The 144179-nt window shown below is 37.9% G+C and overlaps 7 protein-coding genes across 11 annotated transcripts; 4 read left to right on the top strand and 3 right to left on the bottom strand.

The window, feature by feature from the left end:
• Positions 1 to 52806: 52806 nt before the first annotated feature.
• On the top strand, positions 52807 to 61951 carry SLC35A3 (solute carrier family 35 member A3; the record flags this gene model as incomplete). Its single annotated transcript, XM_082484522.1, has 7 exons — positions 52807 to 52993; positions 53835 to 53989; positions 54072 to 54194; positions 55344 to 55515; positions 58486 to 58604; positions 59117 to 59250; positions 61528 to 61951. 7 exons carry the CDS (start codon positions 52807 to 52809, stop codon positions 61616 to 61618), a joined length of 981 nt encoding a protein of 326 aa, XP_082340648.1. The 3' UTR covers positions 61619 to 61951.
• A 7855-nt stretch (positions 61952 to 69806) lies between these two features.
• MFSD14A (major facilitator superfamily domain containing 14A) lies at positions 69807 to 84846 on the top strand. Its single transcript, XM_082483772.1, has 12 exons — positions 69807 to 70006; positions 75639 to 75734; positions 76881 to 76943; positions 77550 to 77677; positions 78815 to 78929; positions 80080 to 80298; positions 80593 to 80706; positions 81191 to 81262; positions 81776 to 81888; positions 82045 to 82142; positions 82706 to 82869; positions 83513 to 84846. Exons 1-12 carry the CDS (start codon positions 69920 to 69922, stop codon positions 83717 to 83719), a joined length of 1476 nt encoding a protein of 491 aa, XP_082339898.1. The 5' UTR covers positions 69807 to 69919; the 3' UTR covers positions 83720 to 84846.
• Positions 84847 to 86588: 1742 nt separating this feature from the next.
• On the bottom strand, positions 86589 to 99242 carry SASS6 (SAS-6 centriolar assembly protein). The gene is made up of 17 exons (XM_082483384.1): positions 99160 to 99242; positions 97859 to 97919; positions 95950 to 96029; positions 94696 to 94800; positions 93667 to 93838; positions 92637 to 92714; positions 91528 to 91647; positions 91232 to 91423; positions 90824 to 91018; positions 90373 to 90462; positions 90094 to 90273; positions 89373 to 89454; positions 88808 to 88920; positions 87845 to 87967; positions 87539 to 87627; positions 86955 to 87046; positions 86589 to 86861 (listed from the first exon to the last, which is right to left on the bottom strand). Exons 1-17 carry the CDS (start codon positions 99225 to 99227, stop codon positions 86782 to 86784), a joined length of 1920 nt encoding a protein of 639 aa, XP_082339510.1. The 5' UTR covers positions 99228 to 99242; the 3' UTR covers positions 86589 to 86781.
• A 69-nt stretch (positions 99243 to 99311) lies between these two features.
• Positions 99312 to 105899, top strand: TRMT13 (tRNA methyltransferase 13 homolog; the record flags this gene model as incomplete). The annotated part of the gene is made up of 11 exons (XM_082483385.1): positions 99312 to 99459; positions 99912 to 99958; positions 100047 to 100113; positions 100975 to 101037; positions 101167 to 101236; positions 101681 to 101787; positions 102732 to 102899; positions 103205 to 103277; positions 103996 to 104070; positions 104977 to 105391; positions 105695 to 105899. Exons 1-11 carry the CDS (start codon positions 99319 to 99321, stop codon positions 105897 to 105899), a joined length of 1431 nt encoding a protein of 476 aa, XP_082339511.1. The 5' UTR covers positions 99312 to 99318.
• A 202-nt stretch (positions 105900 to 106101) lies between these two features.
• LRRC39 (leucine rich repeat containing 39) lies at positions 106102 to 117936 on the bottom strand. Of its 2 annotated transcripts, XM_082483383.1 has the most exons (10): positions 117221 to 117936; positions 116627 to 116674; positions 114270 to 114469; positions 112587 to 112692; positions 111343 to 111499; positions 110654 to 110790; positions 109022 to 109167; positions 108481 to 108633; positions 107247 to 107386; positions 106102 to 106230 (listed from the first exon to the last, which is right to left on the bottom strand). In XM_082483383.1, exons 3-10 carry the CDS (start codon positions 114392 to 114394, stop codon positions 106178 to 106180), a joined length of 1017 nt encoding a protein of 338 aa, XP_082339509.1. In that variant the 5' UTR covers positions 114395 to 114469; positions 116627 to 116674; positions 117221 to 117936; the 3' UTR covers positions 106102 to 106177. The 2 variants fall into 2 exon arrangements, with proteins under 2 accessions (XP_082339509.1, XP_082339508.1); XM_082483382.1 differs by lacking the exon at positions 117221 to 117936 and having other exon boundaries at positions 116627 to 116727.
• Positions 117932 to 132135, bottom strand: DBT (dihydrolipoamide branched chain transacylase E2). 4 transcript variants are annotated; one of them, XM_082483370.1, is made up of 11 exons: positions 132068 to 132135; positions 127485 to 127608; positions 127236 to 127311; positions 126152 to 126333; positions 125670 to 125797; positions 124650 to 124893; positions 123683 to 123849; positions 122092 to 122169; positions 121014 to 121205; positions 120791 to 120862; positions 117932 to 119870 (listed from the first exon to the last, which is right to left on the bottom strand). In XM_082483370.1, the coding sequence occupies exons 1-11, from the start codon at positions 132116 to 132118 to the stop codon at positions 119703 to 119705; spliced, it is 1482 nt and encodes a 493-aa protein (XP_082339496.1). In that variant the 5' UTR covers positions 132119 to 132135; the 3' UTR covers positions 117932 to 119702. The 4 variants fall into 4 exon arrangements, with proteins under 4 accessions (XP_082339496.1, XP_082339498.1, XP_082339495.1 ...); XM_082483372.1 differs by lacking the exon at positions 132068 to 132135 and adding an exon at positions 128596 to 129283 and having other exon boundaries at positions 127236 to 127608; XM_082483369.1 differs by lacking the exon at positions 132068 to 132135 and having other exon boundaries at positions 127485 to 128101.
• A 1032-nt stretch (positions 132136 to 133167) lies between these two features.
• RTCA (RNA 3'-terminal phosphate cyclase) lies at positions 133168 to 141752 on the top strand (the record flags this gene model as incomplete). The annotated part of the gene is made up of 11 exons (XM_082484397.1): positions 133168 to 133212; positions 133338 to 133438; positions 134420 to 134563; positions 136040 to 136163; positions 136662 to 136720; positions 137232 to 137373; positions 138491 to 138615; positions 138751 to 138809; positions 139437 to 139531; positions 140715 to 140819; positions 141163 to 141752. 11 exons carry the CDS (start codon positions 133168 to 133170, stop codon positions 141259 to 141261), a joined length of 1098 nt encoding a protein of 365 aa, XP_082340523.1. The 3' UTR covers positions 141262 to 141752.
• Between the last annotated feature and the right edge of the window lie 2427 nt (positions 141753 to 144179).

Below are 144179 nucleotides of genomic sequence, written 5' to 3'. Positions count from 1 at the left end.
TCTTCTCTTTTTTTTTAAAGGGTGCCCAAGGCAGCCAGTCCTATGGCCAGGTGAGACTTTTCTGCTGAAATGTATTGGGCTTTGCTGCAGGAGCCTGGGGTTTGGGGTTTGGTTGGGGTTTTTTTTTTCCTCTCCTTGGTGTTGCTGAGTGGTGCTTGATTTTGGTTCATACCACTGAATTACTGTGAGTGGAAAAGAACAGAGTGCAGAGGAACTTTTAGTGGAAATGGCTTTTCTGTCACAGCTGTGCGGAGACAACAGCTTTGTTTACAAATGAGTTCTTGCCTTTTCACAGATCTACCGGCCTCAAGGTGGCAGTTCCTATGGCCAGGTAAGCATCAGTCAGTCACCAGTCAGAATACAGCACTTGAGGAAAAGGAGTACCATGGCACTGCAAAAGCACTTAGCAATCACTCAGAAGCTGAACTTTAAAGGATGTTTTCTCTGAAAGTGTGTATGCTCACGCTCAAAATTTATCCACTTGCTACTTTTTTATCTGGAATCCCAGCGCGTGAAATCATTGCACTCAGCATCATCGCGCGAGCCAGGAAGAAGTCCAGGCTCTCCATAATGACCAGCACAGCTTTAGAGTGTAGTTGCTTGCTTTTCCTAATGCAAGCTGGGTCCCTTACAAAGGGAAAGTAACCAAATGGTGTCCTTGTCTTAGGGTGGGCCAAGTTACTCAGGCAGCAGCAGTTCTTATGGCCAGGTAAGCGAACTGGATATTCTGCAGGCAGTTCTTCACTGACCCCTCTGTGTTCAGTTCAACTGGCAGATTTTTGAGAGTGATATTTCCTTTGGTACTCTGCATCTCTGTTCCGTTCATGCCTTTTGCTGAGAGTAGGACAATCTGCTGCACAGAAGCTAGTGTACTGCTCTGTCTCCTTAGGCTCAGGAAGAGGCTTTTTTGGGGGGAACCCCCTGTGTAGCTGTCTTTCCATAAACATTATGCTCTTTGTAGAAGCCTCCTTGTCAAGGTGCTAATGATCTTCTCTTTTTTTAAAGGGTTCCCAAGGCAGCCAGTCCTATGGCCAGGTGAGACTTTTCTGCTGAAATGTATTGGGCTTTGCTGCAGGAGCCTGCCTTGTAAATGGACTTTGGGGTTTGGTTGGGTTTTTTTTTTCCCCTCCTTGGTGTTGCTGAGTGGTGCTTGATTTTTGGTTCATACCACTGAATTACTGTGAGTGGAAAAGAACAGAGTGCAGAGGAACTTTTAGTGGAAATGGCTTTTCTGTCACAGCTGTGCCGAGACAACAGCTTTGTTTAAAAATGAGTTCTTGCCTTTCTTAAAGGGCTACCAGCCTCAAGGTGGCAGTTCCTATGGCCAGGTAAGCATCATTCAGTATACAGCATTTTAGAAAGTGGAGTGCCATGGCACTGCAAAAGGTAGCAGATTTTACATACTATTTTTTTTTTCAGTTTATATTCAGTTCTTGAAAAAAGTGAAATAAATCTCTGAATCCATTTGAAATCTTTTGTTGTGGAAATGATAGTTGCATTTTTAATGGATATCTGCAGGAAGCATGGTTTCCTGTTGCTATCTGATCTTTCCCATCGGTATGGAATTTTAAAATTTATGGTAGTAATAGTCTATTTGGTGCTGTTCCTGTTGCAGTTGTTTTACATGATAAAAGTCAAATTTATAGTAAGTTCTTCGCTGTCTCCTTTGGTCTCAGGTACAGAAAAACAGTGTTGAGGACCTAAACAACATTGGGTCAGCTCCTCAGCTGCAGTAAGATTTTCTTAGAGCCTGCAGCTGATGAACGTTTATCTCCCTTCAGAGTTTTTATGTGCATTAAAGCAGCCCTTAGACTGCTATGAATTTTGTCAGGACATTTTGTCAGATAGCAGAAATAGACAAGATAGTTCAAATCCTTTTTCATAATTCCTGTCTTCATAACTCTCCCAGACAGCTGTGGCACATGTCTGCATGTACATGAAACATCTACTCTTTTTTGACATTAGATTGAAGGCAGATTGCATCAGCAGCTTATAGTTACCCACAGTAACTTTATATTAGTGAAAGTTTTTCAAATGGTACTGTCATTCTTGACTAATTTATTTGACCTGCTACTTCTAATTGCGTTGGTTTTTTTCCATTTTATCAATCTGTATTTTTTTCTAGGATTCTTTCTTAATTTTTGAAAATTATTTTTCACCTTTATTTTCCCTTAGAGGAAGGGAATTGTGCAACTGGGGGTCACCAAAAATAAAAATGTAGGAAGTCAGTTTTCACCTATTATTAGCCATCTAAGCCTAGTGTCTGAGAAACACCAGGCAAAAGAAACAAAATAAGAAAATGTTGCATCCCTTCAGTGTACTGGAAATCCTTCATAAGACTAGAGTTCCATTTGAGATGGATGTAAAACTACTCTATGATAGTCATTTGATAAATACAGTGTGATCAGAGATTCATCTGGAATAAGAAATATCAAAATAATTCTAGTTAAGCAGCAGAATCTGTAGATTCTCTATCTTATTCTGTGGTTTTTTTCCCCACTGAGAGACAAACATGACAGAAATCTTGCTTCACAAATATAATAATTATGAATCAATAATTCCTTTCTTACAGATCTACCGGCCTCAAGGTGGCAGTTCCTATGGCCAGGTAAGCATCAGTCAGTCACCAGTCAGAATACAGCACTTGAGGAAAAGGAGTGCCATGGCACTGCAAAAGCACTTAGCAATCACTCAGAAGCTGAACTTTAAAGGATGTTTTCTCTGAAAGTGTGTATGCTCACGCTCAAAATTTATCCACTTGCTACTTTTTTATCTGGAATCCCAGCGCGTGAAATCATTGCACTCAGCATCATCGCGCGAGCCAGGAAGAAGTCCAGGCTCTCCATAATGGCCAGCACAGCTTTAGAGTGTAGTTGCTTGCTTTTCCTAATGCAAGCTGGGTCCCTTACAAAGGGAAAGTAACCAAATGGTGTCCTTGTCTTAGGGTGGGCCAAGTTACTCAGGCAGCAGCAGTTCTTATGGCCAGGTAAGCAAACTGGATATTCTGCAGGCAGTTTTTCACTGAACTCTATGTGTTCAGTTCAACTGGCAGATTTTTGAGAGTGATATTTCCCTTGGTACTCTGCATCTCTGTTCCGTTCATGCCTTTTGCCAAGAGTAGGACAATCTGCTGCACAGAAGCTAGTGTACTGCTCTGTCTCCTTAGGCTCAGGAAGAGGCTTTTTTTGGGGGAACCCCCTGTGTAGCTGTCTTTCCATAAACATTATGCTCTTTGTAGAAGCCTCCTTGTCAAGGTGCTAATGATCTTCTCTTTTTTTAAAGGGTTCCCAAGGCAGCCAGTCCTATGGCCAGGTGAGACTTTTCTGCTGAAATGTATTGGGCTTTGCTGCAGGAGCCTGCCTTGTAAATGGACTTTGGGGTTTGGTTGGGGTTTTTTTTTTCCCCTCCTTGGTGTTGCTGAGTGGTGCTTGATTTTGGTTCATACCATTGAATTACTGTGAGTGAAAAAGAACAGAGTGCAGAGGAACTTTTAGTGGAAATGGCTTTTCTGTCACAGCTGTGCCGAGACAACAGCTTTGTTTACAAATGAGTTCTTGCCTTTTCACAGATCTACCGGCCTCAAGGTGGCAGTTCCTATGGCCAGGTAAGCATCAGTCAGTCACCAGTCAGAATACAGCACTTGAGGAAAAGGAGTGCCATGGCACTGCAAAAGCACTTAGCAATCACTCAGAAGCTGAACTTTAAAGGATGTTTTCTCTGAAAGTGTGTATGCTCACGCTCAAAATTTATCCACTTGCTACTTTTTTGTCTGGAATCCCAGCGCGTGAAATCATTGCCCTCAGCATCATCGCGCGAGCCAGGAAGAAGTCCAGGCTCTCCATAATGGCCAGCACAGCTTTAGAGTGTAGTTGCTTGCTTTTCCTAATACAGGCTGGGTCCCTTACAAAGGGAAAGTAACCAAATGGTGTCCTTGTCTTAGGGTGGGCCAAGTTACTCGGGCAGCAGCAGTTCTTATGGCCAGGTAAGCAAACTGGATATTCTGCAGGCAGTTCTTCACTGACCCCTCTGTGTTCAGTTCAACTGGCAGATTTTTGAGAGTGATATTTCCTTTGGTACTCTGCATCTCTGTTCCGTTCATGCCTTTTGCCGAGAGTAGGACAATCTGCTGCACAGAAGCTAGTGTACTGCTCTGTCTCCTTAGGCTCAGGAAGAGGCTTTTTTTGGGGGAACCCCCTGTGTAGCTGTCTTTCCATAAACATTATGCTCTTTGTAGAAGCCTCCTTGTCAAGGTGCTAATGATCTTCTCTTTTTTTAAAGGGTTCCCAAGGCAGCCAGTCCTATGGCCAGGTGAGACTTTTCTGCTGAAATGTATTGGGCTTTGCTGCAGGAGCCTGCCTTGTAAATGGACTTTGGGGTTTGGTTGGGTTTTTTTTTTCCCCTCCTTGGTGTTGCTGAGTGGTGCTTGATTTTTGGTTCATACCACTGAATTACAGTGAGTGGAAAAGAACAGAGTGCAGAGGAACTTTTAGTGGAAATGGCTTTTCTGTCACAGCTGTGCCAAGACAACAGCTTTGTTTACAAATGAGTTCTTGCCTTTCTTAAAGGGCTACCAGCCTCAAGGTGGCAGTTCCTATGGCCAGGTAAGCATCATTCGGTCACTAGTCAGTATACATCATGCATGTGATATTCCTGCAAACGTATTGAGAATTCTGTGATTTATTTCTTGAAATAATATAGTAAATTCTCATTGGAAGTAAGAGTTGCAAACTTTTTTTCCTGTGGGTCTGGCAACAATAGGCTCATTGTTGCAGCTCTTTCCCATATAGAAAGGAGTCTATGTAGGTGTCAGCTTTTTGATGCACTTTAATATTCAACATACTCAACACTTTAAAAGAAAATTCACGGTAGAATGTAGCTGGTGTTCTACCTTTTAAGCAGTCAGGCACCTAAAGCCCTTTAAAATGTGTTTCTGTATTTGAAATGGAGAAAAGGAGTATTTGGATTACTGAGCTGCTCTTTTATTTTTCCAGCAGGGTGGATCCTCTTCTTCAGGAAGCAGCAGTGGTTGTGGACAAGTAAGTCTTCTTCCTTCAAACTACTTGAAAACTAGACCCAGCTTTCTTTGTAGTAGTAACATATTTTTCCAGTCAGCTATGTAATGTTTGTTAGTTGGAATCTTTTGTTTTCATTATTACATGGAATTATCTAGCACAGAGATCAAGAAAGGCTGATATTGTTGACCACTCTAAACAAAACGAAGTGGCTTCTCCTATGTAGTATTACACATGTAAGACAGACAGGTACTCAGTAAACAGATGAAATCTTTGCTTAGGAATGGTTTTCAGATGTTGCTCCATTTAGAAAGTGATAGGATCAGAGAGTGGCTTCTGTGGAGTAAGAATTAGATTAGTGGTTTTCATATTGGTTCCACTTCAACTTATGTATGCCTACAATGGTGTAAAGACAGTGTCTTCAATGATTAGATCCCAGGTGAAAGGGTTATGGAAGAGGCCATGATATGAACCTATGTTCAAATAAATACATTGGGGAAAGCAACGAGAATGAAAGAGAAGTATAAATACAGACTTATTTAACAGAAGTATTTAGCAGAAATAGTAGGATTGGTATGAGTTAAGTATGAATGGAAATGCATGTAGAAACATCATAAGAAGCAGTACAACAAGGACACAGTTAACAACAATAAAACTGATAAGCCCTGAAGAATGCGTTACTTCCACCAAAGCTGTGTCACAGGTTGACTTACCAACAGAAGACCTGTGCTCTAGTAATGGGAGGGTGACAACCAGGGTAGAATTCGTTGTGCGTACTGTTTCTCATGCTGTTATCCTAACAGGAAGACTCACTGTAGCCAAAATATACCCCAAACAGGGAAATGAAAGGCAGTGGGCAGCAGCCTTGCCTAAGATCTATGATGAATGAAACTAGCAAGATTCTGAGGTAGGTGGTCACACAACAGCAACTGTTGATTTCTAAAAAGACTACCCCAAAAAAAACCCCAGTTCATCTTTACCTATCAAGAAGAACTAGTATGAAACAGAGAGATGTCAATTGCGAGCTTTTCCATGTGGCACACAAGTAGTTCTGCTTTGATCATCTGTGTATGTGTGTCTTGGTGCTTGTGAGTATGGGAGTGACAGAGGGTAAAGCCACAGACTTAAAGGGTTAAACGAAATTAAACTTACCCTATGTAAAGTTTTATGTTGAGTTTTGTTACATTAATTCTCACATAAGAAATTTTAAGAAAGCTAATTACTTTGCAAGAAAATGAAAATCTGGATATTAACCTTTTGGTTTGTTTGTTTGTTTTTTAACAGGGTATTTCATATGATAGCAATCCCTGCCACCAGGTAAGTGGCCTTTCTCTTCTGATTTTAAGATGCATCCAAAATACTAACTCAATTAGTAACAATTTCAGATTCATAGAGTGCAAATCCCTGTAATCTTACCAATTATGAGATTAGAACTCACTACCTTCCTATACACAGGAGCTTGGGGTCTTTCCCCCTCGTGCTTTTTCCTGGCATTATGTCTGTGAAAGAACAAGAAAGAACAAGTCCACTGCAGAGTTACTCAACTGGCATTACTTAAATCAGGGCTGGAGCTCACCAGCCTCTCTGTGAACTTTTCCCATCAAAGGTCAGAAAATATTTGAGGTTCATGAAAGAGACTGACTTAAGAATTCATTCAGTTTGTGAAGTATGGATAGCTACATGTATATTTGCTACAATTTCAGTGTTGGAACTCTAAAAAACACTCCCAAAAGATGTCTGCTATGTTTAAAGAAACAATCACTGTAAATGTTAAAAATTAGTAAGGAAACAGCAATAGTTACCTTTTTTTTTTATTCATTATATTTCTTGTGATTGTTACTGATTTTTCACAAGAAATAGAAAAATCGGATAGATTCTTTGCATTAAGAAATAACATGTTTTAGCAATATAAATATAGACTATATTTACAAATATACAAACAACATAGATATTGCTAACATATTATTGTAATGTGGTATAGTATATACAGCATGCTGTATGTAATGTATTATTGTAACTTGAAAGAATAATGGATGATCTAGGTATATGAAAAGTTATTGTAAAATAATATAATTATGTTTTTTTATAAAGAGGAGATATTACTTTCTAAGACTAAAGGAAACACTTAAATTTTGTTCTAAAAACTGCTAGAACATTGAAAGATAATACTTTTCATTTCATTTTCCTTTACCTCCTGGATGAAGTCTCAGCCCCATCTTAGTGAATGGCAAATATCCCACTCACTTCAATAGCTCAGGATTTCACTGTTCTTTGTTATGCACTTTTGACACTAATACTTCTAAAATGTCTCCTCTGATTTCACTGGGAGGAGTTACATTCCTCTTAAAGAGGGCATATTGAAACATACTAAGTGTCTTATTTAAAAGACATTTCCTCAAGGCCACTGTATCACACAGCTCACAGCTTTCTGTGTAATAATGCTACAAGAGGAATTTTCCATTCCATTCCATTTGTATAAATTAGGTTTTCTGCAGGAGAAAAAAAGATACATTCTCTAGAGATTGTTCAGAATGAAACTCATCTGTGTACTAGGCATTACTTAAAGATATATGTTTGTGGTTCCTTGACATACGTCTTGTCTAGTATTTACCTTTGCACTATTGGCAATCTATGCTTACTACATTAGAAATCGTATCTTTATGGGGTATTTGCCTCTGCTTCTTACTTCTTCTAAGCAAGTATCGTAGCTTTAATTAAAAATAATCCGTAGCCAAAGAGCAAGTATCTAAAACATGCATAATGTGTGTCTAATTTACAGGGAGGATCACAGGGTGGTCAGGTAGGTGGCTCTTCATTATCCATTGGGGAAAACTTTTTAAACAGTTTTAATCTAGAGTAGTTTTCTTGCTCATGAGGGTATAGACACTTGCAGAGTCTCCCAAGCTTCAGCCTGTAACTCATTCTCTTCAAACATACTTTTTTTATCAGCACTGAAATTCTACTTACATAGAAAGAACTCTGCAACCTAGTAAAGTTAGTTCTGTGGATTTGGATCAAATTCAGCTCTCCAGCATTATAACTATTGCTGTTTTGTTTTCACAGGGTGGATCATACTCCTCACAAAACTATGGTGGTGGCCAAGTAAGTAGAGGTTATTATTTCTTCCCACTGAGGTTTTATTTCACACAGGTTCCATGATGGCTGATTAATAGCCAATCTGCAAAACTGTAATATTAATTCTAATTTTTTTTTTTTTTTTGGTTAGCAGAGTGGATCATCATACTCACAAAATTATGGTGGCAACAGGGTATGTAGACCATGATTTTCTCCTGGTAAGGATTTTTATCGTATCTGATACAATTTTCTAGATATCTAGGTAATTTATTTGTTCAAAGGAATCACAGGCAATTGTTTATTCCAGCTTTACAGCCCCCAACAAAATCAGTTTCTTCTTAAGTAGCATTTGTATTTCTTTATTTTATAGGGTGGATCCTCCTCACAAAACTATGGTGGTGGCCAAGTAAGTAATGCTCTGTTTCCCTACTTGTACGTCACTTCATACAAGTTCTAGTCTCTGCTCAAAATAAGGCTTTCTATATCCTAATTTTCTCTGATTTTGGTTGGTTTGTTTGTTTGTTTTAAAGGGTGGATCATCATCCTCCTCAGACACCTATTATGATAGCCAGGTAACTAGTTTGTTCTTTCTCCTAGTTATATATTCTTCCATGCTCATCTTTGTAGTCCCTCCATCACCCTTCTCAAAGATGTAATAACACATAATAGTTTCTGTGGTCTTTTTCATTTGGATTGGTTTTGGTTTTTTCTTTACTGAAGAATGGAACGTTCCCTGTAAGCAACTATTGCTGCCATGTATTTGGCTCCTTATTTTCCTTTTAAAGATCTTTAATTTAACTCATCTTTTTCTTTGCATGAGCCTCAATTCTGTCTTGCAGAGTACAACATCAAAGTGTATTTTTAACAATCCATTTTTGTAAGGAAATAACTGGTATCTGATATTCTTCTAGGATTCACAGGATTCCTCAGACAACAATCCCAATGCTTGTGATGATGTGAGTGTACTTTCTTTAATATATTTTCATTACAAAATTTTTCATGTAGATGGGAAAAATACTGCATTGCTAGATGCAGTCTTGTGAGCAGAATGATCCAGAAAGGATGTTGAGTTCCCACACTAACAGCTGTTTCAGCAATTCCATGTTTTCTTACTGAAAACTTTCATATGTTTATGGATGCGTTTTGTGCTTTTAAATGCATTTAACTTGATGAAATGAAATGTGGATAAAAAGATTTCAGTGGCTTTGCAGTAACAGAAGATTTTGCAGTAAATTTTACAGTAATTTTCCAAAAAAAGAAAATTATGTCTCTTCTTTCTTTCATTGTATGTATTTAAAGCTTGTCTATGTAAAGTGGCAGATATTCCACTGCTTTTCATGTTATATTTCTACCAATCTAAAACTGCTATTAAAATGTTTTTCAGACTGGAATGGTAGGATTTCAAACTCATTTAGGCAAGGTGTGCAAGATGTGAGCAACAAATTATTTTTAAGTCTGTATGCAGTATCAGAAAGAATCAGGTTTCTGTAAGCTTACTGTATTTAAATATTTCTTAAAGAAGGAAATAATTTATTCTTTTCCAGAATGACACTACCTACAGTGCTAATGGTCAGGTAAGTGCTTTTTTTAATTCTGCGGTATTCAAATTCTTATGATTAATGACAGTGTTAGTAACTGAATACTTCTACATTAGACCGCAGGGCTTCCAATTGTAGTGTATGATTGCTTTATAATACCCTTCAAAAAGTTAATTAAGGAATGAGATATATGATGTTATATTTCTCTAAACTCAGTCCCTCTAGCTGTTCTCTGTACAATTATTTAAAACTGCACAATACTTCTAAAAAGATATGCTAAGACAGGTTTTTTTGTAGTATATGCACTTTGACTGGATAATTATTTGGGAATTAACCATCTGTGTACATGAGGCATGTAGCCACCTCAAGCTTTTTCCACTTGTTCTAATTGAAACTCGCATATATGCTAGTAATGTAAAGTAACATTTATCCCCTGGTAATACTCCCTCTGCCAAGACCTTCCATCTGTCCTACACGCAGAAACTGTGATTTACATGGATAGCTCGTGATCAAGCAAATATACTGTTGTGTAAATGACATTTTTCCTTTCTTCTTACTGTTCATAGAAAAGCTTTTTTCCATCTGTTGCAGCCTCCTTTTGTTTTACTGCCATCTAGAGTAACCTTGTGTTATCACCTACTTGCCGTTTCTTCAGTTGTCAGCCATATACTTTACTGCTTCATTATTTTCCTTATTTTTCCTCTCTAGTACTTTAGTATTGCACCAAAAATGTATACTAGGAAGTAAGGAGGCCTTCTGAAAACATCGTTTGGGTTTGCTCGTATTTACCTTGAATGCGTTGCATTAGGTTTAATGCAAAAGGTTCCACAAAAAAAAAAAATCCTTCAGCAGCAAACCCTGTTTAGTCATCTCATCACTTGCTCCTTGTTCACAAAAGATGCTGTTATTCTTCTGGTTATCCCTATCCAGTGCGTATTGCTGGACTTCATTGTAAAAGAGTTTGCTTCTAAACGTTGTCACAAAAAAGGGTGGGGAGTGTTCAAAAAAGCCCTAACAAAATTCATTATATATTGTTCTCTAAACCACAGTGGTTGTGCTGAGGGAAATTCTGCTAGGTAGGAATTTCTGATGGAGTGATAAGGTGAGAACAGATGAAGAATACGCTTTTTAAGACTCTTAGTGATAGTAAAATGATAGCTGTGGCAGAACATAGCTGATGACAGATTGCAAACTCCTGAGAAACTGACCAAAAATCAGGTCATGAGCTTGACACAAACTTTTTGCTTTTTTTGCTACATCTCTTACTGATACTTAAAGCCAATTTACTTAAAATTGGAATCACCTTTTGAATATGCTGTAGACAAAGCTTGGTAAAGAAACTGTTTTATACTTTCATACTGAATTGTGGGGAAAAAAAAAAAAAAACAACTAAAAGAAATTGAGACCTTGCTACCTCACTATTTAGTAGATGTGGGGTTTGGTGCAGTTCAGTCTGAATTTTGTATTGGTTCCACAGGAATATGCTGATGTGGTTTGCATTCCTATTTGTACAATATGAGGGTTTCAGCAGATAAATGACACTTTCCTGTCTTGCTCCAAAGTTAGTCTATCAATGTTAGTTATTTTTATTTTCAAGTAACTCTGATACAATGTTTTCTACTGTGTTATTTAATGAAAGTGAGGTCAATTCTCTGGATATTTTCCTGTCCCGAAATATGACACCTTGACAAGTTTAGGTAGATTTTTGCTGAAAGTATTTTGTGTCGATGGCTGCATCTATAAAGTAACAACTGACTTCTGGCTCCTTTACAGAGTTCTGGTTGTGCAAAGAAGAAAGTTCTTGTTGCCAGAGTAAGTAACTTTTTTTTTCTTTTCTTTTTTTACTGTTTGTAGGATTTTTGTCCTAACATTACCTAATTTGTTTCAATTATGCCCAGTTTTTCCCTAATTATGTTTTTCCTAATTAATATGCTCCTATTTAAGGAAGAAATAAAATAAAATAGCTTGGCTATTTGGTCTTTGGGTGAATTTACTTTAAAGGAAGTATATATATGAAAAAAGGACATGAAAATCCTGCTATAATTTATAGGGCAGCTCAAATTTCTGTTCTTCAGTAAGCACATACAGAGTTGGTCCAAGCTAAAGTTTAAATGAGTGTCATACAAACAAAGGACAGCTAAAATTTTAGCTGAAGTAAGAGAATAATGAAGTTAAGAAAGAATAATGTTTGGTAACTTATTGTGAATGTTGTAGAAGAGATACAGATATGTGTATTGTATAGCTTCAAGACAGACTCAGCAGTAGCGTATAAAAATGATGTGCAAATAACCTTCTATTTTATAATAAGGCATTCCTACTCAATGTATGCATTCCTAATGTCCTTTTTTTTTTTTTTTTTTTTAGGATACATCACGTGTTTTGAGCAGAAGAGACTATGATGTACAGGTAAACCATTCTTCTCACTTTTTCTGAACTACTGCCGGTGTTACAACTCCTTGGTGTATTGCCTACAGAAAGAAGAATAAGGCTCCAGTTTCCAGAATAGAGTATTCTGTTTAGGTTTAGGTAGTTCTTTCCCAATAGAAATACGTATTTTAACTTATTACCCTTACAGAAAAATGAGTAATTTCTTTTTTCTTCACAGAATGAGTCTTCTACTTCAAATAGCAGCCACACTAACCCCCAGGTAATAAGAGCGTCTACTGCATGATCTTAATGCAACAAGCTTCCTGATAAATTGTATTTTATTTCTGATAATTAGGTTCCACTAATTTATCTGTGCTGAAGGATGCTATTTTGATTGGGCAGCATTTTCCCTATGATGTTATAAGTTTGCAGTTATAAGTTTGCACAGTTGTAAATATGATAATCTGCCCAGAATAATGGGCCCAGAATACACTGTTTCCTCTGTTCCTTCACTCCACTAAGCAGGTAAGTATTGCAGGTGTTTCTTTACATAACACTGTAAAAGTTGTTTGCAAAACACACACGAAATAGTTTTAGAATATTCTTTTTAGAAACAGTTGTGCTCTAGTAAAGGTAATTGCCAGATATATAATTCTGTTTCATTTAGAATTTGGTAACAAGGTACATCTTAATGATTTTGTACTTCTGTTATAAAAGTAGGTCCAACTTTCATATTCTGTGGACTTATGTACTTCTGCAGAAGTGCATATGTGATAGAATTTAATTGATCCAGAGAAGCACCTGATTCTGTTTTTCTTAATATTTTGTACTGTATTGGTACCCATCAGCTTCCCAGAGATCTGGAATCCTGCTATGCCCATTGTTTCATTCAAATTTGTATTTTCACGATGATTCATACAGGGAGTTCTGAAGAGATAATATTTGTTGGTGCAGGGAGGTAGTAAAAAGAGTTTGTCACCTTACTTCTCACTACATAATTTTACACGTTAGATTCTGATAAAATGCTTCTATAAAGAATAATTGGTTTCTTCACAGGGTGGATCATTTATCACAACCGGTGGATCGAGTAGTCAGGTCAGGATTTTCTCTATTTTTATCTAGTCATGTCCAGGTAACTTCCTGGTGATTAAACTAATTAAATTCAGGAGTCCGAGTTTAAATCCTGTAGTTTTACATGAGTGATTGTTGATGTTATGTGTTTAATTGTAAATGAAGTGACCCTGTTCAAATTAGATTTATCTGAAAAGGCTCTCTGAAATCACTTCTTAACACTGCTTCAATTTCACACACAGTTTATTGGTGAGAGCGCAATGGTGATTCTCTCTATTACACAGATAATTCTCTCTTTGTGAGGCATCTGTCATTGAGACATAGCACTAAACATTAGTCTCACAGTCTTTCTTCCCCTAAATGCAGTTTCACATCTGAAATAAGACTTTATTTAAAACTTTCACAAATCAATAATTTTTTCCTTTTTTTTTTTATTTGATAGGGTGGTTGTATTTGTCCTGATGGAAGCAGTGGTAATAGACAGGTAACTCTTTTTCTGAGTTTATACTTTCATCTACATAACGGAGTATTTTGAATTCATCACCTAGTATGTATGGACACTTGGTTAACACTAAGCATTATGGATAATTTTATTAGTATGGACAGAATTATATATAATGAAATGGAAGAACGAGTCCCCCTTTAACTGCATAATTACCATTTGGTCACTAACTTTCTATAACTATGCTTGGTAATCCAAATGCTCTGTCAGTTGACTGTTATATGCTAATTATTCATGAGTTTCAAAAAACACAGTCAATATGCTGGGTAGTGACCACAGAATTTAATTGCATCCAGTTTAGATTCCTTGTCCTTCTCACCAGTGCAATAAAATATTGTGACCAAAATGTGAAATATGAAAAATATTTCAAAAGATAATCTCTTAAATCAACATTTAAACTGTTCTTTCCTATAAAGAGGATCATTGCAATTTCACCCACAGTGGCACTGGATAAACTCTTCTCTTAAGCAATGCCTCTGTGCCAGGCATAACCACCAAGGAATGTGGTTACGTTGGCACTATAGATTGGCTTTACCAGACTTCTGGCTTCACCTGGCTTTCCCAGGTGAACTTGGATTTTAAAGTCACCTATCTTCTACTGGAAAAATTATTTTTGAAGCTTTTATTGAAACTGTATTTGCATAAACCCATTTGAATGGTGCAATATTTTTTTTAGTATTCAATTTCAATAAGAATCATATTGTGGATTATTACTTCTATTAAAAAGAATGCTATTTAAAGAAACTAATTGTGTAAAGAAATTACTGCTTTCTGAACTTAACTGTCATTAACACAAGCAACTGCAATTTTGGTCCAGTAAAATACTGCCTCTTTTATGTAATTGAGGCAGAGCAGTAATCATGACCTACATGTTTTCAAATACAAACTAGTTTATTAAAATAACCAGTATCAAAACATCATTGAGGAAAAAATTCTTTATTTGTCGTGTGATTGTAATGCTATATAAACAAATCAATTTACAAGGGAAAAGATGGATGTCTTTATGCAAGTTTTCATTCTAATAGTGCCTTTTTCTCTGCATGCTTAAATTGGTACAAAAGGAGGCTTAGTTTTTAACAGCAAGGCACCACAGCTTGGCCGGGGGGAGGAGAGTGTATTTAGTTGCTATCAAAGAATAATTTTCAACATGAAGAAAATAATACATCTAAATTGGACACATTAGAAAATCAGTTCTCAGTGCAGATGTGTCCACTTTGTAACACAAGAGACTTGTATTTGTTTGTGATAGTATCACCTGATAGAATTAATTTATTATAAACTAAGTAGCAATAGTCTTGATCTTTGTCTTTGTGCAGGAGTAGAGTTCAGTGATCTTTGCAAAGGAATAGACTGAATTAAAAACTGGACTTATTTTCATTTTCTGTTCAGGGTCAATCCTCTACATATGGCAGATTAGCATGTAAACACATTGGCCATGGTAGGCATATTTGTTCCTTTGAATAAAAAAGGCAAAAAGCAAGGTATAGGTAGATGTATATGTATAAATAAACTAGCATTCATAAATCTTACATGAGAGAGATAGTCATCTATTTCCTTGAAGATTCTTCAGCCCTGGAGGAAAATTCATACAAAAAGCTTTCTTCTAAACTTAAAAGCTATGAGTTACATGAAGGTCTCTTCAAACCTTGAAAAGATTATAAATTTAGCATCTAAGTTTAAATATTTAAACCATCTTGTTTCAAAGGAAACAATGGGTTTCCTTATGTGGATCCCCAAATTCCTCACACTGCAATTATTCTACTTTTTCTCTAAGCTTCATCTAAAGACAAGAGCTCAGTCTACAAATAGTCTCTGAGGAAGCAATCTAACCATAGACTAATACTTTGTTTTGTATATAAAGGGGGTGTGACAGTAATAGTGGATGTTATGTACTGGTAAATAGTCGTAGTCTTTAAGTGGTGAGCTGAAAAATCTGCTCTCCTAAATCCTATTTACACTTTGGAAGTTCAGTATTCTGGCAATTTTTAAAAACTTGATCAGGGTCACGATCATCTATAACACTGTGAAGTCTGCCAGGTATGACATAGGATTCTGCGATTAGAAAGAGTAATACGAAAAGTTACTATTTCTTTCAGGTCTTTTAACCTGAATAGAAAAGTACCTGCTAAAGTTTTTGTTATCTCTAACAAAAATAACCAGTGCCTTCTTTAAATGATTGCAGTAATGTCCTTTTTGAAAGCTCTGTTTTGAAAGACTAGAAATTCAGAAATGGACTCACTTAAATGCCTGTTTGCAAGAAAATAGCTAGTCTGTGTTTTCATTTCAGGGAGCCTCAGGTTCTTCATACAGCACATATTCTGGTAACCAGGTAAACATTCAGATAAAATGCCCTATTCAGAAGCCCCAGCTAAAACCTTCCCTGAAGGAGTAGCCAAATATAAATCAATAATTCATTCTGTCTTCTGCACAGGGAGGGCCTGCCTTCTACCCTGGAGGATCCTATGGACAGGTAGTTGTTCTTCTTCCTTACCAGGATAACACAGACTCCCATCATCCTGGTTCCTTCACTCCTGATATTGTGGGTGCCATGACATACAATAATTACAGATCTGACAGTTTTCTCCTAGAGTAGAAAACTTAACCCTGATGCGGTGAGAGGTTTGACAGAGAACAGTACAGTTTCCTTGCAGAATTCAAATTTCAGCAGGCTAAGAAAATTACCGGTGGAAGACTTCTTCCACTTGAACAATATTGGTCTTGATTTTTATTTAGGTACATAAAAGTTAGCGCAGAATTGGGAGAAAACGTGTACAGTGAGAACGGGATACACTGGTATTTAAATACTCACCTTGTCTGCAAGAAAATAACTGGTCTGTGTTTTCCTTTCAGGACGGCCCAGGTTCTTCCCACAGCTCTTACTCTGGTAACCAGGTAAATATTCTGGTCACTCTGTCTATATACAAGTGGTCTGAAAGTCTTCCTTGAGTGAACGTTTCAACTACAAAACAGTAAATGTTTGTGTTTTCTGTACAGGGAGGGTCTTCCTTCTATCCTGGTGGATCTTATGGACAGGTAAGTGTTCTTCCTCGTTTGTAAAGATAACAGATTTCTGTCATCTTCTTTCATACATTCACCATATAGTGACTGTTGTGAAATATAACACCCAAGAACTGAATCAACTTTTTGTAACCTACAACATGAAGTCTGCAGAGGAAAAGACTAAATTGTGTTTACAACTTCCATGGAATGATCTTTCACCCAATTGAGAAAATCGGTGATAAAAAGTTTTTTAACAATATTGGCCTAAATTGAGAGTCAGGTACATTGCTATTTACACCATCCTGTTTGCAAGAAAATAGCTAGTCTGTGTTTTCATTTCAGGGAGCCTCAGGTTCTTCATACAGCACATATTCTGGTAACCAGGTAAACATTCAGATAAAATGCCCTATTCAGAAGCCCCATCTAAAACCTTCCCTGAAAGAGTAGCCAAATATAAATCAATAATCCATTCTGTCTTCTGCACAGGGAGGGCCTGCCTTCTACCCTGGAGGATCCTATGGACAGGTAGTTGTTCTTCCTCCTTAGCAGGAGGATAACACAGACTCCCATCATCCTGGTTCCTTCACTCCCAATATTGTGGGTGCCATGACATACAATAATTACAGACCTGACAGTTTTCTCCTAGAGTAGAAAACTTAACCCTGATGTAACTTAGTGACGTAAGGTTTGACAGAGGACAGTGCAGAATGGTATCCACAGTTTCCTTGCAGAATTCAAATTTCAGCAGGCTAAGAAAATTACCGGTGGAAGACTTCTTCCACTTGAACAATATTGGTCTTGATTTTTATTTAGGTACATAAAAGTTAGCGCAGAATTGGGAGAAAGCGTGTACAATGAGAACCAGATTTAAATACCTTGTCTGCAAGAAAATAACTGGTCTGTGTTTTCCTTTCAGGACGGCCCAGGTTCTTCCCACAGCTCTTACTCTGGTAACCAGGTAAATATTCTGGTCACTCTGCCTATATACAAGTGGTCTGAAAGTCTTCCTTGAGTGAACGTTTCAACTACAAAACAGTAAATGTTTGTGTTTTCTGTACAGGGAGGGTCTTCCTTCTATCCTGGTGGATCTTACGGACAGGTAAGTGTTCTTCCTCGTTTGTAAAGATAACAGATTTCTGTTATCTTCTTTCCTATTATGCCCTTAAAAGAAGGAAAACTCTTTCTTGAGGGAACCAAAATAATATTTTTTTTTTTTTTTTTCTGTACAGGGAGGGTCTTCTGTCTATGAAAGCAGCAGTGAATCCTATGGTCAGGTAAATATTTTTTTTTCTCTTTTTATAAAGGGTGCTGAGGGCTAATACCCTAGCTCCTATATACAGATATATTCTGTAATTTGGCTCTCACTATATTTTGATGAAGAAGTTGTTTTTTATTTGCAGAGTGAATTTGCATATACTTTTAACTAAGTAGCCTGAAAGTTTGTAGGGGAGTAAAAAGTGAGATGCCTTCAACCATTAAAGCTTATTCTCCTCAACAATGCTAGCTTTGAATTACCTGCAAGATGAAGGTCTCTTCAAAAGTGGAAATAGAATTTGAGGTAAAAATATATTAGTGTTTTACAGGGACATAACTATGAGTTGCCCAGTAGCCATTCTGATAACTAAATACATATTCATATTTTTTAAATCTCCCCAGAAGGAGATCCCTATAGTAAGTGTCCAAAAAAAAAAAAAAAAAAACAAACCCCAAAAAAGTAAGTCTCTTTGCAATATGTAAAAGATCTGTGTTTTCTGAACAGGGTGGATCTTCTACATACAGTGGTGCTGGATCTTCCACATATAGTGGTACTGGAGCTTATGGTCAGGTAAATATTATTTGTCTCTTATGTCAAAAGCTTAAGCTTGCTGTGTTGGTTCTTATGTATACTGAGTTCCATATTTCAATTATTTTTAAGTCACGACCATGGAAATGCCATTTTATCTTTTGTTTCTCTTGACTTTTATTTATCCCTTCACAACTCCAAATGCTTCCATAATGGAGGGAAGCTGATGCACTATATACACTATCCTGCTCACTGTGCCACTGTGACTATTCAATGCTTTACCTACTTTATTGTTCATGCATTAGCTCAATCAATAGGAAAATATTTTGTGCATTTACTTTACACACCTACTTATGCAGAAGCTGTTGAAAGTCTAGGGGAATGCACATACTATATTTGAAGTCTGTATTTATTGATGTGAATCTCATTGTGGGATCATTGTGTAGGGACCATCTTATGTTTTGTTTAGCAATACATTTTGACCAGCCAAAGTCATACAGAATTATTTATTAAAAATAATAAGACATATAATCCAGATTGCTTTTTCATAGAAAATTGTGTTGTGTTGCTGCTCCTAGGACAGGATCTAGAAAGAAAGCATAGATGTAAAGAATGGTTAATTTTGCAAATCAACTTTATCTAAAATTTTTCATTATAAAATTGATATTTACAAGGAGGGTTGTTTTTTTTTAACTACTGCTAAGCAACAAGTAAAGTTACGTATTTTTTCTTTTCTTGCACACTCCCTGGTTTAGGTAAAATTGGAGGTTCTAAGTGACTGGTTATTTTTATTCTTCTATTTTATATTCTCCACAAGTAAGATTATATAAGATATGCATATGATATGAAAATAAATGTTTTTTCATTATTTTACAGGATTCACCTTCCATGGGAGCCAGTGAACCTGATGACAGTGTAAGCATTTCTTCTCAAGTATATCAATATCAGAATTTACTACCTCTTAAAGTGTCTAGGTGCTTGCATGGACCTTTACCTTATCTCATCATCTTATCTTCAAGAGCTCCTTCACAGTACATTCTAATCATCTGTGGCGTTCAGTAATTTTCTGTAATACCTTCTCTGAAGTTATATTGTTTCTATAGATAAAGGAAAATGTAGCTTTAAATTATGTCACATTATTGTGTTATGGTATGATAAGAACTGCACAAATTAAAATTGCAGTTACAACAGTTCTGACTTGTAACAAACATACTTTTTTTTTAATCAGTTATTAGAATTAGCATTCACAAAGGAAGCTCTCTTCCTTTAGTTCACAATTTCCATTGAAACTCAATATTAGTATATGCTCATGGTATATAAAACAACCAGATACATCATACTTCCAGCAATTTAATTTGGCTACATTTTCACTGAGTTAATTTAATACAATAACTACAAGAACAGTACTATTGATATGTCAGATCAGCCATTCTTGTTCTTAAGGTCTATTTTTTGTGATTGATTTCCTTAATAGTATATTCCATATAAGTTTACTATTCTGGACTCTCATAACAATTCCCACAAATTAAGACTTTTAAACTTAATTGCTCTTAAAATAGAGATTTATTTTTAAATTCAACTTTTCCTTGGTTTTTTGAGAAAACACATCGTACTTGACCCTTAATCATTATCTCATTTTATTCTTTTTCTACAATATAACTTCCTTTATCAACACTGCACAGACTAGTTCCTTCTCTTTCCATCTCCAATTCACACTACACTTCTTTTGTGTTTTTCCAATGCCAGACATGTAAGATTCAAGTTCCTTCATCTATATATTGCATAGGAATGGTCTGTTTTCATGCAATGTGGTGAGAACTGTGTGCCTTTCTATTTAAGAGCATGCATTTCCTCCTGACTAAAATGTATTTCCTATTAATTCTGGTGAAGTTTAATGTCTCATTTTCTCGGAGTCTTGAGTAATTGTACTTTACCTGCATTTCTGATAAGTCTGTTTTCCAGTGTTCTGGTTAGGAGAAAATTGTTCTCCACAAATTTTTATTCATTCAGCTGTGTGCTTGAGCCACCAGTACAGTGTGTCTTTAGTTTCCACACAGTTTCTGTATCAAAATCTTTTTGTGGATATGCAGCAAAGCTAAAATATGATACCACAGAGGGCCCCAAGGCCCTCTGAAAAAAACTGAGGTGTGAAAAAACCTAAGGTATAACAACATCGCTGAGTACCACTGAGGTCTTAGAAGAACCAAGACAGCTTTTAAAGTGCTGATGTCTTTCCCAATAGCATTCTAAGAGGAAATAGCATAGAGATGTGATCTAATTCCTTTATTATGCTGTATCAGGATTCAGCTTTCCAAATAAAGAAATGCCGTTCTCCAGAAATGAGCAGAGAGAGAATTTGAAAGAATGCTACAGCCTACATCTTTAACCTTCCCATCCACACAAACAAGCAGTAGTTTTCTTTGCCTTCCACCCTTGCTTAGAAAAAAATAGAAATATTTGCCGTGCAATAACTAGATTCTAATATCTTTTTAGTATTCCAGCTCACCATCTGGCAGCCGGCAGAGTGAACGGGTAAGCATTCCTTCTGTACATATTGCCAAGGTGTCTGACACTGCTTGGCAACTACTAGCCACATACAGTGGTGGTGTGGCAGCTTCCAGTGTGGGACAGAAAGTCCTCAAGCACGATACGCCTAAAGTGTTAAAGTACTGCTAGAAATCCCAATTGATGCTGAGGTGCGCTCTTGAATCTCAAACTGGCAAACACAGTACTACAATTTACTTGTTCAAGTTCCTGTGCTTTTTTACGCATTGCCTGACTGCAAAAGGCTTTAGTACCATGATTTGTCCAGCATTTATTCTAAGTGAAACCCTTTGTTTTGTTGTGCTGCATGACTGACTTATGAGTGCTTCCATTTTCCCGTCATTTTTACATGGCACCCATTTCATTTATTTTAATAAGAATTAAATGACAGAGACTGAGAAATTATTTTGTTGGCGATAGAAGAACTCTTTAATCATTGTATCCAAAAGAATGTCTTTCACCAAAAGAGCAATTATCAATGGGCACAAAGGGTCATGTCCTGTTTTATACAGAAAGACATTTTTTGTTGTTCTTGAACAATCCATGAGAAAAAATTAAGGAATGTGGAGAAGTAGTGTTCAGCTTCCATCCTGATCTTTCCATACTATAAAAGAAAGGAAGTTTTTGTTTTTTTCATGTAATTTCAATACATTTTTCCAGGATTTTTATTCCCCAGGAGGCAGCCAGTCAGGTGGACATGTAAGCATCTATTTTATTCATTATTTGCAGTTCCATTCCAAAATGGCTCTTCTATTTAAAAATTATCCTGATGAGTAAATTATACCCAACTGTTTATCTCATAGAACTTCTCATTACATCTATCACCATGTCTTGTGAAACCAAATGGCAAACTGTTTAAAAAAAAAAAAAAAAATTAAAAAAAAAGTGTGCATGACTATTCAACAATATAGTCTTCTTTCCCAGAAGCCATTTTAAACAAAAATAAAATTTGTCTACTTTTTGCAGGGATCATCTTCTCAAGGTGGTGGCTACTCCAGTGGACAGGTAAATACTAACTCTTTGTATTTTTTACTTTAAGTACCTGTTATAAAAAAGCTTAAGTCCTCATATTGTATTATAGCAATTTTTAATCTGGGAGCAAGATTCAGTTGGTACTAAACACCTTTTTCTTATATATCTCTATGTAAAAGTCCACGTGTAAGCAGAGTGGGCAAAATACAATTCATGTGTTTACTGATGTTCTAACACCAGGAAACAAATGAAAGTAATAAATATTTTGTATTAATTTCTATTTTAAAAATAGAAATTTATTATAATTATTTAAAAAATATATATAAATTAAGTTATTTTTAATTTTTTTCAGGACTCATCCTCATCCGGAAGCAGCCAGTATGGTGGGCAGGTGGGAAATTTTTCTTCAGTGTTGTGTTGTTTTGGGTTTTTTCCAAATGTATATGTAAATGTAGTTTAGAGTGTAAAAGACAATACGTTGTAATCAAATATACGTCACACTTAAAGGAAATCTTTTAAATGAAAATATAACATTTACAGGGTTCAACTTCAGGAGGAAGCCAGTCTGGAGGGCAGGTATGCTTTTCTTTCTCTGCAGCGTTCAGTTGTGCTAGTGTCAGGCACTCACAATTTACATTGCCTATGTTTCCTTCACAAGAACTATTTTCCTTCACCACTGTCCCAAAGCCTCAAAAACACTTTTTTTTTTTTTTTTTCATGTCATTCAGACATCCCATAGGCCAGAGTAGCCAGTAGTAACTGTCTGAATGGCAGGTGTAGTTGAGTATCTGTACCTGCTTTGGTGCTAAACATTTTTCTTACATGTTTCATGTGAATTGAATGTGGAAAGTGAATCCCTGGCTACCTCTCAGTTTTATCAGTGTAGAAATCACCTCTTTTCTACAATATCTGTAACATAAAAGAGTACTGCATGTATTCCAGGTGCTCTGGCCTCTCGGGTGAAGGGAAGGGGTGGGGGAAGATTTCTGTAATACTACTCAGAATTTTTTACTCATCCTTTTGGTGAGTAAGGTTTTTAAGGTAGAGATTGTAGATAACAAAATTAGAAGTTTTTTTGCCCCATCAGAGTAATAAGTGCAGGAATGGTTGCATAGGATGAAGAGAACAAAAAAAACACTGATTTCTAAAAGTTGGGAACTTGGGCAGTTATGAATGTAACTTTGTGGCTTGCATAGCTGAGATGGTAGAAATAATTTGAGTTGTAACTGGAGTCCCTTTCAGTCCTGTGCTCTTGATATCTTAAATATTTTCTGCATTCTTTACAGGGTGGATGTGATTGTTCTGGGGCTGGTTCTGTAAGTGTTATTTGTTCATTGAACAGTTTCTTTTAGTAAATTATTTAACTGTAAAATTATCTGTGGTCCTATTTATTTCTAAATTATTTATTTGAATGTACTCTTAATTTTATATTTGTTGTTCTTTTGGTGCCTTACATATTACTGACAAGGTAGGAGTTATTTCTCATTAAGCCAAGATGAAGAATTCAGAATCATAGAATCGTTTAGGTTGGAAAAGACCTTTAAGACCATTAAGTCCAGCTGTTAACCTAACACTGTCAAGTCTACCACTAAACCATGTCCCTAAGCACAACATCCACACATTTTTTAAATCCCTCCAGGGATGGTGACTCAACCACTTCCGTTGGCAGCCTGTTCCAATGCTTGGTAATCCTTTTGGTGCAGAAATTTTTCCTAATATTCAATCTAAACCTACCCTGATGCCACTTGAGGCCACTTCCTCTTGTCCTATTGCCTGTTAGTTGGGAGAAGAGACTGACCCCCACCTCTCTACAACCTCCTTTCAGGTAGTTGTAGAGAGCAATATGGTCTCCCCCAAGCCTCCTTTTTTCCAGGCTAAACAATGCCAATTCCCTCAGCCACTCCTTATAACACTTTTGCTCTAGACCCCTCACCAGCTTCATTGCCTTTCTTTGGATGCACTTCAGTACCTCTGTCTTTCTTGTAGTGAGAGGCCCAAAACGGAACACAGCATTCGAGGTGGGGCCTCACCATTGTTGAGTACAGGGGGATGATCACTTCCCTAGTCCTGCTCACCACACTATTTCTGATACAAGCCAGGGACCCCCAAAGTTGGCAGCAAGGTGTTACCATAAAATATTTAGAGATGTGTATCTCTTCTCAAAAAAAAAAAAAGTAAAAAAAAAAATTGATTGCATTGAATAGCAGAATTAATTGACAAAAGATGTATCATGAAAGGAAGCTAAAATAATATCATCTACAAAATTGCCAATCATAAAAAGTCTGAGAAATCAAGGTTTACCATATTAAAAAAAAAAAAAAAAAAAAAAAAAAAAAAAAAAAACACAAGCAAGCCAAACCAAAACTGAGCCACTTCTTATTTGTGCTTTTAAGTCCATATGAAATTATTTAAAGACTGCGAAATAGGGTAATACATGCTTTCCAAAGCAAATCATGTGTGGTCAATCAGCATCTAGTATGTAAAGGATATTCCTGCACCTTGGGCAGTGTTATTATTTTCTAGACAATGAGTCATGGGTAGCTACAAAATCATACTTTGTGATTTACGGTCTTCCAAGACAAAAAAGACTCTTTGCTACCTTGGCAAATTAAGAAAAGTAAGCAAAGTGGAAGTGTAATTTCATTTCAGACAGGGATATTTTTCCTTTAAAATTCCATAGACCAGGCATTCTAAGGTTTTGTTTAATTTATGATCAAAGACAAATCCTAATTTTTCTTTTTTGTTTTCTCCCCGCTCCCCCCTCCCCCCCGTCTCTCCCCCTTACAGGGTGGATCCCCTACCTTAGTCAGAAGTGACTCCTCTGCAAATGTAAGCAATGTTTGTCAGCTTTTAAGTGCGTTTGTTTTGTCAATATAATAGCTAGAGAGGTTAAAAAGAATTGGTACCAAATAGATTAAGTCATACACTTGTGAACATAACTTACCTTAGTTACAATTAAAAAATACACACAGGACATTCATGCAGCACTCAGTTTCTCTTTCCATTTGAAATAGTATTCATTCAAAGAGACGTCTTTGAATGAAAAATGTTTGGCACAAAAGCAGGTATATAACAAGATAAATATTTACCTCAGGAGTAAGTTCCATTGGCTTCCTTGGAATTATATAAAAATATCCCCTAAGGACATGGATTTATACGTTTGTATTCCTGTTAGATCATTTACTGCAAGAAAGGTTAGTATTCCTAGATCAGTAATTTAATGATGCTAGCCCTCTTGTATGGATAAGAACTCTTTTGCAGGAGAGACCTGTTTACAGCATTCCCAAGACCAGTTCTGTTCATCACGTGTTAGAAAGTCATGCCAAGTATGTCACTGGAGCTCTGTATGTGCTGCATTAAAGGCAGAAAAAAACATTCGGGTGGTTTTGTATCTAGCACAGAACTCTGGCCTTGTTACCAGACTGCTAACTGATATAAAGCTGGCTTGAACACAGCTACATACACATACCATACAAAAATTAATATTACATGATAAACAGGACTGGTCTTCTGCTCCCTTGTAGGAAGGAGGAATGTTTATATATCTGCAGTCAGGAAAATATTCTTACCCACGTGTGTTCTACATCCTTCATATTATTGATGTCAGAATTTGTTTCTTTTGAAACATCCAACTGCGACTGACTTTTTGGTTTTGTTTTTGTTTTTTACTGACATTCTACAATTTAGTTTAATCTGAAAGGCATCCAATTAATTCATTGCGAGAGCACTTCATGATGCAAAAAAAAACCCTACGGTGAGTGGGGACTATCAGGAGATTTGTCTCAAAGGCACACTCCTGATTTATGCTTTAACACACAGATGCACCCAGTACCTCATCATGGGAGAATGGCTTTTGCATACTGAATATAGATCTTAGTTCTCCCCCAACTACATGTTGCAGCCCACCTCACAACATTGTCTTTAATGTCTTCTTTACAGAGCAATTGAAAAGTCATTTTACACAGTTAAGATTCCTTATGAAGGACACATTTCTGATAGATGCTTGACATTATATACTAAACACAAAACAGTTTCACAGAATGGTCAAGGTTGGAAGGGACCTCTGGAGATCATCTAGTTCAACCCCCCCCGCCAGAGCAGGGTCACCTACAGCAAGTTGCACAGGACGGCGTTCAGGCGGGTTTTGAATGTCTCCAGAGTGGGAGACTCCACAACCTCTCTGGGCAAGAGAGGCTCATTTCTTTGAGCTTAGCTGATCTTGTGGAAGCTCAGTACTCAAAAGGTAGTACCTCAAAAGGTAGTACTCTGTAAGAATGAAGATTAAAAGCTTTTTGTGGGGATGTCATTCTTCAGTGTGCTGATTTTAAACTGAAAGAAATAAGCTGCATATCCAGTCAGATCCTTTGAAGTGAAATAACTGGTATTTCCTTTCTGAAAAGGCTCTGGAGGCAGCCATTTTGGTGGACAGGTACATATTAAATTTTAGATGTATTAACAAAGTAGGGAAGGTTAAATTTTACGTTTTGAGTGGATTTCAAACCCAAGCAAAAAATAGGTTAAAATATAAATATACATACTGCTGTCCTTCAAGAAGTTTTGCTTTTAAATAGTTCTGTTAGAGAAAAATAACTGGTTTCTTTTTATTCCCCCCCCAAGGGCTCATCATCTTCTGGAGGCAGCCCGTACAGTAGCCAAGTAAGCATTCATTCCAAAAAGAGATCCAGCTTGCCACTTCTGAAAATGATGGTTATTCACAAACTCAATTAAATTCAGTTTTCATATAGGAACTATGTTTAAAGAGCAAAAACTTAGTAAATGAAATTCATTGAGCTTGAGGTCCTAAAAATTATACATGATAGCTTTTTTAGCAAATAGTGCCCTTGTTTTTGTGAAACTTACATAATGAAGCAGACACAAAAAATAGGTGTGGGGAAAGAATGAATCAAAACATAGCATTTTTGATTCCTAGTTGACCTAATTCCATTAAGAAGAAAAATTAAATCCAATCTCCCCTCTTTAAAGAGGTGATTTCTGGTATGGAGTTTAAGTAAACTTGCTTAGTTTGGTTTTCAGAGTCCTGTTAGTTGGCCAATCTTTCACTGCTAGCTTTGGTCCAGGATTCAGCTTTCCAAATAAATAAATGCCATTCTACAGAAATGAGCAGAAAAAGAACTCCAAAGAATGCTGCTTTAACCTTCCCAACAAGTCACACAAACAAAACAATAGGGGTTTTTGCCTTCCACCCTTGCTTAGGAATTCAGGTATTTCCCCAAATTGTAAGGCTTGAACTCTATTTATTAACGCATACTGAAAGTCCTGCTCGCCTGCCTTCACTCTTACCTTGCTGTCTTGCTCCCTATTATCCTGGGAGTGTCATGTTTTGTTTTAAGGAAATCATACAGCAGGTAATTCACCTATTTGGTATTCTTTACAGGGTTCATATTCCTCTGGAGCTAGCCAGTATGGTGGACATGTAAGCTCTTACTTTTAATATTTCATATGCTATATTTGAGTTACCATTACTTGACTCTTATCAAGTAAAGGATTATCCAGATAGCTATCTCAGTCTAATATTTCAAGAAACTTTATAGTGATCTATTCTCTGCAGTAATATTGTGAATTCAAGGAAGAGAAAAATACAGAGTTTATTCTGGGAAGGTTACAAACAGTCAAATAACAAAATACAGGTGTCTTTGCTGCTCGTCTCCATGAATTAGATATTCAGAAATAACTGATTTTCAATATTTTTCCAGGGCCCATCTTCTTATGGAGGCAGCCATTATGGTGGACAAGTAAGCATTAATAGTCCCCACTCTTGTAGTTTTGACCTATGCAAGCTTGTAGTTTATTCATTGTCTACCTGGCTGTCTACATTAGCTTTATTTATCTTAGTCTAAAATCTTCTCAGTAAATATTTCTCTGTAGTGTTGTGGTGCTATGGTGATTAAACAAAACAAGTTCAGATGAAGACCATCATGTAAGACTAAGAAAAATTAGAATGTGAAATGCACGGTTGACTCAAATTGGCTCATTAAATTTGTCAGACTAGAGGTCATGTCTTTCTGAAATAAATTAGTATTTCATGAAGATGACCAAAATTTTTAAAAGCCTCATTAAATAATTCTGTGATTCTGTGAAATGGGTGTAAAGAAGTTTTGGTTTTCTTGTGTTGATATTCAGGGTTCATCTTCCTCAGGAGGCAGCCATCATGGTGGACAGGTGAGAATTCTTCCCTTGTAGTGTTTACTACTTTATCCAAAAGACTTGGTAATTCTCTATGTAAAAGAACATTTAAAGGAGATGGATTTTTTTTTTTCCCCACGTTTGATTTAATTTATTGCTAGGTATATAGTAGTTATAAATGTATGTGATACAAAGCCACAGGAGGGTTTTTAGGACATGTAATTTCTGGTGCATCATAGTAAAGGCAGATGAGTCCTACTCCTTTTTGCACAGTCTGGTTCAGTCCACTCAGTTTTCCACTGAAATAAATTAGGTACCTCTCATATGGAGCATGTTTTAAAGGACTACTATGACATGGATGTAGAGATCATTTAATTCTTTTTTTTCAGGGTTCACCTTCTTCAGGAGGCAGCCAGTATGGAGGACAGGTGAGAATCTTTTCCTGTGTAGTCCTTATGCTAACACCCAGCTTCCATATCAAAACGTGGTACTTCTCTATTGACCAAAAAAAAAATATATATTTTGAGTAAACTCTGTTCATCTGGTAATAGATGACCACATATCTAAAGATATGTGATCTGAAACAATACAAAAACTATGAAGGGCCAGTACTTCTGTTGTATCACAGTAAATGCAGTTCTGGCCTTGTTCTACTCTCTGACCTGCCCTCATTCTGGACCCATTTGCCTTCTGCTGCTGTCATGGTTTCTTAGCTATAACAGTAAGGAGCAGCTGGAAGCAGACCGTATTCCTCTTCTGCCTTAACCTGTGGAATACCTCACTTGCTTCAGCAAAAAGCAATATAAGAGTTGATATCAGAGGAGCAGTATGTCTCAGGAGGGCAGCAGGGGAGAAAGTCAGGAGTTATTAGGTGTTCCATGCCCTTGTGAAATGAAGGATGATGGATAGGGTTCCTAGTGTTGCCTAGTGGTATAGCCTTTAATATGGAGTGAAATCCCCAACAAACTTGTCCTTGGCATCTGAAAACATTTATTGTCAGATTTATTGGAAAGAGAATTCATGGAGGAAGACATTTTCAGTCCCAATATAGACTAGGTATATAATCCTAATAGCTTATGATCAGTATTATGGAAGATTTGTATGTTACAGACCATCCCTCATTTGCATAGAACGCATAAAGGAGTAGGTTGAGTGTTTATCTTTCTGTAATCTTTCCTTGTACAACAGAGAAAGAAAATAGTCTTTCTTTCAAAAACCCTTAAATGAGCTTTTTGATAGAGAAATAATTGGCACCTTTGCTTCAGGGTCCATATTTCTCAGGTGGCAGCCATTATGGAGGACAGGTGAGAATTGTTTTTCTATTTATGTGTTATTTTTTCCATTGTTCACCTTTCTCTCTTTTTCTGTTTTGTGAAAAACAGACTATTTTATAAGGGGGTGGCTTACAGCAAAATGATGTTTAGGCAGAATAGATGAATATATGACCTTCTGCTGTGTCAGCCCGCTCAGGCAAGTAAAACATAGGAGGCTGCCCTGAGCATACAATCCAGTGCAGCAGCACTACTCACACCTGCCTGAAGCTGACTTCGATTTAAACTTTATTGTGTAGCCATTGTAAAGGCCAATAGATTTCAGTAAGGTTATAAAAGAAGTGTTCGCATTCCTTTGAGGCTTAAATCCATGAAGACAAATAGAGTGTTTTTCTGTGACAGGTCATAAGTTAAAGAATGTGCAACAAGTGAAAATGCTTTCTCATTTCCTTAGGGTATAGCTTCTTCAGGAAGCAGCCAGTATAGTGGACAGGTAAGATTTCTACTTTCATAGTATTTGCAGTTTTGGTACACAGTTCATTAGGAAAACTGACATGTTTTTCCTAAAAAAAACAACGTTCTGAGAAAGCACAGACTGAGAGAGGATTGCTAAGTATGGGTCTGTCTGGTATGTCAGATCATGATGTGAGCAAATGATACAAGGGCCTGTGTAACTGCATGGAAATGCTTCCTTAAACGGAGCATGGTTCTAAGAAGCCAATTTTTATAGTTATGTTTAAACAGAAGCAATTTGAAAAACTAATGACCACAGAGAACAAGTGAGAATACGACTCAGTAACACAAAAATAATTAGTTACTTATTTTTTCCAGGGCTATTCTTCAGGAGGCAGCCAGTATGGTGGACAGGTACGCTTTTCTTCCTCCACAACGTTCAGCTGTGCTAGCGTCAGGCACTCACAATTTACTTTGCGTACCTTTCCTTCACAAGAACTATTTTCCTTCACCAGTCTCTATTTTGCCCAGTGCCTCAGTAACACTTTATTTTCTTTTTCTGTTATTCAGACATCCCGCAGGCTAGAGAAGCCAGTAGTAACTGTCTGAAAGGCAGATATATTTGAGCTTCTGTACCTGCTTTGGTGCTAAACATTTTTCCTCTTACACATTTCATGCAGATTGAATGTGGAAAGTGAGACACTGAATGGTGAACTCCTGACCACCTCTCAGTTTTATCAGAGTAAAAATCACCTAGTAGGCCTCCACTGGAAGTCATCTTTAGTATTTTCTGTAACATTAGTAGCATGAAAGAATACTGCATGTATTCCAGGTGCTCTGGCCTCTTTACAAAAAAAGAAAACCCAAAATATTTTCTGTAGTACTGCTTAGAGTTTTTTTTTCTCATCCTTTTGGTGAGTAAGGTTTTTCCTGTAAGTTTTAAATGAGAAAATAGAAGATTATATTTAAAAATTTGACCAGTAAGTGCACAGCTAGTCTGAAAGGACAGTAGAGAAAGAAACTACGTTATAGATGGAGCTTGGTGAGTCTATGGGCAGGATTTTATAGCCTGTTTTCTTGCAGTAGCAGAATGTGAGTTCGATTTACTAAGTCAGAGGCTTCTTCCAGTCATAGACTTGGGAAAATAAGTTTGGTTGTATTTTATACAGGGTGGATGTGTGTGCCCCGGTGGAAATGCAGTACGTATTCTTTATCTTTTGTATATTTTTCATAGTGTGCATACATATTGGAAAATTCCCAAGGAACTTCATTTCTTGAAATAATTTTGTCTGTAACTTTATATGTATGATGAAAGTTTTTTTCACATTGTGCTAAAATGAGGAATTTTGAACCTGCTAAGGACAAAAACATTAAGTGACTTGATTATATTCAAAAGTATTATATTCAAAAGTAGCTACTCAGATGAATTTCTATTTTCAAAGAACTACATGGGAAATAAATTGCACTTTTCTCACTCTGGATTAAACAAGTAATAATATTCTCCAGTATCTGTGTTAAAGGAAAACTAGTTCTAATTCTGTAAAATATCCAGACATGAAAAACTGCTTCAAAGCATTTAATTTCTTTTGGTTTGTAAGAGAGGCCTGGGACTTTTCTAAGAACCTGTTCCCAAATATCTCATAGTATATCTGCTGAGTTTTGACATGTATGTGTAATAATGCTTTTCTTATGATGGTTATTAACAGTATGATTGAACTAGCCCAAAATGCTTCCAAGTGGGAGCAGAGCAACACATTTAAAAAGTTAAAGCTATTTCCATTTTTCTGTCTAATTAGTATATTCCCTATACTTTTGTAAATACTTTAAAAAACAAAAACAAAACACCCACTGTTTTGCTGAAATTAAGCTTATTTAGTTTTGTGGGCAGGGTTCAGTTATCTGCTGCCTCAATATAGTCAAATTGCTTAGATGACTACTTTTCTTTCTCGGATTACCATTTTACTTCTCTCTGGAGAATAATCTCAAGGAGTAAGGGTGAATCAAAACTGAATCCTTTACTTGTTTAATCTACCAATCAGAAAGGGATACTAGTAGTCAGCGTAAATTACTTGATCGTTGCAATAGGTCAATATGTTCTCTTGTTTTTCCTCTGCATGACATTGAATTTAATACAGAGTAAACATTTGGTTTGTTTTTGTGTTTTTTCTGTTGAATACAGGGCTCTTTTGGAGCAAACAGCTACCATGGTGGACAGGTAGGCAATTTGTCTTTAACATTTACACAGCTTAGCTCCTCAGGAACAAACATGGCTTAGTTGCTGTATTTGCCCACAAGCCTTTAAATATTGACTTCAGTTTAGTCACAGAGATAAGGACAATAACTCCAGAGGGTGCATGTGGCTTTTATTGAATCACTCTTGATCTTTCTATATACTAGAGCCAAGATTTTACTTTGTAGTTATAGAAGCTTTCTTACCCCCCAAAAAATGCTGAAGAGTAAGTCACAGGATTCATCTCCTTTCATAAACCACTAATATGATGTTTGGATACGTAGCCATTTGCTACTGCACTAATAACTGTGTAAAGTTCTTCAGTTAATCAGTGTCATGAGTGTTTAGATTAGGTACAGGGTTTTTTGATGACAGGTGGTATTTAAAAAAAATTATACAAAAATGTCATATCCTTTTTACAGGGTTCATCGTATTCTGGAAACAGTCAATATGGTGGACAGGCAAGCAACTTTTCTTTGTTTTCAAGATCTTCTTCCTACTTGCGATTTATTAAATGAAAAATATGATGCAGTGCATATACTGCCAGTCCATTTTTCAGTGTCGTTTTACTCTCGATAAATATCTGAAAACAGGGACTGTTTCTCAATAACTGAAATGGAGTAGCATGAACAAACTTCAATTTAAAGAAACTGCATAAGTAATAATTTTAGGGTTTTTACCTCAGAATGTCTCTTATCTCAAGTGATAATTTTAATTAACCACTTTTATGTTTCAGTTTCATACTGCTATGACACCAGTTCAAAATCTATTTTCTGTGTTTGTCTTCAATTATATTGAAATTGTCCTCTTTCTTGGTATTTGTTTAGATTAAATACTTGGAAATTTGGCACAAAATATACCAATAGATATTGCTTTGAAAATATAAATTCTGGTGCATTACCCACAATAATACTACTTTCCTCATCTTCAGCTGCAATTTGAGTTTCTTGCTGTAAACAGTTCCCTATGTACCTTTTATAAACTTAGTAGTTTGTCACTGATCACAAAATCTTACTAGCCCAAATAGTTAATAGATGTGATGGATGGCTATCTAATAAGAAGGTGGAACATATTTTTCATTAGTAGTACTCTGTTTGCAATGTTTCACTTTGCCATACTAAAAAATAACTTAATTTCTTTTTACTCCATTGGAAAGCATTTGAGTTCAGTATCACTCTATTAAGATCATTTCTTGTAGCATGGAGAGAATTTTAACAGCTGCAAAACAAATTTTTACCAACTTACTTATTTGGAATAATAAGGTTGCTCTTACAACAATACACATGGTGGTCTCTCAACACCTTTGACCTAGCAGAAAATCACAAATAAAGTAGATTAACTTTTTTTTCCCCTCTTGAACAGAACCATACTTAAAGACACTTTATTCTCTGGCATAAATATACAAATATAGTCTTAGCGGGTGTTTTGTGACTGTTTGCCAAATTTACTACTTTCAACTGTGAGGGAACTTAGCGGAATTAAGTCAGAAGTCTTTCACTGCATCTTTTTGGATTAATATACTTTCCAGATTTTTACTGAGATCTCCTGTCAAAAGCTCCTTCTGTGATGTTTCATTCTGCACCAAAAAAAAAAAAAAAAAAAAGAGAAAAAAAAGCATAAAAGAGTAACTGCTGTTATTCTGCCAATGCGTAAGCACTTAAGTATCCTGTGATTTTTTTAATAGGGATCTTCTCCTTCAGGAAGCAGCCAGTATGGTGGGCAGGTGAGTATTTTCCCTTCCCATCACTCCTAACTCTCTCCCTGTACTGTCTGGATCAGGTCAATTACTTGATGCTGAAAGATATGTTCATTAGGCCATTTTACTGAGCTTAAATAGTTGAGGAAATATCAATTAGAGCTGTTTAAGCAAGCTGAATAAATAAATTGGTTACAATTCTTACAGTAATTCTTACACAGAATTACTGCTCTGTGTAAAACTATAATTGCTATACTGTATTTCATAACAATGCTTTCTTGATTCAGAATAACAAATTGCCATTGTTTTGGTGTGCAGTAGATAGCTTAAGTTTTACGTACCCCAGTTACTTTTTGTTTAAACAACATCCAAATAAGTTCATACAAAGTACTGCACAAATTGTCTCGAGACAGTGATAGATTTATTTTTTTTCATTCAACTAATAGATGTTTGACTGACTTCTTACAGGGCTCATATTCTGGAGGCAGACAACATGGTAAACCGGTAAGTAAAAAAATTTCAAGTTTACCTTTTTTTTTTCTTATAAATCTGTTTATATGCACTTAATTATGGACTAGACATTTTTCTGAGAATTACTTAAATATGCAAAGAGTCTCACATCATTTACTTATCTGGGATAGTCTTAACAAACACAAATACAATATTTATTTTCACACTGTTCCATAGTCTTGAGCCAGCATTTTACTCTAACTAAACTTCTAGTCAATCTCTGGATTAGTTCTAATAATCACAGAATAAGTTTACAGGATCTTTTTTTTTTTTTTTTTGTAAGGGACTTCTGAACAGTTATTTCTGTTTAGATTCATAGTAATCACACACTTTGTGCTCAGGGCTCGCCTTTTCATTGATTTTATATGCATTTGTCTTAAGTATTTCTGGCTTGCTTTGAAGAAAATACTTTTGTTTTCTTTTTGAAGAAAATAATAGTTGACATTTGACTCTGTGCCTCTTCATCTTGTCCCATTTCAGACCGCTTTTTTTACTATGTAATTTAGACCTTACTGTTGTCATTCAATGGCAGGAGATAAATAAGTAAACGCAGTGTTTCAGCTGACCTGTTATAGAAAATAAGATGTATCCACCTGTTATTAAACATTACATTTTCTTATACATGAATCATAAAGGTGAGACGTGTTGTGTACCATATTTGATGGCATTTCTTAAAAAAAGTCAATGCTTGTAAGAGTTCCTGTTGGCAATGCCATTCAAATAAGCGGAGCAACTTTGCCAGAAAAATGAATAAGACTCTTGTAGAACATCTAATAAGGGATGTAACTGAAAATAAAAGTAGAGATTGAAAAATTAGAACTTAAGGGTTTTTTCCCCAAATCTAAATGTAGACTGATTCCAGGTGAATTAATGTTAAATTGGAACTTATTGGTTTTTTCCTTTCTGTATATTAAACACATAACTACAAAACAGCTCCTTCTTTTTGAGAACTTAAATTCTCTGACTAATATGTCATCCAAAAGAATGCTTGTGACAGAAAGACGTTAAATATTTGTATTTCAGATAAGCTTTTCCCTGGGATTTTGGATGACTGGACACAAAATAGTGTTCATTCTCCTGTGGTCCTTTATTCCAGACAGTAAGAATATACTGAAGTACAAATAGGCTTAGAGTCAAAAACGGGTATCTTTTTTCAGGGTTCATCTTCATCAGGAGGTAGGAAGCCAGTAAAATATTCTTCTTTCAGTATTCCACAACAAAGTTAGAAATGTGGATATTGGTATTTAAAAAAGGTAACAAGAATGAGGGTGAAATTTAAAATTATGTTAGAATGGTAAATGTCTAAGAAAAATGACCGATAAAAATTGGAATACTTTGTTCAAATGTGAACCTTCGGATGAGACAGTATTCTTGCCTCCTATAGCAAAGTTTTTATATACTCTGTTTCTTACTCATAGGAACATGCTTGGATCATTCTATTAAAATGATGTATTTAAATATCAGGATAACTGTTTCAGTTTCAAACTTTCTAGTCCAGTCAATGATACGTTGCTTTGAAAATCCTTTGAAACTGTTCAAGGAATAAACAGGACATAGCTGTGGTTACTTGAGACCATTCAATTAAAATAGGTGAAAAAGTGCAAGAAAAAAGTTAAAATCAAATTCAGTATCAAAACAAATATCTAGGGCATTTCTAAGAGTGTTGTGTGCTCTTTGGACACAATTCACTAGGAGTTTCGTACAACAAAAATAAATGCTTTGTAATTATTTTACAGGGCTCCTCAGGAAGCACTTATGCTGGGAAACCGGTAAGAATACTTTCATCACAGCATTTCCATCTTTTCTTAGTAAACAAAGAACCTGGGTGGTTGACAGAGCAATTTTGGAATTATTTGGTCTAAAGAGAACATTCTGTATTAGTTCCATTTGTATTAGAGCATATTTAAAGAAACTGCTGTGGAAAATATGGCCTCAGCATGGGAAAACTATTTCAATATGGTACATTTTAAATCTGAATCTGTCTTGCTTCATGTTCTAGTTAGTGGCCTTGTTACATTTTGCTGTCCTCTATTTTTAAATCCCTGTTCTTTGTGTAGATTTGTATATGCTCGGCTCAGTTAATCTTTTTTTTTTTTTTTTTTGACAAATCTAGATTGTTGAGTTTTTCACTAGCAGGTTACCTGGTTCTGGTTTTGTACTTCTCTTTTTTCTTTTTTTTTTTTTTTTTTTTTACCCCCCAGTACTCATCAATTTTTAACATCCCCTTTGAACTATAGGGATGGAGAACTCTATGGAATATGATAGAATCAGAGGAAAAATAGACTTTTCCCTTTCATCAATTTTAGCTATAATTTTCAGATGTAAAATGAGAGAGTGTGTAACTAAAACTGTTTATCTATGCAAAGTTACTTTCCTCTTGAACCACTTAAGACCATGATGTTAAGCTATCGAAATTCCATTGATCACAGGCAAAACTGTGTTCAAACTCATGGTGTGGGAACACTTCTAAATTTGTTTGTTTGTTTTCAGAACTCACCTTCCTCAGGTGGCAGTCAAGTGGTAAGCACTTCTCCTCTTTGTAGTTTCTACTGGTTTCTTCCTATACATATTGTAGGAAACTGAAAGTATTCTTTGTACTGTGAGGTATCTGTCAGATTTCCTATATCATGGAATCACAGAATGGTCAGGGTTGGAAGGGACCTCTGGAGATCATCTAGTCCAACCCTCCTACCAGAGCAGGTTCAGCTACAGCAGGTTGCACAGGATGGTGTCCAGGCAGGTTTGAATGTCTCCAGAGTGGGAGACTCCACTGCCTCTCTGGGCAGCCTGTTCCAGTGCTCTGCCACCCTCGAAATAAAGAAGACCCTCCTTATGTTTAGATGGAACTTCCTATGTTCAAGTTTATGCCCATTACCTCTTGTCCTACCACCAGGCACCACTGAAAAAAAGACTGGTCCCATCCTCCTAGCACCCTCCCTTTAAGTATCTATAAGCATTAATAAGATCCCCCATCAGTTGTCTCTTCTCCAGACTAAAAAGACCCAAGTCCCTCAGCTTTTCCTCATAAGAAAGATGCTCCAGTTCCCTAATCATCTTTGTAGCCCTTTGCTGGACCCCCTCCAGCAGTTCCCTGTCCTTCTTGAACTGAGGAGCCCAGAACTGGACCCAGTACTCCAGATGCAGCCTCATCAGGGCAGAGTAGAGGGGGAGGATAACCTCCCTTGACCTGCTGGCCACACTCTTCTTGATGCACCCCAGGATGCTATTTGCTTTCTTGGCCACCAGGGCACATTGCTGGCTCATGGTCATCCTGTTGTCCACAAGGACTCCTGGGTCTCTTTCCACAGAGCTGCTCTCCAGCAGGTCAGCCCCCAACCTGTACTGATGCATGGGGTTATTCCTCCCCAGATGCAGTACCCTACACTTGCCTTTGTTGAATTTCATAAGGTTTCTCTCTGCCCAACTCTCCAGTCTGTCCAGGTCATGCTGAATGGCTGCACAGCCTTCTGGTGTGTCAGCCACCCGTCCCAGTTTTGTGTCATCAGCAAACTTGCTGATGGTACACTCTATCCCTTCATCCAGGTCACTGATGGATATATTGTACAGGACTAGCCCATATTGAACAGGACTGGACCCAGTACTGACCCCTGGGGAACACCACTTGTTACAGACCTCCAACTAGACTCTGTGCCAGTAATCACAACCCTCTGAGCTCTGCCATTCAGCCAGTTTTCAATCCACCCTACTGTCCATATCTGAATAAACATTTAAGAATACATGTGCAACATAATAAATAGGAATAGCATCATAAAAATGAGGAAAAGTGGGACCACATAAGTGCTTTATACTTTTGATCCCACCTGTCACTTGAAAACTGGACACGTGTTGGTTTACATGTACTATAGATGTGGAATGTGATCTTTTAACATCAGAAATGTCTACATAACAGAAGGGGCTAATAAGAAAAGATATCTCTGAAACTTTCTATTCTTTTATAATAGTAAGAAACAGAACTATTTTGAATTGGGTTTATCAAGTTGCTTTTTTTTTTTTTTTATAGAGCTCTGCTGGGAAACACTCCACTTCCCAACTCCTGCTGTTGTTCAGTGTTTTGAGTGCCTTTGCTCTCTCTGCTGCTACATCAAAATGGTCTATATGAACTTCTGAAGAGTTGCTTGGCATCCTAGACATGGATTATATTCAGTAATATAAGGTTAATTACTTGACGTAAGAAAAAAAAAATACCCTTAAGTCAAATTGGCAGATGCTACTTGGCTGTTATGTTGTATGTCTAGCTAGTATGTCATGCCTCTCATTAGTTTACCTTTGGTTTTAGTCATTAGTAGATACTGTTAGTTTTGTCAGTGTTTTAGGCATCACTTTAAGAGAGCATATTGTACCCTACCTATATGATTTATTTTTGGTTTTATTTCCAATGAGGAATGCAATGAACACCTATCTGAAATCTGATTGGTGCAACAAATACTTAGAAAAAATTTGGTTATTAACCAAAGGGAAGGAGGTCAAACAAACTGTTGTATATGCAAACTGAGCACCGTCTCTGGTCATCATCGCATAAAATAAAGCTACTGTAAACATCTGATAAGCAGTCCTCCATGGGATAGAAGAAAAGATGCTAAAATAATATCAGAATATTGGTTTTAGTCTATTGTAATCAAATGCAAGTTCAATATGGAGGTTGCAAAGCAAAAAAATTACTCCATGGGACTGAAGTTTTTTTGGGTTAATTAAAGTTTATTCATTAGAGAAGCCAAACAGCTCAGAGCAAAGAAATACTAAACTCTGTTCAAAGTGACTGCAAATACCTAGAGTTCTGTGGAGAAGTATAGGAGGCAATGCATCCCCGATTAGGCTGATCGTCTAAAAGCTGCTAAAAAACAATGTATTTTCCCTTGGGAAGGAATGGAAATTTAGTTAAGTTCATATAACTGATAGTATCTTGGCTCCTTTTCTCAAGTATTTGTCTAACCTGTGCTACCCAATACATCTGCAAGTTTAATTTCAAAAACGATGGCTGACCTCTTGCAAGCAGCTACAGTAAACGTGGTCATGGCAAAGACCACGGCCCACTTTTGGAGCTCAGGAGCAGTTCCCCATCCTGCAATCAAACTCTTCTGGAGCTGCCGGAGCCACCTTCTCTGGCACCTGGTTGGTGGTGCTGTGCCCACTGTGCCTGAGCCTTGGCCACGGGCTGAGCTCGGTCCATGTTCACAAAGCATACTCCTCATCGCTGTCTTATTGAATGTGTGCCTGGTATTAAAATTACATTTATTAGTAGTATGCTTGTCTCCCATGGTTTACAATTGTAGTTGATGAAATACATACATCTAAGTTCTGCTGCCAGCTGCAGCGGGGCCAGGATTTCGCCCCTTTTTTGTCTCTCACGCAATATGCCGCACAGGACTCGCTGCCCTTTGCCGTCAGTATCTGAAGCTGTAACTGAAGCATAAAAGGAGTTTTGCCTAAATATGACCTTCAAAATTTGCTGCACAATTTGTTTCTTTGGAAATATACAATAAGGGTCTCCGTGAGAGGTCCGTATCTTAATTCGAACTAACCTTGCACTTCTTTAATAAATTTATCGTGGATTTCATACAAGGTACTCGTGTCACTCGCTGCAGGAGCACCCCTATTTAAGAGACTTTTTCCGGGTGAAGCATGCTCCGTCCCCTGAGGGAACGCCGCCCGCTGCAACGCGGCTGCTGTGATGGCGCCGGCCCCGCGCGCAGCCCCTCACACCGCCCACCCCCCACCCCCAACAGCCGCCGGGGCGGCGCCCCCTCCCGCGGCGCCAATGGCGACGGCGGCAGCGGGAAGCGGCGGTTCGGGTGGGTAACGCTCCCTTTGAAACGGGGGACACCCCACCCCCCGCGCCCCAGCCGCCGCTTCGGCCGCAAGTATTCGCCCCACAGCGCTGTGGGCCCCTTCCTGCCGCGCGTCGCTGTTCCTCATGCAGTGGCCCCGGCACCGTAGCCCCTGCTAAGCCCTGCCCTTCTCCACCGGACAAGAACCGGGCCCGGCCGCTCCCAGACCGGCGGGCTCTCCCTTCGCTGCCCGCCGCCGCGGCGGCTCCGGGTCCCGTGACGGGCGGGGCGCGCTGCTTGCCGCGGCCCTGGGAACGGAGCGGGCGGGGCCACGGCTGCAGCCGGAGCCTTTGCGGGACGGGACCGCGGCACCCGGAAACACCGAGCGGAGCCGGCAGTGAGGGGCGAGCTGGGCCGGCGGCCGGGTGCTGCAGGTGGGAGGCCTGGGCTGGGACCGGGAGGAGCAGGACCGGGAGGAGCAGAGCCCGGTTTAGGCTGCCCCGGAGGGAGCGGTGCAAGGGTTATGGCTGAGGGAGGAAGCCTGAGGGAGGCCTTTGGTGTGGGAGAGGGAGAGAGGGAGGTGTTTGGGGCTTGGTGGATGGGGTGGGAAACGGGTCTCTGGCAGCAGCCTGGGGAGGGAAAGGGTAGGATTGAGGAGGTACTGAGAGAAATGTCTGTGAATTGAATGGTCTGGGGAAGAAGGAGGGAGGGAGGGAGGGTGATGTTACCGTGGGGAAGCAGCGATCTGTGAAGTTGGGGAGGGGTACGGGTCTGGTCAGCAGCTGTGTCGTTGCTAGGTTGTGGCTCACTTGCTGGGTTTCTTCCCGGTGTAGGTGCGGCTGGTGCTCTGCTGAGAAGGTGCTCGCTATGCTTGATGTAGCGCTGTATGTGAAGTTAACAAAAACGCACGTTTTATAAGTATTTTCATGGCATCACAGTTTCATCCTGGGTTTTTGAAATGAGAAACACCCTAGCAGTACAAAGCTTATGGATTAAGATTAACCGGAAGGTGTAGAGATAATGAACATAAAAAAGATAATACGTATTATGGAATAGACTGGAAGGTAAAAAATAAACACCAAAAGGTACTCCAAGTTATTTCATTTTATTGAAGCCCATAAACCATATTTTAAATCAGAGTGAGGAAGATAAAAGATTTTTAAGGAATGATTGGGTGGAGAAGACCGAGACTGCTTTCTGCAATGGAGGGATGTGTTATTTGGAACATAAAGAACATATGCAACAAACCTTTCTAAAACTGAGTGAGCACCGTAGTGGGAAGCTTATCTACCATGGTGGTCTCTACACAGGAGGGTTAGAATCTAAGGCAACCCTTGCTTTTCAAAGAACATACGTGCAGTGTGACAAAATGGCATTTAAAATGAATGCTAGGTGATGGACTGCTGCTCCCAAAATCTGTGGGGTTGCCATTCTCCATAGGTACTGCACTTGACTCATCTGAACTCTTTGTATATGGACTGAGTTGAGCCTGACCTGTTCAGGTTTTCTCTGTTAAGTTAGCACACTGGACTTGCTCCACAAAAACTGTCGCTGATAGACAGGTTGCTAGAGTAGACTCTAGCTCTGTGATGCACGCTTTTCTTTTATAAAAGAATAAGTAGCATCAAATTTCATTAGAGGCTGCAGGGTGAGTTTGAGGAAGGTAATAGTTGTGGAGAAACTGATTTACAATCATAGAATAGCAAGTTGGAAGGGACCTCAAGGATCATCTGGTCCAACCTTTCTTGGCAAAAGCACAGTCTAGACAAGATGGCCCAGCACCCTGTCCACCTGAATCTTAAAAGTGCTGTGTTGGGAACAATAACCTCTTCCTTTAGAAGCTAACTCATGAGTCTTTTGTACATTGTTAGGCATTGTGAAAACTTGTGATTGAAAATTACATTTCTGGGAGATAAGGATCTGTTGGTCTGGGATGCATGATGTTCTGGTTTGTAGAAGTAAAATATGTAGTGAAAATACTGATTTTGGGAAAGACTATGGTGGTACTAAGTATAAATTTGCTTTATTTAGAGTAATGTATTGTTAGGAGTGATTCTACATCTTTAACAATCTTACAGGCTGCCTACATGGCCTAATTCCTTATGCTAGTTATGCTGCTGTTTGCAGTAACAAGAAAAAGGCAGGGATCCTCTGAACGAAGTACCTAGGGAAATCAAATCACATGTGTCTGCTTAAAACAGTTCCAGATTTGGCAGTGTTAAGCAAGGACAACACATACTTGATCTTTGTGACAGGCTTGCTAGATATAGTTATTCCTCTCATTATTCTTAAATTGCTTGCCACCTGGGTTTATTCGTCACCAGTTGCTTCAGTTCACACACATATGCATTCTGCTTGTGCAGGCTCGGTCCCTTCACTGGAACTCAGGAGGATGCACAGCTGGATCACACCGATAGAGGGTGCCTCTAGAGGGGTGGAGAAATTCTTAGGATCTGTATCTCTTAGGATCTAGCATAATAATGTAAGATGTTTAGGAGTTCAGGATTTTCCCATTTAATTTTTGAACCTTCTTGTCTTATAACCCTGCAGTACACTGCTCAGCTGTCTAATTTTGTTTGTATTTACTAGCTTTCTGCAATGTGTGTACAGATTTATTTTCACTCTAGTATCTGGTTTGTGTTACTCTACTTAAACTAGGTCACCTTGACTGAGGGTGGCTGCATTGCCTTGAGCACCCAGACTTGATTAGTAATTCATAAATAGCTCAAGTGTAAGCTGTAGCTGAACCCCAGGTGTATTCAGTGTTCAGTCTTTCACCACCTTAAATCAAGCTCCTTCATTGGCTTGATACATCTGCAGGAGTTGCATTCGGGCAGTGAGTGCTTCAGGTCATGGCATTGCACTCCTGTGTGCTTGAGTAGGGATGGGCATTTGAACTAAAACAGAACTGAATGCCTCCTTGCTTACGGAGTCTGAATGTGACTACTAGGATCTTTCAATACTGTGATCTATACAATGAACACAGTGTATGTACTGTTTGAAAAAGAGAGAGGCAGTTAAGGCAGGTTGTATCAAATTTCTATGCTGGCAGGCAGAGTTTGGCTTAATGACTGTTATGTCAATATAACATAGTTGCAGTGTTCACCGTACAAGAAATACTGGTGTTAGATTTAGCTCAGTGAGGACCTGAATTTTCTGAATGATGAATATTTATACTCAATATGTGATTTCTTTAATATTCATCAAACCAAATTCTCATCAATCAAAGGTTGGATTCTCAGGTTTGATGTAAAGGCTTAAGGGGGGGGGACAACTTAAAGAGTATTTAGCTACAAATTTCACATTTAAGATTCACAATGCCCAACTTTTCCTGTCTGATACATAGATTAGAATGGTGCGCTTTTTTTTCCCACCAAAAAAAAAAAAAACACCACAAAACTTTGTGAGATCATAAAAAACCTCGGCAGTGTTAAGTTCGCTTTCTGCTAGGTTTTCTGTCAGCCTGTAAGAAAACCTTACCCGAGTCTCAACCAATTTATAGCACTGTCTTAAATTAGACATTAGTTAATATGTAATTGCATTCCCTTTGTTAGACTTGGCAATGGTGGAATTTCCTGGTTGACTGATAGGTGAGCAAATTACTGATACAGCCCCCACTATTCTTGGCAAAAGCCCAGGTTTTTGGAGCAAAGTTGAGAAGAAATCGTTAGTTGATCTTTAGCAGTTACAATTTAATCTGTAACTGCTCTGTGCATAAGTGCACTTATCAATGCTAAAAAGTATCTGCGTGATTTTAAAAAAGCCAAGATAGCGTTGTGGCTGGGGAGCTAGGTGATCTTGCAGGAGCAAAGTCTACCAGTGTTCTACTGTGTTGTGCTCGATAGCCATGTCATGAAAATATTATTTAGATGCAGTGATGTTTTTAATTTTTTTAATCTAAATGGAGAAATTGGAAATACTGCCTGAATGAAATCTTCATGTGAAAAAAACTTTGTTACTCAGTTTCTGCTAGAAGAGTAAGGAAAAAACTTTGCTAGAAGATTTGTTTTTAATAACGCTTCTGAAGAATACAAGCTCAAAGAAAAACATAGCGTATTTTTTTCCATAGTGTACTTAATACACATTGTAACGCATTCAGCAAGAAGAATGAGTAATAAAATGAAAACCAAAAGAAAGAGCAAGGTAAGTTTTAAAATGATGAAATGATTTGCAGTGGTTTAACTGCAAAGTGCCATGTATTTGGGGAGGAACAGCTGACAAGCATAGATAGCTTGTGGGAGGGAACAGAGAAGAAACCTGTATCCAGTATGAGGAAGATGGAAAACATTAATAGTGACGTTTTAAAGTGAGAAATACAAGGTTTAAGATTATTAGAAATGTTTATAACATTATGGTTTATTAAAAAAAATTATGCAGTCATGAAAGATTACATATTTGGGGGGTGGGAGGAGAAAGAAATGCATTGATGAATGATAGTGGTCCAAATATGGCAATTAAAATATTCCTGTCTATGTAAAATCTTGTTCATAACCCAGTTCAGCAGCACTTACTAGATGCGGAAAGGTCTATGTACCCTCAGTGCCATCTGGAATATTTATCATAGAATATTAGAACGGTTTGGGTTGGAAGGGACCTTTAAATATCATCTAGTTCCAATCCCCATGCCATGGGCAGGGGCATCTTTCATTAGATCAGATTGCTCAAAGCGCTGTTCAACCTGACTTTGAGCACTTCAAATGACGGGGCTTCCACAACTTCTCTGGGCAACTTGTTCCAGTGTCTTGCCACCCTCATCTTAAAAAAATTTCTTCCTTATATCCAATCAAAATCTACCCTCTGTCAGTTTAAAACCATTGCCCATTGTCCTGTCACAACAGGCCCTGCTAAAAAGTTTGTCCCCATCTTTCCTGTAGGCCTCCTTTAAGTACTGAAGGGCCGCAATGAGGTCTCCCCAGAGCCTTCTCTTCTCCAGGCTGAACAACCCCAACTCTCTCAGCCTGTCTTCATAGGAGTGGTGCTCCAGCCCTCTGATCATTTTTGGGGCCCTCCTCTGGACCTGCCTCAACAGGGCCATGTCTTTCTTGTGCTGGGGGCTCCAGACCTGGATGTGGTACTCCAGGTGGGGTCTCATGAGTGCAGAGTAGAGGGGCAGAATCACCTCCCTCGACCTGCCAGCTACAATTCTTTGATGTAACCCAGGATGCGGTTGGACTTCTGGGCTGTCAGTGCACATTGCCAACTCCTGTCCAATTTTTCATCCATCAGTACCCCCAAGTCCTTCTTGGCAGGGCTGCTCTCAATACCTTCGTCCCTCAGTCTGTATTGTTATCGGGGGTTGCCCCAGCTCATGTCCAGGACCTTGTAGTTGGCCTTGTCGAACTTCATGATATTCCTTTCATACACTTATTTCCATACATAAACGGCTTGTTGTATTAGATACTACTTTTGGTAAAAAGAAGGCTATATTGAGTCCAATAGAAGGTTTATGGAATAGAATTTTCCTCTGAGGAATGTAGTTGTGTCATAGAAAGTAGCACGTTATGTGTGTAGTACGCCACACAGGGAAGAGGGCAATGCACATGCAAAAGCATAGAAGGAAGTCTTATAAAAAAATGGGTTTTTCATGTTCTGTGAGCTAGCTCTTGCTCCAGCTTCAAATTGTGCTTTTCCTCTTTGTTGCCAGCTTATTGTATTTGCATAGGTGTAGTGTCAGCACTGGGCTCACATTTCATTTGAGAAATACGAGAACACAATCCTGTGTCTTTAATCTGCTGTCTTGATTTCAAAGGAAATGCCCAGGAAGTGTGTCCATACCTGTTCCACTGGAATGAAATAGAATACTTTACTTTCCACTCTGTTTTTCGTTCTGAAGGCAGGCTAAATCAGTGTTTATTTTCTGGCAGATCCCAGACATAGAATTTGATGTACTGGCACACAAAACTTCACCTTTTGCAGTTTTAAGAGGCTGGTTGTCTGCTTCTGTTTGGCTTTGTATTTTAACTAATGTGCAAGTGCCTTTTGGTTAAGCAGTCTTAAATTGGTTGATCATAAAATGGAATAAGAGCTAGCAATAGCAATAACTCCTGTAACTTGGCTTTTTAGTCTAAAAGACCATCAGCAGTGAAAACATTTCACAGCTAGGCTGGAAAGAATGTAATTCACGTAATGCCATCACTGTGAAGATTGGAAGCGTAATAGTAGTTAGTAATTTGTGGGTTTTTTTTTAATTTAACTTTCCTTGTGACAGAGCAGGGAGGAGTAAAGAAATAGTTGCCAGAAGAAGTTATTTTCATGTCAAATCTTTTGGTAAATGGGTAGAAAATAATACAAACATTAACTCTGTAGCCTGTTGGAAAGGCCTCGTTTCACCATTTTCTGTTACTCTGTATGTGTTTGCTCTCAGTACGGTGCATCCCTAGGCCATCATCTAGGAAGGCCTTTGCTTTTGTGCCTATGTAGAATCCTAGGCTCTGCCAGGAAGCTGTAGATTGAAGGATCATAGAATCGTCTAGGTTGGAAGGGACCAACCTAGGGGTGATTGAGTCCAACCATCAACGTAACACTGCCAAAACCACCCATAAACCGTGTCCCAAAGCACCACGTCTACCCATCTTTTAAATACCTCCAGGGATGGCGACTCCACCACTTCCCTGGGCAGCCTGTTCCAATGCTTAACAACCCTTTCTGTGAAGAACTTTTTCATAATGTCCAATCTCAACCTACCCTGGCGTAACTTGAGGCCATTTCCTCTTGTCCTGTCACTTGTTACTAGCAAGAAGAGGTCGACCCCCACCTCTCTACAACCTCCTTTCAGATAGTTGTAGAGAGCGATAAGGTCGTCTCTGAGCCTCCTTTTCTCCAGAGTACATAACCCCAGTTCCCTCCACTGCTCCTCATAAGACTTGTTCTCCAGACCCCTCACCAGCTTCATTGCCCTTCTCTGGACACGCTCCAGCACCTCTATGTCTTTCTTGTAGTGAGGGGCCCAAAACTGAACACAGTACTCGAGGTGTGGCCTTACCAGAGCTGAGTACAGCGTGACGATCAGTTCCCTAGTCCTGCTCAACACACTATTCCAGATACAGGCCAGGATGCTGTTGGTCATCTTGGCCATCTGGGCACACTGAGCAGCCATATTCAGGTGGCTGTCAACCAATGCCCCCAGCTCCTTCTCCACCAGGCAGCTTTCCAGCCACTCTTCCCCAAGCCTGTAGCACTGCATGGGGTTGTTATGACCTAAGTGCAGAACCTGGCACTTGGTCTTGTTGAACTTCATACCATTGGCCTCAGCCCATCGATCCAGCCTGTCCAGGATGGGAGCCTAAACCAGCAGTACATTTACCTTTCCCTCTGTCATGAATTCCTCTCGTTTTATCTGTATGGAGTTGTTCTAAAGATGTGTCAGTGGTAAGTTGGGACATTCATTTATTGACATCATGACCACAGGTACCCCAAAACTATTTTAAGTGACTTCTTAATTGTATGTTACACTGAGAGATGCTAAGTACCTGGACATCATTGACTGTAATGTAGCTTATCACATCTCTTACCTGGTAGTTAAAATACAAAGTAATTGCATGCATGACTTTTACTGTGGATTGCTCTGTCAAATGACAGAGTAATTTGTTATTTTAATCTGTGAATTTAGCCTGCTATTTTGTTATGTGACATTGGAATTCATTGTTAATTCCTTTTTTTCGGTTGTGCGAGCTACTTCTTGAGGTAGTGTTGGGTGCTTGGGTCTTTTTGGACGCTGATTTCTTTTTCACAAGTTTTATCTGATATTCTCTTGATGTTTCAGAAATTTAGGGAAAATTTAATTTCCTTAATATAGTGAGCCAGCTGCAGTGACTGTAAGAAAAGCTTTCTTAGTAATTTAGGCTGAATGAATGAAGACAAATGCAGAATACCGAATAGTTTGGGATACTGAAAGAACTTTCAATGTAATTGATGCAAAAGAAATGCATAGTCAAATAAATGAAATTTGGATCATTTGTGCATGAACTGTCATCTTTTTTATTTATAAAATAATATGTGAAAATGTAAGGCATCTCAACCTTAAAATTTCAATGAGTCTAAAATGTACTAATCAACTAGATAGTTGATGTTAGACAAAGTTGAGTCTTAACAGTTCTGTGCTCACTTAATATATTTGTATCAGCATGGTGTGAAATTTTGGGAGCGCCTGGACCTGCGGCATTGCCCCTGCTCTTTTGTTCTTGCAGGTGGTGTTAGGCCATGTTTGCTGGAAGGATCTTCATAATATGCAGTATAACTCCAGCCATCTTTGGAAAATGTCTGAAGACAGTCTCCAGTTTCTGAGTTGAACTAAAGTGTATTTAAAATTAATTAGTCACATTTCCTAGTAGAGTTCTCTTTTTTAGTGTTTTAGATACCTCAAAAGTAATTCTGTCAGATATTGAGGCCTCCTAAAAATTCAAGAATAGGATGAATTCATAAACTAATCCTTAGTTTTGCACAATATTGTTACTGTAGATATTTAGCAGCTGTGAAGCTCGAAAGTTTATACCATCAGATCTTTAAAAGACAAAATCTTAAGGTTAAGGAAAGTCCAGTCATCATCTTGTTGTTGCTCATGTAGTAAATCCTGATTAATATTAGCATTCAAGCATTGGAGCAGGCTGCCCACGGAAGTGGTTAACTCACCATCCCTGGAGGTATTAAAAGACACGTAGATGTGGTGCTTAGGGACATGGTTTAGTGGTGGATTTGTCAGTGTTAGGTTAACAGCTGCAATCAGTGATCTTAAAGGCTTTTCCAACCTAAATGGTTCCATGATTTTCCACTTTAAAAAAAATCTGCTTCCTTTGAACAAGTATTTTTCAGACTTTGAACAGTATGATACTTTGAGCTGAAGGTATTACTTCCTGTATAGATTATTTTGTTTTCTGAGTCTGTAAAACCTTTCCTGGGTCCTCTTCCTTTATACTTTTAAGGAGAACAACTTTTCACTTAGTATCCTTCTGCATTTTATCCACCTTTGTGTACTGAAGTCAAATGTTACATGTTTGTAAATACCATCTTGGCTTACTGCATGTTGACTTCCCGTGCAGACCTGCCTTTAAGTTCTTCCCCTGCCTTCCATATTAATGGCTGTAGGGTGTATCTACATGGTATAGTGAATAAACTACACAAAGTGATTGACCATTTTTTTACCTAGACTAATAAAAGAGAAGAATAATGAGCCTAGTCACTGAGCTAACAGATGTGACAGGCTACATGACAGTCAGTGACTTGCAGGTACGTAGCACCTCTCACTGTAAGATACAATTCAAAAGTCACTGAGTTAATGTGACCACTCAACTTGCAGTCTTAAAATTAGCAAATCTAAATCTGATTTTTGGAACAGATGCATCCTGCAGAGTACTGAGTAGTCTGCCCAAAGCCCAGTAAGAAATCAAAGGCTGGTTGCGACTCTGTGCAGGAAATGCGCTGGGAACTTTAATTTCATTATTGTTTTAAGACAATTAAAGTGTAGGCTGTTATTGAAGACAATAGTTGCAGTGAGGGTAGCAGGAACGGATGTCTAGAAGAGAGGGATTACACCTCCGGTAGTAATCTGTAAATCTAAAGCTGCTGTGAAACTGTAACTGCACCGAGTTCTATGGACTGGTATGCAGCTCTTTTAAAAGAAAGGAAGAGGGACCAGGAGAGCTGATAAGATATTATGTGTGGTTATTTTATTGACGTACGTAAGTTTCAGGACTTTGTAGTTCCTGCTCTGTGAATGAACTATTTGCAAGTAGGGAATGAAACTTCACACACTTGTTCTCTACAAGCCTGTCTTGTTGACCACTGACAGGACAGCTTTTAACAAATATCCTTATTTCAGCTATCCCACTCGACACTTAAAGTTCATTTTATATGAATTTTGGAAAGTCTGAAACTGCTTTAGTGAATTATGGTAAAGAAATATTTTCTGCTCCTGGCACCTTTTTGAGACACATTGTCTGGGAAAGTTCCCCTTTTTATCATGATTACTAATGAAGATAAGACTATAGTTCAAGAAGATATTGTGGTATGTATTCCTTACGGCTTTGCTGATGGGCTTATTAAACTGTTGTGCTTGTTGGTATGTTTTCATGCCGAATACTTTGATACTTGCTCATAAACAAAGTATTAGCGATTTACTTTCAAAATTACCTTTTAAGCTGCTTAGTAAATATATGGTTGTATTTCAGCAAAAAATTTATGTGAACATTATTTTCTGATACTGTGACCTATTTTGAAGGTTAAGGAATTGATCTCTAAGAATTTTGAACATTTGTAAAACCCTTTGTCACTTCACAGGCTTACAGAATGCAGAAATTTGGGTCCGAGTTCAGGAGAGATGTATGTTTCCATTATCTGTATTTTGTTCAGAAGCATTTTGAAAACTGAAACCCCAAAAGTTTAAAAACTTATTTATTTGTAAGTGTGCTTTGATGAAATTTAGTGTTGTTCATCTTAACTGTATATTGCTCTTTGTGTTTCCAGATTGTCAGGTCTCAATACTAAAACATGAGGTAGATGGTGGAAGGAAAAGGTGGAAGAAATGGTTTATGCAAGTTGGTTCACATAAATGTGCGTTTTGCAATGTTGGTTTTGTGCAGTAGCATGGGCAGACCTTTTCGTGAAGTTCAGTTCTGTATTTTCTCTCAGTGGATTTTTTTTTTTTTTGCTTTACCTTTTTCTCCGTCTTCTCTATGCTGCTGATATTTCTCCAGAGAGTATGATCTTTGACCTTGCATATCCCTTCTTCATCCCTTCACAGCAGCCGTTCTTCTGTTTCTCCTCTGTGTTCTCAGCTAGAGCAAATCTGTTCTTCAAAGATGTTCCTCTGACTAACTGATCTCCATTTTGTTGTTGGGGATGCATAAGTTCACAGTTAACATCCTCGTGTAAAGGGTTATTCCACCAGAACCTGTGGAAAAAGTAAATCTTGAATGTTGTCTGCAGCTTTCTTCTCCTTCATACTTTACATTTCTGTCCAACTTATATTGTCCAGTGCAGTTGCATCTTTAGTATTTGTGTCTTCAGCGGGTTAAATGGGATCATAGTTCATACAAAAGGATCTTCTGTTAAGATTGCTTAAAGAAATCCTTGTGTATTTCTTCCTCAGTTTCTGCACCCTGGCATCTTTTTCTTCCTCTGCCAATGCACTTTTACAAATATTTTTACGTCCATACGATTCTTGAGGTAAACAATTTATTGTGTAGGATACAAGTACGTACTTCATATCTCTGTGGCTGTTCGCAGTTCATATTTGTTTGCAGATTACTGCAATGTCTCAAGTATCCATGCCATATAGGTATTAATTTGACTTTGTATACTTGACTGGAGAAAATCTATTAATAGTTAGAGACAAGATAAAGGCAGTGAGAAATATTTGAATAGCACAACTCTCCAGACATCTGAAAAAATAGCAATAAAAATTGTTATGAAATGCATCTTGAGCTAGAGAAATGCAGTCAGCAAGAAACAGCTTCAGTTTCAGCTGCAAATATTTAGAGGCACCAGCACATTCTTCAGCAGTGTGTACAAAGGTAGATAGTTAATAAGTCAAAACTTGTGTGCCTGTAGGTGTAAAACAAGCATAGGGACAGCTCTGACATATGCATCCATTAAGTACTGCCTATGCCATCTCTAGACTTCTAAAAGTGAGAATCACATTCTTTGTCTTGACTTGTTAGTTTGGGGTTTTTTTTCCACTTGAAAACGTAGTTGTTAACTTTTACTGATTTGATTTTACTTTGGCATTATAAAACACTGCTGGTTTTGAATATGTGGGCAGTGAAGGCAGTAGTAGTTAATTTTTTTAGAAAGCCTTAATTTCTGCGTATATGGAAATTCTTCACACTTAATATGAAGAATAGCAGAAAATTATATAATACTCTGAATAGTAGTGATGCCTTTTTCATTTCCTTGTAATATATTATGCTTGCAAAATGAGAAATGCTTTCTCTGTTAATGTCCTGCACTAAGTTAAAGCTTTAGTGAGTGACAAAGGGCAAAGAAAACCATGTCAGCATGGTGAAAGTTCACGGTAGAGATGAGGATGATACAGCTTTATTAATGTAAGGTTTGTGGTAGTCAGTGCATTATGAGAAAGTAGGTGCAGTCACCTAGTCTTCTATATTCAACTAATTTTTTCTGAGCAGGGTAATCAATAGGACAGGTTTAGTGCTGTCTCCCCTGCAGCTCCTCCATCTCATGTCTTCCTGTCCAACCCTGCTTTGCCACAACTCTCCTTTTCCTTCAGCGTCAGACATACCTCTCATTTTCATATAAAGTAGCCCAGCCCTCACCCTGTCTTATGCTGGCACTGTGTCATCAGGCAAGGCAGAAACTGCAACCTGTAAACTTTGGAGAGGTGGAAAAATGAGAAGGTCTCTTCATTCTGGGAATAACTCATTGCAGCAGGAGTATTGGGCATTCTGCGGTAGCACAGTGGCGGGCTTTCTCACTTTGAAAATCCCTTCTGAGCCTTCACCTACATAAAGAAATCCATGATTGATTTGACTTGGGAGATTTCTTTTGTGAAACTAGTTATTGGAAAGCTAATTATCAGTTAATAGTCCTTATTTTACGTTGCTGCTATTATTATTACAGATTAGAAACACTTAATTTCTCTATTAGTTATCACTTCTAATATTCTGATATGCTTCTCCATTTGTAGTTGTGTATTTGAAAAATATTTTTAAAGTGTTAATTTCTTTTTCTTTTTAAATATCAGATTAGGTTTGTTGTTTTCCTATGGTTCAGCTCCCTGGGTAACATTTTCTAATACGCTGTTTCCCAAGGGAAACATCCATCTGCAATATTACCTTTTAAGCCTGAGTTTGTGTTTGTGTTTTTTTCTCTCTGTTTCAGGAAGAAAAAAGTCAAGAAATGTCTACCAATTTAAAATACCTTTCCCTGGGCATCCTGGTTTTTCAGACCACAAGTTTAGTCTTGACCATGCGTTACTCTCGGACACTGAAAGAAGAAGGACCTCGTTACTTATCCTCTACTGCAGTAGTTATTGCTGAACTTCTGAAGATTTTGGCCTGTGTTCTATTGGTCTACAAAGACAGCAGTATGTGTCAAATTTTGCACCAAGTAATTTTCCTAATCAATATGCTGTATTGTAGTGGCAACTGCAAATCAGCCATGTGAGTACAGGCATACAACAAAGCATTTCCCTTCTCATGTAAGAAATAGTCTTGGAAAGACATTAGTCATACTTCGCTCCTCAACACACAACAGAAGATATTGTATATTTGCTGAAGAGCGTTCTCTTTAAAGAACGTTGATACTGAGGAGTGCACGAAGAAATTTTCTAAGAGCTTGAAGCTTGTATTTGCTCAGGCACTTTAAGAAATTCATATGTAGAAGTAGGAAAAAATGAAAAGCTTTAAGTGTGTCCAAAGCATGAGTGATAATTTAGAAGCCTATAATAAACAGGAGATGCCGAAGGGAGGAAGCAATTTCATTACTACAGGAAGAAGTGTGGTTTTAAGCTCAAAAAAAGTATGTTCAGATTTACTCCAATTGTGTTTTTTGTACATTTTATACTGAATTTACCTGGTTCCTTGACACATACATTTGATCAACAGCTTAAAAATATCATTGTGTACGCATAAATTTTGATGACTCTGTAGGCTCCTAAATGTGCATTTTTTAGGTGACAATGTTTAATGTATCATCTTCAAATATTGATATGGTTCCAATAAGTTTTACTTAAATTATTTTGAATAATTGTTCTAGTTCTATTATTCTAGGCTACTGGAAGAAACTTTGCAGTGTCCTTTTTCTTACATATATGAGGCTCATGAAAGTCAAACATAGCATTTTGAGGTCTTGATAGCAGTGATAGCTACCTTTTTCTTCCTCTCTTTTGAGTGAATGTCTATTTCTTTTATTGATTCTTTGTGTAGAGTGCAATTTACGGACCCTGAACATAGTGCTACATGATGAAATCCTTAATAAACCCATGGAAACTCTTAAACTTGCTATTCCTTCAGGAATTTATACACTTCAGAATAACTTGCTGTATGTAGCATTGTCAAACCTAGATGCAGCCACATACCAGGTATTGTACATTTTGATATCTTTGTAAGTTTCAAAAAAAACCCATGAATTATGCAGTAGTAACTGTTTCTGGTTTCTTCTAGGTGACATATCAACTGAAAATTCTTACCACAGCGTTGTTCTCTGTGTCCATGTTGAGCAAGAAACTGGGTGTATACCAGTGGCTTTCATTAGTAATATTGATGACAGGAGTGGCATTTGTGCAGGTAAATTTTAACAGGTGGTTTCTGTTTACTTAAGGTGTTTATTCAAGGAGCATGTATTTCCGTGAGGATTATACAGCTTTCTGATTCTACCAGCTGCACATGAGCACTAGAGTATGGTCAGGAACTACGAATCACAGCTGGCCAGGTCTAGAAGATGCCAGAAATGGTTCAAAGGCAGAAGATAACACCTCCTTTGTGTAGCAGCGCTCTACTGTAGAATGTGACAGGGCCTCTGGAGTAACTTGCAATTAACAGTGATAGAGTGATAGCAGTATTTATTAGCACACTTCTCCAGACATTAGGGATTCATGTGCCAGCACAGTCCTGCTGCTTACCTTGTGATATGATTTCAGCATGGCAAATTCATGTGAACTTTTTCAAGAGGCAAGCTTGGCCTCTGTTCTGAACAGTGCAAGTACAGTAGTTTGTAGTTTTCAGAGGGCATGATCATGGAATAAGAGAATATTCTAAGATTTTTTAGCATATTTTAGCATATCCTAGAAAACTTTATTTTAAAATGTAAGGATTTGAAAAAAAATCTAAGGATTAAATCTGATAGAATTTTCAAATTTAAGAATTAAAAATGAGAACAAAAAATTCTGATAATAATTAGCAGACTCTTCAGTATGTTTTTGTCTATGGCTTTGCATTTTATTCTGTTAGCATTAGATATATTGCAGGATTTAGCTTCATAAATTTCAGCTTGTTTTAGTCACCTGCATAATCACTGAAGAGGAGCACATGCAAAAGGCAGTTCATCCCATCTTAAAGGCAGCTGGTGTAAGTGGTTTTCTAAGTGTGCTTATATTTGTAAGGTAACTAACTGTTGGGTGGAAAAAGTTGGCAACTGAATGACCATGATAAGTCATGCTGGGATAGAGAAATAGTTACGGCTTATAATCCTGGACCTGTTTAAATTGATGGGTATTCTCCCAGTTCAGGCACAAATTTACTCCTTACAGATATGTAGAAAGAAAAATTATGGATTTTCAGTCCTTTAGAAGTATTTATGGTGCAAAATACAAAACTTTACAAACGTGATTGCCTGCATTTAGCAACCATTTCTTTGCTAGAAAAGAAATTTGCGTTTTATAGATGCTCATGACTTGATTTTATCAGTGAATTTTGTATAACTCTTTTTACATCCAGTGGCCTTCAGACTCTCAAGCAACAGCTGCTAAGGAACATTCAGCGGGATCTCAGTTTGTAGGCCTGATCGCAGTTCTTATAGCATGTTTTTCTAGTGGATTTGCCGGGGTTTATTTTGAGAAAATTTTAAAGGAAACCAAGCAGTCTGTGTGGATCAGAAACATTCAGCTTGGTAAGTTTAATTTGAGTCATCTCTTACAGATACTACATTCTTAAGAATTAAGATAAAAGTGCAAAATACATATATAAATAAAAAATATCACCAACATTTTAGTATTCTGCATAAATGTACTTTTAAAACCAAAAGTATAGACTCTGCTAGATAGAATTCTAGCAGTTGCTTTCTGTTCTCAATCTAGTTCTTGGTTTTACTTGATTATAGAGTGTAAGTTTGTACAGAATCTGTCAATTTAATTTGTATTTAAAATTTTCTAAAGAATGTTATCTTATGCAGGATTCTTTTTGCAGTAGACTACTAAAGTTGTTCTGGGTCTTCTAGACCTTAGATATTAGAATGACGACAGAGTTGATCCATTTTCCTGAATGAGTTTTCTCTCACCTCAAAGCAATCTTGTCCAGTTTATAAGGCTGGAAGTACAACATCAGCAATATCTCTTTGTTTCTGTTTTGCAAAGGGGCTTATAAGAAAGATGGAGACAAACTTCTTAGCAGGGCCTGTTGCAATAGGACAAGGGGCAATGGCTTTAAACTAAAAGAGGGTAGATTTAGACTAGATATAAGGAAGAAATCCTTTACTGTGAGGGTGGTGAAGCACTGGTACAGGTTGCCCAGAGAGGTGGTAGATGCCCCGTCCCTGGAAATATTCAAGGTCAGGTTGGACAGGGCTCTGAGCACGCTGGTCTAGTTGAAGATGTCCCTGCTCATTCCAGGGGTGGTTGGACTAGATGACCTTTAAAGGTCCCTTTCAACCCAAACAAGTCTATGATTACATGATTGTTGTTAGAGTTGCCCTTCTTTCTCTAATGGATTCCCTCTAGTCTTCACCCGTAGGCAATAATTATTTATTGCATATTTGAATGAATGCTTTCAGCAGAATCTGAACTTTCCAGCACCTTAGTGTGGACTCTTGATCAAATCCATAGTACTGTAGAATTAAGTAATTAGGATGATTTAGTGGATCAGGGCTGTGTGCTGAGTCTGGTAGAATGTAAAGAAGTACCATAAAAACAGGAGATGGTGTGGGGTTTTTTTGTAATTAGATAGTTGATCAAAAACTAGTATGGTCAAAAATGTCTGAATACAAGCAATATTTTTTCCTTTCTTTTCATGTTGCTGTGTTTTAGTTATAAATGGTTATAAATGCAGAACTGCATTTTGATTATATTTTAATATTTTTACATGTCCATAATGGCTTGAAACTTCAAGATAGAGAAGGGGATCAAAACCCCTACTTGCTATCTGCTAGGATTTATTGAAATTGTGTATATTAAAACTGAGTTTTCTTGAACAGGATTTAAGGTAAGTTTTGGTGCTCTGGATAGAGCTACAATGTAAAATCTGTTGCCACGGAAAGCTGATTATTATTATTATTCTCAAATTCCGTGCTAGAAGCGCTTTGGTGAGCAACAATGAGATATCGGAAACAATTTCCAATTAAACATTCATAATTATTGAAAAATCAATGATCTCTTCTAAAACATTCTTCAGATTTTTCTACAGTGCACAAAAGTAGATATGAAAACAAATGAGTTCACTACTTTGATAGTGGACCTGGTCATACATTGAATGTTCCAGTAATTGCTTTGTGAAAACAATGAGGTCCGAACAGACTGCATCTAAACACAAATTGTTCAAGGTAATGAATAACTAGGACTGTGATATATGAAAATATAAATGTTTGTGATAATAGTGAGAATTAAATCACCTGTTTTTTTATTTATTTCTTGTATTTCTTAGAGGGTTTCCTGATACAGCTTTTAGAAAATATTTAAAACATGAAACCACAATTTCAAAAATACGTTAGTGTATCTTTCTGCAAGTGCAAGATAATTGCCTGCTTAAGACATTGTATCATTCAGAAGCAAGTCAGTCATAAGCAAGAGCTTGGAAAGAGAGCTTTTCTTAAAACACAAACAACAAAAAACGTATGTTCAACCTGGCTTTGTTTTTCATATCTGTAGAGAATTATTGGCACTGTAGAAAAAATTGGAAAATATATTTGAAGAATTTTTGAAAAATTCAGTTTTTAATGTATACCAATATCATATTAGGGATGTATGAATAGTTCATTTTATTTATTTATTTTTGCAAATCGATTGGAAAATAGAAGTAATTGGTTTAATCTAAATGAAACCTACAATTTTAATTATGTCTACAAAAATAATTATTTCTTGTCAGATGGAAGGTTTTATTTTGTTCAAAACAACACTGCCCTTGTCAGATGCAAAGAAATGTGATGAAAATAGAGGTCAGCTTTTCACAGAAATGGAATGGAAAAAATGTTCCTCTTTCCTGTTCAGGACTAGAGCCTACATCAGTCACAGAGGAAGTGCTTTCATTACTTCCATGCCTGAGGGACTGCCCATCTGATAGAAGAACACTATACTCATCAAATTATAAACTTTTTAACCTCATTTTAATTTCTTCTTTTGACATTACGTCTCTACTACTAAACATTCATTGTCTTTGAGACTGGTTCAGAAGAATCCCGCTTCCAAGATCCTTGTCTGAATTGGCAAACTGATTAAGTCCTGCTCTTGCTAGATCAGCGACCATCTCCTCCACTGAAAGTTTTCCTTGTTTTTTCTCTCTGGGTTATAGTGTGACTTCAGCCTTCGCTCATGACTAGTTTCAGGAAAACTGAAATTGTGTTTAAATGAATTTTGCTATATGCTATCCCATTCCAGTAAAAAGCAATCACCCCATTCCAGTAGAAAGCAATGGAAGATAAGTGTATAAAATGTCCTAATGGAAACAGTCAAAACTTGTTGTTCTTGGACTTGTTGGAAAATAGCTTTTAAAAGAGATTATCTGTCTGAACACTGATTGCATTTGAATGTGATGGTATTGCAAGCAGCAGTCATATTTTAAAATCAGATATATGTGAGCAGTCCTTGAGGACAAGGAACCTGTTTGCATGTTTTTTTCATCTGAAGCTTTTAAATCAATCTTGTACTTTCAGGTTTTTTTGGTAGCATATTTGGACTGATGGGTGTATACATTTATGATGGAGAACAACTGTCAAAGAATGGATTTTTTCAAGGATACAATAAACTTACTTGGATAGTTGTTGTTCTACAGGTGAGATACCGTGTATCACGTTTCTGTGAAGGCACTTGGGATTTACTCTTCTATGAATGACTGGGGAAACTAATGGGTGGCATTGAAGCTACTGAGAATCCTATCGTCAAAAGTCTGATCTGTCAGTATTAGAATAAACCTCTAAATAAAACCCTGGAAAATATATAGCAAGTATATGACTAAGTATTGTGCAACATAAAAGCATGTAAGCATTATTTCTTTTGCAATGTTTTTTTTTTTAAAATAAATATGTACCCTTCCTCCTGTGGCTAAAAATATATAGTACAAGCATTTCCACTAATTTAATGATGGTAATATGATCAACAATTTCTTTAATGGGGAAGGAAGGACTCCTCCAATATTTATCTTCAACACTGCATATCCATAACATAAAATAAATATAATGCTCCTAATCATAGACAAAAGCTTTTCCTAAAGTAAGTGCATGTTGTTAAAATAGGTGTTCTCAGTGGAACTGTCAGGCTGCAAACCCAAACCTCATTATTTTTCAGGCACTTGGAGGGCTGGTGATTGCTGCTGTTATAAAATATGCGGACAACATTTTAAAGGGATTTGCAACTTCTCTTTCTATTATACTATCAACATTGATCTCCTATTTCTGGCTGCAAGATTTTGTCCCTACAAGGTAAGAATTATTTTCCATGTATGCTGGGAAAAAAAAAAAAGTAGTTGAAAACTTAATGGTTATCAGATAGAACTGCAAAAATAAATTAAAAAAAAAAAAAAACAGTGCAAGCCACGCTTTTAGACTGCTTAGATACAACTTGCACATAAAAGTTTAGTTTCATGACATACCATAACTAATACTTAATTTTTTCAGTATAATTGGCAAGATTAAATTTTCTGGAAGACACAGCCCCTCACAGGTCAGGAATAATTGAATCTCAAATCTTGGATTTTGACAAACCACTCTCTTGCGGGCTATATGTTTTAGTTCACTGTCCCTTTCTCTTCTTTTCCTCCCTACCCAATCTCCCTCAGCTTTGTTCAGCTCCTGCTTTGCTTTTGTGCTGGAGCCAGTCCTCTTTAGTTTTGACACTCGCCTTGCATTGCGTCTGGCTGTGCTCTTTGAACCAGTCTCCCCCCTGCTGGCTGTTCTAAGTAAGATCGTGACAACGGGTTTGGCTGTCTCTTGTTTTCTGTTTGTCCTCTGGAAGTTATGGCTGAACAATTATAATGATGATAATCTTTTTATACTTTTTTTTAACCCAATTTCAAAACAGTCTCTAAAAGAGATAATTGCAATCATACACACATGCAAGTTAACAGCAGTTAGTTGCCCAAGGACACCCAGAAGCCCAAAGGCAGAGCTTTTTTCAGACACAATAAATACCATATTTATTAGTGAAAACACTCAACCCAGAGAGAGAGAAAAATGCTTGCTATATTCTTCTAGGCCCAGTGCACTGTATTCTGGTGTTTTGTGAATCAGATTTTAGTAGCTCTGTGCGCTTCAGGTTTTGTACATGGGTAGGTTCCAGAATAGTGCTTGTCTTGGCAGTGCCTGTTAATATATGTCATGGAGAAGTAATATTCCAATTTTCAGATATATTAATAGGATTTTGCTTATAACTAACCTCACATATGTTACACATACTCCTAGTGTAAAAATATTTTTAATAATATTTACAACTTTTGTATCTGATACAAAGAAACATCTTTTTATCTAAAGGTAGTATTTGCAATATTAGCAGGACTTTACTTAAACATTCAAAAAAGGAAGCAAAACAACTATTTAGGCTTAAAGAGTGGAAGACGTTGAACTTAAATTATAAGTAGCCTATACTTGTCCTATTAAAACAAACATAGAAAGTAGTTTAAGAATTTCTATGTGCTCAAATGGAAAATTAATAAGTAACTTACCAGCTTCTGCAAACATAGTGAAAATGGAAACAGTGGTAAATAATTAAATGAGATGGAGCTAACTAGCAGCATGTAGAACTTGAAGCAATCTCATTTAATAAAACTTGATTAACTTGAGTTAATCAAACTCAATCTGTGGTATCTTGCTTATGCCAACTGAATTTATTTGAACTGAAACTGTGTGATTTTTTCTGTCACTTCAACAAACATTTTTGATTGGGATAATAGATGTAAAGTACTTAAGAGCTTGAATGTGTTGCAATGGATCGTGTCCAGAAATACGCTAAGTGTATTCTCTGAAGGATTATCATGTCATGTGCCACAGTTTTTTTAGCGTTTGGTTCAGAAGATCAAATTGTCAACATTGTCATGTCTTTATGACAAGGTTCTTTTCTAAAATGTGTACTGATTGTCTGTTGGCTTTGGATATTTTGTTTCAGACTTTAACTATCAAAGCAACTTGAAAGGCCCATATGTCATAATACAAAAGATGCCTTTATTATCTTTTCCTTACATAAATCTTTATGTATCTGCCAAAAATTAGATTGTACTGACTTGCAAATTGGTTCTTGGGCAGCAGTAATTTGTTTTGACATAAGCTTTGGACTTCAAAGCAAACACAATTCCAACAACGTGATGTACGTAAGATGTTAAAAATGGCTGGGTAACCACAGTAGTTGCAGTTCTTTAGCTTCTGCTTGCATTTTGCACAGGGCTTTAGGCAAAAGAAAAAAAGAACAATTGGTCTGATTACTTTTGACAATGGTTCCATGAAACTATAATTTTCATTTTCAGAATATGTCAGTATAGTGATACATCACTTAGTGGTTGTAAGTTTCTTATTTTAACTTCTTCCTGCATCCTTCTGTAATAAATAAATATTCAAAATATTTTATTCTTTATAAATTGGACAAATATAATTTATCTTTCTGTGTTCCCAGAGGAAAAAAAAATGTCCTTTCTCTTGATTGCATTACATAAATAAAATGGCATCAACTAAAATGAGCTAACTTTTTTTTTTCATCCCTTTTTTATTCAGCGTCTTTTTCTTCGGAGCCGTCCTTGTAATAGCAGCTACTTTCCTATATGGTTATGATCCCAAACCTGCAGGAAATCCCATTAAGGCATAGCAGACTTCCTCATCAACCTGCTTCTCAAGATCACGCACTGGGGGTCTTGCTAACAATGGCACGTGGAAAGTGTCATTGTGCACTGCAAGGAAAGGATTACTACCCTGAATCTATTGAAGAAATGCTTATGAGTAGTTTTGAACAGCCAGAGGGGTTAAAGGTGGATGGTGATACTGTCTGTAACTGATGGAAAAAAAAAAAATAAAAATGGCAGGGGAATGCCCAGTGCAACGTGCTAATAAAAACTTGAAAGGAACAAAAAGTTTCCAAGAAACTGCAATTAGGAATGTTTACAGCTTTGACCGGAATTGCATCAAAAGAATTTACTGTATTGACTGCTGCAGAAATATGTCCTATGCACTCTTTGAAAGAGCACATGACAAAATTGTCAGATTGTATGTTTTTGCAATTTGACTATACTTAATCTTAGTAAATGTTTTTAACTGTTTGTCTATTTACATGAAATCAGCTGAATACGCATCATAGTTCTAAAGTGATGGTCCTAATTAGGTATTCCTTATTAAAACTGTGAAGATTGAAGTAAGGTTGAAAGACACTTTCACAATATCCGATATTTTTATATTTGTAGAAGGCTGATTTAATAACAGAAATCTGTTATTAAATTACAATATTATAATTCTGTTGCTTATATAAAACTATTGTAAGAATGTTAACATTCTCACCTAAGTACACAAAGGGAGAAATTCGGAGTGAAATCTTTGTTGATACTCCAGCCTTCATCAGGATAGGCTGTAGTGTTCCAACAGATGCAATAACTCTGTGAACATAGGCCGGAGGTTACTGCACTAACCTGGTACTAAGAGTAGCTTATGATGGAGTGCTTGCTCAGATGTGATGTTCATTCTTTTTATTTTTATTGATTATAAATCAACTTTTTGGCAGAACCTTTAAAGTAGTTTTTATGCTTTAAATATCCTCTGGGGATTTTTTTAACCACAGTTTAAAAAAAAAAAAAAGCCCATAATAAACATGTTAAATGCATTATTGTTGTCTGTAACAGCTCCATCTGGAGCTATTACGGTATATCATCTGTATACTGTACTGTACTTTATTACAGAGGTGTTTTTTAAATGTGTTGTTTACTCATGAACTCTCCAAGGCTTTTTCAGTACATTTCTATGTAATGGCTTAATTAGAGAATTTTTTTTTAATCATCATTATTAGTAGTATTTTGTTTTGGGAGTCCTTGAGCCAACAGACGAAAATGAGTTGTCTGGAGCTATTCAGTCTAGTAGAGGAATTACTTTAATAGGAAACCTAACGAAAATGTAATTAATTGTGCAATAGGTAAATATAAAAGCACGCTGTTCTTCTGTTTTAACCAAAAAAGAACCTTTACAAAGAAACCTAGATGCAGTTAGATCAATTAGACTGTTACAAACGCTTCACTGTTTGAAGTATTTGCATATAGCCAGAAACACCAAAAAAAAAAAAAAGCCAGAACTAATAAACAACAAAAGCTGTCTTAAAAATCACTTGATTTCAGGAGACCTATTCACAATGGATACTAATGTAGAGTGATTTCTTATCCATGTTACACTTGTAAAGGTATACATTTATACAAAAATATATCAATAGTCCCTTACCTGTAGAATGGCAAGTGGTAAAAAAGTATGATTTCCTTTATTTCCCCCCTCGTGCTCTTTCTTGCTCCTGGCTTGTGCTAATGAACATGTTGTGAAGAGAGAGGTGTTTGAAAATGTTTGCCAAAGTACCTCATCCTCTTTTCCACATTTTAGTGGTGGATTGACAAAGAGATTCTGTAAGAGTGCTCTAAGATTTTTTTAATGAAGTATTGTAAATGGGAAAGGAAAAATTTCACTTACGTCAGCCAAGTAAAAACAGCGTTTTCCTTCTGTTGGCAATGACGTGGATTATCAACTTTTTGTTTGTTTATCGTATCAGAGCAAGATGTTAAAGAAATTTCAGAGTTATGCCAAGCGCTTGCTAAGCTTTGTGAACGGTGAATCTATCCCGGCATGCCATAATTGCAGGAGCTCTGCTACTTGGTAGTGAAAACTCTCTCGTATTACGCTAAGATGGCATTCTATGTTAATATTGAACCTTTTACCTATAACACTTAATGTGGCAAAATCTTTGAAAAATTACATGTAGTCGTTTTGCCACTGAAATACAACATGAGGTAAGATGTATGTGTAGAACAGTGACTCGCAGCATTGCTTGGCGTAGAATGGAAAGAGCGTGACTCTGAAATTATCTGAAAAGTGTTGGTAGTAATATTTGAATTGGAGTTTGGCCTACATGATAATAGTTTTAATTTCATGAATCACAGTAATGGAAATGTTCAGGTGTTATAATTGGTTACTTCCTTGAGGAATTTCTCCAAAAAACATAGGGAGCAGGTTGAGAACACTGTAAAGCTGGTTGCACAGGAAGGGACCAAATGGGCCAGATAATTCCCACCTTGCTGGAGATCTGTTACATATAATCCAGTTTTAATACTTCACGTGCACCCGTCACTACTTGCCAATAAGGATCAGTTTAAAGGAAAGAACAGGAATATGTGCTCTTTGCTTTTGAATAGGATGTCATACAGCTTTGGAAAATAAAATATCTACTGCACTAACAGACAGTCACTCCTGTCCGTAGATCAGTGACTCTTCCATCCTTTCAGTTGACAGTTCCATTAAATTTTCCAGTGAGGGATAGATCTCTTCATACATTTGTTGCTGTAAAGGAAATAGCAATTTGGATTTTGAGCTGTCTTTCCTTAGCCCTTTACAGGCGAAGGACAGACGCTTTGAGGCCTTCCAGGTTGAAAAGCATTATTCTAGACAGGGAAGACAGCATATGTTTCTTGAGAACAGAAAGGACTTGAGGAGGGTTTACTGATTTCTGTAACCTTTGCAATCTGAGAGCATATGCATATTTTCTCACTGAGATGCTTTTGTATCTGGATTTTAAAATTACAAAAAAAAAATCAACAAAAAACCAATTTAAGTCTATAACTCATTAACTAACCAAAGAAGCATAGCTAGCACAGAGCATTGGGAAGTAGGGGATAGTGTGCTTTGAGTTTGCCCAAAAAGCAATCTGTAGGAGTCTAACTTTCCAAAAATAAACCTGTTTTTCTGAACTATTTTTCTGACTTTTAGACAATGGATTTGTTAGTTTAGTTATATATTTAGGAGGCTAACCTATACATAGCAGAATTTTATTTAAATATTTATAAAGCTATAGCTAGGTATTTATTTGCAATAACTTGAATTATGTAATTTTTTTTTTAAAGACTTGCATAATGGGAGTAGTAGTATTTATTGAATACTTGGTATTTGGTAGTTTTATTTGAGAATCTCTGGGATACATGATAAATGGTCAAATAAAAATAAATGTAGAACTATCTTCAAAGCAAAATAAATCAGCAGTTCAGTGGTGAAAAATCTTGAGTCCAATAAAGTAAGATAAACTTTTCTTTAATTATTGTATTTCTATGCTATCCACAAGTGCCCAATAGTCTTTTTTCTCAAAGAATTCAGATAATTTTACAGTTCTATTCAACTTCTTTGTTTTAGACAAGCTATAAGAAAACTTCCCTTTTTGTTTGCTTTACTAATGGTTAGATTAATGTTCTAGATCCAGCTTCTACAAGATAACATCTTGGGGTTTTTACTGTAACTTTTTAGAAACTATTGTTTTATTTTGCTTTAAAAAAAAATCTTATTTTGGTAGCCTGTACTTGTGTTTCAGTTACTCATACAGTCCTCTCACAGATTTTTAGTTGTTTGTAATTGTTTTGTGTTCCTAACTTATTTTTATGGCTGTAATTCAAAAGACTGTAATGGATTTTGTTAAATTATTTTTAAATTGATAAATGAAACATTGCATTTCTTCTGGTTTTCATTGTCAGTAACTTTCATATTTTAATGTATTTCCTTATCAGCTGTGCATGTTCTGTTGTTTTTAAGCAATCATTATTTTCCAAATTTGAAGTTGTTGCTCATTTTCCTCCTGTTGACAGTGTTTCTTGCTGGATATTGTGAATGAGGAAGGTTATTCATTGTTTTCTTCTCTGAAATCCATGTTTTGTAAGAATGATATATTAAAAAAATTTGAGGGTTTTTGTGTATTAGAAAGGTAATATTTATCTATAACATGGTATTATACCATATGTGGTAATGTATCATTACCTATGGGGTTCAGTTATTGTAAGACAGTCCAAGAAGTGTTTCCTTCCCTTTGTTTTCATTGATCTGTTCATTTTCAATGCTGGTTATTTTCCACAGCAAGTTACTAAAGAGTTCTACTCTTTCCAGGTAAGCTCATTATATGTTTTTAAATATCTAGAATTAAGATATTTTTACTGGAAAAAATGCAGGGGAAAATGCAACAAAATAAGTGAGATTAATTATATGGTATCTTCTGCTTTGGTTACTGTGAATATAAATTTCTGTTCAGTTGAATGTATAACTTTTTCTAATTATTTCCTGCTAGGTGAATTTATAACTCTTTCAAGAAGCAAAAAAATCTGTCCTGATGTGCTGTTCAGTGCTCATTCTGGAATGCCTGCTGCATATTTGCATCCAAAAGCAGACATGAGATTTTTAACTCTTGCCTTCGACCTTCCATCATCGTTCTAACTGTAATTAGCCTTACTCATTTCATTAGCAATTTATAGATCAGTAATAATTGCTTATATGCTAAGCATATGTTTATATTTGCTGCCATGAGGAACACCGGTTTAGATTTTTAAAAGTTCATCTTTATTTATTTATCATCTTTATTTTAAATTTAATTTTAAATATATGAGCCCAAATAGAAATCGTGTATTCAAGCATTGCAGCAAAATTTTTAAGGTAATCTTAGGAGTTTTTATATGTTGATGTTGATATTTGTGTGTGATTACACTGAATACAATTCTAATATATGGTGTTTCCAGGCAGTTTGGAAACAGGTTATTTTTTTGGTATAACACTGATGAACCGTGGAATGCATCTTACATGACCTAATACAGTCTTTTTTTAATCCATGTTGAGGTAAAATAAAGGTTTTCTCCTGTATGTGTAGATAATGTCACTAGAGTAATAAACTTGTTAAAATTAAGCACACCGGCTTTATTAAGAATATGATATAAAACTGAGAGTTTTGTAAATGGAAAGGCTTGCCTTATGCATATTTTAGCAGAAATTTTGACCACTATATCATGTCTTCTTGTGAATCACATTCCACCGTTGTTCCTGTGACTGTCTGTCTCTGCACCCTTCTGGTCTGAAAACCCTGATCTCCTTGTTCAGGACTGCAGTTCCTGGACTGGGGGTGGTAGGGAGTATCTGAGTATCAAGTACCAAGTTATAGTATGGTGTGCGATTGTAAAACACTGTAATCCTTTGTAGAAGAGTTTTGCCACAAGTTATCAGGACGCAGCTGGTGATTCAGTAGCTTTTATTTTTCCCCTGTTTTAAATATTTAATTTTGATAGCAGTAGAAAGTACTATATAATATGCCCTCTAGAATACAACACAATCCGTTGTTTCATGTTACAATTTAGAAGCTGAGGTTTTGTATAGCTATAATTTACAATATATCAAAGACCTGAACAGAGTTCACAAAGACGTTGCTATAAATGGTGGATAACATGTTTCCCTGTCCTTTCCGGAGAGATATATATTTATAAAATAAAATCAGGTCATTTTGCCAGCTATGCATCAGTAATTTGCAGGACTCTTCATTTCAGTCAGTTCCTTTTGTCAATTCTGCTCTGATATTAGTGATCATATGCAGCATGATTTAAACTGAAATTTTTAGGCCATTAGGTGACAAAAATGAATTACCCATCAACTAACCAAAGGAACATAGCTGGTACAGAGTACAACAATGCAGGGGACAGTGATCTTCAAGTCTGGCCCTAAAAGCAATGTGTAGGAGTCTTAACTGAAACCATTGAAACCATTGTCTGTCTGTGCTTTAGAATCAATGGTTTCCCTTGGGGAGATAATAAGTACTCTGTTTTGATTCCACTTCCAAAAAGATAGTAATATCTTCTACAGCTGGCAGGTGCTATTATGCATTTACTTTGTAGAGACGGTTGAACACTACAGGTGTTTAGATGTAACAATTTTTGTTTCTCTTCTTCAGGAGATAAAATGTATGTCAGGAATTTGTCTCAGTTAAATAATGGCAGAGTGGATTATGTCAGGACTTACATAGGTAAGTGGAGTTTAATATTTGAAAATATGTAGCTGGCTGAAATTCATGACAGCAAAAGCAAGTCATATTTATCTAGACTTTATTTTAAAGTTAGGAATTCTTACTTGAATCGCCTGCTCAGCCTACATGAGCAAACTTGATATTTAAGATACATTTTTTGGGGGATAATGACATCAATAATGGGTTGGTCTAATATAAAGGTGTGGATGGAAAAACAGCTGTTTAATCAGCTTAGTTACAAAATGTCTTTGCTGAGATGCAGTTGTGTTCACTTTTTAACATGGGTTCATTACATGTCATGTACACGTCTGTGTGTGACACTCCCACCAAAATGTAATGGTACTCTCTCCAAGGAGAAGACTTGAAACCACAGCACGATTTTAGGACCCCTCTCCTTTTCAAATGGAAGGGGTGAGAAACCCTGGAACATACTGCAATTGTCACATATTTGGCTTAATGTATTAAGACTTGTAACAAATGACTGATAATAGCAGTGGCTGCAAACACCCTTTTGCCCCTGTGGGTAGCCCGCTAGATTGTCTTGAGATAGTCTGTGTGTCGTGACCTAGAGGCTCTACTTGCCTTTGTCTCACTGTTAGATCAGAGTAAATCCATTGGCCTGAGCAGGGCTGTGCCTCATGACATTCTAAATTCCTTAAAAGCTGCATTATGAAAAGAGAAGAGGGTGCTTAGTCTTAAGGCTAATAGTTTAACTTAAGCTCACATGATCTAACGTGGTGAGTGACTTACACCCCTTTGTTAACACAGTGGTGTCCGTGCTGTAAGGGAGCTAGGGTACAGGTCTGTACATTAAGGTTGAGGTTCAGCATAGCAGCCACTGTTTGTATAGACAGAGATGATATTAACGTGCGGCTGAGGTTTTGGGGGAAACAGGGATGTCAGAGGAGCTGGGGAGATCAGGATGTGCAGTAAGTGGGCTGGAAGATGGAGGACTGAGTGAAGAACTTGAAGAGACTGGTGTGTGGGTATGGCCATGGAGAGCTGTGTCTGAGATCGTGAATGTAATAGCACTGGATGTGGACAGATGTTGCTCCGTTTAGTGCTGCCAGACATCAGCGGTGAAGGAATTTAAACTATAAGCTGCAGAATAATTAATAATAATAGTGCATGTTTCCAAAAGATTTTCTCCCCTAACAACAGATATGATGTCTTGGGAAAGACGATCCCTGTTATCTTATTACCTGCAGGCTGTGTGGTAAATCAGAAGGTGAAATGGCCTTGGCCTGCCTGTTGAAAGCTGTTAAAGCTGACATAAGCTCAGTTTAAAACTTGAGAGTAAGACAGCAGAGTGCCTTGGAGTTGGGTTTTTAAGATGGATCATATGCATGGTTAGGTACTTTAGGTCTAGAAATGTCTTTTGACGTCTAACAGGTATATCTAATAAGAACTGCCCTTTTTTGCTCCTTTTTTCCAGGCCCCTCAGCCGGTTCTGGGAGGAGGAGGAGGCGGCGGCGGCTTGTGAGGACCCTTTAGGCTCGGTTGGGAGGGGGTAGCTGGCAGGATCGATGCTTGCGGAGGTACGTGAGAAAGAACGAGGCTTCGGCGGGGCGGGAAAGGCTGTGATCACGTATTTTAAAATGCCGGTGTTGTCTGGATAGGGAAAAAAGTCGAGTGCCTTCAGCAGTACAGGTGTGCTCAAAGATGGAGGTTGCTGAGGGATCGGTAGCGCGGGAGGACGGAGCGCACCGCCGCGCCCACCCCTCGGCCAGGCGCCGCAGCGCAGCCAACCGCACGGCTTACTGGCAGCCGTCTCTTTTATTTATTTCTTTAAATGTATTTAATTTTTTCCAGCTCTTAACCATTAATTTTTTGAAAGGCATCAAGGCGAGGCCCCGCCCGGGCTGGGGGCCGGAGGCCTCGGCGCGGCGGGCCCGGGGCCGTCCTGGGCGGTGCGTCCTGCGCACGTGACCGGCGTCCGGCCAATGGGTCGATCGCGTGATGCGCGGCGGCGGCTGCGCCCGGGGGTGGCTGGCCAAGATGGCGCCGGGTGCGTGAGGGGTGGCGGCGGCAGCGCGGCGAGGGGAGGCGAAGGCCCGGCTGCTGGGGAGGGTCCGCTGCTGCCCCCGCTCCCCCCCGGGGCTGTAGGATGGTAAAATGACCCAGGGGGGGAAGAAGAAGAAACGCGCCGTGAACCGCAGTATCATGCTGGCCAAGAAAATAATCATTAAGGACGGCGGGACGGTGAGGCCGGGCGGGGCCGGGGGCGCGGGGCGGCTCGGGGGTGGGGAGGCGGCTGTGGGGCGAGCTGGCGGCGGCGGAGCCCCGGCTCCCGCGGCGTTGCGGAGCGCTGGCAGCGGTCGGACAGGGGGCCGAGGCAGGTGCGGCCGGGCCCGGTCTGGCGCGGGGAGGGGGAGGTCGGTGGGCCCGCAGGCCTCGGGCGGCCGCGGGTAGCGACGTGCTCCGGTGGCGGGCCGAGCTCTGTGGCGAGATTTGAGTTTGTTTTATGCTTCGGCTTGCTGCAGCCCCGGTAGCTTCGTTCCGGCATCCCGGGCTGGTTTCCTTGGGACAGTTACAGAATCACAGAATATGGAAAAGTCCTGTAAGATCATCTAGTCCAATCATCAACCTAACACTGACAAGCCCACCGCTAAACAGAATCACAGAATCTCCTAGGTTGGAAAAGACCTGTAAGATAATCTAGTCCAATCATCAAGTTGCCCGAGAAACACCTGTCAGGGTGTCACGCTAGTTCAGGTCTTCTTCTTAAATGCTCTTTCTCAGCGTGGGCCCATTTTTAGGGCTCAGGAGCAAGTGTGAGAAACAGTGTCACCTCAGGAGTTAGCCATAGGTAACTGCAGATCATTTACATTTGCCTGAGATCATGCGGTACTTGTCTAAACCTAACTTTACATTGAAAATTATTTAAATGAAATCTGAAGTAAGAGCTGCTGGGAAGGCAGCTGTATGCTTGGGAGCAGCAGTTGGCTGCACAATAGACTGGGACGGTGCCGGCAGGCAGTTGGCCATTGTAAAGGGAAGCAGGAAGCACCGCGCGATGTGAGGATGCAGTTCTGCTGGTGGTGCAAAGCGCGTCTGGGATGGATCGCCATCACAGCAGCCTTCTGTCCTCTCTGTTTCCATAGTCTGAGAAAGAATAGGCCAACGAGTGGGACAGACTCTTGCATCAGAGAAGTCCTGTAAAGGGTGCCTGGAAGAAATGTTTTGCAGTTCCCTCCCACTGTCTTGCTTCTCCTTAAATACATAAATTTTAAAAAGAAAGGAAGCTGTTCCATGTTTTGGCTGCTGGAGCTTGGGTTTTTTAGTTGATAAGTAGTGTTACTTCCAGTGTATCATTACCCCTGGATTTTTTCTGCTGTGTAACATTGTATAGCTTTGATGTACACTCTTCTAAATACAGTATCGTTATTTCAAATAAAGAGACATCTTGACAGATTAAAGTGCTGGTGGCCCTTCAGTTCATCTTTTTGGAACATTAATGGAGAAGAGGGAGTTGTCAGAGTCACTGTAGTTGTTCATCAAACTGGTGACCAACTGACTGGATTACTTGGTAGTAAGAAGCAAAACTAATTCCAGTGGTGGATGTTAGTGTTTTCCAGGACATGTTTTTCTGCTCTTTGTAAAGATAGAAATGTATGAGATTACCTTGTACATATGTTAAATGTAAATATTTTAGAATGAGTAATAGAAGCAGAGTAAATGTTGTTACTCATGGGACGTGGTGCTTCAGAATTTCTCTCTGGTGTAATCATTGATTAAAATACAATATATTTCCAAGTGTCCTATATCTTCCAACTTTCTTGTGCCAAGAGAGGAGAAAGGATATTATAGTAACTGCATTCAGTGATACTTGCAGTGCTGCATTCAGTGTCTCCCACCGGTTTCAGACTCAGAGTACAAACTTGCATGAGTTCTCTACAGTTTTTTTTTTTAGAACAGTGAAAAAATGGGCTATAAACATTAGATGGAAGGAGTGTAGATTGTTGTTAGATAACAAAAATACCAGCTTGTGATATTTTCTGCCCTTAAAGAAATGTTTTGAGAATTTGTTTTAAATACATTTTTAAAGTTATAAAGTCTGTTATAGCAGAGTAGTCTTTTTAATGACAGCAAAAACTTTATGCTTGGATTTTATTTTTTTTAATGTTTGCTGAAGCGTTTCATTAGCCTTCTGTGCTAAGTCTCCTTAGTTTCTTTGCTTACCCAACATGCTACATGGCAAGATGGGAAACAGGTAAATGAAAATGGCCCACGTCTTGAATGTCTCCAGCTGAAAAACCAGTAATTAATCAAGCATCTAAGTGTACAATTTCCAGCCTGATTGGTTTATTTTGAAACTGACATCAAAGAAAATGTGAGTCTTTTGCCAGCAAGAATATACAGCTGTTCAATGAGGCAGTGTCACAAGCAAAAAGTTTACTGATGGGGAACTTCAGTCAGTTTAATATAATGTCACTTCTAATCACTGATTCTGATGTGGAAAGTAAAAAACAAGCAAAAGGGAAAACCCACCCATTGCCTCTGCAAAGCCTCTCCTCCTGCCACAGGGTACCCTTGGCGAGGCGGTGGGTGGTGCAGGAGGTTGGGTTAGTTCATGGTGGTATTTTTGTGGTGTTCTCTTTGCAGCTTAGTAGCTGTATCACAGGAAAAAATGTGTGATGGTGTGTGTACTCAAGTGTGTGTTGTCAGATTCACCAAAGGAAAGGCAGTAACATACAGTGAAGTGGTTTCAACATTGTTCTTAATTTTGCCTGCCTTTATGACTAGTTGGAATTCATCTTTTGTATGATTATGCATTTTTGAAGCAGTCATGAAATGAATTAGGAAGTACACTCCTGGGCAATGCTAGAGAGAATTAGAGCTTAGTGCTTTATTTGGTGCCTTTTTATTTCCAGCAGAGGAGCAGCAGCTATGATCATTATGTTTGATGCTTTTGTTGCTTTGATAGGTGTTCTGTTGTTGTCAGATGTGTGTTCTTAGAGTTGCCTGGTATATACGCTTTTTATCACAGGCATGACTGATAGTACGAAGTGTTTGGTTGAAGACATTTACTCTGTAACTAGAGAAAGGGGCATTCATTGTTACAGGACTATTTTGTGCCACAGATTTTGCCAAACATAAATAAGCTCTGCTCTGGCTACATGGTTGCAGAGAATGGTTGCTATTACTCTGATTGGAACATCTCAGTTCCAGGTTGTTCACACAAAGGCTCCATATCTTTTATCTCCAGGTATAAGGCCGCCTGATTTGGTTGCACTGATTTGGTTACATTACATTACATTACACTACATTAGCCAGTTTGTAAAGCACAGCGGGGTGGGTTTGTAGAGTAAGACAGGGCTGAACACCCAACACCTGCGCTGTACATGTTGGGGTAGCAGGGTACATCAGACCAGTACTTAAGTCTTGTGGACTGAACACACATATCTTAATGCACTGTAATGTAACCACTCATTAATCTCCTTCCTTCTTTTTTCCACCTCAGGAGTATTTTTGCTACTTTATAGTTGCAGCCATCTTTAAAAATAGCTATAGAGATGATGATCTAAATGTGACTAAATTACTGTTTTTTTTATAGACAAGAACAAATAACAGTACCTGTGATAAGTGAGCATTAGCAACAAGAAAGCAAGGGAGTTTAACCCTAGTGATGTAAATGTCACTTTTGTTTGTTTCTGCCAATGTAATGGAAACATCTGATCAGCTTGCTTACAGCTGGATGACATGGCAGAGGGCAGCAGTCACCTGCTCCCTTGCCTCTAAATTCACAAACAGTTTAGCTCTGCAGAACAGCCGCTGTTTTCATTGCACTGTTTTGGTTTGTGCTTGTGATCTCTGAGTAGCTGCCCGCAAAGGGACAAGGGCAGCATAGAGACAGATGGCTGTTGAGCTTGTGTTTGCTACATGTGAACAGAGTGGAGATGCTTGTGACCCCTGGTGCTTGGAGGGACAGGGATGGTTCCTGACTCCTGCCTCACCATTGGAAATACCTTGGGGGGCTCATGAACCGGTAACTTGACAGGCATCTGGGGACTATGAGAATGAACCTGATTTTCTGTGTTGGACTGAGGCAAATAGCTAAGATTGTTACTTACCATTTGTGCAGAGCTGGATAAATTTTTAACCCAAAACTAAAATAAGGACTGTGGGTGGAAAGGAATTGTGTGAAGTGAAGATAATTATAGCCACTTTCTGTACCTATAAAGACTGTTAATTTACCTCCTTGAGAGAACAGGATTAAAAAATAGCAGAAATATCTGTATGGTTGGTCTGTACTTACTGAAGAGAATTTGGGAAAGAAAAATAGCACAGTGCTAAGATACTTTTGTAGCTCACCTTTTACACATTGATATGGTTACTTTTGAAAATTATGACCTTTTCTAGCAATAGGGGTGAATGGCCAGTGTGGTTTTCTGTATTTATTTCCTATGGTTGTTCAAAAGGCTTTTTTTTTTTTTTTTTTTCCTGTGTTGGAAATATTGGAATCTGGAAAGAAAAGCTAGGTATGACTTGTATAAATCTTGTAATAAAAGAAAGACTCAAGTATTACCTAACTGAAACTTAAAATAGTGTGGTGTTTGAGGTTGCAAGGCACCTCTGAATACCTCTAATCCAACTGCCCACTCTCTTCCCCCAAACCCGGTCAACTGGAGCAGTTTGCTCAGAGCTGTGTCCAGTCAGGTTTGGGGGATGGAGGTTCCACAAACTCACTGCGCAGCCTGTTTACAGGGGTTTGTTTTGTTCAAACTTTAAGTAGAATTTCTTGTCACTGACACCTCTGAGAAGAGTATGGCTGTGTTGTCTTTACTCCCTTCTGTCAGATATTTATACACATTGATAAGATCCCCCTGAGCCTTCTTGACAAGCAGCTGAGGGCCTTAGCATGCGTGTGTTTGCTCAGTATAAATGCTAGGTCTAATCAAATCAGTGCCACTCTGTCAGTAACTCAACATGTACTTTCCCAGCTTTGTGTGAAGGTAAGGCAGCACTTCTAAGCTTAAAGAATGCATATGAGATTTCTGATGAGTTATTCATACTACCTTCATATGAAAATAAAATTAGTGCACCGTTTCCTCAATTTGCAAATGATGAACTGTGGCATGTTGCTTGACAGGGTAGCATTTACAGACTCTATGAGATGAGCAGGTTGTCCCACCCATGCTGCTTCTGATTATATTAAATCACCAAAGAATTTGAAGTTAGTTACTTCAAATCTTTTACCCAGATCTCTTCCTACATTTGAAGTACGTTGTAGCTAATAGGTCTGCTGTCAGTATTTGAGAAGTGATCAGTGCTGTTCCTTAGATTCACTTCTGGCATTCATTATTTCAGTTTTTCTCTCCTGATTTAGAGCTAGCAGAGTTTTGTACGTAGCCATGGTGCCTTTTAGTAACAGAAGTACTATAAAACTGTTTGATAGATCCGGTAATTAGACTTTTAAGATAGCTGAGTGTGAATGTTACCATGTTTTGAAATTATGAAAACTTGATTTCCATGCAGCATTCTGTGGGCTGAAGTATTTTTCTCAAGGAAAAGGAACTAATTCTCCGAAGAAGAGTCTGTTTCTGCTTTCAGTAACATCCTTGTTTCCCACACTGGCAGCATAAGTGGTTTATTTTTTCATTTGAGATGGAAGCGCACTTTGTATTCTGCAGAGAATTAAGGCCCTTCAGGATATTAGCAGCAAATGGTTAAAAAGGGAATTTCACTCAGTACCAGTTAGCCTGAGTAACTATTCAGATGTTTTGAGTCCTGTTTGATTTCTTAATCCTCCTGTTCATAGTGTTCAGGTGTATTTCTCATGACTGATAAATTGTTAAAAGTTTTAATCACATGTTTTTTTCTCTTGTTTTAGCCTCAAGGAATAGGTTCGCCTAGTGTCTACCACGCTGTTATAGTGATCTTCTTGGAGTTTTTTGCGTGGGGACTCTTGACAGCGCCCACTCTGGTGGTAAGTGATACACTTAAGGTTTTTTTTCACTGTATGGCAGATGGGGCGATTACTGCAAAGGCACTGAACATCTTCTGAATTAAATTAAAGTTATATCTCATTGCTCTGTTGTGTGAGTGAAAAGTTTTGTATTTTTACATGGAATCGGGAATTTAAAATTATTTCATTAAAGCGGTGGAATGGTGCAGCATAGCTGTTTATGTGCAAGTCTGCTAACACTTAAGCTTACATGTAAATATTTTCTAACTTGAAACCAGTAAGATAATGATATTATCTTTCCTTTCAAGATGGTACAAAAAGTTGGCACGTTACAAATATAAAGATAGAAATACACTTGAAATTTAGTAAAATTATGCAAGCGTGTGTGTAGGTAGGGAGATCTCTGCTGACCTGTCTGTGCTTAAAATGTAACAGCAGACCCTGTTACACCAGGCAAAGCTTCCCTATGATTAGTGAGACAGTCATTCCAATGTGTTTGTACCAAATTATTTTCTAAGGTAGTTGATTGCTTTCCATTTTGATTTAATCTTTGAGTGTGACACATGCTTACAAATTAAAAGGAGTGAAGACTTAAAGATCTCCAAGCAAACTCCACCTAAAAGGCAGTCTTGATGTGGCTCTGTATGCTGATGTTAACCATAAACAGTCTCTTCAATATAAACTGCATGTTGGTCACTGAGTGGAATCCATCTCATGTAACACAAGTCAGACAGAGAGAGTCGCCAATTTTAACCTGTGCATCTAGGCTGTGGTCACCAGACTGCGAGGCACTTCAGAATGATGATGTCTCTCCTCTCTCTCCCAGCCCCCTACAGATGACATAGTAATGTGTGGAGAGTCTGGTCTGAGATCGTTTTCTAGGTTCTGTGTAGTCTCTTTAGATCTCAGATACTGAAGTTGGATGACATCCTTCCCAAAGTGTTGAGAGAACTGAGGGCTCTGTCAAGTAAAGCTAAAATCTCAAAGTACCTTCCATGTGAATTAAAGATTAAATAGATCATTTGTGGTGTATCTTTTTTTTTTTAATTTCTCTGTATTCTATGAAAGTATAAAACTGTAGGTGTGCCACTGTAGAAGTTGGATGCATCATGAGAAATATTTGTAGTTAATATTGTGTAAATGACAGCGTCCATTTTTCTTCTCCAGGTTTTGCATGAAACCTTCCCAAAACATACATTTCTAATGAATGGTCTAATTCAAGGAGTAAAGGTAAGGTGACAAAAGTTAATCACAAGTACAATTTAAAGTGAATGGTGGGAAGAATATAGAAATGACTGCCAATTGAGAGACACATTCAAGGGTTTTTTCAATATAGCTTTCACGGTATAGATAAAACAGGAATAAATTATTGCTAAAAAAGCAAATACGCATCATTTTACATTTAGTAAGATATTGCTTAGTCTGTACGTGCTGTTTGGGTTCACCAAATAAAAAGGTAGTTGACTAATCCCAAATGACACACATGGGGTTAGAATTTCAGAATTTTTTCTTGGAGCTTGTGGCTCCAGTAGGGTGTTTTCAATCACTTACATTTATGTGAATTCAAAATATATAAAAAACTGTTCATAAAACTGCTGGTATGACCAGATCATCTGCATTGTGAATTTTGTGTCGCGCTGAGGTAATCTCAAATTTTATATAACCAGACGTGGGATAGATGATCAGTAATGCTTGACCATTATTGCCTTTGATGCATTGCACTGTAGTCATCAACTTTAATAAAAATAGTGCCTAGCCTGCTATCAGATTGAAGTACAGTCAGCTATCACGATTCTAACCACTTAGTTCTAACTTGAAACGTTTTGTTTCATTTAGGGCTTATTATCGTTCCTCAGTGCCCCACTCATAGGTGCCCTGTCTGATGTGTGGGGACGAAAGTCCTTCTTGCTGCTAACAGTATTTTTCACCTGTGCACCAATACCACTAATGAAGATCAGCCCTTGGTTAGTAACTTTTTTCCCACTCGATTTGCCGTTTCTTGTCAAGGTTGCCGTACAATGCTTAGGTTTGTAGCATTATTGATAAAATGCTGTTTGTGCTCCATGGAAGGTTGAGGATTTTGTATTACTTCAGTGCAAAGTTGGGAGAACAGAGTCAAACTGAAGTAGCTGCCATGAGGCCAAACGCCTTGGTCAGAATTCTGCGAGCTGCTGGTTTTGAGCTCTGTGCTGTAGGCCCTGCTTCCCACTGCAGCACACTCGCAAAAGGTATTAGAATGCTGTCCAGTAAACCGTGCTGGTCTTTATTGTGGCCATATAGCTCCAATGCTAACCAACCGTACAGAAATTAAAACCTTAGCTAATGCTAGCCAGTGCACGAAGTAACCATTTGTAATCTAAAATGTTGCTGCAGTTTTGTATTTTTGTTTCTCAAGCTTTAAAACCCACCAGCTTTCACGCTGTGTGCAAGTTAGTAAGCCCTTAACTGGCACATACGTTCTCCAGGTAGTGCATGAGTCAGAACTCTCAGTGTGGTTGGACTACCTGCGTGCTGTACCTGAGGGTGTAGCTGAAATAACACAGATGGCACTGACGCAGGGCAGAGCCAGCAGCGCGGGTAGCTCCGTGAGCCTCTTCAGTTTTCTCTCCGGATACACAGATTGTTTGTGAATTCATCATCCATTTTCTGGGAAGCAGCTTGTTTCTCAGTGTAGATTAATGTCTCAAAAGGTGAGTGCTAGTGTCTATAGCATAAAGATAAGGCTGATGTTGAGACCTCTCAATGACCAGATTCTCAAAATACTGAAGTTCCTAATTTGCTTTGGGTCACAGGTATCCAGTCAAAGTTAGTCAAACGCTTCATTTCCTGGAAGTACTTAATCACAGCAGCTTTTTGTAGATGTTACAAAATTGTCCTCTTTATCTTTGCACTATGTGCACCAAGGAGGAATTACACAACTGAATCGAGACATTGGCTTTGGCCAAGTTTATCTTAATATTTGTCAGGAAAGTTGGACGAGATGAGATACTGTTGAACTGTACTTGGAATGTAAATAAGAAAACTTATGTTTTCATATTTGAATGTAAATAGAAACTTTTTTTTCTATTTAGCTGTTCTAATTTTTTTTTTTATGGTCTTAGGTGGTACTTCGCTGTTATCTCTGTCTCTGGAGTTTTTGCAGTGACTTTTTCTGTGGTTTTTGCATATGTAGCAGACATAACCCAAGAACATGAAAGAAGCATGGCCTATGGTTTGGTATGTATCTATTTTTTGGCTCTGTTTCTGTGGTATTCAGCACTAAACACTTCAGTAGGTCAAACTTTTCAAAATTTTGGTTTTGTTTCTTCTCTGGCAAGCTGATTTTAGTTTGGAGTAAGGTTTTTCTGTTTAATTGTTCTTGTCATCCAGTCCTGTATCTCTTGAATATTCTGCTTCTAATTGAAACAAAATATGACCATGTTAAAAGCTGTCTTTCAGTTGTCTGTCTTAATGGTGTTCATCAGTGTTAATGATGTAATTTGAGGGGCTTTAGTTGTTCCTTCATTGCTTCTCACACCAGTACTACTCTGTCATCTTTTCAAAAATCTAACCTGTTCCTGGATAATTTTGGAACTGCCATTGTATATCTTGACTACCGCTGTTCATGTCTCTGATCACACTGCTTCACTTCAGTTCAGAACCAATGTAGCTGAATAACTTGCCTGTCTTTAAGTTCTTACAACTCCTCTCCATTTCTCCATTATCTCCCCATAACCTGCCAGATCTCGGGAGCCTTCACAGCCCTGTCAGTTAGCAGAATTGTTGTGTTCAAGTTACAGAATCCATTATCATATTTAGCAGGAAGAGCTGAACGCAATGGATCTGGAACTAAACAGTTTCTTTCTGCCTGTACACATCAGGGATTGAGATATGTTGAGAAAGTTCCTTCAGTTTCAAAGTTAACATCTTTCACCACAAGGCCAGCTGGTTAACTGAAAACTGCTTTCCAAAGACCCATTGTACTGAGTTGGATTAACCAGTATATTAAATTTGATATGCCCTTGATACATCTGATGTTTTTCTCTGAAGAGGCATTGCGTATTTCACTAATACAGAGATTAAATACAGCTCATAACTTACCTGAGATATCAGCAGTCTGTATAGTTAATTAAACCTAATTATGTCAGTACATGCAAGAGTGCTGTGACCCTCACATTGCTGTCCAGTTATAAAAAATAAAAATAAAAAATTCTTGAAAAATTGTGGCTGTCTGAAATACACAGCTGCTACTACAAAGTCACAGGGAAAAGGTTACTTTCAATCAATACCTGATTAAAATGGTTCGGCTTCTGAAAATTAGGAAAAGTGGGTAATAACAGTGTTTACTTGTATCATTGAAAATATTACCAGCTGTTATTTGTTACAGGTTTCAGCAACTTTTGCGGCAAGTCTAGTTACCAGCCCTGCTATTGGTGCCTACCTTGGTCGAGTCTACGGAGACAGCTTGGTTGTGGTCCTGGCTACAGCAATAGCCTTGTTGGACATTTGTTTTATTCTTGTTGCTGTACCGGAATCGCTGCCAGAGAAGATGAGGCCGGCATCCTGGGGAGCGCCCATCTCGTGGGAACAGGCTGACCCTTTTGCAGTAAGCTATTTAAATGTGGGATATTTTGTTACTTGTGAATGTTTTTTGAGACAGGGAAGAGACTGTCTACGTTACTACATTTCAAGCTTGAAAAACAAAGCCCATATTTTTTCAAGTTTAACCTTTTGTTGCTGCTAATACTTCTGCCAACAATCTTGCTAAACATGCAGGGAATATTTTGGTGGTACCGCATAATAGCTTCATTAACTGCCATGCTTTTCACATTCTTGCTAGGTATGCTTTGCTGAGTATGAATATTAAATGTTTTACAATACTTTTTTTTTCTTGCCATAGTCGCTGAAGAAAGTCGGCCAGGACTCAATTGTGCTGCTAATCTGCATAACAGTCTTTCTTTCCTACCTCCCAGAGGCAGGTCAATATTCCAGCTTCTTCCTATACCTCAGACAGGTAACATAACGTTTTGATATGGATCTGAACAAAAGTAAATTTATAGGGAAGTTTTCAGTATTGCTGAATTAATGCAGAAAGTATAGATAACTAGCGTAATTTAAAGCTTCCAGCAGCTGATTTTAGTCCTCTTGCTGTACTGTTTTTCTCTGTTTTTAGAGAGATAAAAAGAGAGGGGAGAGATGAATGAGTTATAAACCAGTTTCTCATATTTCGTAATTATTTGCATTGTTCTTGGACTACGAGGTTCACTATGTTAAATGATTTTTTTTATTTTTGAGGGAACCATTTACTTTATTTATGCCCCTTTATTTTTGCATCCTTGCTTGATTTATTTAAAAAAAAAAAACCAACAATTTTTCTCCTAAGTTAGGGAGGAGTTGAGTAATACCGGTCTTCTGTATTGTGTGTTCCCCCCCTGATATTTCTGACGTCATGATACACAGTTTACAGTTAATAATCAAATTGCCTTTTTTTAATACAGATAATGGGATTTTCATCTGAAAGTGTTGCAGCATTTATAGCGGTCCTTGGGATTCTTTCCATTATTGCACAGGTGAGTTGCTGCTGTGTATTTCATTGTTGGTAACTTCAAAAGAACTGTAAGCACCGTGGAGAACTTCCATAATGCTGCGGTTCCGGAAATGCAACTCGCCATTTCTGTAGCTTTTTTTCTGTCTCCAACAATTGATTAACACTCATACCTTAACTTCCATGAAAAAACAGCTTGCCAGGCCGGGTTTGGTTCATTTATATCCAAAGCGTATCGTGTTGGGAAAACTAAATCCTTTGTCCATCAAAGACAGGGTGACAGTTTGTTCATATTACTTGCTAAATGATTGGTACGTTTTTGTTAGAGGTTCCTGAATACTTGGCAAATACTGCTTTTGGGGAATTTTACTTGGCTTTTAAAAATTTATTTTTTTGCATGTATTTAACATTTAGAATAAAAAATTTTGAAGGTTGTTGTTGCTTTATTAATTTATCTGCATGCATTTAACATTTAGAATAAAAGGTTACTTTGCCTTTTTTTTTTTTTTTTTTTTTACTTTTTTCCCCTCTCTGTCAGACGATAGTTTTGAGTTTACTTATGCGGTCCATTGGAAATAAAAATACCATCCTGCTGGGCCTAGGATTTCAAATACTGCAACTTGCGTGGTATGGCTTTGGGTCAGAACCATGGTACGTACATTTCACTTTAATATCTGAATGACAGGGTATTTTTCTGCATTTTATCCTTTATCCAAGAGAGACACTTAAGTGTGTGCACATGTATATTATATTGTATCTATACGCTCCAAATGCAGAGCAATTACTTTGATCCTGTGTTTTTTGCAGGATGATGTGGGCAGCTGGTGCTGTCGCGGCCATGTCCAGTATAACATTCCCAGCTGTAAGCGCACTGGTTTCCCGCACTGCCGATGCTGACCAACAGGGTAGGTTTTGCCCTGCTCCTTTGCATTCTAGTCAGAGCCCTGGGAGGGCAGATGCCCCAGGCAGTCAGCCTGGAGCTTGGCAGGCAGCAGCCCATACACCTGAGCGCAGATCGCAAAATGGTGAAATCCGGGTTACTTGGAAGCGGCAAGACATGCGACTGGCACAGAGGGAAAACATTCAACAGGTCCCCAACAGTAGCAAAATATTTAGCAAACTTAGTATGCGGTTTCTTTTCCTTACTTTTGACACAAGCTTGCTTAGCTGTCCAGGTTGCATACAGTGCTTTCTCCCCTGTGTGAGGCAGCGAGAGCAAGGATATTGTTACGTGCCACTCTCTGAAGCAGCACAGTGTGGGAAGTGCTACTCTGCCTGCAGGGAGATGGGGAAAATACTTGACTACACTATAATGACAGGTTTCTTGCACCCCTTGTTTGTTGCTACCCATGGTGTAACAGCATTTAGAGCAGCTTTCCTGCTTGCACAAGTTTGTAAGTGAAGTGAATAAAGTCTTACTGAGCTGTTCATAATCCATATAGATAACAGTCTATTTTACTTTTCCCAGGTGTTGTTCAAGGAATGATAACAGGAATTCGAGGACTGTGTAATGGTTTGGGACCAGCACTGTATGGTTTTATATTCTATATATTTCACGTTGAACTGAATGAACTTCCCATGCCTGAATCACCGTCAGGAGGTAGTGTGGTCTCACAATACCATTTACAACAGGTATTCTGCTTTTACTTATTCATTCCAAAAAAATGAAATTAGGAAGGGATCATGTACCCACCTCTTATCAAGTATGATGCCATTTTACTTTTTATTACGCAAACTGCAAACGAAGCATGTAAAAAGAGGTTCTGAAATCACTCTTGGGAAGGGTTGCTGAGCTTTTTGTTTGTTTTTAACTAGATGGTATAGTTTAGTTTGATGTTTGAAGAGATACGGCTCATTGATAGTAATCAGACAACTGATGATCCTTGTAAAGAGACTAGATTGAGGGAAGGGTGGCTAATAACTACAGCATCCCAACTCTTCTCTCATCTCCCTGAGGCTGTATTTATTTTTCATGTGTTGTACATTCTTGTTTTGTTGTCCTTCAGTCTTCAGTGGATGTCAATTTGTTGAGGAAACTCAGCAGCAAGAACTTGCTGTAGAAGCGGAAGTTTGGCACGCATTAATAAGAACCATGTGCTCCTTCTCCTCAGTCTTGGGATGTAGTGTTTTTTCCACATGGGGACAAATACTGTATTGGCTAATGTAGCAAGGAAAAGTTCTTCCCACTCTTGAAATCTGTGTAATTAGCAATTGTAGTCCATTAACATGTGCCTAAAGACTCATTAATACTTTATGGTGTTGCTATTGTTTTCAGAATTCTATAATTCCTGGACCCCCGTTCTTATTTGGAGCGTGCTCTGTGCTGTTGGCACTACTTGTTGCCTTGTTTATTCCTGAACACACGAACCTAAACGTACGATCCAGCAACTGGAAGAAGCACTGTGGCAGCCACGGTCATCCCCACAGTCCACAAGCTCCTGGTGAAGCTAAAGAACCATTATTGCAAGACACAAATGTATGACAAAAGTCCAGGAAGAGCTTCCAGACAGTCTTTTTCCATCAGCAGTTTGGGATACACATTCCAATTCCATCAAAAACCTGATTTCTTAAGGTAATCTTAAGAAGCATCTATCTGCATGAAATTTGTGGGAATTAAACAAAAAAAAGGATGTTTCTCCAAAGATGTTGCCATTGAATCAATAATTTGCTTTTAAAAACAAACTCTTACATACTTGTCTCTTGCCATGAAATACTGTTACTACTACGTGTTACATTCTAGTTGAGAGACAAAGAATAGCATCAAGGCATGAGCATGTGTCCTCCTGTTTCCTTAAGGTGGTGAGCTTTAATTCCAGTGGTGCTGGGTCTCAGTGAGACATACCAGCAGCCCTGCAGACCCAGTCGTTTTCATGGTATCAAATCTTGGGTCAGATGATTCAAAGCCTTAATGTAAATGTACTCAAGTAGGGAGAAGGTGAATTGGTATCATTTATTTTAAAAGTCATATGGCAGGTTTTTTTTTTTTTTAAGTTTGTACTAATATAAAAATCACATGAGCACGCTTGCTGAACAGTAAAAGTTATTTTTATGTAAGTGCATTTACTCTTTCTATTTTTGAATAAACGGTAGTATCAAACACTTGTTTAAATACTAAGTGGGTGTTTTGAGCCTACAAGTTTTAATATTGGCTCTAAAACTCTGCTTTTTAAGTACCGTTTATTATACCACTATACTTCTGATGTTTGCGTAATCATAAAGGACCTCAAAACTTGAATACACAGACTGAACTATAAGCTGATAGCCTTGAATATGTCCGTGTGCTATATAGTGGCCTTTGAGGACTGTCAACAATAACCCTTTTGCATTACAGAGCTAATGTTTTAGTCCTAAATTTTCAGGACCCTTAGTACAGAAGAGAGCTTTATACAATTACTGATGTGAATTTCTCTAAAAGTGTATATTTTTGTGTCCAGTTGTATTATTTAAGTGTTCCTTTGTATAAATTTGTGTATAAAGTATTGTATAGGTTTAAAATGTTTTCATCTTGTGGTTATTGCTTAATGCTTTTTTACCTTTGAACATTCACCATGGTTGACCAAGAGCAGGAAAAAAATATGTAAATATACTGTTAATAAAGTTGAATATTTTAATGAATTTTTAAATAATTGTTAATGTCTCTTAAAACCTTAATTGAAGTTCTATAGTGTGTGTGTTATACTTCAGGTATAAAAACCTTTTTCTGTACCTTCAGGTATAAAAAAACCTGGAGTGCAGGTCCAGCGCTGTGTTATCTGTTGGATAAGGCTGCCTGGAGCATGTTGATCTTCTCCCTTTGGTTCAGCAGCACCAGCTGCCTGATTCCTTGGGGATCTAACGGAGCAGGATTGGGATAGACAGGGCTCCACAGAAGGGGCCACACACAAAGACAGTCAGCCTTCTGCACGCAGCACTTTCTGCCTCCCCAGTGCTGCAGTGGTATTAGTTCTCCCAGGCCCACTACAGTTTTGTTTCATTTGATTTGAATAGGGCTGGGAGATGTGGCGAGCTACCGCATTTTCATTACCAGCATCCTGTTTGATAGCAGCGTATCTATGCTTCAAGATAAACAGTCCAAATTCACATTAAATGTACACCTACTGAAACGTCGCTAGAAACAGCAGCATAAGCACAGCCCTTAGCGTGGGGTGGCTGCCATCTGGCAGTGCATCATAGCTCTGGTCCGGCAGCAAGGCCTTGTGCAGGGACATGAATAAGCTGGGAAAAAAACTCCAGAAAAAGGTAAGGTGAATAAAATAGTACTGTTCTGGCACTTACCTCATCTTGGAATTTCAGTACAGTGGAGATATTAGTAATGTTTTAAGAGTACTAAACCAACATTAGAGTTTTTGATAAAAACCATTTAATATTTCCATTGAAACTTACATATGCCAAAACAAGTGAATATACATTAACATGGTGCTGATTTATAAACAAATATACACATTTTGCACTGCAAAACAAATCACTTAAATATACAATCCTCTGGATGCATTTAAATAACTAAGGTAAAAGGTATGAAATATCACTAACAAAAGTATGTAAATAGTCATTAAAAAAGCATCTTTTGTATGTTACAAATACTTGCGTGCCAGTTCTTTACGGGGACACCAAATAAGAGCTGGCAGAGAATGAAGCCGTTGGGTTGCTCTAGTATCTGACCCCAGGTAGCAGAACAAGGATAGGCTCAGTCCAGCTAAACTTGAGTGCCACAGTATCTTAAATTTCTGTACAGTCTTACAGTTGTAAAGTATGAGTAGTAAAAATTAAGTAGCTTGTAGATGTGATGCTTTCACTAGTTAACTGTTCAGATACTTCACCTTACAACGTTTTTTGTGCATGGTGGCCGGTGGAATATAATACTGACAGATTAATACAAAAGTTAGGGTAACCAAGAGTGAGAATTTTAAATTATAAATTTTATACTAATTTAGTATCTTTAATATTAAATATATTTGTAAGTCTATATCTAATTCAAATAAGTTGGTTCCAAAATTAAAGCAAGTTTTTTAAATTAAAACCGCAAGGGAGGGCTAAGTGAGGCAGTCATGCTAACGTATGAGCTTGACCATTATCAAAACTGAACAGCATCGCCCTATTCTCCAGCACTATTTGCATCATCCTTTCTCTGAAAGGAGTCAAGGAAGGTATTCCTAGAGGAATGTTCTCTCAGGGAATGCTAGAGCGCATGTTTCATCTGTTACACTTATCAATTCCTGTACCAAAAAAGTCAGTGCACTTCAGTGGGTTTTGAGGAAGACTACTGGGTCTCCAGTGTACTAAGGGAATACTGCACAGTCCCAGTGACAAAACTATGGCATTGCTCCTGCTACAGCTGAGGCTGCTTTAAGCTTCATCTTTTCTTTAGGCTCAAGTATCCTGAAAAGTCATCCAAGTCAGTCAAAAGACTTCTTTCTCAAAGAAAACAGATTCAGACTTATAAAATTATGTCAGTTCACATTGATACTTTACTAATTCGTTATTACAGGACAGCCAAAAGTCACCCGAGTGGTTAAAAGAGGAGTCTTACTTTAAGAACGCTGTCTACTATCCAGGAAAATAAGCCGAGGCAGGTGCAGCTTTTGGTGAGGGTTGGGCTTTTGTTGGTAAGTACGGTTTCAGATACTCTGTAGAGCAGAAACAAGATACTGTTCTTAGAACCATAACTATTCCTTAAATACATTTCAAATAAGGTCTTGTTGTACTATTTCCATACATACCTGAGTTAACTGTATTTTGACTTAGCCCTCGTAAAGGAATGCTGTCATCTTTTTTCTTGAAATACTTTGATTCCAGCCCCAAGTTATCACCACTAGAAATAAAAAGACAATTAAAATTTAAAACAAGTGTAGTCAGTTAGCACTGTATTAATATCAAGTGTGAATACAGACTCATTCAGAAGAATCTTAAATTGAACAACTGCATTCCCATGAACATCATCATTAAAAGGTAAACCGTCCCTGAGTAGGTTAAGAATGGTCTAGATCAAAGTTTTTGACTGACCCATCACCTGACAGCCTTCAATCTGTCACCAGGAGGGACAGTGAACTTTTGTTCCTTGGGCCTCACTCATGAAAGGATGGCTCTTCCTTTGTTAGCTACAAACCATGCCCAGCAGCCAATTAAGTCTGCCACAATTTAAAATTTATTAACACATTGCTGGAGAAAGGCAGATCACAGAACTGGCTTTGGTACTGGAAATGTTGTGTTCAGTTGCAGGTACACATGGAAGACAAATGGTTTGGTAAAAATAATAATAAACAAACAAACAAAAAACACTAAAAATGCAATAGATGACACTTACTTCTCCTTATTTGCTGGATGGCCAGCTGCAGTCGCTGTCTGAACGTCTGAACATCGATTCATTTTCGAAAACTGTGTGTTAAACTGGATCTGCAGAAATGTAAGAGTTGGGGGTTAACAAGAGAACAAGCAACCTCAACCCAGGCATTAGCTATTACTAATAGTCATAATGCTCAGGACAGGGAGTTTAAAAGTACTATAGGATATACAGTGAATATTTATGCATTTTAAGAAATATTCAAAACATTAAGCTTTGACATTTTATGCTACCCCTTTTTTAACCAAACAGAAGAGTCAAAGCGCCTGCCTTTGGTACTGGACATTGGGAATTGACGTTTTTGTTGTGTGCTGCTTCTGGAAAGTTCTGGTAGGCATACAGAGGAGAAATGGGATGAGTGATGCCTGAGCTGGGAAAGGATGGACGGTCAGGCTGTAAGAGAAATAGAATGCATCCAAAAAGGAGAAAACCAATTCTTGAAGTAATTGTTTGTGGAGATTCAAAATTCCAAAGTTAACAACTAACCACAGTTACAAAGCTAATGCTCATTTGAGTCTTCCTGATGGGAAGAAAAGATCACTTTTCCAAGATACACATTCTTAAGGAAAACTTGTAAAAGTTAGATGAGTTGAGCACTCTTACCTAATAATTATAAGCTCATAATAAGCTACACCCCTTGTAACTGATTAATATATTAAATGTATCTAGCTATAAATCAGAGACCTCTTGGCATGAATATGCCCTTCCACTACTGAATAAGCAGCTCAGCAATTGCTAGGTGACAACAAACATCTGTACACACGAGGACAACAAAGAGTAAGAGCCAATAAGCTATGGTATTTAACAAAGATAGGATGTAATGTTTCTCACCCCTTATTTTCATGTTTCTAAATACCACTAATAAGAGTATGCAAATAGTACACGTTCTTTTTCAGCCTCTACAAAGATAATTAGCACAACACAAAAATGCCTTCTTTTTTTTTCCCCCTTCACCCTGCACTTCATATTTTCAAAACTAATTTTGCATTGTTATGTGTATTTTAATAAGTGAGAGCTTAGAAAATAATTAGAAGGCCAGGGTATCAAGGAGCACCCAATGGGGTATGTTGTTTTTAAAAAAAAAAAAAAAAAAACCAACCAAACAAAGAAACCCACCACACTCACCCAAAACTATAGGGCCTAAGGAAGATGAAAGCACTTTTTCTTTTAATGCCATACATTTCAGGCAATAACAACTACATCATAACCATGTTATTTATAGTTGTATCTTACCATGCCATGAGGTGAAATGGTAGTCCTCACCCCACCACCATGTGCACTGGCAGAGGTCTCTAGCTTCTTGGCCATCTGAATTTCATTCAGCTGTTTGTTTAACCATGTGATTACTGAAGAGAGAAGAAAAAGGTCAAGCTCACATCCTACCTCTTACAAGCTGTTTAAAACAGCAAGTAGCCCTTCCTCAAAAAAAGTGGCAGCTTGGTGGGCTCTTTTTCCTCCTTAAGCTCAAGCATTACTAGGAGTCCTCCTCTCCTGAAAAGGCTTTTTGTTCAAGCTTCCTCTACCCCTGCAGGTCCTTCTGTTCCTCCCTCTAGAGTCCGTCCCCCCCACTGCCACACCACCCCAAGCACTGCAAAGGAAGTCTTCTCTACTGGCAGCTCTCGGGTGTTGCACACCCACTACTGACAAGCTTTTCCCCCCCCCATAAACGACCATAACTGTAGCTCTTTACAGAAAAAGAACACAGGTAAAGCAATAGCGTTGCTTCCATTAATTTTCAGTAGCAGCTACATCACTGTGTTGTTTTTATAGAGGGAGAAATTAAATTGTATAGACCTACCATTTTCATTGGTTTTCAGTAACTGCTTGCTTTCTTCTAGTTTTTGTATTGTAGTTTCTAGCTGTTCTTGTAGCTTGCTAACCTGCAATTTTCCCATAATAATTACAACACCATCAGGAGCTACTACTAATTATAAACTGAAAGAAAAATAATATAAATATATAAAAAGGATCTATGAAGTTGTTCTAAAATTATTTAGAGAAGTTCAAACTAATTTTTTTTTTTTTAAAAGTACTATGAAAATTCTTTTAAAATAAGCCCTACTTTTAGGTAGGATTTCAACAAGACAACAGCCAGAAACCTTTCCAACCTTAATTCTTCTATGATTAAAGAGTGCAAAGACTTTAAGCAGGGGAATATACTTAATGGAACAAGAAGTTCGCTCTGTTCCAGTTCTTGCCTCCTGCACCAACTTTCACACAAATACGGCCTCTTAAGGATGTCGATTCATCCATTATATTGCTTTGTACTCTTAACACAATTTTGTTTCCTTCCCTACAGATGGATGGCTATTACAAATCAGCTTAACTTAAAAAAAAAATGGAAAGTTGATTACATGTTTAAATAAACACGTTAACTAAGTAAAAGAAAACACTCTATTTCTCCTAATACACTCTTAAATCTTTTTAAGACCTTATTGCTCTAAGTAAGTTAAAAAACACAAAACCCAACACACTACATGTAAGAGCATTTACAGGACAGGGTTAATGTGTCACAGTACCTCCTGCTCTTTCATTCGAAGAGATTGTCCTATTTCCTGCAATTCTCTCTGCTCTTTTTGAAGTCTCTCTTCTTTTTCTGCCAACAGTTTTTCCTGTTGAATTGTCACTGTATTTTTCAATTTTAATTTACTCATTAGAGTTTTCAAATCTCCTTGTAACTTCTTGATAATTTCATTAGCCTATGGAAAGAAAAAAAACAAATCAGATATTCTCAAAATACAGAAGCACCTAAAAATAAGGATGACCTTTCATTAGGATAACAGCAAGTTCAAACAAACCTTAAGAAGTTCAGCTGACAGTGACTTAATTGTTGTCTCTAGTTTTTCAATATGACTTTGCTTTTTCTCTGTGCTTTCTTCCAGTATCACCTTTAAAAGATTAAACATATTACAATAAAGTAGAACCTCAATAATTCTGAGGACTAATCTTACAAAAAATTCAGTCCTTGCTTTTCAAATTACATAGTATCTCAATTAATCTCAATTAATCAATTTTTTTGTTTACAAAAACTACCACTAACTGTACTCCAGTACCACAATATTAAAACAGTAGTGACCTTGGCAAAACTGAACCCAGTATACTTTTGATGCCATAATTTAGAATCTTTAACTACATTTGAAAGCTTACGTGATATATTCATAAAAACTGGTCAGCTGCTAATCTACAGACACTGCAATTAAGAAGGTTCTACAGATCTTTGGAGAAAATTATTTTGAAACTTGAAGGAACCTTTTGTTCTTGTGTCGCATCTAATACTTCTTTTGTTCTCATAACTAGCTGATCTTTATCTTTGATCTCTTGCTCCAGAACAGCAACTCTTGTCTGTAGCTGATTAATGAGTTTCTCTTTTTCATGACATTCAGCATCCAGAGTCGTGTTCTCCCGACGCAGTGACAGCACCTCCTGCTTTGCTCTTTGACATTCCTAGAATGTTGGGAAGGAATTTTAATTTTTTTTTTTTTTTTAAATTACTATTATAGGTTTTCTTAAAACAGCTACATCTAAATAGTAAGCATAATGTGGAATGAAGAAGAGCCGAACAATCTTAATATGCTATATTTGCTATTACATGCATAGGCAGGCAATGTTAATGCTCTAAAAATAGTAAGTTTGGTTATGGAAATGAATAAGCCATACATCCTCTATTCCAGAAAGCTTTGCTTTCAGTTCTCTGACTGTGGAGTCTCCTTTGTATCTCCTTTCTGTTAGATCTTTATTGATGACCTCGAGTTCCGAGAGTCTGTTCTGCAACTGTTGAATACTTTTCTGATGCAAATTTTCTAATTCCTTTTTCTGTTGTTCATGCTGTTGTTGGTACTGAGCTTGTGCCTATAAGAAGCAAAGAAACTAAGTAGCTATTCAATGAATTTGAAAATTCAGCCAAGAAACTGCACGCATGTAAGAATATTGTTAATTCTTTTCTGTTGTCATACCTGGAGAGCTTTTTCCTTTTCATTTGTCAGCTCCTGCGTGTGTTTGTTTGTTAGAGCTGTAGTGTACGATGTCCATTCATTTTTCAGTTTGTCTAGCTCTCGGCTCTTCTCTGACAAGCTCTGTTTAAGTTTGACAAAGCACGTAGAGTTTTAAAAATTCAAGCATTTCAGTCAATACTGAATGATTCTTTACAGTTACTTCTTAAAAAGGACATGGAATTATTAAGAAAAGTCTAAGTTTCAGCACCACGTGCCAAAACACCTGTTCATTCTGTAAACAGAAAGTAAGGCACTGAGAAGCTAAAAAGCACCTTTCTGACACTGTGGATAAAATAATCTTCATTTCCAATTGTATTTTCTTCCAGTAACTATCTAAGAGTGAAAAAAATGAAAAAACTGCTGGTGTTCCCTACCCTTATAACACAAAGTGCTCTTGTGAAGGCTAAAAAGAAAAAAAAAATTAAAAAAATCTTCAGCAGCATCTTTTCCTTTTTGATTTGCAATTCTGCATTCCAATTCAGCAAACATATTCCAGTAACTTCAACTGAAACCGCAAAGACAAAGTAAACAAGTATTCCATTACAAAGAAGCTCCGTAATAGGAGTTTTAATGGAACCTTTGTAATTCTAGGATTTGACCCAAATCATCCTCTTGAAACTATAACAAATATAAAGTCATTACTGGGCTGACTGCAAAAAATCAAGAAGTAGCAGAGTGACATGAAGTCCAAGACTTCCGATTTATTGATCATGGTTTCATTTTTTCCAAATATAAGGATTTCCAACTATTCACAGAATATGTAGAGTATGTTTATCTTCACACTACCATATATTCAGTATACAATTTGTATATGTATATACAGACAGACCTCTGTACAAAATAAAGCAAAATTCTGTTTTATTACTGTAAGAACCAAATTTTATTCTTCTGTTGCGCACTTTACTCATGCTTAAGAAAAGCTACAGTAGACTACTTTTCTTCTTTTCACTCCCTCCCAAGTCAATTATCTTGGCTAGGTAGTGGCTAACCAACCAGCCCACAAGAAGGTACATTTTCCACAGATTAAAAAAAGCGCAACTGAAAACAGGAAACCTAAAAATTTACCCTACCTGTTGAGTGTAGCTCAGTTGTCTGGTAAGATCCTCTTCAGTTTTTCTAAGCTTTTCTTCCAATATCATTTTGTCTTCCTGTGTACAAATTGACATCAGGTCAAATCATTAGCTCCCAAAATACAAGTAGTATTTAGCTTCCATTTTATCAGCATACCCTGCCTAAGCAACCACATACCTGTTATATTTGTGGAAAAATTATACATTATTCAATATTAAGTTTATTTACTTAATAAACTTAAAAGAAAAAGCATTAGCTCACAAGGTAAAAACCCTGAATTAAATTCTTTCCAAGTTTCTAGAAGGAAAAATATCTTATCTTAAAGACTTGTTTACAAAGGAGTTGCATGAACAACAGGTCAAGTGAAATAAGGTAAATTTATGTTATAATAATGGCTTATTAAGTGGCTATAACCATGACAGCACAGTAGGAGACACAAATCCCAGGCTATGAAACTGAAACAGACAACAGTCAAACTATGATACCATTAATTTCTCATTTAATAAAACCTAGCATGCTACCAACTGCATCAACACTACAATTTTTATTCGCTATTTACAGCTACTAGCCCTTCAAAGTGCGTGAAGCCTTAGAACTTTATACGCACACATGCTTTCCTAAACCCAACTGCAGAGCCAAGAGACTGAAAGTTTACAATTATTTTACTTTTGCAGTTGATCTGGCAATCAGCACAAGGCTATGAAGCACAAGACACTGAAGCATTCGGGAGCATTCGACAGCTGCATACTACATGCACCCCACGTGTGAAATACCTGATTTGCTGCCAGTCCAAATTATAGCGCTTGGCTGAATATACATGTAATATTTTCATGGCTAGAGTGACAGTAACAACTTAGTTTTATGACATGCACCCAAATAACTGCATGCAATGACATATATGAGCTAAAATAAAAAATAAACCAGTGCATACAATTTGATACATACTTTCGAAGTATTAAGATGGAAAAAAATTATTAAGTATACATAGCATCAAGGACTAGTTGCAGCTATGACAAGCCTTCATTTTACCTTAAGGCATTTCAAACAGCTGGCTAAAAACTTCTTTATTTCTGCATCATTTCCTGGTAGGAATTTTAGAGAGAGATGGGTAAGATGTTTAAAAGGGTTGGTCTCCACTACATTTAAAGAGACAGGTGTGTGATCTAGAACAGATGCTGAAGAAACTAACTGCAGCAAAAACCTAGGGAAAATCAAAAATAATCAAATGTTTAGCATATTCCTTTTCCTGAAACTACCAGTAGATCCTACAAGCTGTTTTCAAATAAAATGTATTTGTACATGTGCAATAAAAGGCTGTCTAGTTTTTCTTTGAAAAAGAACTATGAAATTCAATCCCTATGTTGTAGTTAATACTACAAACAAATACCAACTACAATGCTTGCACCTTATAATAAGTGTACAAAACTAATCAGTTTGTTTACTTGTAAAATTTTCAGATGCCCATCTTAGACTTAGGAGTCCAAAACCAAGTAAGGTCTTTAACCAAATTCAAAAGGAAAATAGACTCCTGACTTTCAGGTATCCTACAACCTAGTGAAATTCATTGCACACAGTACATACTTCAGGAAATGGCCTGATTACTGGAGTGGAGCTAGCTACTCTGGACAGGGCTTTTCTTGGTACCCATACAGACAAAAATAACATATGAAAAGGCCACTACAGGGAAGAGTGGACCTCAGGTTTCCACCCCTCACATCTTAACATCTGAACACTGAAATGAAAGAAAAAAATCCTTGTCAGAATGCCTTATAACTTTGCCTTCTCATGTGAAACAGAATGATTTGCACCTCAGTCCGTCAAATTCAGATTAGCTCTCTAGCATCAAACTGTTTTCAGATGGGGAGACTATTACAGACATCAATTCCACTGCTCAGTCCCCCCAAGACATAGGTTTTGTCAGTAACATCCACTGACTGATACTCAGATGCATCCAGGTTAAGTTATCCTTGTTCTACTGACTCTTCTTAGTCTGAGTGGCTGACAAGTATTTTCAGAACACATACACACACAGTAATATGGCACTCACTTATTACCTACCTTGGGATATCTTTGTTCTGTTCCTGAATGCATTGTTGAAGGAGATCTATAAATTTTTGTGGGAAAGCAGAGAAGTCTACCAAGAGACCTTGCTGGGATTTTAAACTATATAAACAGATTGGAAAAAATATATTAACAATATAAAGAAGTGTAATTTATTTCCTATAGTTTGTTTATGCTAGTAGAAAGAACTAACTCTGATCACGTCATTAAAGTTCACTAGCATGTTATTTTCAATCCTGAACACAGAAATGTGATCACATCTTGGATAATAATCATTAAAGGATATTTTTGATTTCAAGACTTCTTGCAAATGGGCTGCACTAAGCAAAAAAAGTTATTGTGGCACAAAAAATGTGCTCCTTTGAGTAGACGCCTTCCTTACAGCACAGAGTGGTATGGTGGTTGGATAAAGGCACATGAAAGAAGCAAAGGACAATGAGGGGAGACTCAACCATTATCAAGACTTTATCTGCCTACTTGTTTATTTAATTGCATGCCTTCCATCATAGACACAGTAAACTCAAAGACAGAAACAGAGATTCAACAGGGTATGCACAAAGCCATACCTTGTATAACAAAACACTTCTGCACATCTGTTTTACAAACACTATTTTACTTTTGCCTTTTGATCCACACACTGATCACATCTCTCTTTTAAAAAACAACAACAACAGAAACCCAACAAAAAATACAACCAAACAAACCAAAAAACCCAACCACCAAACGACAAAGCAGAAAACTAAATTGTTCATGCCTGGTGCCAAAATTTGATGATCAAGTTCTGAGCAAGTAAAAATGAGACCCGACAGTATAATTAGTATGCAAGAAACCTGTAAGACACAGACTCAGGTCTGTGAATCCATGTCCATCCAAACAGACTTTCCTCTGGGAATTATTTCTTGAAATAATTCACACACATGCAATAGTCTATAAGAAGTAGTTATGATAAGCAGAAGATGCAAGTAGTAATATAAGCTGCGGTACTGTAGCTATGCAGGGAACTTAACATCAGGATTCTGTCATTCATCTGTATAATCTTGAGCCAATCATTTTCCTGTACTTGGCTGTTTCACCAACTGGTCAAAGAGAATACTACTACTAAAATACTGACAAATACTACTAAAATACTCCCCAAATGAAAAATGCCAAAATGTAAATTCCAAGATAGACCATTCTAAACTAAAAATATTCCTTTGTTCTTTTTTGCCATTTAGAAATATGTCACAGACAAGACGTTATGGTTTCACTTACCTTTGAAAATCTTCCTCAGATATGACAAGGTTATAAAGGAAAAAAGGATCAGCATCATCAGTCAGTCTAACAGCTAAATCCTGAAAAGATAGACATATTAATATGATTTAAAATACTATAAACCACCCTGTAGGATTGTTTAAATATTGCAAACAGTATTTAATGTTTTTACTCTTTAGCCAAAAATATGATAGAATTGTGGCAACTAATTCAGAAGGTGGAAAACATTAACGTTTAACACAAATTCAAATATTACAGTTGGAAAAACAGAAATACTATTTCTCACAAAAATAAACTAAGTAAAAACCTTCAACTTTGAGCAGCAAAGGTTTCAAAATTCAGTATATCTTCATCGTTTTACAGAAAGAAAACTATCTGCTATTTCTCCCCATCATGAAATCGAGTGTAGCACTAGCAATCCACTGTAATGGATCATAAACACATCATTCCCATCACTGGAAGTTTTTCAGACCACACTGCTCCAAAAAGTTTAAGAAACCACCTTCTGAAGAGTTTATATATTTGAATATAGAGCTTCGCAAAGCAAACATAAAATGAATACAGCTGAAGTCCAGCAAGCTTCTGAGGAAAATTGCAGCATTATGCTGCCGAGCTTTTAAAAATAAACTCTTTGTCTGCTGGAGGTCTACACAGTGTTTTGGAAAACCTGCCTTCTCTGTAAACCTTAGTCTTTCATTACAAGGCTGAGGTTATGCAAAACACCTGGTATATTAGGCCCAGACATCTGTTCTCTATTAGGAGGCTCAAACCTGTGTGAGGATGACAACATTCCCTAGCAGAGGAAAGAAAGGAAGTAGAAACCCGACAGCTCTTCCAACATAACTAAAGTGTGACCATAGCACATGTACATACACAGAACTGAAACAAGTTTCAGTAATCCAGATACCAGTAACACTAACAAAACTCTCAGCTGGAGATGTATAAACAAACATAGGGATTTAGATGTGCAGCCAGATTATGTTAAAACTAAAGCCACCCCAAACCAACTAGGACAGGTTGTCAAATAGGATAAGAATGCCTGCTTGGTTTGATGTCCCATAACCTGATCCAAGCATTTGAAATTATCTTTTTTAGACTGATCACTCATTGATGTCTCCAACTGGATTTCCAGGCTCCTGCTGACATAGGCTGCAACTGGGTACACAGTTCTTAACTGAACTTATTATTATTGTCAGTTAGCAGAATCTTACAAAAAAATGCTGTACACCTTTACAAACAAATCTTTACTCAATAACACTGTAACCAACTAATGGCCAATCTTAACATCACGGTAAGTGGACATACAGTTTAAGTGACAAATTAGACATATAACAAAAAAGATTTTATAACCTCCAGCAGTAATCTCATTGCTATTTTTCCTGAGACAGAAGATTATTTTTTTTTTTTACTGCAAATTTAGTACATTACTTCCTTCCTATCACCCCGGATGAATTCCAAAGATTCAAAAACTAACACACTTATCAATAAAAAGCAAAACGTTACATCCACATACAAGTTGTCATTTTTGCTAGTTAAGATGATGACTTTGCAAAGACAACTTGCTGCTCTTATTCTTAAATAAGTGTTGAGTATATTTAAAGTGAGACTGCTCTTAAGCTCTAGCTCAGGTTCCTCTGAGGGTCTCCAAATACTTTTAATTTGCAAGTTTACTAAGACCCATGAACAGCCAAACTAAAAGAGAAGGCTAAAAAGGCTAGGAAAAAAAAACAACAACAAACCAACAACACTGTACCAAACGTACTAAATTACTCAAGAAATTATATAAAAATTAAAATAAGGTCAAGTGACAAATGTACTAAAATCCTATTTTGCTTTTTGCCTATTTGTCTTATACAATGAAATTCAGACAATACCTAATGAATGACACAAATGTAACTAATCCACAAACCTTTTTATGAACAGGATTAGTAATTGACAGTAGCTCAATATTCACTCGAACATTTAATCTCCTGTGTACAAAAAGATGAAACTTAGTAACAAATCAAGAATACATTCTCCAAATAACACGTTTGTAGCCACGTTACAGGAATCAGATGACATTTCAAGAACAAAAATCTAGGCAGAAGTATTGAGAAAGTTCCCACTGGTGACTACTACTATGATATCCAAAAGCCCCACAGTTTACAGCTCATCAGTCAGCTCAGGGCTTTTTTTATTGCTTGTTATCCACCAAACTTTAAGTACTAAGGCAGAAGTTTTGAAACTTTGTCCAGAAACTAAAACCTCTGGAAAAGCCTGCTGAAATTTATTAACGACAGCTGAAACTTTTGCTAATCATTCACACAGAGCTACCTTGCCTTCATTTACTTCTTGTTGAGTACCTGAGGAGTTACTTGCATTACAAAACACACCCACAGCCATCAGCCTTTCTGTGCCTGCTAATACAGCCAAGGCAGAGCAGCCTTAACGCCTGCAACACACCGTCTAGTCCAGATAGGACCTACATTCCTGAAACTCACTATATTTTGAACAGACACTTCGCATACAACATTCCAGGGCCTTCCCAAACACCAGCGCTAAGCCATGCACACAGTTGCGCGCAAGCCGACTTATCCCTCGGCAGAAACCGAGCGGGACGGCCGTGCAGGCTGGCCCCCGCCATCGGGGCAGCGGGGAGGGAGCTCAAATGCCCCGGGAGGCCGCGGTAACGCCGGTTTCAGACTGCGAGGAGGAGGAGGAGGCGGCGGCGGCGGGCCTGCCCGCCCCCGCGGCAACCGCTGCGGCCTGGGAGACGCGCAAACACCAGCCGGGCCGGCCGCGCTACTGGGGCCCGCGGAGGGCCGAGGCAGAAATCCCGTCCCTCACGCCGCCTGCAGGGGAGACGCGTTTGCCACCGTACCCCTAAAGCGTTTCTGTAAAGCCACTGCGTGTTTCCCCCGCTACCAGTGTCCCCTCTCCCCGGCACGGCACCCGCAGGAGCCACTCCGGCCCTCACCTCCGGCCCTGCTGCGACTGAGTCCCCTTCCCTCCAACCCAGAGTGTCCCCATAAACAGCCCAAAAGCAAGGACACGGCAGGCAGCTACTCGGCTCACCGCCGGCAGCTGTGAGGGCACACGGCAGGAAGAAAACGGAGGAGGAAAGAACCCGTCGCTCGGCAGCCCTTCTCCTAAAGGCTGCCATAAAGCTTCCGCGCAGCTAGCGAGGAAACCGAGCTAGAGCCCGCCGCGCCGTTCCAGCTAGCCCCTCACCTCTCCTCGCAGCCCTGGCACCTCACTTGCACACACACCGGCCGGTTGAACATACTCTCCGCCGCCATCTTACGCTTCGAGTTTGGCGCCCGTCTCCCGCGGAGGAGGAGCCTCAAGATGGAGCCCGAGGCGGCGAGCGCAGGGAGTGCTGGGAGGGAAATGGCGGCGCCCCGGGCCGAGTTGGGCCGCGGCTCCCCGGTCCCAGGGCGATGTGCCTACTTCGTGGAGAGGAAGAAGCGCTTCTGCAAGATGATCCCGGCTCCTGGGAGGCGCTTTTGTGGAGAGCACGGGCAGCAGGAGGTACCGGGCCTTGCTGGGTGGAGCAGCAGGCCCCCTTCCCCGGGTGGGGAGGGTGGGCTCCCGTGGTCAGAGAGCCCCCGGTGCTCTGGCAGGGGCTGGGCAGGCGGTGAGCGCCGGCGGCACCCGGGGGGCCTGGGGTGGCCTGTCCGCCGGAGCTGGCCCCGCAGCACGGGCAGGAGGGGCAGCGCCTGCGCCTTCCTTTAAGCTAAGGAAGAGCTGATGGGCTAAGGCTATGGGTTCGGCCCAGCAGTAACATTGCCATGGCATTATAGGTTTATTCTTTTAGGGTCTATTTAAGTATTAAATTCGTGTCTCTGTTTCTCCGTTTCGGTTAACCCATCTACCTCAGAATAGGTGTTTTATGAAACTCAGGTGTCCCTCAGCAGCTTTTCTAAAACAGGAACACTGAATGCATGCAGAAGTGTTCTCTAAAACTTTTCTTTTATAACTAGGAAGAAAATGACAGAAAAAGAATTCCATGCCCTCTTGATCCAAAACAGTAAGTATATGTAAATGTTTTTCCTATTCTTTGTCAGAGTTCACACGATAAATGCCATTACTTACTTTTCTTTCCATTTGGATTTTAGCACTGTATATGAAGACCAACTACAAAAGCATTTAAAAAAATGTAATTCAAGAGAGAAGCCAAAGCCAGTAAGTGCAGTATAAATTCAGCACTATTTCCTCTCAAATTTAAGACCCCTTGGGTCTCAGCTTGGCAGAGAATTTATTGCGCTGACAGCAGCTGTGAATAGGAGGACAGCAGTCTTGGCAAGCACTGCAGTGAGGACAGCATGGAAGCTGAAATGGAATTTCACTTGCTGAAATGGAATTCACATTCCAGTCTCCCCACCTTCTGTGTCCCTTCTCGCTGTAGTTCCGTACAGCTTTTCAGCTCTCTTAGTGACAAATGAAAACGCTGAATTCATTTTTCGCAAAAATGTTCTCTAAGAGCAGTCTCTCACAATGGCATTCACTTTAGAGGCTTGGTGGAAGATTGTCCTTGGAAAGCAAAACTAGCAGGGAGGCTCTTAGGCGTTTTCCTACCTCTGGCAGCCCGCTGCCCTGTCCAGCTGCCTGCTCCAGCCAAGCCAGTGGTGAATGATGGAAAGCTAGGCTGACAGTTGCAGCCAGTGCTCAGGGAAAGGATAGGATAGGATAGGATATGTCTCAACAGCTGTTTCAAGAAAACAGAAGATGGCTTTGTTTTCTGCCTTATCAGTATTGCACCTTTATATTACCTGGGAAAGCTTAAAATGGTCTCTGGAATCAGTCTAGTAAGCATTGACAGCTTAACTCTTATCAACATGTTCAATCTTGTCAAAATGTGTCAGGACAGTCATTTCCGCTGGGGATTCAGGATCAGACGATAGGGGAAAAAAAATTATTGGAATATTTTGTTTTGCAGTGGATTCCTATTGCTATGTACCTTGTGATAAAAACACTGAAAAATTTAGCTTTTTGCTTCCTGGTAATTAACAGAATCAGATTTCTTTTATTTTGATTTTTTTAAAGGTCTACTTTGTTCAAGATATTAATGCAGGTTTAAAAGATGTAGCTGAAATACCAGAAAAACAAGTGAGTACAGCTATTTGTTCTAAAGCTCAGTCCCTACGTAACATGTCACAATTTATCATGTGACTAAAGAACTAGCAAAAATAAAAAGGTCTTGTGTTTATGGGTGGTTCTTTTTTTTTCCTTTAAAAGGTACCTATCTCTTCTCTGTCCACAGAAGAGCTGGAGAATTTAATTATCAAGTTGAAAAAAGCAAGTAATGGTGAGCTTACTTAATACTGAAAATAAGATGTTTTAAATTAATTAAAAATGTCGATGTTATTTTTGTTGTTAGATATCTGTGAAAATGTGAGACATTTGACACTAAAAACATCTGAAGTAATTATCATCAAGATGTAGGCAATCCTCCAATAGCTGAATTTTACTCATAAGGATAAACTAGATCGAGGGAATGATAAAACACTGATCTTTTGTTCATATAGCTAATTTCTCTTCCTTTTGTGTTTTTTGTTTCCTACTCAAGTATCACTACAGATAACAACACAGCTCCATTATAAACATACGACGATAGATTTACGCTCCCAGCAGACTATTTTGTTAGTGCTACAAATGGAGCTCATGTCTGAATATTGTAATGTGGGTGTTAAAAAACAGGAACTCTTGAAAACTGGAAACCTATACCTAAAAGTTTTGCATTTGTGTGCAGGCCTGGAACTTCGCCTTAAGGAACAAATACTGTCCCACCAGGCTTTACAAGAAGCCTTAAATGACCCAAAGAATGGGGAATCCGCCTTCAAACACTTGAAACAACAGGTATGAGCACTGCTTTACTAATAGCGATGGATGTTTTTAAACATGTGGAATTCTGCTGCTGTAAATTCGACGACTGTGCATGCATGCTAGTCACTTCATGTAGACGTAACCTGATATGCTCTATAACTCTATGCTTTTCAAATAATAGCATATATATAATCTTTGAATGGCTGCTTTGTTCAGTGTTAATAACAAAATTTTACTGGGATACTGAAATAAATTACAAATTGCGTGGTGGCCTTCTGAATTTTTACTTATGTTTTCTTATTTTATGTTAATTCATAATAAATCTGAGCTACAAAAGGTAAAATGTTGTATTTGCTAGTAAGTAAAAGGAATTTTCTTACTTTTCTGTAAGAGCTAATCCCAGCTTTCCTGGTTGTGTAGCAGATGCATAAAAAGGATGGGAGAGCCCGAGTTTACCTTCTGCCTTTTTCATGTATATGGAAGAGTAGGAATTTTAAGGGAGATGGATTGCATACTGTAGCAAAATAGAAAGTTTTGGGAAGAAAAACTTAAAAGTGAGAAATCTGTTTCCTGTACTTTCTTCCCATGCTCTGCTTTCCTTTCCTATGCATTAAAAATGCCTAACTCCAGCAGAGAGAGAGGGCTCTGTGGGCACTGATGCTTCTCAGAAAATCCAATACAGTACCCATATTTTGGATGGCTACTTTGAGAATCAGTAGAGAAGAATATTGAGAAAGATCCATTCCAAAAACTTGGGGGTGGAGTTCTGTGAGCTGTGGAAGATGGGCAGGGTGATGCTGACTAGCCAGAATTTATAATCCCTTTCCTCTGTACAGACAAGATCCCTAGTCCCTCACGAAAAGGGAGACTTGAAAATGTCTTCTGGAGTTTGGTGAAGCTATCATTTTTCTACCGGGCATTACAATACACAGTGTATATATTTGTTTGGCTTGTAAATAATCTTTTGATGTTTGTAGGCTTCTATTTTAGGTAACATGGAAAAATTACATTTACTTGGTCCAGGAAGATGTTTTGTTGAGTTTGGAGCTGGGCGAGGAAAGCTGTCTCATTGGGTTGATGTTGCCTTACAGAACGCTGAAAATGTTCAATTTTTGCTTGTGGAAAGGGCAACTACAAGATTCAAGGTAAGAGAGGATATTGTCACATTATCGGTGTAATTTTGAAATCGTTGTCATTGGAGCTGTTAGTATTTGCTTTTAATCTTTAAAAATAACATAAAGCCCTTAAAATTTAAAAGGTTTGGAAGTGGGATTGCTTATATTCCATACTTTGCCAACAGGAAATTTATTAGAAAAAAAAGTCCTGGTGTATTATGTTGGAATTGTGCAGAAGTTGACTTAACAGGAAAAAAGTCCAGTATTAATACCTGGAGCAAAATTATAATTATTAGTGGCCAGCCCTACTTAATGATCTTGTTCTGTTCACACAGGTGGATGGAAAACATAAAAGGAGAGATGCTGTATTTGAAAGGCTTCAAGTTGATATTCAGCATTTATGTTTAAGTAAGTTCCTTCTTGGCTTGCTTAATTCTGAAATAAAGGCTTAATTTTAGATTTTGACTATGGGTGTTCAAGTCAAATTTGTATGTAGCATGCTTAAAGGTACTTGGTTTTCAAGATTATTCCCCGTGGTTGCTTAGTCCCGTTAATGCTGTGCGTATATACTTACATACGCATATATATATTAAATGGAGATTTAAAATTTTCTGCTTTTTATACACTTACAGGATATCATTATAGGTGAGAAATACCAAAACAAAAACATTTTGAAGGCTTTTTAGAATCTGCAGGATTAAACACCTATGCATTGTTTGGTTTAGGTGTGCGGAATGAAGCGAGTCATGCATATCATTGATATGCATATCAATACCATAGAATTTGTGGGAACACCTGTTATCAGAAGATGCATTAATGTCATATTTACATTTCATAGGTAGCATAGAAAGGCTTAAATAGTTAAATATGCTTCTCAGCCACAGCATCAGATTCTCTTCATTTGTTTTAGAAGAAGAAACTTTCATTTTAATAGCTTATAACTCTATGTGCAGACCTCTATTTTCATTAGTGGTAAATATGTATTTTGGTGTGTTTTTTTTTAAATTTTGCTGAAATAATATTATCCAGAAAAAATATTCCCTCAACTAAAATAATAGAGGTTGTGGGGTTGTTGTGGATTGTGTGTTTCTTTTCCTTTTTTTTTTTTTAATTATTTTTCCTCTAGAGAAGGTACCTATTTTGGAGAAGAAAAAACTACCAGTGGTAGGAATTGGAAAGCATTTGTGTGGTGCTGCGACAGGTATGAATTATCTATGTGTTAACTGCAGAAAGTTAGGATACTAAATCTTACAATCTGAATGGACTGATCTTCCAAACTGTCCTTTTAAGCTTTTCTTGCCGTCTAGCCCTTTGTTGGTGAATGTAGCAGTTATATTCTAAATATCTGTTGCATTCAGTGGAAAAGTAAATGGATAATAGATGCAAGGCTACTTTAGACAGAAGTAAAACCTTTCTTGTTTTTTTTAGAATAGTGTATGGTGGCATGGATCATGTATTTGCAGACTGTTGAAAGTTTTGGTTTTTTTTAACACCGTTGCCTCTGCTCTGAAATTTATTTCTTTCTAAATTTGTATTGGCTGTCTGAATGTGTATCCCAAGCAAACAAGTGAGAAGAATATGTTTCTCTCCTGATAGTTTTAAACTAATACACTTTTTCTAATGTTATATGTCTACTAAGTAGAGAAAGACATCTCAAATATGACACCCATATAGTTACTGTTACCGAGATGACACAGTTAAGCATTTAAGAAGTACATGTACATATTAAATAGATTATGTCCTAGATATCAAATTTTTAGAGCAAATACTCACATGTTTTACAGGGAGGAGATCCTCCTACAATATGCCAGTTTGTTAACCGAAGTATTTCAGATGCACTGGTGTAGAACAAATATTCAAGAGGATAAGCCCTTAGTAGCTCCAGAGGTTTCATAATATTAATTTAGCATTTAGGGTTTTCATGTTTTCAAAGCATGCTTGTAATTTTTAGTTATCCTTAAAATTGCTTTTTGGCTTAGTTTGTGATGTGTACTTTTATTCTTTGTGGGAAGTACATTCTCAACCATGATACAGTGTATATAAATAATGGCATGGTGTTCATAGCTATTTTTGGGGGGCTGGGGGGGGTATGTCTGTTTTTTCCCAGATCTCGCTTTGAGATGTTTGGTTGAAAGTTATACAACTTGCTGTGATGGAGAAAATGGAGAGCCTGCACCAAAACGCTCTAGGATGGATAAGACAGAGGTGGCTTCTAACAATTCTGCTGATAATGAAAGCAACAAAGACGACTGTAAGCCTGTAGCTGGAATTGTTATTGCACTGTGTTGCCATCACAAGTGTGACTGGACACATTATGTAGGCAGAGAATTCTTTAAATCAGTAGGACTTGGACCATTAGAATTTCATTATTTTCAGAGAATGAGTAGCTGGGCCACTTGTGGCATGCGAGAAACCACAACCAAAGCCTCTACAAGTCAAGAAAGTGAAGTTCAAACTAACAACACAGAAGAACACGAGCAAACACTCAGCAAGACAGAGAGTGGTTCTGATACTTTACAAGGGTATGTTTTGTTTTGTTTTGTTTTCCCTAGCAAAATTATGTATAGCAGTATATGAAATTGTTTCCTGCCCTCAAAATGACTCATTTTACAAAAACATTTTAGTTACTAAATTTATAGAAATATTCTACTTTAAAAATACAATTTTCATGGACATATATTTCAAAATATTTTAAGAGTCATGCTTGCCTGAATTGAAATGAACATACAGTGATTTCAATAGTTTTTGGAAGCGTAACTACTAATGTTAACAAAATTGTTCTGCTGACACATTGTTCATTCTTTTCCTCCTTTTTATAAAACTAGGATACTTACTGCTGAAGAACGAAAGGAGGTAGGTTGCCTCTGTAAACGGCTGATTGATCATGGACGGATTGAATATTTACAACAACGAGGATACAAGGCTGCACTACAGTATTATACAGAGTCTGCTGTGTCCTTGGAGAATGTCCTGTTGACAGCTGTCCCGAGTCCATCTCTGATACCAGAGCCAGCTACTGACAGGAGATAGCTTTGGAATTGATAGAAAAAAAAAAAAAAAAAAAACCTATAAAAGTTATTTGGACTTTTTAAAAAATCTAATTCATTGCTTACAAAAAAATCTGGTTTAGTCTTTCCTATACCCAGGAAAAGGTCTTATATTTCCCAGTTTCACTGGGAATTACAAATATGCAAACCAGTTCTCTTGAGTGGAAAAATAAAATCCCTAAGAATATTTGAAATGTGTTGTATGCCTCTTTACTAGGAAGATGTATACTTGATACTTTTTTCCAGTCACAGTTACATTCTTCATTCATCAGCATTTATGACAGAAGGACCAGAAATACAGTTTTCCAGATTTCCTGAAAGACAATGGGTTAAAATAAGAGAAATTAACATACTTTATTTTCTTTTTGAAGTTCAGAATAGCTTTGTGTTTCCTCTTAAATTACTTAAGTAGGCCTAGGTTTTCATCAGCCCGTGCTGCTAGGGGCAACTGTAAGGAAGATAACTTACTTGTAAACTGTCATCTTGATATACTTTTGCTAATTTGATCATTGATTCATGAAATACAAGAAAAAAGCTGGCTTAGTATTCTAAAACAAGAGCATTTCAGTCATTCATTTTTTAAGCCTTCACAATACATAAAATGTTCTCTCTGATCTTCATTCTATATCTGCAATGAAGTTTTCTCTGCAAGTAACAGCTGCCACCTGCACATATGTTCAAAAGTGCTTATTTTCATCTCTTCCTGCAACCTTTAAGCTGTTACCTTTGAGGCTAGTTACAGCTTTTTTTGTGTGTGTGTGATTTAGAAATGGGATGGAATTGTGGGGATGTTCTGTTTAGGTGACTGGATTTTCTGTTGGGAAACAGAAACAGGTTGTGAGAAACATCTGTTTATCAGGTGTTGATACTTCATTGCTGAAAAATGTATGTTGGGAATATAGGCATCTCTCCCTTACATCCTTCTTTGGTAGTCCCATCTGGACAACATCCAAAAATAGGGGAAGCTGAGCTTCATGAGACAAACAGTGCTAGAAGACCCACACTGTGTAAACTGATTAAATTGCAAATACAAAAGACAGTCATAAACTTCCAGTTATCCTAACTCAGACATACTTGTTCCAGTATGTTCCTACTAGAACATAGGCTGTTCCTGTGAAGACTTACTGTGCCATTGCCTGATAAAAGTGCCCCTGCCTTCAGTCTTTCAGTAAAAATCTGTTTACAGACTTTTGGAAAACGTTACTCATTTATCAAGAAGATAATTCATGTTTCATTTGTATATGGATAAAAGAAAGCTACGATAATTTATCCTTCCCTACCTGCCTCACTGTATTGCAGAGAGATTGGAATTAATAAAAAAAAACCATACCTGTTCTCTTGAGTGACTCTTGGATGTACATGTGCATGAATTCAATGCCAAACATTTCCTGTTGCTCCTCCTCTTCTGTATTCTCACATGGAGGGAGTGTTATCTCTAACTCCAGGGGGTTGTCTCTGAAGTTGACAAATCTGGCAGTTCACCAGAGAAGGTTACTGTTGCAGTAAGTTTTGTCCAGAGAGAACAACTCTTTTGAAACTGAATGAAGATTCCTCAAACAGTATTTTGAGCAAAATAAGTATTTCGTATACTAAACTCACCACTATATTAGTAATATTAAGTAAACTAAGCTAAGAAGATGCCTTATAACAACAGTAGCTGATTGTGGTGGGAGAAAACATTGCAGTCCTCATCATTTTTGTCTTCAGGTTTTTACCTAATTGTCAGCTTTATTGAGCTTCCACAAACATGAGCGGATCAGAACAAGAGTGCAAATGCCTGCATCCTCCCAACTTTGCAAGGCAAGAGCCAGCCCTGTCTCCCTCTGTTCTTGGTCCATCCTTGGGCCTATGCTTGTATATATTTGTTTATAGAGAGGCTGCTTCTTCCAAAACATCTGAAAACAAGAATTGTCTTACTGGGATAGACATGATTTATTTAGACTAGCATTTTTTTCTCTTAAGTAGCCAGCATCCAGTAATTCAAATGAAAATGCAAACAACAGGAAAGGTTCTGTCACAGTATGCAAAATAATAATTCCAATTCTACCAATTAAAAAATTACATTAATTCTTTTATTTTTCTTAAATTAAGTACAGGAGAGTTTCAACCATAGCCTTATACCTAATACTTTTTGTTTAATTCTGAATGCTTGACTTCTCAGTGCCAAAGTCCTACTTTTTGTCATTTTTATGCTTGTCACATATTTTTCCTCCTAGCTCTTGGCTTTAGACGGTGATATGAAAGGCCAATTAGAAGTAGGCCTTTGGACCTTCCAGTAATGAGAAAATGTATTACAGTCTCCTTTTTCTTTTGGGACTGTAACTATCATAGCTTACATTTTTTTTAAATGAGTTGTGCTACATAAAGGTTCCTTGATGAGCTCCTCAACTGTTGTGGGTCTGTGTAATTATGCTGATTTATATGGTATTGTGTCCATCTGTATGACAGTGGATGTACCTTTTCTTTTCCACTTCCTTAGTATCGCTCGATGATATACCACTCAAGGGAGGCTTTAAAACTTGTCTTCTAGTATTCTTATTTATATTTCTGTTGCTTTTTCTTACCTCAGATTTGTCATGTCCTTCATACAAGCTGGAATATCCTTAAGTTTGTTGTTGCTAAGAACAAGAGTACTAAGATTTTTCATATTACCAATGGTTTCTGGTAAAGAGTTTATCTCATTCCTTTGGAGCCATAAAGTGTGGAGATTTTCCATTCTGTAAAATAGGTATTTGTGCAATCAATTAAGATTTAGAAAATTAATCTTATCAATCATTAGTATAAAGTAATTGATTCATTTTTACAGCCACATAAATGACTCTCATAAAGAATAGAACATTTCTCAAAGGAAACCCCATATCCAAGATAATCATCTACCCTCTGGTCAAAAATGTCATTGGCAAGAAATATTTAACTGGATAGTTGATACTGAATTTATTGTTTATTGAATGGATTATTCCAGCTCATCCAAAATATCACATTAGGACTGACAAATCTTAAATTTGCAGTGAGGTTATCAAAATAATCTTTTGAACTAGGATTTAGTAATTACAATTTCAATGCAATGGAATTGAGACTACGACGTGAGATTTGAGCTTTATTTACCTGTCAATTGCATCGGGAAGGTCTTGGAGTTTATTTCCCCCCATGTCTAACCATTCTAGATTTGGCATGTTGAGAAGAGCTGAAGGGAGGGTAGTAAACTGGTTCATGCACAAATCTATGTGTGAAAGCTTCTTTAAATCGCTGAGCTGAAAAGAAAAGGAGATTCAATGCAAGTTTGTATAGCTGTTCCATTACAGTAGTGCTGTAATAATATTGACTGAAAAAAAGAAACAATTTAAAAACATTACAACACACTTTGGAGTTAGTAATCACAGAATGGTTTCTGAGTTACATTAGCTGATATTACCTAACAATTACAGTTCTTGCCTGGAAGGTAGGTAGGTTTGAAACTGATCAGGCCGAACTTCATCTCCCACCTGGTAGTCAGCACCCTAACTGCTGAGAAGCTGAATGCCATGGCGACAACACAGATATACCCCAAGCCTTGAGAAGAAATGGAATTTTAAAGACACCGCTGTCATTAGTATTTCACACTGCATCCAATATGCCAATTTTCTTTAGTCAAGTATTTAGATTTTTATGGCTCAAGTTGCATGGACTGTTTTAGGGTGAACCTTCCATGTTGTGAAGTCTACTATAATGGCAAGATATTCTAACAATTAAACAGCATCATTCAGCATTGCAACACCTAAGTCCTTTGGTGAATTGTGCCTTCAGGTGCTTTTACAGTGTTCAAGGGATGCAAAGATGTTTTATTGCAAATCTGGTCCAACTGTCTAAACACTGAGTGCCACTCCAGTACATAGAACCAATGCTTCAGTGTTCATGTCACCATAGTCTCAATAGGACAGAACGATGTATATGTTAACTTAAAAGCTATCGCTCTACATTACACCATGTAACCTGTATCCACATAGATTTTGTAAATTCTGGATTCTGATTAATAGTGTATATTTTCATTTGAAGATTTGTTGTTAGATATTACTGTTTGGACTCACTCAATTTTGCAAGGCACTGATTGCTGTCAACTATTGCCACTACTGTTTCTTTAAATAAATTAAAACAAGTAAATATGGTTACACACTTGCCATCTCTAAGAGACTAATACTTAGAGATGCAGGTCTCTTTCATGTTTAGGTCAGTCCAAATTAAAGTAGGCAAGCAGTTCTTATTCTATCTATCTTAATTGCTTTCAACATCTCAGTTTGTTCAACACTGTATGTGTAGGCAGTTGTATAAATCACACAAACCCTTTTCATAGCTAGCAGCTCTGGTAAAGATGCTTACGGTTGTGTCCTGGCGTATGGTATGAATTTGTATTCTCAACCGTAAAAGGGAACTTCTCTGTGCTAAGGCATCAGACCCTCAGTGGGGTAAACCAGCAAAGACCTAAACAAATGAACATTAAGTGTATCACTGTCCTGTATGCACTACCAAATCATTTATCTGGACAAAATAAATATTGGCTCCTTCAGCTACGCGGGTATACGTATGTCCTTATGTGGCTTCAGTTTGACTGGTCATATAAATATTGTTCACGTATGTGTTTCTGTGGAGTAGTTGTGAAATCAGAGTATCAAAGCAAATCTGAAAACATGGAGTGCAACATTTAATGATAACTGATTTTGGATAAATTAAAAATACACATTAAACAAAACAGTCTGTCAAAACCTGAGGAGGAAGATCACAGATACTCCTGTTGACAGCCAGTTCCAATCTTTCCAGACTGACGCAGTTACTTATTTCCTTAGGAACAGACTTTATTCTATTGTAACTCAGAAGCAGCTCTTGGAGGCTAGTCAGCTGGCCTGCAGAGAGCACAAATGAGAAATGATAAATGTTCAGGTTCATTCTATTTGTTTTGTGTTATCCTTATACTGTTATACAAGTGCTCTGTGTTCTCACTAAGAAAAAAAAAAATCACTGAAATTCAAATAGTAGGGCTTAGGAGTCTTTAGTAGAGAACTGCACTCTAGCTGAATACTACAAAAAAACCAAACCAAACCAAATTCCAAAACCACTTATGAACATAGGCTACTCATGCTGTGGGCTCAGAACATGAAGCCTGTTTTTCAATATCCCTTTTCTAGCTGCATTCTGTTGTCTAGTATATGGTGTCCTTACAAGCTTTTTTCTTGTGGGGAGCTTTCATAAAGATACATCTCCTCCATCCAGCCATTTTTTTAAATTTATAGGAAATCCATGGTTTTAAGATCTCTATCTCACTGTCAGATTTAAATCATCTGTTTTCTAACTACCCAATAGGATTGACAGACAGGCAAAGTGCACAAAAATGGCTTGTTAGTGTAAGATTAATTATCTTAGAAAAGCAGCTTAAAATAAAAGAAAGCACAGCTCACCAATTTCTTTAGGTACACTTTCAATTGAGTTCCGGGATAGATCCAGAACGACAAGATTGTGAAATCTTCCAATGAATTGAGGAATTTTCTGCAAACTAGTTCTATGAAGCTGCCATTCCTGGAGATGGGCTAGTTTCAATAAGCACGAAGGTAGTGTCTAAGACAAGAAATAGGAACCAGAAGAAACTTAGCTTAGTATACAACAAGAACACAGGCTTAGGTAGAAGTTTTATTTGAAACAGTAAAAGTCTTGTGATGAAAAAAAAAAAAAGAGAAAATTTCTCCTCCTTCTCAAGCTATATTGTAACACCTTGATATGAACACCATCAATGCAGGTCATTCTGACCACAGATTTAACCTGCCCACTTTTTGCTCCCAGGATTTAGATATCTGCACTCCTGTCATTGCTTGAAAAGCCTCAGGCTTGCTTTTCTTTGTTTTTGTTTTTGTTTTTTTTAAACAAAACCAATATAACTGAGGATGAAACTGCTGTAAATAGCCCTTTGCATTTAAATGGTGATCTAAATTCTATTTCCTATTCTGTTAAGAAAAACAGCAAGGAGCTGAGAGCAGAAGAGCTGAGGGACAGAAAAAATTATAATGTCTGTATGCTATGAGTTCTGAATAAGGAACACTGGCTTATGGACCACCAGAGTATTGCTGGATGTGGCTGTCACTCTCACTGGCCTCAACACAGTCTAATTCTCATCGCTTCATAGGAAGTGGCATCTGCATTTCTGTGTGGCTCAGAACAGGTTGTTAGCTTCCACTCTGTCATTGATTCTCGTTAGCTGCTTCCCCCCGTGCATTAGAAACAATAATAATAACATTCTGGGAATCTACTAGCTCATTTTCACTCTTAGAAAGAGGAAGTAAATAACAGTAAGAAATATTTCAATGCACCTAAACACAGAGGGTTTCCACCTTGATATATTTCAACAGTTCTGGTGGATTAATGTTAAATGATGCTTTATGTAATTAAACTCATAATTTGCAGTGTAAATAATTTCGAATGCAGAAAAGCCTTTTGGGCTATATTTTTGCAGAGTAATGCTTAACACTTAGGACTAAAAAATCAGCTTGCTTTTACACTCACAACTGTGTCTCAATTCATTGTTAGCAAAGCACATGGGGAGCACTTCACGGATTAAAAATAGTACATCTGTGAGTGTAAAGTTGTAAATAGTAGTTTTCTAATGCGTCAGTCATTCAACCCAAGCAATATTCATTCCTATCAACACTACCTTCCATTCTTCTTCCTCTATCCTCAAAATTGCTCTTCCGTCTTCATGAATAACTTTTTCTTTGAGCTTTGCTAAAGCAGCTCTCTCCTCCCAGACAAGCAGTAGCCTACAAGGGAAAGAAGATCAGTGGCACAACAATGAATAAAGGCAATAATTACTATCCGTTCTATTTTCTGGAACAAAGAGACAGTAGCTGGATGTCAAACAACGTTTATTATCTGTGGATGCTAAATACACTATCAGTTTGAGAGAAGACAAGAATACGAAGTAAGTTTGGCTGAAGTATTTTCCAGGAATTCTGTTTTACAGTTCTTCAAATTTACAGTCAGAAGGAGGACATAACTTCTTTCACTTGTCATCATGCTGCAGCAGGGCAATACAACATAAAGTCATGTGGAATTACGTTCCAAAGCCATTAATTTTGAAGTAGTCTCCTAAAAAGAAAGCCTTCAGTTTCACCAAATGTAAGTGAAACCAAACATGATTCAATCAACATGAGCCAACAATGTGCGCTCGCAGCCCAGAAAGCCAACCATATCTTGGGGTGCATCAAAAGAAGCGTGGCCAGCAGGTCAGGGGAGGTGATTCTGCCCCTCTACTCTGCTCTGGTGAGACCCCACCTGGAGTACTGTATCCAGCTCTGGAGCCCCCAACATAAGAAGGACTGTTGGACATGTTGGAGCAGGTCCAAAGGAGGCCACAAAGATGATCAGAGGCTTAGAGCACCTCTCCTATGAAGACAGGCTGAGAGAGTTGGGGTTGTTCAGCCTGGAGAAGACAAGACTCCAGGGAGACCTTATAGGAGCCTTCCAGTATCTGAAGGGTGCCTACAAGAAAGCTGAAGAGGGACTTTTTACAAGGGCATGCAGTGATAGGACAAGGAGGAATGGCTTCAAACTGGAAGAGGAAAGATTTAGAGTAGGTATTAGGAAGAAATTTTTCACTCTGAGGGTGGTAAGACACTGGAACAGGTTGCCCAGAGAAGTTGTGGAGGTGCTACCCCTGGAAGTGTTCAAGGCCAGGCTGGATGGGGCTTTGAGCAACCTGGTCTAGCAGAAGGTGTTCCTGCCCATGGCAGGGGGGTTGGAATTAGATGATCTTTAAGGTCCCTTCCAACCTAAACCGTTCTATGATTCTATGCCATGAAACGAGCTCAATCAGCTAAGAATTCTTTTAGCTTGATTTCCAAAGGGGACTTAAACAAGAACTATGAAAATTAGGCTAATTCTTTTTCTTTCCACTTGTATTTTCCATTAGTAACTTTTGAATTTGTTATTCCATTTCAAACACATCTGACAAATTGGGAAAAGTTCCAAAGACAGAATGCTAAATTTCTTCATGCTTCATGAAGTTGTTGGCCAGACAGAAGACCAAGTGACCCAATTAATGCCTCCACTGAGAAGAAAGCATAACAAATTAAATCTCCACTGGTTAGAACATCCACATAAGAGAGAAATTTAATAACTGAATTTAGGGGATTTAGTATGTATGCTAATATTTTTAATACAGAACAGAATTCTTGGTTTGACTTGACCATATTGCTAGATTCTAACTGGTGGGAATTCTGCTGGAGTAACAACTAAAGAAATAGACTCTGGAGGAGTTTAAAAAGACCAATTAAAGTCTTCTGAAACAACATATGGTCTAGCTTTTCACATACTTGAAGATCTACAATTTACCTACCTTCCTGCAGACCTCTGTCTGAATTCCTTTTCTTTCTGCAATTCTTCATTTATCTTGTGTATTCTCACTTCCCAAAGTGTCTTCACAGCAGTGAATGTTCCAACGCAAACTGCAGTTTCAGTCATGATCCTTACATGTTCGGATTCAATCACAGGAATCTGACTGTGAATTCAGGCTCAATGCATCAGCGCCTGTATCAGCTACCAGATGGGGACAGTGACATGAAAACTAAAATACTGCAATACCCACTTGATAATATTATAAAATTTATGTAATATATAGAACTGACAGAATTTTACCAACTGCTTTCTCTTTATAAAAATAGATAATTGCACCTAGTTAAATTTTCTTATAATAAGAAATAGTATTCTTGCAATCTCTCTGCGTTCTTAGTCAGTGAACAACTGCTTCTCTCAGTTCCTTCCAATGGTAGGCTGAGTACTGACCATAATTATTAAATGCAAATATGAGCATTCATTGCCTTCCCAGGAAGAAATTAAGCTGTTACCTGCAATGTAAGGCAGTTAAATCCTGGTAGCTGCATCCTGGCAGCTACCTGGTATAAATACGTGTAACTAAAGGAGTTTGCACTTCAGAGAAACTGAACTGTTGCTGGAAATAAATTAGTATACTTTATTTGCATTCATTTTCTCCGTAGTTTAATTCATTATAGCATTACCTTTAAGAAAAGGCTTTTTAAATTCTTCAGATCTCTCTTTGAACCTTCTTGCAGCCCTGCTGAGTGTCAGGATCCACATTTAAAAAAAAAAATTCAGCCTAAAGTTTAAGTCATCCGTTTCTTAGTAAGATAATTAATACATATTTTCCTGAAGAACAGCAAAGTAGGATACTCAGTCACCCTAATCAGTGCATCCCTCTAAAATGCATTCTTATTGCCGTTATTGTAGCCATTTGGGAAAGGGTTTTTTTGGAAATAAACTGGAGCCAAGATACTGATATTCAGATAAGTTTGGAGGGCTAAACTTCATGCCAACAGCAGTGTCCTCTGAACACTGATGATTTGAGTGCTTCCTTTCAAACTTTTTACTAATACTTGCCGGGACAAATAAGAAAAATGTCTTACACATACATTCAAACTAAAAAAGCGAAGATAACTTCCTTCCAAACAAGCAGATAGATAACATCAAAAAGTGGAATTTCAGGTCTTTTCATACATATATTTCCTCACAATAATTGCTGCAGGTCTGTCCTTCAGAGCAATCTTTTCTATCATATTTATTCCATTATAATTTTATGCAGCATGGATAAGCCACAATTGCAATCATTCTATTTTATGTTTATCAGTCTTTTGCTAACATAGTTATTTGTAAAGCCTGATTATACTGAAATCACTTAATTAAAAATGTATAGGCAAATAATAAGAAATGTAAATTGTCAGGACTGCTTCCTGTTTTAAAGACACCATAGAAATCAAATTATAATGTTTGAATAAAGAAGAATCTGGTCCAATATGTTTAATATTAATGATTCTTAACTGTTCTCTGTTTGTTAAGGAAAAATGGCAGGATTTGACAGGTGACGAATGGCAACCAGTGTGGCACAATGCAGTCTGGCATTTGGGTTCCTAAAGAGGGATCAAATTTTTTCCCATAAAGAGAGGGTTGTATCCTCTTTCCCTCCCCCACATCAATGTGATCACATTTACCAGTTTGAAGGATTAACTTCTCTTTCAGTGGTCCTCATAGTAATTATCTTTCCCATTCCTCATCCTAATATGCAACAGTAATGACTAAAACAATGTATGAGGTTTTACGCTCTGATTAGCGGTAACAACTTAAATTGCATTATTTTTCAGGATTAAACTTCGACTGAGATTAAGTGATTTACCAGATCGATCATTTTTTGTTGTTTTGGGACAGTCTTTTGAACTATAAGACTTTTTAGGTAGAAAATTAGAAATCTTTTTGTATAAATTGTGCAGAAAAGAGACGTTTGTTAATACTTGTACTACTAAAACCAATATCAGACCATACAGCTGAAACGATACTTACTTTTAGTAAAGATTACACTAGGCAAGTCTCTTTTGCTGTGGAAAGCATATTATTAAATAAATATTGCTTTACAACCACGAAATATGAAAGAGGGCCTAAGTAAAGGACTTTGTTTTAAAGGAGATTTAATTATATAATAAGAGGACTAGGATCAAAAACTTCTTGTTCTTAGATCTTACTACTTGTCAGGAAAATAAAAACCATAATAATCATGCCACCACAGCCAACAATTCAGAAACGAATTCCCAAGAATGGCTGTAAAATAACTGCAAATTTACTCCCAAGTAACCAGATCTCCCAACAATTTCACCACCAAGCATCTGAAAAAGTTTAACTACAACTTACCTCAACTCAATTTGGTGTTTTCAAGGATTTTCTGTGAATCATCGCTTTCTGGGCAAAAGCAGAGGTAAATTACGAATCCTGTCTGTACCACCAAAACCATTTAGAACTCTCACTCGGGCTCCGATGCAATGTCAGTCTAGTTCTAATTTTAACCCATGCTGAGAATAGAAGGTATCACATGAGGCAGTTCTGCAAAACCCCCAAGCATTTACCACTCTTAATTTCTTCCCAGTCTGCCGAACGTGACTGGACTCCCATAAACTCCTGGACTCACATTAACAAAGTTACAAATTGTGAGCAAAAAGAACAAAGGAGTACTTGTTCCACTCCACAATAAAAAATAAGCTCATTTTGAGTTCAAAATAACAATTACTTGCTTTACTCTAGTAATGTTTCTCTGCAAGATAACTGAGCTTCACTGTTATTAAATGGTGACATTGACTAATTAGACTAGAAAAAGTATCACCAAGTATTTTACTCATTACTTTTGCCCACACCGAAGAATCCTCTTGTTGAAAAATCTTAGTGCAAATTATCAAAGTCTAGACAGAAAAAGTAATCTTTATCAGGATGTGCAAAGGGGTTATTACTCACCCCTTTTCATGCTTCCAATCATGAAACATTTTTAACATTCTATTTCTTCACAGAGCCCTTGCAGAAGATAAAAGGAGAACAACTGTCAGAATGTTTTTCTTCAACTAAATGGAGAGACAGCAATAATCACAGGTCACTCTTTGAGGCAGAAGCCATAAAATTGGAGAATTCTAACCAATTTTTGCACTGGAGTATAAAATATGAAGATGACATTTTAAAGATATCATTAATTTGTATATAACCCTCTTTCAGTAGACATAGTTTTCCTCATTATGAGCCTTACCACATAGAACTTTACAACCAAAAACCCCCCTCTCTAGTCCATGACCAACTAAATACCTGAACACCAAGACCTATTTAAAAAAATACTAACTGCTTTAGCTTTCTACCATCTAAGCCTTTTTTTTTTTTTTTTTTTTTTTTTTTTTAAGTAAAATGTTATGCAAAGCAAAAGAGATCCAATAGGTGCTTTGGTATAGGTATTTCTTCTTTCAGTTTTGGTATACATTCAATCCCCACAGCGTTTTTTATTCAATGTTTTTCCTTGATCTAAAAAAGTCACAAGTAAAAACCTGACTACTTCATTTCCTCCTCCTTTAAAGGGACAGCTAACTAGAGCTAGGAAAAAAAATAACAAACTTCCCTTTTATTGGAGTTTTGAGAGACAAAGAAATTTCAGGTTCCTCGTGTGAGCAAAATTATTCTGTCTCAAAAATTTCAAAATCACTTTATTGCTTTGTATCATACACTTATATTTTCTCAATTTATTTTCTCCATGGTGATCAGATCTTAAAAATATACTATTCAAACTAAGCCCTAACCACAACAATATACTTGTAATACAGTAGCCATTAGACTGTGTTCTTTTGATAGCCTTGAGTGCAGTAAGTTCTTTAAGATAAGAATAAACAGAAGTTTGAGTCATCTGTACAGGATTGCCTGCATAAAACTCACAAATAAAAACAGAATTACTACAATTCTTTGTGGCTTTATTTTTTTTATTAGGAATAAATAAATCTGATAAAAATGAAATAGGTGATAAGCATGATATATTAGTCAAACTTTGCGAGAAATGACCTATATATAAAAGACTCTTATACCACAATAGAAATATAAATAGCACCTTACATGTATGCTCCCGTGGTCTCTCCCATACATTACCAGCTTTCCTCTTGCTCAGTCTCAGCATCAAGGATAGCAGAGGTTCTACCTCTGGTAGCTTGTGCCTTGCATCTTCACAGCTAAATGCAATAGACAACTTTGGTCTACAATTTTGGAGAATGCTCCTGTAGAGGCAGTTTTTGATATATCTAAAGAAAGGAGAAAATGTCCATTTTGTGTCTCACAAATTAATTTTTAAGGCCACGTAACTGTCTTTTCTTGTGTCTGTTTGCAACTTATGTTTCTAGAAACTATTTATATACAATGGTTTTCTTCATATCTCCTGTTAAATAACCACTGCAATCTTCATCATCTGTTTAGTTTACCTTAAAGCCATATAATTGTTGTCTGTTCTGAAGGCATTAACTTAAACCTATTCCTTATGCACCTCATATCTGAGTTTAAAAAGTCCTTATCTCACATAGTACTTTTTAAATGTTAATTCTTTGTTGTATCTGATTAATGTCAAATTCTAGTATCTGAACATCAATAATACAGTGCAAGCTTTTAGAACACGTTCTGCTTACTGTCAGGCTTACCTAGTAGAATAACAATTTATTTATTTTTTTTGAACAGACAGATGCTTTCTATAAGAAACAAAAATAACTGGAAAGCATTTAAGGACTGCAACTACTTCCAGCCTATAAAAGTACAGGATATTCTAGACAGTATTAAGGCCCTGATAGTTATCAATAAATGTTATCAGTAAGCATTTGAATAAACACGGCCTCTTCAATTACAATTTTATAAAGAGTAACTGTGCAAGTAATTGCCAGGAAAAAGCAGACTAGCAAAAGACTTGAGAGGTTTACTCAAACAACAAAAAGCTCTCTGGACATCTTACAGCAGAAGCATAAAAGGCATTTTATTTGTATATGATTTTTGCATAACTTCTTTGGGGAATTTGGATATTATTTGTTAAAATAAATTTACGTATCCAACAAGGAAGAACTATGAGTATTTCCCTTCAAAAACGGGTTAATCAGATTATAAATACTGCAGATGTAGATCAGTGTCATTCAGCCACACCAGCCTCACAACTGTATGTATCATAAAAGGCAAAATAAAGACATTCCATCACCAGATTCAGAAATCACTCCATGACATACTAATTTTGACAGTCCGCTGTAGAAGAAATTACAGCACTAATTAAAAGAAGTAACAACGAATTGATAGACTGATAGCAGCTGTTGATAACTTTTAACCACATAGAATTATTATATAATGTGAGTAGCAAAGGGCACGTGCTAGCAGAGCTAGCTTTTATAACTGTTCAGTCTAATCCACAAAGTTTAAAGGCATATTCTAGCCATGGTTTCCTTTATTTAAGGTCTAGCAGCATCGAAGCAGGGTTCTCCAAGTAAGATTTCCACAAGTTAGAAAAACGGGCCATTGTAGCTCCATCAATGATGCGGTGATCAGCTGACCAACTCACATTCATTATCTGTGCTTTAAATACTTCACCTTTTCCATTAAACCGAGGGAGAACCTAAAAATCAGAGGAAGGAAAAAAAGAGAAATATTAAATACTTTCAATAATAAATCTGTATTTTTTACTGTTCATTTGTTAACCTACATTTAAACATTTTGCTAAATTAGACAGACAGCAGTAGTGCCATTCAAAAAAACAAAGACCTTCCCATTATTGTTCGTGTTGTGGATTAGAATATATTGCAAACCCACATATAATAAACAGCCATATCCTGTTTCCACCATCATGGAAATACTGATGTAGTGAAAACCTTTCTTGACTCAAAAGTTTCTTCCTGAATATTTTATTGCACTGTTAGTGCTCAAAGTGATGGTTTCCTTAAAGCACCCCCTAACCAAAAGGCTCATAGGAAGAACAGAGAAAAAGTATTTTAAATCAATACTAATTTCATTTCCAGTATTGATCTCAAATGCCTATAAAATTTTAATTTTATGCCTATAAAATAATAATTTTTGACTAAAAATTAAAGCCTGAAGTTCAGAAAACATGAAACTGCCTTCACCGTATGGAGTTCTGTATGGATTCAGCTATGCAGCTCATGAAATCAGAATACTTTTATAGTCTCAAGTTTTCTCATTAATCATAGCAAAAACGCTATCATCATGTTGCAAAACTTCAAAACTTGTAAAAATATATTTACATTGTTTCTTAGTAACCAGAAGGTTAAACATAAATGAGTGAAATATAACAGGATTCTAGAAAACAAATCTGAACCTTTGGCAGAAGAGACTTCTATTTAAGCATTTGGTGTCTCTGCACAGTCATCTAAAACATCACAAAACTTTTCAATCACAAGCTATGCAGTTTCTGTAATGTAAAGAGGAAATATGCTTATATAACAAAAACAAAACAAAATTACAGATGACCTTAGTTAGCTAGAGTTAAACACCCACATCACTGAGATAAAGTTAATATACCTGTATCTTTCCAAGTGCTCCAATGGCTACTTCAGGAGGTAGAATCACTGGTTTGGCATAAGTGCCACCAATCTAGAAAAGAAAAAGCTGAGAGTTTTAGTTAAAAAAACATACTTTTTTTTAAAGCAGATTGCTTCTTGCATTAATTGCTACAGGTTTTGTTCATTGCATATTAAACTACTTTCAGTTTTCAGATGCAAGTTCTCATTTTTCCTGTACTTACTGTGCCAATATTTGAAAGGGTGAATGTTCCCCCAGTGAGGTCATTTGTTCCCAGTTGGCCAGCAGAGCCCAAGGACTGTAGGCGATTTAATTCAGAAGCAATCTCAAACACACTACAGACTTGAACGTTTTTCACATTTGGGACAATTAAACCTTGCTCTGTGTCCATAGCAACTCCAATGTTGTGCGAAGCCTGCAACAAGTTTCATTAACCAGTTTCATTAACATAAGCAGTCAACATAAAATGTATTTTACATTAAAAAAACACTTGAATAATGTCCTCTTTATGTATCTTCTTAACACAGAAAGTGCTGTCTGTAATAAGCAACTCCTCTAGACAACTTTAAGGGGAGAAGGGGATGTAATTTTTTAAATACTAGCTTTCCACATCTGCAAAATGCAAATTAATTTTGGTAGTTTCATATCCAGTGGATACAAAATCCTTGAATCTATTTCACACTGAATATATTTCACTTTAGGATGATTATAGGGGTAACAAAACATGACTAGCAGATTTTAAAGAGAACACTAAAATAAAAATAAAAATAGTAAACTGGGTTGCCCTTCATTTGCTAGAAGGAATGTATATGGATTCATCTGAGAGATATTGATAAAACAGCACAAAAGGAGTTTGTACTGCAAGGAGTATGTACACATCACTTAAGAAAACAGACGCTTGCTGCACAGAAGTGTCAATTCAGCACCTTGTATGAAAATTAAATAATGTTTATCAAAACTGAGTTTAGAATATGACTTTAATACATAAGGGTTGAGCATTGGAACAGTGGAACCACTGTGCCATTACTAAAAATTTAATGTACTAGATTTTAAATGTTCTCATTTCTAAAAATAGAAAATCACTATATTAATATGCATTTTTGAGGCAAGCCTGAGAAACAAAGTGACTCTGATTAAGAAACTACTGAAATAAGATCAACGATAAATCCAGTCTCAGAATCTGGACACACAAACTGTCTTCCAGCACAATGCCATAATTTTGGTTCTTAAAATTCTGAAAAGCCCTTGTTAGCTGTTAGTTTAGGTTTTCTGCTCACAACTTTTATCGGTAGTTTACAAACCTTGTATGTGACATTTTGACAGCTTTCATCCAAAGAAGCATTAAGAATGGGATACTGCAATAATCCCAGAGATGCTGCCTGTTAAACAGAAATAAATAAAAAAATAAGATAGATTTTTATATTTTATAACCAGAAAGCTGCATAGAAAGGAAGGAATGGTGGGAGACACTTTAGATTAATAACAGTATGGATTTCCTCAATGCAATCAAATTTGCCTTGAACTGTCCTAAACTTGCCTCTCGATATTCTGTCATTATTAGGATAGCAGAAGAAAAAGACAACTTAAAAACCCAAATATACATCAGACAGACATATAAAAAGTGATAAACCCTTTCGCAAGTTTAAGTGAAGTTGAATCTGCATTTGTTATTTCTGTTCCACAATTCAAAATCAAATATCCCAAGACAAAAGTTATGAGATTCAGTAGCAATGCCATTCTCAGCTCTCCACTTAGATGACAATTATTTCAAGGATGTAACAGTAATTCCCCCTAAAGAGAGTGAGCAGAGTGAGTGCTTACTTAGCACTCTAATTGAAATAGCATTACCAGAAGTTTCAGACTAAGCTAGACATTCAATGCAGAGATTAGGCAGTGCATCAGCCTTCGTTGATGCCAACAGTTGGAAATGGAACCATGGCAACTAAATGAGAGCAAGTGCCTGGTCTTCTGAACAACAGAAGAGACATACCGATTCACCCAATGGATTCATTACCAACAAAAATACTATAATAATAACAATAATAATGATGATGCATTTCATGTGAGGTTCATTTTAACGGAGTTCATAAAAAATACTGACAATTTCCAAAATTTCTTTTGTGTAATCATAGAATAGTTATGGCTGGAGAAGACCTTTAAGATCATCAAGTCCAACCGTTAGATAACTCTACCGGGACCACTTCTAAACCATGTCCCTGAGTACCGTATCTTGACAGCCTTTAAACACATCCAAGGATGGCAATTCAACCACTTCCCTGGGCAACCTGTTCCAGTCTTTGATAACTCTTTCAGTGTAGAAGTTTTTCCTAATATCTAACCTAAACTTCCCCTGGTGCAACTTGATGCCATTTCCTCTTGTCCTATCGGTTGTAACTGGTGAGAAAAGACCAACGCCCACCTCTCTACAACCTCCTTTCAGGTAGTTTTAGAGAGTGATAAGGTCTCCCATAAGCCTCCTTTTCTTCAGACTAAACAACCCCAAGTCCCTCAGCCGTTCCTCATAAGACTTATTCTCAAGACCCTTCACCAGCTTCGTTGCCCTTCTCTGGACCCTCCCCAGCACCTCAATTCAAACACTCAGTGATGCTTAGCCCCATAATGAATAATGCTTTATCTGCTCTATGTTTCAGCATTAATATTTCAAAATTTTTCCATTATATATAATTTTGTAGTTAGGTTATATAATAACACTAACTACAATTCCAACAGTAAATTCATAAGTGGTGCAATAAACAAGAAAAGCTGAGACTTTTCTAGTGACCTGTAATTATTCAGATGATAGAGAGGTGCTCCAAACTTACAGCAATCATTGATCAGATTTTGGCAAAATCTGCATAAGTACTCCATACAGTGCTCTGCTGCACGTCTCACCTTTATGAAGAAAGGCATAAAGGAAAGCTTAACTCCACGAATTTGTGCTAGAGGTTTCAGCTCTTCTCTCAGCTGAACAAGCTGAGTCAAATCAATCTCATCACAGTAACCAAAGTGGGGTATCTTCAGGGCTGCACTCATAGTCTTTACCATTGCCTTGTGAAAACCTGGAAAATATTCACCGATTACTTAAACCATCAAAATGAGCTTCTGGAAAGTTATGGTGAAATTTCAATTATTTGTTTCCATTAAAAAAATTACACAACTTAAAAACAAAAACAAAACAAACCACAACCACAACAAAAAAAAAAGGACAGGGTAAAAATCACTTTAGGATCAACAGTTATTCAGCACATGCAACTCGGTTTTTACAATTTTAATATCTCAGATTGTACTACTGTATAGCTTTCCTATGTACGTATGTATTTGAAATCACAACACAGTAATCTGCACTACTCCTTCCAGCCTCTCCAAATAAACATTGCTTGAAAGGCAAGCAAAAACCTTTTACCTTTCTCTTTTAATGTGCAATGTGCTTTTTCTTACCTTAGTGTCTTTTGTTGCACTCTTCTCCAAAAAGTGTGAATGCTGAAGTACACTATTATTAAGCACTGATAAACCCTTAAATTCACTGCACTTTGCCACTAATTGCATAATGATTCATACTGTGACAAATGCATGTGTTTCAGAATCCCTGCCTGTTTCAACACACATTTGAAGAAACACAGATTAAAAAGGAGCAAGCACAACTTGCAGCCCAACTCCATCCAACCAAAACATGAACAATTATTTCACAAAATATTGTTTTCATGCAACACCTTCTTACAGAAGATGTTTTCCTATTGCTCACTTGCATGACAATGACATGAAACACACTCCCATCAAAAGGGATCAACTGTTCACTGAGTAACATTTACTAGTAGTCTATTGTGAACGTGGTCTCAAGTTTTTATATTTTACGATTTACCTGTTATAGGTTCTGTTTTATCTTTTCCTGAAAACACAATGGGTCTGGAAACAGGCACAGGAATTTTGCGTGCTTTGTCCTTTGGAGCAGCTGGCACAGTCTCTGATTTTGGCAAAGGTGGAATAATTTCAGCCTTCGGTGATGGAGGTAAAATAGCTCCCGTTTGTTTGGCCAAGTAATTGAGTATGTCTTCTTTAAGAATTCTGTTATCTTTCCCTGTTCCAACAACTTCACTCAATTTAATCTGAAAAGTACATAATAAGCTATGACACTTCTGTTTTACAGAGATATAAAAATATCCTTTATTGTGAGCTATGGTTAAAAATTATTCCAGTTACTGATCTAACATACCTATAGTTTTCTTTCCCTTTTTATGATTTATTAGGTGCTCAACATTTTTCAAATCACACAGAAGGCTCACTAGGTCTCTAACTGCATAGTTTAAAGAGGAGCTATGAATACTACTTACCTCTTAATTGCCTCACAGGATCAATAGTGAAATATTAATTTGATGAAAGCTATTTGTCACTTAATTTTCTCTACTTATTATTTTTCTCCTAAAAATACACCACAAGCTTTCAAAACCAATGGTATATTCACAGATTCACAGGAAAGAAGAACTAGAAAAGTGCTTAAAAGATCACCTAGTATGTCCTCTGCTCTAATACAAATCTGAAAAACAGAACAAGGTTGCTTAAGCTGATATTCCATTTTACCCTCATCCTTCCTTTGTCCCAGGAATCTATTCTGATACCTTATTATTTTGATTCTAAAAAGGTTTTCTTAATCTCCACCCTAAAGTATCCTACCTGCATTTTAAGCCCAGTAATTATTTTCCTATGTACTTTGATCATTAGAAAACAGAGAAATCTTCATCTTTACAACACTTTTTACATATTTGAAATGTATTTGAAAACAAGTAATTTCTTACTGCACTTTCCTCTAGATCAATGTTCTCCTAATCAAACAGCTATATAAAAGATGGATATAATGCAGCAGGACCTGTTTCAGCAAACTCACATTGTTCTCCATGGCCAGACGACGAACTGCAGGGGTTGCTAATGTTTTATGACCTTTTATCTCTTGGTGAGTGTGCTCTTCATGAGACATAGGAGGTGTTTCAACAACATCTTCTTCTGGGGCAACGCCTGTAAAAAAAAAATAAAATATTAACTTTACTACATTATAAACATTTGTTAAATTCCAACCTCAACCATTCTGTGATTCTGTGACAGCTGATGTTTTTAAGCATTTACTTTGAGCTACTGTGGATGGGAACATAACATAAGTTAAATTTTCAAGAGGAAACATCTCTCCTCTTAGATTTTAAATCCTAATGAAATATCACAGCTTTTTTTTCTACTTAATTTTCTTGACTTTATAAAGGGAAAAGGAAATTCAGTTTTATGATTTTCAGGAGGAAAAAGTACACTCGTCTGTCACTGATGGTTTTATGACAACAAACATAAAACACGCAAGACAAAAAAAATGGCTTATAATACCTTTTGAAGCATCGATTTCAATATCCACTAATGGTTTTCCAACATAAGCAATGTCATCTAAGTTGTAATGCAGTTTTCTAATGATGCCATCATAACGACTAGTAATAGTAACGGAAGCTTTATCACTTTGTACTTCACAGATGCTATCAAACTGAGACACGCTATCACCTTCTTTTATATACCTAAGAGAAAATATACAGGCTAGTATAAAACTTACTAAGTATAAAAATCTATGCTGTATATTCTTTTTATTAGTTCAGTTATGTACATCCCCACAACATGAAAATGCATTCCAGATAAGAAGACAAATTTTACACATTTGCTATATACCTTTTGCCTGACTGCTCCAGAACCCTTCGTTGTATGAAATAACACAATGATTTAGAATACCTTCACACATACATTTTTACTATTACTTTAGCAAAGCAGAGTTTTCTTGACAGATTATAAACTGTCTAAAAATAAGAACGAGTCCAGCTTAGTCCAAACCTAAGGAAGTTCTTAGTTTCAAATTTCCAGGATCAGTATATGAACAGTTTCAGAAAAGAAACTGGAAGTGGGAAACACTGTCTTCTATGCAGACAAGTATTTTCACCTACTTGTACAAAGAACAAGGCATTTCAACACTGCCTTCATTCACTGTACACTTTGATTTTGATTAATCCATTCAGCATTAGCTTTTTACAAACAATTTAACTCTTCAAATCTTTTACTGGAGTCAATAAAGAAGGATAAAATCATGTGGATACTCCAGACTAGTCATTTGTTTCTAAAGTTCAACCGAAGTAAGTATAATGAAAGACAGACATCCTGCACTCCAAAAACATTAATCACTGAAGGAAAGCCTACATACAGGTACGGTTAGGGCATGCCATTCCTTCCACCTTTTCCACTCCCAAATAAACCAGACTGCAAATAAACAAAATGTAAAGCTCAGTATATATGAGAGTTTAAAATGTGGAAAATGAAACTTGAAAAACTTCACTAGTAAGCCAGCAAACATATTCTCAGATAAATAATTGATAATACAGCTGTTAAAATACTTAATGATTTCTTAGTATATTTCCAAAAAAGTAGAACTTACCATTCTTTTACAGTCACCTCTGTAATTCCTTCTCCAATGTCAGAAAGCTTAAACTGGACAATTTGGCCACATGAAACTTAAAACAGACAATAAGGAAATATAGCATGTTTAATACTAAATATAAGATATCAGACAGAAAAATCTGAATGCATTCAAAATAGTCTACACACCAGTCATATACAAACCGCTAACATAACAGTCATAAAATAGCAAAATAAAAATAAATTATTTTATTATGAAAAAGATTACCAGCAGATGTTCTGAATAATCGCTGTTGATGACTATACTTGAGGGCAGATTTGTCAAACACGCACACATATTTTGATTTTATAAAGCGAATGCCGCTGCACGATCTAACATGGTGAATGCAAACCTGGGGGAGAAAAGTCTCAAGTGTTAATATAATGGACCGAGGAATGTAGAACTCATTTAACATTCTTGATGCAACAGTAATGCTAAAATAGTTTAATTCTAGTTTATATAACACAAGGTCTTATGGAAACACAATTATACCAAATACATACTGAATGTACAATAACCATTAAATTAGCATAAGCTTTGCCAGGTCTTTAACTTCTTTCACTAACACAACACATGGGAAGATCAAAGCCACAATAACATAACCAATTAACAAAAATCATGACAAGATCTGGTAAGAGATTCATACTTGCTATTGTTTCTCTAAGCAATTAGTTTAATCAGGACACGCACACAAAAAGCATACATAATATCAACTACATCAGCCATCTGAAATATTCTTATCCAGAATGGATGCTGGAAGGGTCCCCTAGACTGCAGGAAAGATCAGCGTATTTTTCTTTGTCAGTTCTTATTCCAATCAAAGGTTGATCAGAAGTACTAGTTGGAAACGAAATTCACACCAGAGGGCACAGGCAGTTGCCCTTTTATTTCTGTTAACATATAGGAGGCAATCATCTTCAAGTAAATACCATTTCACATCAACTTTAATGACATTCTTTTAAGAAATGGGTGTGAGATGGTTTTCTTTCAGGGTTACAATTATAAGTATCCAGAAATCAACTTAAAGGGTCAAGGGAATATTCTGAAAGGTTCTTCAGACAAAACCTTATGCTTTAAAGCATCATGTAATCAGTCATGATTTTGGTCAAAAGCAAAGCCAGTAGCACTCGCATTGACATAAACAGGCATTTTATCATTAATCTCAACAGAAGTTAGTTCAGACCCTTTCTTATTTAGTAAGATTCCTTAAATCTAATGTAATTCTGGTGTTATGTTGTCTTAGAGTGCTGTAAAATTAATAAAAATAACAATTTATCTGTAGATACTATCTCTAATTAATTTAGAGATATGAAAAAAAAATTCAGGTGCTACAATGTACCTCAAGTAGCTCAAAACTGTAAAATTTAGAAATTATCTTCTTAGAGGAGCCAGAAAACAGCACACCTGCATGGGAAAGTTAATTTTAACTTTTTTTTTTTTTAAATCCTTTCAATAATTACAGAATATATGAAACTTCCTGATTGCCCTCCCCACCCCCCAAACTGTTCACCTATTTTATTTTATATTATGCTTTTAAAAAGTCGACTATTCAGAAAATTGTACAATTCTGAACTGACAATGTACACATTTTCTGTATTATTTAATCTATCATTGCAAGTTATATTTAATATCACCTTTCTTTTAGGAACAAATATTTATACAGTACAATCTACCATAAAGGATACAACAAAGTTACATCGAGTTACTTTTCAGCTGCCTGCTATTAAGATTGTATCTACTGATCTAAAATAATATTTTTTTTAATTCCTATAATGAGCAAACTTTTCATCCTTTTCATTAGTCCTCCAATTTTCCCTGTTAAAAAATCAGGTTGAATAGTAATTTTACAATATGGCAAATCTTACATTATGAACACATTTAAAATTCTCATTCAATTACAAAACTGGTATATAACGTACATCTTCACAAGCCTATTTTCTCCTATTTTTAATTCTGTTTTTCTTCCCGCTTGAGTCCACTGCTACATTTTTTTGTCCCAAACTTACAATAAAACTCTTTTCTCTTTATATGACCCTACATGGAAAACATTCAATATTTACCTGTGAAGATGATCACAAGGAGCACATCAAATCTCTGAACTATTTCTAAATGTGAAGTTTCATAATGCTTTCCATGTGTTTTTAACATTTGGTAACCAATGCAGGTAGTGAATTAGTAATGTCACTGCCAAAAAAACAGACTGATTTTGTTACAGAAGTTTCAATGCTGTTTCAAATTACATTTGCAGGAATAATTCAAAACTACTGCATTTTTTTTAAATGGAAGATTTTTGGTTTGCAGTTTTGCACATTCTCTACCAAAAAGTTTGGGTGCTACTATGTTAAAGCAATAATACAGAACCCAATCTCTTCATAGAACAGTATTCCTTTCTAACAACGGGAAAAGTTAAAATACATGAAATAAGGAGGCTGTGCTTATTAATTTCAGTATTTAATCGCCATAATACTATTTTCTGTGCAATCCAAGTAAGAAAACAACAAAAGCATATAAAAGATAAAATTAGTTCTAATATCCATAGCACACCCATCTACGTATCTTGATGTCTTGGAGAAATATAGTAATAAAAAAACAATAAGCACAGTACTAGCTGTTATGTTTACATCACCACTATTGCTCTATATGACAATTTAAAGGCAATAATGCCGCAGTAAGATAATACCCTTTCCTTTGTAAGACCTCAGAGTGTGGAGTTACTGTGGGGAGAAGAAACTGAGGACTCACACCAGTCTCTCACTGAGGACACATCAGCCAGATACCTGGTTGACTAAGACTTGTTTGAACCAAGACAATATGGGAGCTGTGTGCTACTTGGGGGAGAACTGTTTTGCCCCTCTTCAGTTCAGTTTTGGTTGTTTCCTCAAAAAGAAGCCCACTGTGCCTTTCTAAATCACCACTGATCCTAAAGCTACTGCTGGCCCTGGTACAAAATGTTTTTATACAGCCTGCAGGCATCCTACCTGATGCAGGAACACTGAATTTCAAAGTCAAATTGAATAGTTTGTGCTCAAAGGCAATGACTTCACAGTAACGGATACTCCTCTGTCTTTTGACTTGCTGTCCCGTTGAGTCATTTTACATTTACTTACATTGGTTTAGTATATAGGTAACTATATACTTGGAGATACAGAATACGTATGCAAAACAAATCCAATGTCCTTGGTAGCATGTTTCAGTCAGGCACTATTCCTCACCTAAATAACTGGCACCATGTTAGTGTCCAGGTAACTTATTTCCCTACCACTTAACACAAAGACCCCCAGGCTCCTTTCTTTTCTTCTTCACAACTTATAGCCCCATGGACAACCACCATTACTTTGTCCTTTTTCCTCTTAGTAGCCAAAATGTTTGCAAAAGCATTGAGAATATTAAAATAATACTCTTTAATATTATAATAAGCACATTATTTCTTGGATCTTATCACTGTTTCACAGTAGATGGTCACAAGAAGAATTACTATCTAGCAAAATTTAAAATGTGCTTGCAGGAAACACACACTATAAATAGTCAATTCTATAGTTCAGCATGCACATAGATAAGATGAGCATTTTCATCTTATCAGACTCTCCCCCTGGATTTAAGAGCAGATGGTTTAGTTAGAAAGAAAACTAAAAAGAAGTTGCTATTTTCAACATCCTTAATTAGTAAAATGACATATGTAGCCTAAAACTAGCCAACTACAAAAGTATCACTGAAAAAATTCCTACTACTATGCTTTCAAAATACAATATGAATTATTATTAAGATAAAAAAATAATAGAAACTAGAACTGGTGCTTAATTTTGCTTTCAGTTGGATTATCTTACAAAAATATGTTTCTTTTTCTGACATTCCATAAGACAGCAGTGACAACTGGAAACCAACACTCTTCCCTACAGCAGTAAGACTGTAACGCAAGAAGGCAGAAGAAAGCATGAAGTAAGTCTTAATGATGGTATATGCTTATAAGATTATTATAAACGCCCTAAAAGTCGACCAAGTCGATTCACTTCTGTAAGTATGGTAAGGTATCTCAACTACTTAATTTACAAATCCCAAGGCTCCTGGGACTCAAAGAAACAGGTTTCCCCTTTCTGTGTGTGTAACTACACCGTCTCCGTGCAGACAGGGTACGCAAAGCGGGTGACGCAGGGGCGGAGGATGGCCGTGTAACGTATAGGCAATGCCATGAATCAGATGACTACGAAGTAGCAGAAGAGAAGGATGCCAGTGGCTTAGAGCAGGAGGCACACGTTTCTTCCTCAGCAAAGATAGGCAACGGGGACGACATTCAGGGGGCGGCAGCGCGGGGCAGAGGAAGTGTTGTGGGGGTTCCTGGGGAACGAGGACACCCCTGACCACCCGGGGAGCAGCGGGCGGGCTCGGGGGCACCGCGGCAGCTCGGGTCGTGCGTGGCCGGGCGCTGCCGGCTGACTGGGCTTGGGGAACGCGGTCACCTGTGTCGCCGCACCGTGGGGCAGCGGCGGGGCGGGCTGTGGCGCTGCCCGCCCGCAGGCGCGGCTGAGGCGGTTGGGCTGAGGCTGAGGGGAGGCGGAGAGGGTAGCTCGGGCACTACCCGCCCGCCGGCGCGGGGGAGGCGGAGGCCGGGAAGGGCTGAGGGGAGGCGGCAAGTCTGCGAGCGTGTCGTGTTTGCTCCGAGGGTCTGGCGCCCGGTCGCCGCTCGCTCCCGGCGGGGAGGAAGCGACAGGGCTTCAAGATGCCGCCGCCGCCGAGGCGATGATGCTGCGCGTCGTGCACCCCCTCACCGGCCAACCGGGCGCACCACCACCCGTAGGGTCCCTTGCTTCCCTTACCAGGCGCCCCGCCGTTCGGCAGCTGCTCCTCAGAGCGGTCACGGCCGCCATCTTACTCCGGGAAGAGGCAGCCCCCGCGCCCCGCACACCTCCCACCCAGCAGCCAACCGGAGGGCAGCCACGCCAACCGCAGCCAACCAGGCGGCGGGCGGCCACCCTGGGCCCGGGCCAGGGAGGGCGGCGGCGGAGGGGGCCGGGAGCGTGGGGCGATCGGCGGGGGGGAGCCGGCTAGTGCCGGCCGCCGCCCGGGGAGCGAAGGCGGCGCCTCGAGAGCCGTCAGACGCCCGCGGGAAGTAACGGGAGGGCGTCACCTGTCCCGAGCGCCTCACGGAGGTTCCTGGCGCAGAGCTGCTGGCGGTGGCGGAGGGAATGTTGGCGTCCTTTGGACGAAGCGGCGCGAAGGGCAGCGCCACGGGCCCGGCCTTTCCTGGTACACCTGTAATAAAGTCGCGAGTGTGACAGTCAGACCAACACACGTATGTCTCTCCGCGCTCCTGTCAGCGATGTCGCTTCTGGGGAAAACTACTGGCTTGTAACCGTGACGGCAGGAGTCCGGCCGTTCCCCTCCGGCCTTCGGCGGCGGCACCGGGCGTCGCGGCAGAGCTGTGCCCGGGGGGCTGCCGTTCCAGCCGCCGCTTAGTCGCGGTCTGCGGGGTGCCGCGTTTGTCACCGCTCCGGGCTGAGCGCGGCTCTTGCTCGGAACAGGGGAAAGGCGTTACCTCCTCTGGGCCGTCGAGCCGCCGCAGCTCTGCCCTGTGCCGGGACGTGGCCGTTAACGCGGGGAGAAGGAAGCTCTCCCCGCCCGCCTCGCGGCTGACCGGGCACTGGGACCCAGCGGCTGCTCCTCAGGCAGCGGAGCCGCCCCTGCCGGGGAGGTGGTTCCGCTCTGCGCCTGCTCCAGCGCCGCCGCCCGGCCTAAGCACCGGCACTGGCAGGTTGGGCCGCCGCCACCGGAGCGCATCTTGGGCGCGCTTCTGTCGCTGAGCGTTGGCGGCCCCGGGGGACTGCTTCGCCGGGGGCTCGCCGTCCTCAGGGCCCCACTGGGACCCCATCGGCGCGGCGGGGGCTTCTGCGAGAGACAACTCCGCTCGCTACCAGTCATGGACGGGGACAGGGTGGAGATAGACGGCGGCATCATGGAGGGGGTGAGCACCGGCGGTGGGCTGGCCGGGCACTAACCTGGCCCGGGGCAGCGGTGACGAGCGGCCCGGTAGCGGCCGGCAGGGTGGGAAATGCCGTAGCGCCTGACGAGCGCCGTTTCTCCGTGCAGGGTGGGCAGATCTTGCGAGTGTCCACGGCGCTGAGCTGCCTTCTGGGCCTGCCGCTGCGGGTGCGCCGGATCCGCGCCGGGAGGAGCCAGCCCGGCCTCAGGTAACGACCCCTTCCCGCCTCTCCGCGGCCGCTCGCCCGGGGGCTGTCCCGCGGCGCGGGGTCACGGTGCGGTGTGCGTGAGGCCCTCCCGGGCCGGGAGAGTAGCTGTGCAAACGCCTTGGCTTGCTTTTGCCTGAAAGGCTTCCAAAGAACAAACCCCATGGATTCTCATTGCTTTAAGGGGGCCTTTTCATCAGAAAATCCCGTCTGTGGCTCGCTCCGCTTAGCGCGGAGGAAAGCTGCGGTATGAAGGGGCGGGGGGCTCGGAGCCCTTCGCCCTCTCCCCTCAGCGCCGTTCCCGCCCCCGGCCCTGGGCGGCTGCCGGGGCAGGTGAGGGCGCAGCCCCAGGTCGCCACCTGTCAGGGACCAACAACAGGCTTACAGAGCGGCTCCCAAATGTTTTCAAAGATGCTAAGCAGACTGCACGGCATGAAACGTGAAATACAGCTGAAGTCATGTAATGCCTCAGCAAAGCATGGTTCACCGAGTGTACAGCGTTAAGAACAGTTCGTTTTTTTTCCTGTTTAAATTACTCAGAGGAATGGAAATGCAAGCACAGCAAGACAGATGCATGGCAAACCCGTTAGCTCTCTTGTGGCTCTGGCAGTGAGCTACTGGCTGGGCTCCAGTTCAGTATTGCCATTGTTACCCCATCTTGGTTTTGTCCAAACATTTATCACATTAGGACAAGCAACTGCTCCTGCATCTCGTCTGTCTGTCTGGACCCATTCTAACGGAAAACACACCAGAATCCTGCAAATTTCAGAATAACCTGAATGCTGCTCCTTTGGTTTATGTGAACTCAGGCAAACTACTGTAGGAACCAGACCGAATTTCTGATTCTTGTTTGATCTGAAATTTGCAATTGTTTGTGCAATTGTTTGCAAAATTGCAATTAGTTGGTGTTTAGTAGTTCTTTTAATGTAACATGAATATGTAGTCTACCCGAACGTATCTTTAACTTCGTGTTGTCACTCCAAGGCCTCAGCATCTGTCTGGATTGGAGATCATTCGGGATCTATGTGAAGGGAAGCTGGAAGGCGGAGAAATTGGCTCGACAGAAATAACCTTCACTCCTGGGAAGATCAAAGGTGGAACCCACATAGCAGATACAAAAACGGCAGGGTATGTCTTTGTATGTGGATAATGACTGACCAGTAACTGCTCTTAGCTGCTTTTGGTAACTTTAAAATTATGATAGAAGATGTTTTGGTAACTTTAAAATTATCACAAAAGAGCAGGGGAGAAAAAGCAACATTAATACCTGGGTAATAAGTCAAAATCTGTGCTGCCTGAGCCAGATATATGTGACCAAAGAACCTTTAGTGTAGGCAGGATATGTATGAATAAAGTACATGCAAGTGTAATAGTTTAAAATTGTAATTTATATGTAAGTTGAACACTTGATTAATGTTAAGCAAAAACCAGCTGCCCATGTGTTTAAAACTTTATCCACTATTTTCTCACATTAGTACATTACATATCAGGTCAAATGTATCAAATTATATCAGTATCTGAAACCCATGAGATATGGAACAATCTTCATCATATAATAAAGTACATTTTGAGATTTTACTTACACACGTAATGGTACAATATGGGATACTAGTCTTTTGGAAAGGGGAACATATTCTATCCATGGTTCTTTGTGCCTATGTTTCTTCTATCCTGTGTTTCTGTGTTGGGTCATTTATTCTGGGAATCTGTTGCAAAACCGAGTAAATGGGTTAGCTATGGAAGGCTAGTGTGAACAGTTGTTTGGAAGCATAAGCTAGGTTAGGCATAAGTTAAAGTTTCCTTTAGTTTAAGAGAAATATTTTTCTGAGCTTCAATAGTATTAACAACCAAGCTGATGCCTTATACTTCACACAGAAAGATTTGAGCAAGCAACAATGCTGCAGAATTAGTAACTAAGCACAAGCAAAGAGAAACTATGGTTCACAAACATTTGAAAGCAATTTAAGAGAACAAAACCATATTTTCTTCAGTTCAGTGGTGATTACTTTCACAATTCAAAATGATGATTGAAACCCCTATGAGGTAACTGTTTTGTTTTGCTGAACAAACTCACTTTTGGAAAATTTATTTTTGGAAGATTTTTGTTATGTATGAAATGTGAAGAGATTCAATGATAGGGGAGTCTTATCTCTAAAAGCATATTTCTTATGCCCCTGAATTTTCTTGTGTGGGATGCCGACCAGCTTCTAAGCAATTTTGTCATTTTCTAAATATTTTGTTATTAAATAAGCATTAAAATGTTAAAATTGCTGCCTAAGCCTTTTCTGCTTTTATCATCTGCTAGCTAAACCTACAGTTCTCACAGTCCCATCAGTACACTAAGTAAGCTACATTATTTTTATTTCAAACAGGAATATTAAAGATGCAATTATTGTGAAACAAAAACTTTCATATTTAGGCTTGCTGAGCACATGACGTTTTAAATTAGCATTTTTTAAGACTAATAATTTTACTCTATAGATAATGTTCAAAATCAAACACGTAAGTGCTTTGGAAAGTAATTTGCCTTTGATATGTAATGATTCTATGGAATTCTATGGATTATGACTGCACAACGTTTGAGTATCTTATAATTGCTTTTAGGAGTGTGTGTCTACTGATGCAGGTAGCAATGCCCTGTGTGCTGTTTGCTGCTTCCCCATCAGAACTTCGTTTAAAAGGTGGGACTAATGCTGAGATGGCTCCTCAGATAGACTACACAGTCATGGTAGGGAAAAATTTCTTTGGCTTGGTGCATCTTTCACGCATATATACACAATGTAACTACTGTACTTCTGTTGCTCTTACTGCAAGTTTTTTTGTAATTATGGAATTGGGCATAGGCATATTACATGATTAGTATACTGTATGTAGAGAGCAACCAGTGTTTCATGGAATTGCCCGAAACAGCAACTAGTCTGTTAGCTTTCAACTACTAAAGAAAATTTCACTTAAAATATATTCTTTATTCTAGAAGTGCTGTGAATTGTTAAGAATTTATCTTCCTCTTTCCATAAGAAAATCATTTTATGCAAAGTGTCATTCAGAATGAAGTATGAGGAATGTCAAATAAGCTGCATGGATGAGAGTGGCTATCTGGGTTTTCTTTCATAATGTAACTGAAATTTTTGTGTTGAACTCTTTTTTGGAAGACTGCATAAAATAGTAGAAAATTATAAATGCAAAATACATTCACCCTATGTTTTTATGTATGCTTGTTTTTCAGGTTTTCAAGCCAATAGTTGAAAAGTTCAATTTCACATTTAATTGTGACATAAAAAAGAGGTGAGTTACGGAGACATGTGTCAGAGGCAGGCCTTCCTGAACTAATGTGCGAGCACAGAAGCACATGCACACAAGGTGCCCTGAATCAAGCTGAGGGATGAATTCATAATACATGAACAGCATTAGCTGCCCCTGTGTGTAGTGTCACCATGATGAATGGGATACAGTTCTTTTCCTGTCTTTTTTTCATTGCTGAGTCTTCAGCTGCTGTTTAATGTTTCCCATGTGCTACCCCTGAGGGAAGCGCGTGCTGAACAGGCACTCCTGAGCTTTTTCTGAGGTGCCAGTTGTGTTGGTGTTAGGTAGTTAATAAGATGTGTGTTAAAAGGTAATACTGTTAGAGAACATAATTCTATTTTAAAGATTTCTAAGGCACGCATCAACAAAATTTGTGTGTACAGTAACAGAACATAAAAATGTATAATGAAATATATGAAGAGCCTTCTGTCTCTTTTCTTGCTTTCCTTGTGATCTTTGCATTTAGTTATACCTGATTACTGTTTCTAAATAGGGGCTACTATCCTCAGGGAGGTGGTGAAGTTGTAGTCCAGATGTCACCAGTCAAAGAGTTGAGCCCAATAAACTTAACAGAGCGTGGCACGGTGACAAAGATATATGGAAGAGCATTTGTTGCTGGAGCGCTGCCTATAAAAGTAAGTGCTGATAATAGCTCTGGTAGTATCCAACTTCATATATCTCTATAAAATTGCATGTAATCTGCTTAACGTACATCTACTGTTCCTGTATTTTGTGGTCTTTCACATACAAACTAAGTAGTGTTATTAAATGGTATCAATTATTCAGGCCATAGAATAGAATCTTTGATGTTTCTAAAATGCATTTCTAGCATAGGAATATGATAGCAGCTAAAACAGGAAGTGAGAATGGTATCCTTGATATCCTTCATATGACTGTTCAAAAGTCTTTAGCATATATTGAGGGTATCTTATATCTGTTTTACATATTGTTAGATTATTGTAAATCTGAAATCACGGCCCTCATTCATCGATTTATGGGTAAACTATGGTGCACTGTAAAAGGCAGAAGTCAGACTACATCACATTTTTCAACCATTGCTAAGGGTATTGGAGAGAACAAGTTAAGGGTAGCCAAAGATAAAACAGAGGAATGTACTCCATTGTACCCCCTTCTTTCCCTTATTGCTATCCTGTCTGTGTTTACAGAGAGTGAGTGGTGGGATCTCCTCAAGGCTCCTTCTCACACATAGGCTAGGAATTAGTAGAGGAAGAAAGAAGAGAAACTGAGTTACTTTTTGAAGAGCTGTGAACTGCTGGTTTTGGTCTTAAAATCTCCAAACCCATGAATATTGCCTATAATTGCTCACGAGGATGGGATAAGATTCATCTGTCCCCACCTGTCTGATTTAAAATTGTTCTATCTTATAGAGTACATCCTGTACATAATAACTAGGGGGAGGTTTACAGTCTAATGTCTTGTGATAACCAACACTAAATCAAATCTTTCTCCCTATGAATGGAGAAAAGTTATTGAATTTCTATTGAAGCTTCTACATATATCACTACAATTGTCATTTGTTCAGCATTTAACGTTACCTTAATTTTGTGGGAAAGTTCTCAGAAGAGATTATGTTCAGTGCTTGCCTGTAGGGATTTTATAACAATCTTTTGGTTTTCTAGTTAATAAAGTAGCCCCTTTATTCAGGGATCCAATGTAATAATTACTTATGAGAAAAAAGTATTATTGTAGTTACATAATTTAGTTAATGTTTTGTACCTCTTGCCTTGTTAGCTGGCAAAAGACATGTCAGCAGCAGCTGTGAGATGCATCAGAAAAGAAATCAGAGATCTTTACATTAACATTCAGCCTGTTCGAGAACCTGATGATCAAGCCTTTGGGACTGGAAGTGGAATAATGTAAGATGAGCCCAAACTTTCTATTGATACCTGTAACCTTGCTGGTTGATTAGCTAGATCTTGATTACATATCTGATAAATAAAGTGTAATGTGAGTGATTTTGTTCTTCATATTGATTCTGTTTTTTTGCTTAGTGTTGTTGCAGAGACTTCAACGGGTTGTTTGTTAGCTGGGTCATCACTTGGCAAGAGAGGTAAGACTTGTATGAAGTATATCTCTTTCAAATTTAACTTAAGGTACTGTTAACAAATGTGAATCTGAAGTATAATTTGTTCAAAGATCTGATGCTTTGAGTATTGCATTTTTAAATGGATGTTGTTTAGTCATAAAGGACAGTGGAAATAAGCAGATTTTAAATGTAGTAAATAGAATCTTATACTTCTAAGCTACTTCTGCCTAGTGACAAAAATTACAAAATTATTAAACTTGCCTTTTATCAGAATGGATTGTTAAGGATCACTGAGTTGAAAATGCTTCTGGACTTTAAGAACATACAGTCTTTGTGGTTTATCTGTGAAGTTTTTGTTCAGCACTGAATCTAGATGTGTATCTAGATTAAAAAGGAATAGACGTGATTTTGGTTTAAAATGGTTTGAATGAAATGTTTCTCTGACTGTAAGTGAGGCTACTTGCTTCCCACTGCTTAGGGAATATGAACTATATGTCATAACATGGGAGGGATTTTTAAGCCAACATTTGAAGCAAGAGCATGGAAATAAGGTTTAAAAAGTTGATAATGTCATGATTTTTTTTCCTTCTGTATTTTTAAAATGTTAAATAATAATTGGCAGCATCCTAATCTTCCATATTTCTCTTTTAGGAAAGAATTCTGACAAGGTTGGCATTGAAGCAGCTGAGATACTGCTTAGGAATCTTAAACATGGTGGAACTGTGGATGATTCTCTGCAAGACCAAGTAAGTCTCCTATATGGGTTTACATGAAGTTGAAGTAGCAAGAACATGTATGTATGTATTACTTGTAAAGAATATAAATCTGAACAGGGAAAGAATGAGATGTAGATTTCAAAGTTGGACTGTAACTCCACAGGTAGGCACGGCTTTACATAATTAGTTGAAAATTAGAAATTTTAGGAGGTTTCTGGGTGTGGTTACATCGCTAGGATTAGCAAGTTACATACAGTTCTTAGGAACCACAGATGCTCCTGGCTTTGCATCAACACTCTTAAATTTTCCCTTCCTGCAAATCTTGGTAGGTATGGAAGAAAGAGGTAGGAATTTGCTTCTTTTTGGCACTCCATGTAGTGGAGTAAAAATAACTCCCTGGTTACATATTAAGAATACTAAGTGAAGCCATTAGAGAACAGAATATCTAGGAGGTGTTCCTGTTTGTCTTGCTCACCTAATTTCATTTGAGAATTAAGACCTTCCACATCCACTATCTTACTTTCAATCACGCAGCCTGATAAGAATCTTGGGCTGTTGTAGATAGGATGACATTACTTCTTAGCTGTGGACACCTAGCTGCACATTACTATTATTATGTGGTATAAAAGGAAGTATGTAGGTCTTGGACTCTTTCTTCTTTTTCCAAAGCATGCACAGTAGAATTGGTGGAAACATGCCACAGCTAGTTTCAGTGTGTATGGGAACTACTCAGAATTACATGATGCTTTACAGAGTACTTGTCATGGTGATGTCTGTAAGTCAAATCAGCTGTTTTAAGTATCTGTCTGGCGAATATGTGATCAGAAAATGTTATAATTAAAAACCCCTTCCTGAGTATTTCTCTCCACACAAAAGTAATCTAGCATTCTGGAGGCTGACATGACTTTAGGGAATTGCGGGTCAGGAGCGTGAAGGGGACCAAAGTTAAGTGTAGTAACAGAAATTCAGTGCCAAACTCCACTGTGGAAAAGTAGCAGCCCTCCTGTAATAGGCATTACAGTAGTAATTTCCAAGTTTTGTGAGCTTTGGATCACTCCTAACACTCAGCACCATGAACTTTTATGAAACTTGGCAGACCACATTTTTACACCTACAGACATTTTATATGTTTTTCCTTCTTCTTTCCTTTTTTAATCAGTAAGTTCCTAGGATCTGTAGAGTTTCTTAATAATTACCTTTCCCTTCCTTTCAGCTGATCATTTTTATGGCGCTAGCAAAGGGGGTATCTAGAGTGAAAAGTGGACCAATTACGCTTCATACTCAAACAGCGATACACTTTGCGGAGCAGCTAACAAAAGTGAGTCCAAAACTTCAGGAAATTTTACCTGTCAGTTGTCATCCAATAACTGGGAAGTATGCAGTTTAGCAGGCGTTGTGAACGGAACTTGATCACCAAGGTCTGACAAAATAATTGCTACAATATTTACAGGGGAGTTTACCTGTAGAAAGTGAACGTGCTTTAGAGTTAAATGCTTTTAGAATGGTTAGGTATTTTTACCACCTTTATTTAAATGTATTTTCATTAAATCAGTCAAAGCTATAATAAACACATGGCAATAAGATTATTGGACATCAGATATTGAACATTTAAACTTGTGTGTTATAACTTAATTAGTGATATATTTCTAATCCTGTTTTAGGCCAAATTTACTGTGACAAAATCAGAAGAGGAAGATCCCAGTAAAGATACCTACATCATTGAGTGCCAAGGAATGGGGATGATAAACCCAAATTTATAGGGTTAAAAAGAACCCAAAACAAAAAAGCAGCAAACGGTCAATGACAAATTCAACATACCTCAGTGATGTACTGCACTACATTTCGATCGATGTATAATAGGAGCATTCTGTCACAACTGAGTGATTTGACTTCAAGGATGATACAGGGTTTTTCTGTGGTATGTTGAGAATCTGTGGTGTGAGAAATGGAAACTTTTTTTTTCTTTACTGTTAGCAAAATGAGTACAGGCAGGACAGCAAATAGAATACATTGGATGTATTTGAGAGGTTCAATCAGAAGCTTTGAAAATTCAGATTCACCAAAGTAGAAAATAACTGTTTCAATTTTGAAAAAATACCGATTCATTCTTTCCTCTTTAAAAAAATGTAAGTTTTATTCTCTGGGAACCTTTATGTTCTGAAGTGTATGGAATGAAGTGCACCATCAAATCTGTATCACTGTTCTTCCTTAACCATTTTGCTTAAGTTGTGCGTGAGGAAATAATAAAGCAATATCACTATATGAAAGCCTGGTATTATATTTGCTGTTATCAGAGCAGTTTGTGTTAGTGGCAGATGGATACAAAGTCACTTTTCAGAAACATAATTTCTTTCTCTCCCTACAGAAAGAACACTCAATGCATAAAATAATCTTTTAAATGTTCTCTTTTCATCTATTAAAAAAAAAAAAACACACAAACTTCTCAGGCAAGCTAAAAAAAATGTACCTCATTACATCCTAAACACAAAATATTAACTTTATTATATGATTGGATTTTCTATCTACAGTTGTCCTTGTTAGCATACTAACTGGGACTACCTTTTCACCAAGCTATTGTTTTTTCTTTTTAAAGGCAGTACTTAATTTCAGCTGAGATTAGGGACCTGTTGAACACACATATGAACACAGATACATACATGTATGTACACAACACTGCATATGCACACAGGTCTATTTAGGCATATAAAATCCAGTTGCGTTATCCCCCATCTGCTGACAAAGTAGGGAAGACCTTCTGTCAGTCTGGCCTTGATAGCGCTACAAAAGTTTTTCTGAAGTGAAAGGAAGATAAAAGGAGAGAGAGGGCATAATTTGTTTTGTATATGAGCTGAGTCACAGAGTTGGAATCATGTAACCAAAACTATATAAATGCGCTCTGGACGCTTGATTTGATTTCCAGGTTTTCCACAGCCCAGTGTTCAGCCCTTGCTTAAGATTTTTTTTTCCTCAGCTGTGACTATTCAATCCAACAACAAAGATATAACTTGAAGTATGGATAATTATTAGGATAATTGCATTATTGTGCATTTCTAACACGACAAAAATCCTTTGCTGATACACAAAAACGTTCACCAACTATCTACTTCACGATATCTTTCTTCTTAGGGTTCTTCCCCTCTCCTCACCCAAACACTAGTACAAAAGAATGAGATGCTGTTAATGTCCGAACCAACAAGAATTCTTTTTCTCTAGCACTGGCAATGGTCTGAAGGGGGCAGCAGATACCCGCTGAAGTATGTTCGTAACACTGATATTTGATTGCCGTTGAAGAGCACCGCTCTGAATTACCAGTCTGTGCTGCTAACGATTTTCAATGGTTCTTTCTTGAAGAACTCAAAAATTATTTTTCAAAAAAACTTGAAAGTCCCCGAAGAGCTGTTGTCTGTGCTTAAGAAAACAAGCTCTTCTAAGCCACATTCGAATTGATCTTTACTTGTTTCCACAATTCAAAAAATTAATATACTTGACTAATATTACTTCTAATGGAGAGATTCTTGCTGAAGGGATGGCTGGGTGTAATTTAATTCAACCTCCTGATCAAAGCACAACTAACTTAAAAGTTATATCAGGTTGTTCAGGGCCTTGCCCAGTCAAGTTTTGAAAATTTTGAAAGATGGAGGTTCTACAATTTTTCTGGGCAACGTGTTAACAAAGCTTAACCACTCCCAGAGCTAACATTTAATGTGAGCAGGCAAAAGGGTCATGCTTTTCATTTGTTTACTTTTTGTGAAGTTTGTTTGTTTTTGAAGCTGAGGTACTGCTTCTTAAATGGAAGTTGCTTCCTGCTACAGGAAACATATTGGGAAGGTGAGCTTAACAGTATACCAGTTCTCCACTATTTCTTCAGCAGAAATCAATTCTACCTTACTCAGAAGATTTCTGGTATGTGGGGAATCCTCAGGTTGCTCTGGCAGCTGAGAACAAGGAATCTTCAGTTATTATTATTCAAAGTAAGCCAACATTGTGTACATCTTTATAAATTACAATCCACCAACTAACCCTATAGGGTTTAAAACCTTTTAGGTTTTAAAATCTCTAGCGAGTGCCTTACACATTTGGCCTTCTTGCCCTATAATCACTGCTTCACTTTAGCAATCAAGTAAGAATGACCCACTTTCTTGCCTAATAGATTCTGTGTGGACTGTAAGCATACTTAGATGTTAATGCCTAGATGGTTTAAAGACCAGATAAATCAGCATAACTAGCTCCTGTCATATTAAGAAAACCTTATGAATAAAAACACATCTAAATTAAATCTTTTAGATTAGGCAGGCTTTTACATATTTGTGCACATATGCATATTGCATTGCGCATAAAAAGGAGGATAAGCTTCAGCATGATTTTGTATCTGCTCAAAGGCTGGCTGGAGTACCTTTTCACAGCTTTTTCATAGCTTTTCTTTGCTTCTGAAAAACTATGCCAGTTTTCACACCTGAGACGTTGTCTGCAGCGTTACCAAAATTCTTCCTACATTCACAAATGCCCAAGACTGTCTTGGAACAACTGCAGCAAAAAAGAGCTAGCAAAACCTTGAGAGAACTAGCTCACATTAGAATTCCTAGCTCTATTCAACCCTTCCTGAAATCAGGTCTGTCTAACTAAAAATTTCTTTTGGAAAGAATTTTAAAATGTGCAGGCTTTGTTTCTAAGGAGAAGA

Source organism: Vanellus vanellus (genome assembly GCF_965231255.1).
Source record: "Vanellus vanellus genome assembly, chromosome: 5".
Classification (NCBI taxonomy): domain Eukaryota; kingdom Metazoa; phylum Chordata; class Aves; order Charadriiformes; family Charadriidae; genus Vanellus; species Vanellus vanellus.
The sequence above is the reverse complement of the archived record's forward strand: the minus strand, read 5'-3'. Positions and strand labels throughout refer to the sequence as shown.

Excerpts from the sequence above, each read along its gene's own strand:
- MFSD14A (XM_082483772.1), top strand. The coding sequence starts at position 69,920 with ATGACCCAGGGGGGGAAGAAGAAGAAACGCGCCGTGAACCGCAGTATC. Across the intron at positions 80,299-80,592 it reads AACAGGCTGACCCTTTTGCA|TCGCTGAAGAAAGTCGGCCA; the intron begins GTAAGCTATTTA and ends TTCTTGCCATAG. Across the intron at positions 80,707-81,190 it reads TCTTCCTATACCTCAGACAG|ATAATGGGATTTTCATCTGA; the intron begins GTAACATAACGT and ends TTTTTAATACAG.
- SASS6 (XM_082483384.1), bottom strand. The coding sequence starts at position 99,227 with ATGGCGGCGGAGAGTATGTTCAACCGGCCGGTGTGTGTGCAAGTGAGG. Across the intron at positions 91,648-92,636 it reads AACTGAGCTACACTCAACAG|AGCTTGTCAGAGAAGAGCCG; the intron begins GTAGGGTAAATT and ends AAACTTAAACAG. Across the intron at positions 89,455-90,093 it reads TTCGAATGAAAGAGCAGGAG|GTTAGCAAGCTACAAGAACA; the intron begins GTACTGTGACAC and ends GGAAAATTGCAG.
- LRRC39 (XM_082483383.1), bottom strand. The coding sequence starts at position 114,394 with ATGACTGAAACTGCAGTTTGCGTTGGAACATTCACTGCTGTGAAGACA. Across the intron at positions 110,791-111,342 it reads AAGTGTACCTAAAGAAATTG|GCCAGCTGACTAGCCTCCAA; the intron begins GTGAGCTGTGCT and ends TGCTCTCTGCAG. Across the intron at positions 108,634-109,021 it reads CTTCCCGATGCAATTGACAG|AATGGAAAATCTCCACACTT; the intron begins GTAAATAAAGCT and ends CCTATTTTACAG.
- DBT (XM_082483369.1), bottom strand. The coding sequence starts at position 127,671 with ATGTTAAATGAGTTCTACATTCCTCGGTCCATTATATTAACACTTGAG. Across the intron at positions 125,798-126,151 it reads TGAAATCGATGCTTCAAAAG|GCGTTGCCCCAGAAGAAGAT; the intron begins GTATTATAAGCC and ends TTTTTTTTACAG. Across the intron at positions 123,850-124,649 it reads TAAAACAGAACCTATAACAG|GTTTTCACAAGGCAATGGTA; the intron begins GTAAATCGTAAA and ends AATATTTTCCAG.